The 144,179-nt window shown below is 34.9% G+C and overlaps 1 protein-coding gene across 2 annotated transcripts; it reads right to left on the reverse strand.

Moving 5' to 3' along the window:
* Positions 1–13,044: 13,044 nt before the first annotated feature.
* TFEC (transcription factor EC) lies at positions 13,045–93,958 on the reverse strand. Of its 2 annotated transcripts, XM_019925093.3 has the most exons (8): positions 93,882–93,958; positions 69,042–69,293; positions 50,725–50,811; positions 30,499–30,613; positions 28,462–28,518; positions 24,844–24,919; positions 18,866–19,013; positions 13,045–17,983 (listed from the first exon to the last, which is right to left on the reverse strand). In XM_019925093.3, exons 2-8 carry the CDS (start codon positions 69,219–69,221, stop codon positions 17,603–17,605), a joined length of 1,044 nt encoding a protein of 347 aa, XP_019780652.2. In that variant the 5' UTR covers positions 69,222–69,293; positions 93,882–93,958; the 3' UTR covers positions 13,045–17,602. The 2 variants fall into 2 exon arrangements, with proteins under 2 accessions (XP_019780652.2, XP_073665957.1); XM_073809856.1 differs by lacking the exons at positions 50,725–50,811; positions 69,042–69,293; positions 93,882–93,958 and adding an exon at positions 41,731–41,822.
* Between the last annotated feature and the right edge of the window lie 50,221 nt (positions 93,959–144,179).

Genomic DNA, 144,179 nt, shown 5'->3' on the forward strand with positions numbered 1-144,179 from the left:
CAGCCTAACCTTGCACCTAAAGCAATTAGAGAAAGAAGAACAAAAAAAACCCAAAGTTAGCAGAAGGAAAGAAATCATAAAAATCAGATCAGAAATAAATGAAAAAGAAATGAAGGAAATGATAGCAAAGATCAATAAAACTAAAAGCTGGTTCTTGGAGAAGATAAACAAAATTGATAAACCATTAGCCAGACTCATCAAGAATAAAAGGGAGAAGACTCAAATCAATAGAATTAGAAATGAAAAAGGAGAAGTAACAAATGACACTGCAGAAATACAAAAAATTATGAGAGATTACTACAAGCAACTCTATGCCAATAAAATGGACAACCTGGAAGAAATGGACAAATTCTTAGAAATGTACAACCTGCCAAGACTGAATGAGGAAGAAATAGAAAATAAGAACAGACCAATCACAAGCACTGAAATTGAAACTGTCATTAAAAATCTTCCAACAAACAAAAGCCCAGGACCAGATGGCTTCACAGGCGTATTCTATCAAACGTTTAGAGAAGAGCTAACACCTATCCTTCTCAAACTCTTCCAAAATATAGCAGAGGGAAGAACACTCCCAAGCTCATTCTACGAGGCCACCATCACCCTGATACCAAAACCAGACAAGGAAATCACAAAGATAACTACAGGCCAATATCACTGATGAACATAGATGCAAAAATCCTCAACAAAATACTAGCAAACAGAATCCTACAGCACATTAAAAGGATCATACACCATGATCAAGTGGGCTTTATTCCAGGAATAAAGGATTCTTCAATATACACAAATCAATCAACGTGATACACCATATTAACAAATTGAAGGAGAAAAACCATATGATCATCTCAATAGATGCAGAGAAAGCTTTCAACAAAATTCAACACCATTTATGATAAAAACCCTGCAGAAAGTAGCCATAGAGGGAACTTTTCTCAACATAATAAAGGCCATATATGACAAACCCACAGCCAACATCGTCCTCAATGGTGAAAAACTGAAAGCATTTCCACTAAGATCAGGAACAAGACAAGGTTGCCCACTCTCACCACTCTTATTCAACATAATTTTGGAAGTTTTAGCCACAGCAATCAGAGAAGAAAAGGAAATAAAAGGAATCCAAATCGGAAAAGAAGAAGTAAAGCTGTCACTGTTTGCAGATGACATGATACTATACATAGAGAATCCTAAAGATGCTACCAGAAAACTACTTGAGCTAATCGATGAATTTAGTAAAGTAGCAGGATACAAAATGAATGCACAGAAATCTCTGGCATTCCTATACACTAATGATGAAAAATCTGAAAGTGAAATCAAGAAATCACTCCCATTTACCATTGCAACAAAAAGAATAAAATATCTAGGAATAAACCTATCTAAAGAGACAAAACACCTGTATGCAGAATATTATAAGACACTGATGAAAGAAATTAAAGATGATACAAATAGATGGAGAGATATACCATGTTCTTGGATTGGAAGAATCAACATTGTGAAAATGACTCTACTACCCAAAGCAATCTACAGATTCAATGCAATCCCTATCAAACTACCGCTGGTATTTTTCACAGACCTAGAACAAAAAATTTCACAATTTTTATGGAAACACAAAAGACCTCGAATAGCGAAAGCAATCTTGAGAACAAAAAATGTAGCTGGAGGAATCAGGCTCCCTGACTTCAGACTATACTACAAAGCTACAGTAATCAAGACAGTATGGTACTGGCACAAAAACAGAAAGATAGATCAATGGAACAGGATAGAAAGCCCAGAGATAAACCCACACACATATGGTCACCTTATCTTTGATAAGGGAGGCAGGAATGTACAGTGGAGAAAGGACAGACTCTTTAATAAGTGGTGCTGGGAAAACTGGACAGGTACATGTAAAAGTATGAGATTAGAGCACTCCCTAACACCATACACAAAAATAAGCTCAAAATGAATTAAAGACCTAAATGTAAGGCCAGAAATTATCAAACTCTTAGAGCAAAACATAGGCAGAACACTCTATGACATAAATCACAGCAAGATCCTTTTTAACCCACCTCCTAGAGGAATGGACATAAAAACAAAAATAAACGAATGGGACCAAATGAAACTTCAAAGCTTTTGCACAGCAAATGAAACCATAAACAAGACCACAAGACGACCCTCAGAATGGGAGAAAATATTTGCAAATGAAGCAACTCACAAAGGATTAATCTCCAAAATTTATAAGCAGCTCATGCAGCTCAATAACAAAAAAACAAACAACCCAATCCAAAAATGAGCAGAAGACCTAAATAGACATTTCTCCAAAGAAGATATACAGACTGCCAACAAACACGTGAAAGAATGCTCAACATCATTAATCATTAGAGAAATGCAAATCAAAACTACAATAAGATATCATCTCACACCAGTCAGAATGGCCATCATCAAAAAATGTAGAAACAATAAATGCTGGAGAAGGTGTGGAGAAAAGGGAACCCTCTTGCACTGTTGGTGGGAATGTAAATTGATACAGCCACTGTGGAGAACAGTATGGAGGTTCCTTAAAAAACTACAAATAGAACTACCATATGACCCAGCAATCCCACTACTGAGCATATACCCTGAGAAAACCATAAATCAAAAAGAGTCATGTACCAAAATGTTCATTGCAGCTCTATTTGCAATAGCCCAGAGATGAAAACAACCTAAGTGTCCATCATCGGATGAATGGATAAAGAAGATGTGGCACATATATACAATGGAATATTACTCAGCCATAAAAAGAAACAAAATTGAGCTATTTGTAATGAGGTGGATGGACCTAGAGTCTGTCATACAGAGTGAAGTAAGTCAGAAACAGAAAGGCAAATACAAATACCGTATGCTAGCACATATATATGGAATTTAAGAAAAAAAAAAATGTCATGAAGAACCTAGGGGTAAGACAGGAATAAAGACACAGACCTACTAGAGAATGGACTTGAGGATATAAGCTGTGACAAAGCGAGAGAGAGGCATTGACATATATACACTACCAAACGTAAGGTAGGTAGCTAGTGGGAAGCAGCACATAGCACAGGGAGATCAGCTCAGTGCTTTATGACCGCCTGGAGGGGTGGGATAGGGAGGGTGGGAGGGAGGGAGACGCAAGAGGGAAGAGATATGGGAACATATGTATATATAAAACTGATTCACTTTGTTATAAAGCAGAAACTAACACCCCATTGTAAAACAATTATACTCCAATAAAGATGTAAAAAAATAAAATAAAATAAAATGAGTATAAAAAAATCAAAAAAGAAAATCAATTGCATGACTACCAGACAAAATTTCTTTGCGCTGCTATGGACAAGGATCATTTGCTTTTCTCTAATACAAGAATAATTTACATCACAATCAATTTTCTGCCGGTTCTGATCTACCCCTTCAGAGTTGTAAAATCATTTAGGCAATTAAAAAGTCAATCAAAGTTACAAGCACTGGAAAAGCATCCAGTATTCTCTTTTACATTTTTCCAATTTTGAATACTTTTTTCGTGAAAGGGTAATTTTTATTTACACTGCTAAAGTCAAGAAGCCTGAGTCATTGTTAATTTAACACTCTACTGTTGATAGAAGTCAATAAACTGATAGTTATAAAAGAACTAAAAGATATAAGCATTACAAAGGAAGAAAAAAAATTTCAGAGGCTGTCAACATAGAAAATTCAAGAACATCTACAAATGTATTATTATAACAACAACAACAAAAAATCCAGCATGATTCTTTTGATTAAATGTCAACATACAAGGATCACTGGCTTAGACTGACCAAGAAGAAAAGGAAATTTGAGTAAGAGACTCAAATTACTAAAATCAGGAATAAAAGAGAGTTCACTACTAATCTTACAAAAATAAAATGGACTATAAAGAAATACTGTGAATAACTGTGTGCTAACAAATTAGAAAACTCAGATGAAATGGACAAGTTCCTAGAAATACAAAAATCTATAGCTTTCCTCTACCCCAAATGTAAGCATAGAAAAATTTTAATGTAAAAAAATTTGCATCTTGATGGAAGAAAAAATTTTAAAACAGAGGTATAAACCTAATAAAAAATGTGGAAGATCTTAGAAAAAAATTACAAAACACTGTTAGCTACATGAAACTTGCCATAGAGGGAAAGGCTTGACACATTAAAGGTGTAAATTTCCCTCAGTTAATCTTTAAATTAAATGTAATTTTAATAAAAATATGTACATGATTTGCAAAAATAGACAGCTATTTTTCATACTCACATGAAGACAAAAAGACAGTTTTGAAGGAAAGAACCTATTCTCCTATTATTAAGGCTTATTATAAAACTGCAGCAGAAAAGCAGTGTGATACTGGCAAAGTTATATTTAACAGAAAAGCAAAAAGGATAAGAGAACACAGAAAATTGCCCAAGTATATACCATGACATAGTACAATACAATCATTTTAGAAAAGAGAGATTACTGAAGAAATGATATTGAAATAAGTTGGAATAAAAGAAAATTTAATTGCTGTCTTACAATATATACAAGAATAAACTCCAGAAGATTTTGATTCATATGTGTAAAATAAAAATTTTAAACTATCAAAAGGTATTATATGAAATATCTTCAATCAACAAGAGTGCAAAAAATTTCCTAAATAAGATGTAAGAAATACATCTCAGAAAGAATGATTGAAAAATTTGACTACATCAGAGATTAAAATTTCTTTTTACAAAGACATATCACCAACAAAGTTAAAAAAAAAAAGCCACAGACTAGCAAAACATACCTACAAAGGTACAACCAACAAAGAACTGCCACCCAGAATATATTTAAAATCTTTATAATCAATTAAAAATAGTTTCAGACAACAAACAATAAAACAGCCAAAGGAGGCAAAGGATAGAAAGAGAATACTCACAAAAGTAACCCAAATGGCCAAAAATATTTTAAAAATTTAGTCCTAGAGTAGTCAGTGAAATGTAAAATAAGGCAAAACAGTAACATTTTATCCCATTAAATTGATAAAAATAAAACAGAAGACAAAACTAAGCATTGCTGAGTTGTGGCCACAGAGAATGATCAAATGCTTCAACTAGGGATACAAAATAATACTCCTACTTTGAAGGATATTACCCCATATTCCAGCTATTAATTGTCTAGATATGTGCCCTAGAGAAAAAGTTCTACATGTATACTAGGAGACACACTTATGAAGCCATTATAACAATGTAGATTATTCCATGACAAAAAAGATACCCCTAACACAATAAGTGAAAAAAGTAAAACGTAATATGATCTTATTTTTGCAAAAACAAATCTTATACATGTTATGTACACTGAATCACATATTCACACACATACACAAACACATATACACATATAACAGATAAAATATCAGTAGAAATCTTTCTTTACATAATGGGAATATGAGTGTTCATATCTAAATTTTCTTGTATTTATTTTTACTAATAAATCAGTTGTATATATTTTAGAAGTTTGAACTAATATATAATTTCACATTTATCTTTTTATATATCATGTTGTTCATATTATTTTATATATTTGGGCTATTTAGCTATTAACTCTTTCTTTTAAAAATCATAAATACTAGTTTACTTTAAAAAATGAAAGAAATAATTTACTAAAAATTATAAGAAATCTGCTTACCATGACTTGGAATAGCGGCATTCACCATACACTCAGGGAATAAGACACTTCCTTCAGGAATCCTCTCCTGACCCCCGTAAGTCTGGGTTACTGGGTCCTCCTATGTGATCTTGTGTGTAATCGTGGGTATATTGGTTCCTCTCCTCCACCAGTGAGTTCCTTAAGGATGGGTACTAAGGAAACATTATCACTGTTAACCACTGATAGAATGTAAAACATAGGACACCTGGCAGGAAATCAAGAGATGTTTGATAAATAGATAAATGAGTGAATGGGTGAAGCTACAGTTTCACAGTGATTCTGCCCATTTTGTGTTCAGAATTACTTGCATTCTGTGAATATCAAGAGAACAACTTTTTAAATGATATAAATTATTTTCACCAATAGGAGAAATAATCTAGGAACAGTAAGGGGGGGGGGGATGCAAAAAAGAATTGTGACCAAGTTTTGCTGCATTTGAAAAGGAAAAAAGTGTTTCTCTGACATCCTAAATTTCCTCATGCACATATCTCAAGCTTAGAGGGACTTATCATATTGGACACATGTCCCTAAGACAAGGAAATGGGGGTTTCAGTATGAGAACTACTTTATGATGCTTGCAAAGAGCTCAGATGGAGAATCTCTCAATCCCCTGTTCCCGAATTAAACATCAACACATGGGAGTCACGCCTGCTGCTCTGCAAGTGACCATGTCTTACACACAAGGCCAAGTCTGTCAGAAGATTAGGCAATGGCCCCTTAGTCCTGGTGTATCTATTACTATATTTTCATTTGCCAGTAACAGAAATTCCCACCCAAACTGGCTGAAATATTAAAGAAGAATTTTTTTTAAACCACAGAACTTAAAAAGACATGTGATAATGTAGGCTTTAGGTGGGAGTCAGTTGGTCTCCCTGCCATGTTTCTCTGGAATTCTCAAAGCTCCTTCGTCCCCACATATATCAGCTTTGTTCTTGGGCTGACTTTCCTCCATATGATGGAATGGCCACCAGCATTAACTGGTCCCACATATTGCTCTGTTCACAAACATGGAGAGACAGCAAGCAAATCACTTTTCGAAGTGATTAAATGAGAGTTTTGAGCTTCCTGAACTTTACTACCCTTTACTACCAATTATGTTGCCAAGGAAAAGCCATGAGCTGATTGTTGTAAGCCTGAGTTACCTGAACCAACCCCTATTGCAAGAACACATAATCGAAACTCGGGGTGGAATCTGTTCTGCCAAAGTGACACAGCTTCTTCTCAAGGGGGAAGGGCTGCAATGAATGATGATCTACGTCATTTCCATACTGTTGAAGAAGGCCCTGAATGCTTTTGCCAACATTCAAATGTTTTAGAGTAGACTTTTGACATATTTGCAGTAAATGCCTTCTAATACTCATGAGTCGTCTCTATCTGCAAGGTATTTGGCAGAGAAACACATTCAGTACTACAAATGACTGACAAGAAATATCCTAGACACTAGTGTGCTAACCACACTACTTTAATTAGTACTGTAAAGGAGAAGTTGTAATAAATAACTTGCTTATATCCTAACAGGTAATAATCTAGTCATGGTAAAATTGGAGAATAAACAGCTTAATATTACCAGACACGTATGGCCATAATTTTAGCCTACAAGCAAGTCCAGACTGTCCTATTATTATGAGATCCATTTGGAAGATTATGCTGTAGCAGGAAGCTATGGAGTTGATACCTGCAGAACTAGAAGACTGTCTCTGTACCCACATTTCCTAATATATTCTTCCTCTTTCTCTACAATACAGCACATTGGCCTTTCTATTATTCAGGCAGGCCAAGTTGTTTCCACAGTGAGCCCTTTTCACATTTGCTCTCTCTTCTACCTAGCCTGGTCCTTTGTGCAACTTGTACACTCATAGCTTTGTGATCTTTGTTCAGATGTCACCTAACCTATGGTACTCTCCCTGATTATGTGTTCAAAGCATATATCTCTATTCTCATCACAGTCTATAATATTATCATCCTTTATTTTCTTCATAGGACTAATAGTACTTCAGAGTATTATATTTTTACTAAATTTTGCTGTTTTCTATTTTTTAATTTGTTAATTGCCTATATTCCCTATTTAAACCTAAGTTAAATGAAGGCAGCATCTTGGTCTTATTTACTACAATGTCTCTGTATCTGTAATAATGTCCAACAAAGCACAAACACCATTTTTGTGGTGAAAAGTGCAAATAGTTTAGAGTGAGAAGCTGTGATCTGGGTTATGTGATCTAAGGCCTGTCATTCATCATTTTTATGCTGAGATTTTGAATATTTATGATGTATAAATGAACTATTGTATAGGGAAGCTCCTTGAAAATTATAAAAATTCTATGCACTTCAAATTCTTTCTGTAATAATCAAGTTTTTTGATGGATGGATAGATGGCTAGATAGACAGACAGAAAGACATGGCTGAATATGTTAACAGAAACTATGATAACAGCATGCCACCAAATAGCTTACCTAAAAATTAAATAAAGACAAACTTGTTAGGAAATAGCAAATAGTTGATAATAGTTGCCATAGCTATTATTTACTGGGTGCTAACTAAACATATGCAGGGGACTGTGCTAAATTCTTTATGCAATTTCTCTCTTTTAATCCTCACTAACAACTTAATATGTTGCCCATTTACACATTGATGCACAGAGAGATGAAGCGAATCCTCGAGGTCACATAGACCTTAAATTGTAGTGCAGGGACTTGAACCAACTTTGTCTGACTACAAACACTGTGGGGCTCTCAAATTATTACAGATATCTCAGATATTACATGCTGTCTCCGCATCTGATATGAAAGTCTCTAAGAACCTTCACGTTTTCTTGTCTACTAAATGAATGTGATCTCTCTGGAAAAATACCTAAAGTGATTGGTGTTACTCAAAAGAGTTGCTGAAAGCAATAAGATCTAGAGTGGAGAATAAAAACTGAAAAGCAAAAGGTCATTCAGAAACTCAACCTTCTTCCTTTCATGAGTAATTTAAAAAAGAAAACAGATAGGCTTTTTTTCATTGAAATGATACATCTTCATCTCCTCCTCTTCTTCATCATTGTCCTCATCTTCCACTCCCTCTTTCCCCTTATCTTTTGCCTTCCCTCTTCTTCTTTCTTCCTCCTCTTTACTCTCTTTTACTCTTAGCCCCTCCATCCTTCTTTTTCTCTTTTTCCTTTTTCTGAGACCTCACTCACACTCATAGATTTGAATATGAAGTCTACTATGAGCAGTCTCCATCTCCTTGATTAATACTAATAAGAAAAAGATCCCGTCTGGGAAGCTATTTGAGAATAGTATGTCTCGGTTCACCTTCTCAGTATACTTCTTCCTCCACCTCCTCCACACACACACACACACACACACACACACACACACAAAGTACTTTCTTACTCTGGGCCTAGGAGAAGGGACTCAAAGGTCCTCTGACCTAGTACCTGAATAACTTGGGTCTTATGTGATAAAGAATTGAGAAGATTTTAAGGCTAATTACTCCAAAAACGTCTAAATTTTCTGACCCCAAAGAGTTACATTCCTTATACCAAAAGCACTCACGAGCCTCCTGAATTAGTCATAGTAATCTGACTGATTGTCTCTATTTAAGGAACCCTTCCCCTTCTCTTTCTCACCTCCCCTTCTTGAACCAGGCTAGCCCTCACATTGCCTTTAGGTCTCAGTTTCCCTGAGATTGGTCCAGATGCCCTGACCTGTGCTTCTCTATCACACTTAATCTTGCCAGCATAGCACATACTACACTTTACTGAAATATCACCTTTTATATTCCCCTCATCAACAATCACTGTTCTTTGGGGGATGCTTATTAAAGAAACAGTGAATGAATTAAAGGATGAATTCTAGAGTAGAAGATTTCTCTATATCCATTGTTGCAGCATTTAGATATTATTTTCACTTCTGACCTCACCTTTTAGATAAACCAAAAGAAGACACAAATGCTTATCTCACTGCAATTGAAAGAACTGACAAAGAGAGACTGGAAGAGATTCATTTCAATGAATGGTCACAGCCTTGAGTGATCACCATTTCATTATCTGAAGAATCTTACACTTGCACACTTCCCTCACCTATAATTAACAATCACTTAATCATTTATTAATAAAATAGCATGTTAAGCAAGACACTGTGTTAAATAATGTGAGATACAGAGAAAGCTAATTTTTGCTTCCAATGCTCATCCATCTACTGAAGAAGGTAATATATGCATGGCTATGAAAAACAGCAATACAAAGATAGATTCTAAGTAGCAGCTAGCTGCTATAGCCATAAAGGACCATGACAATGATAACCGTTGATTAGGGTAGTGAGAAAAATCCTCAAAGTTGGAAAATCTTAAAGTGGTCTTAGATTAAAGAACAGAAGGCCGGACTAGAATGGAAGCTGGAAGAACTACCTTTATTGATTTGAGGACCTAGGTAGAAAAGGTGACTCATCTATTCAATAAAAATAAAATTTTAAAGAAAAGGTAATTCATCTATATCTGAAACCTACTTTTTATATTTACCAATGAATAAATAGAAATTTAATGTCAGAATAAAGTCTCAGGGATCCCCTCTTCCTGTCCTTAGGAATATTACAATGGGTTTTATACAACTACATACTGCTTCTAACATAGTTAGAGTGATTTTAAAGTCTTGAAGGACTTAGAAACCTACTTGTTCTATGTAATTATATGAAATAAGTATTTTTGAAGAGACAACCATATAACTCAAACACTATTTTTCTCCACAGAAACACACAGCATCACCTTTCACTTGTGTAAGCAAATAAATTATAATCTTGACTACGGTATTGTTTGCAGCAATTTAATTTTTTCTGAACATAGCTCTTATTCTATTATAATGCTTGAATGATTCACATGCAATGTTTCCAATCTACTTTTCTTGGCTTGTGAAACTTTTCAACAAAATGTTAGCATTTGCAGGCACCAGATGTTTTGACACAAGGAGAAGCAAAATGTAAATTTTAATCCATGCTAGGAACAATAGGCTGCAGGCACCTTTTTCTTATTACATGAATTATATACTTAACCATATTGTGGTCAGTCCTATCAAAATCATCACCATCTAGAATGCTGTACTCTTGTCTTATGGTTGCCAACTAATGAAACTGATATATATTTAACATGAAACTGATATATATTTAACATGATGCCAACTAATGAAACTGATATATATTTAACAGTCCTTAACCCATAAACCTTATTGTATTTTACCACTTAACCACTCCACAGCTAGAACTCTGCAGGCGATAATAATAATAACAATTTTTTAGGTGGGTTTCAATATTCCTTTTGGTGGTCAATAAAATCAATGTTTGTAATATATTTAAAAGGTTTATAGCTGCAAACATCACTTATTTTAACAAAAACATTAAAACTTTTTACAACTTTCTTCATTTTTTCCATCTTTTTGACTCAACTCAGAGTAAGGGGTATGTGTGTGTGTGTGTGTGTGTGTGTGTGAGTGTGTGTGTGTTTCTAGCAGAAGGGATTTGCGGATAGCTTCAAATGTTGCCTACATGTAGGTTCCAATAAAAAAATAACATAAGAATAGCATATTCTTATATGTGGAGTCTTTCCTAGTATCAAGAGATTAGAAGACTTTTTTATAAGCTCCCACATAGGCAGACATGTGTCTGTATCCAAATACACCACATATGTACATACACATACAATAAACAATCAAGTATAGAACCCATTCAGTCATCCTTTTTTCAGTCTATATAGTGTCAGAAAATCATCCTGACTTACCTGTACCTTATTAGAGTGGTTATTCCTTTCTACACAGAAATTATTGTATTGATCAGTATTTTTGGCATTGATAATGCATTAAGAAAAAAATTTATCTGATATAACATTTTTTAAAAATCAATGAACCTATATTTGAACACAGAATAGCATCTTTTTATAGTCAACTCAGAGCCATCCTTTTTATTATTTCTGAGGCAGGTGTGTAGAAAAAAATTCACAAACATGGTATTAAATATTAGAAAGTCTTAACATTTAACTGAAATTCTTATTAATTTCATTATCAAGGGATAGGTCTAGTCAATACCAATTAGCAGCTTTAAAATGTTTTACATATTAAAATACAGTATTCTGTTTATCCTAGATTGTCTGGGGACTATCTAGTATATTAAAAGATTTTGCAGAGTTTCTTAGTGATTTCATTGCTACAAGTATGCCTGTTAGCAATTTTGCAACATTTTGATGAACATTTTCCATAAATCAAAATCATAACAGCTTAAGAAGCAGATGGCAGGAGACTATATTTTAAAATGTAACAATTATTTTCATTAATAAGGAAATACTGGATTACTGTTTTCAGCATGGACTATGAAGTAAGCAGTTGTCAGTTGTGAAGTCTCATGGCTGTTAAGTATCCTTTCAGATGATTAACCCACATTCTATATTTTCCAGTGCAATCTATACACAAAGGCAGAACAAAAAGTATGTTAAAGCATTTAATGATTCTACGCTTTCATTTTATACATATGCAAAGAAAATTTTGGTACATTTTTTAAAAGTATGTGTATAAGCATTCATTTATGTGTTAGAGAACACCAGTGCTCTCTATTTTCTTAGAAAATAAGACATTACTTTGTTATTAAAAATGAAAAATAGCAATAGTTACAAATTCTACAGTCTTATTATACTAACAATGTTTTCTTGATCTAACCAATGTTAGATTAAAATTATAGGAATATTACTGCAGCTATTCATATATATAAAATGCTATTAAAGTCAAAGATTTTTAACTACATTGTTATTATTAAGATTAAATAGCTGAATTAATTGTAGCCTTGTATGCCATAAGCAACTGCAGTGCTTTTAGATGGGATCCTTGAATTTAGTTAGCTTTTAAACTTCAGTAGTCATGTAGTAAAGAATAATATAATATGTAACTTCCTGATTGCATATAATTCTTTCAGCATATTTCCTATTTTGTTTGTTATATATAATCACCAGCTTTAAACGATGTACAAATAAAATTTATTTCTGTGGCAAAAGCAAAGTTGAAAATACAGAACTTTTGAAATAAAATGGTAGTGCAGGAATAGGAGAGGTAGAATTGGAAACACAAAAGTCTTTAACTTTATTCTTGAAGCATGTTGGATAAATGTAGGAAAAAAGATATACTACTGAAGATTTCATCAGTAGAAAACACAATAGAAATCATTTGGATATGTAGAAATACATACACAGATCCCTTTACAAGAAAAAGATTAAAAGTTCCCTTTTATGTATAAAGCAGCAGATAGCAGTATTTCATCATTAAATTGGTTGAATCCAGTGGGAGGTTTTTTTAATCAAAATAATTATTTTCTGATGATCTCCTATATACTAAAATTCTCTATGACTCTCACAGAAAACAAATGTAGCACAGAAAAATTTTAAGAAAACTATTTTTATCATTTTGAATACTTTGTTTACAAATTAGAAATCATACAAATGATAAGATATTGGTGTATACAATGAATAATGATACAGAAAGGTCATAAGATGCATTAGATCAGCAACACTCTAAATGTATTAAGTATTTATTAAGTAAATGAAATGAAATCTCTGTATATGTAACTTACACTAACTCAAATTGACATCTTGTATTTATCAACAAGCAGGGCACCAGAAGGGCAAAGGATGTAATTCCATGTAGCAGATATAGGCTGTGCCATTATCAATACTGAAGCAAAATTCAATCCTTCAGGTATTTTCAAGAAACCCAGATGGTTGATCTAGTGTTGATAACATAGCAAAAGATTAATTGATTCCAGTTTTCATCTACATCTTAGATATTATAAGGTCGATAAATATCAGCCTAGAGATATTGTAAAAACATTGGAACATTTAGTTATGCCATTTATTTAAATATCAAAATTCCACGATACCAGAGCAGCAAAAAATATTTTCATGATACTTTGAAGTATAAGAAAATTCAAGCATGGCTCAATCTATCAAAACAAAGAAAAAAATAAATTCTTTTTTACCTTGTGTAATCTAACTTCTCCCCTGACAATGAAGGTAAATGAGCACACCAATCAAGAAACTCATTATGTCTATTTTTTTTTTAAGTAAGAGCTATTAACTATTTTATTTACAGTCATATGAGTGGAAAAGAATGAGTTTAAAAAGGAGGAGAAAGGCTGTTTCTCAATGTCCCCAGCTCATCTGGCTATTTATTATTTAGAGCTCTTGTACCCACATCTAGAAAGCTATAGTCACTGACTTCACATCTGTAAACTGAGAAAATATGATCTGTATATATATTCTCCAGTTATGGGGAAAATTCAATAAGAAAGGACACTAAGAAGAAAAAAATAAGAAAAGCTACATCTACTCGTAAGAGGCCCTTGTTATTTCAAGACAACTGGGAGTTGGAAAGGTTGTTTAGTGTGAGTCCACGAAAAGGAAGCCAATATTTTAGAGAAAAAAGATTGCATGGGACCTTATCTTGAAAAGATAACTAACAATAATTTTTAAATTGTTTTATTTAATTTTTAACAAAGTTTTTATTATTATAGAAATTATGTAATAATTATTTGAATGAACAAGGTTCGGTTAATTGTGTATTAATAGTTCAGTGGTAGCTGATATTTTCTGTGACAAAATTATTTGGTAAACAATATGCCTCTTTTACTGTTGTAAGTCTCATTTCTGAAAACATATTGTAGGCATCAATTTTCCCAAGGATCACTCTTGATTCTTAGATATTCAAATAATTTGCCTGTGAATTTACATTATTTCTACTTTTATATATATATATATATATATATATATATATATATATATATATAAAGTTATATAGATATATATAAAGTTATATAGATATATATATAACTTTTAAATGTTATTGTCAGATGGTTACAACATCTATGTGTCATAGAGAAACTGACCCATAAATGTATAAGCATATAACAGAGGCATATATATAACAGGGGATGTTAGAAAGGGGCTACTTTATAAGTGAACAACTTCTTTAGTGAATAGTTTAGTGTTTGGTACACTTTCACTTACCTATGCAACCTTATCATTTCTGGGGCTGGGATAATGATATTCAGATAACTAGGGCTCCCTCCTCCATCATTACATATGACATTAACTGTACACTTAGCTCTTGATAGATACACAGCTACTATGCTATCAGTTGAGCAACAGACCTGATGTGGGAGTTCTTCATCTGTGATCCAAGGAGATATTTAGGAGATCCCCCACACCTCTTAACACATACAAATTTTGGGATATATATATATATATATTCTGTACTTTTCCAGGGAGAAAGTCTGTAACTTTCAACAGATTATCAAGGCCTTAAAAGTTAAGAACTAATGACTAAAATTAATTTTTTAATCTACTTCAGTTGACTGTGACACAACACTACTCTTCACTCTTTCTTTAAAAATCCATTACCTGTTTTACAATCCGCTGATAGTTATTATAATCTGTAAGTAGTAGCAAATATTATTACCCTTTCCAGATCTCCTTCATCCAGACTCTACCATCCTGTGTCAAGCCATTCACTAGCTAAGATTATGAGAAATGGCTTTCAAGGCTGAGTAGTAGTATTTTAGCAGAATGGAAAATGATGACAGAGTGAAGAAATCCTCAGTGTAAGTTTTCTCAGAATATGAAGAGATTAGAATAATGTATAAAATGAGAACAGAAATTAGCCTCTATCTAGAATGATGTGTTTTCCATTGACTTCAAGATATATTCCTTCTCTATGATTTGCAATGTTAACTTATCAACTCGGATAATAAAGTGGAATTTTGTCATAAAGTATATAATGTTCCCTTGAAAATTCTTGAGGAAATGTATCTTATGGCTCTCTTTCACGTGATCTATTTCAGATGAATTTATTTATCTGGCTTTGACAACTATTCCTATAAATCAAGAGTTTTTTCATGTCAAAAAATGAAAATTATTTTAATTCTCCAAACTCTGAGCTAATTGTAAGCTAAGCCTGAGATAATAAGCACACCATAAAGATCTAATATTTTCCACTTTCATTAGCATTAAAATCTCAAATTTTGTGATGACGTATTTTTCATGTAATACCTGAAGCACCCTTTCAAAAGTTTATCCCAAAGTTAATATTCATGAAAGATTACATGTCAATCACATTAGTAATATACAGTAGCATTTTAATTTTTAGGCTTCTTCCTCTTAATTAAAAAATCTATTCCTGCTACATCATTTCATCTTGGTTTTCAAGGGCTTTCATAACTTGTTGCCAGTATTTTTCAGGACTCCGAACAGACGTCTTCTAGGGTGGTCAGATCTTTCTAATGAATGTATCATGAAGACACTTCCCCAACTTATTCTCGCTTTTATCATTTGGTTGATATTATTCACCTGTATAGCCTCCCCTCCACCAAATGTATGCTTTTTAAAAGAAGTTAAATTCTGCTATGCCCACACATTTTTGTGATTCTCCAATCTTCATTTTTAGTTTTTCTGACCTCCTGTATTTGCAGCTTATGCTGCACCATGTAGGCTTTAATTTTAAATGTCTTCTATCTTTTGTTGTGGTTTCTCATGCAGTCATTTTAACTCCCTGAGGAGTAAGACCATATTTTGCTCATCTGTTCTATATTTTCACAGAACTTACTGCAGTTTTGAGTATCCCTCCATAAATACTCATTGATCAGATGATCATTCATGCAGGTCTAGCACAGAGTAATATCCTTGGTAAGTCAATTCCCAATGCTTTGAAGAAGCTCAAGAGAGAATAATTTGAGTGAAGCACCATAGATATAAATAATAAATGCTAACAAGGCTAACAGAGATCGTAGGGTACTCTAAATACTCACAGGAATAGAACTTTATCCTCTGCTCAGAGCTGAATGTAATAAGAAAGATTTTTTGTTTTACTAATTATTTTGTCAGTTGGCAATCCAGTTTTCAGTATTTCATCAATTTGGAGCAAAATTATATCAACTAATTAATTTAAATCCAATTTTGGAAACAGTGATAAGTTTTATTTAACAAATTAACAAATTGTCCTAGTAGGGGGGCTTTCGATATTTTATTTGCTGAAACTGATTATCCAATATCTCTTCTTGACAAAGTAAAAAGGATTTGGAGTGTAATTTCAGATGCTGATTAGAAAATCAGAAGAATGAAGGGGGGAAAAAAGAACATGTATTATCTGCATTGTGTACCTGTTTGGGGGGGTGGTGGGTATGCTTGTGTGAAGCAATAACAATTCTAGCCAGTATTCTTGAGGACAGCATTCAATGTGTTCTTTTTCTGAACTGAGCATGTCTCCATAAATATGCAAAGATGCTTTTAGAGTTAGTGTGATTGAACTGACCAAGGGAATTAGAGTCTAATTTTAGAATCCTAAGTTTCTATAAATTTTCTGTATTTTATTGTGGAAAATTCTAATGTTTATTGTAGATTCACTTTTCAATTATAAGTGGTAGATAATCTATTTTTTAATTAGTTCCCCTATAAGGCTTGAACTTTAGACAACTATCCCCCAGACAGTGGAAAAAAGGCAATGAACAACCAGATCTGTCGATCTTGATTCTTGAAAATTAACATTGTCAGAGCTGAATAGGAAGGAGACGGAAGTAAGAAAATGTATATTTCAGAAGGTCTATTCTTTGCAGTCTGTTAGTTCCAATAGTACACCACCAAGTCACTACTTTTAAAATATCAGTAGAGAGCTTTTTCTTATGTTGTGCCTCTTTCCAGGAAAACAAAATTTAAGTAGATTTGGACTCAGTAGTCAAAGAGAAAAAAAAGTCTTTTTTGCTCTTAATAATCCTTCGACACTGTGCTTCTTCTTCCTGTGAATTCTGTTGTTTCTAACCAATCAGTTTTTCATGAACAATATATTCCTTTCAGAAAAATTGAGCCAAAGCAATATATGAAACACAGAACTTCACTGCATAGCACCAGCATAGAATTGATTCCCAGTTGATGAATTGAGCCTGTTTATTTCTTATAAGTCATCACCATCATCTGAGCTAAAGCTACTTCTCCTACTGCTCTCTTTGGAAACTGCAGGGGAAGTGGCAGATAGCAGAGGATCTGTTCCAAATGGAGATATTGTGTCATCCAGTAGCATGTCATCCAATCTTTGTTCCTCCTTCAAAGCCGCACTAAATGATAAATCTGTGAAGTGTGACAAAGGATCAGAGGAGGCCATAGCTTGATCACAGAGCTCAGGGCTTGTCCCCTGAGACAGAACCAATTGTTGGCAATAGTCTACTGAATTCTGCTCAAGATGGGCCTGTTGTTTGGTGATGTGAGCACCTAAATCAACTGTGCCAAGTGAAGCCAGGGTTGGCAGACCATGAGCACGAGCCTGTATTTCTAGTTCCTGCAATTTCAAACAAGAATAATTAAATAACGACTTTGAAAGTAAACTCAACTCTATAGAATAAGCCACAAATAGATTTAAAATATTAACAAGCACTCAAAATGAAGACTAATACATATTATAAATATTCTTTGCAAATAACAGAGTGTGGTATATTTCTAATGCCTGAAAAATAACCCTGAGGAAAATACTCAGATTTTTAAAAACTACTCAGATTGTTCGTTAAAGGAATACATGACATATAATGGTCCCATAGTGGCTCAGGCTACAGTACAACTATTTGGAGATAGTGGAAATCTTCCAGTCATTCTTCCTGATTAATTTCTCTCTATAGGTCCATTTCATGGAAACAGGAGTGTTTTACCTGGCAGTAAGCTTGCTCACATATTAAAGAAAAAAGCTTGAGGCTTATGAAACCTATATTCTGAGATTTTGTGTCACATGAACAGATGAGGAGTAACAATATAAACTGGCATAATATGCCTTAAGGCAATGAAATCCATAGCAATGTTACTATAGAAATAAAAGGGGGAGAGGAGAACTTAATGTCCAATATTATCCAGAGAAACAAAGGTTCTGCTTATTATTATTTTTTGACTGGGATAATATTTGTGTGTTTATAAAATTGATTCTATTTTCTGCATTTTTGCAATTAGTTGTCGTCATTCATTATATACTTTTAAAGCCAACTTGATCCTAGATTTCTAATCAAAACCTAATTGAATCAATCTAATTCATGAACTTCTAAAAGGCAATAAAATTATCCTTGGGAAGAAAAAAAAATTGTTAATGAGAAAAAAATAAATGAGACCAATGAATAAAACTGATGATGGATAAGTCATATGTAAGCTACATGGTTCATGGCAACGTTCTTATAAAAACCTGAATCCGGAGTAGAAGGCGCCTGTTAGCCTGCTCTAATTTCTTCTGTCTGTGTTCTAATTCTCGAGCTCTCTGTTGTTCTTTTTGTAGCCACTTGATGTACTCCACTGATGCTTTTAGAATGGTTCCTTTGTTCCAGCGCATATCACTGTAGAAAGGAGAGATAACCTTTTCACAATTGTGCATGTCAGCAGAATTCATAAGAACTTACAAAATCTTTCACATTAATATGAAATAATGATTTACATGACTATTATTCACTCTTAGATATTATTGCTTCTGAATAGAAATTTTAATAGAATAGTTAAGAAGCCCTTATATAGTAAAATTAATCCCAGAATGAAAATAAGTGTCAAAAGAAAGTAATAAAGTGACTTTTTGTGGGAGAGCTAAATGCAATATCATGATTCTACCATTACAGTTTTTATATTTTTAGTGAAAATTGCTTTTATTATTAACTCTGAGATTAAAATCTATGTGCAGTATTTCTGCATTAATGAACGAGGAAATGTACATTACTGAGGACTTAAGCCTAAATTTTTTAAGATCATTTCAAATGCACCAATCTTTTAACCTACTTTCTATAAGGTTGCTTTTATGATTCTAGGAAAAGAAAAATAAAGTCCCTCCTGAATGGTGATCCTGAGTAATTGTGAAACAAATTGGAGTTTGGCAACATCACTTTATGCAATAGAGCAAAACTTTCTAGAATCATTAGGCAAATTTTTCTGCACAAAAAGCATCAACATTTTTTTTAAAAAGCTGGATATCTATTTTTAAGTAAGTGTACAATAAGTAAATACAGTTGAACATTGCCAATAATCTTCAGACTGTAGCATAGAAAAAATATTTTATTAAAACTTATTTTTAGACAGGAGAGATGATAAATTTGGAACTACAGAACAGGCTACTGAGTTTAATATCTAAAAACATACATCAATATATTTAATACTATCTGACAATTCATAATATGTATGGAGAATAGGGCCAAACTGATTGCTAAAAGTTAGAGCTGTTGAAAAACCTGGATGAATTTTCCATTTAGAATCACGAGATTTCTTCTAATACAACAGAAAGTAAACTTGTAGGGAAAATTTTAAAAGACATTACACTGCATGTATTTTTGGTTTACGTGATCTACATGAAATACATGGAACTTAATATGTATTTATTAAATGTTCAGAAATGGGAAAATGTAGTTTATGAAAAACCTGACTGGCATGTGCCTCATTGGAAGTTCAGGTTAGACGACAATTCATTAGCTGTAACAAATTAAAGGAAGATACATTATTCTACCACAGGTGAAAATGCTTAATAGGTGAGAATGCTGGAATAAGCCATCCTCTACTGAAAAGCACCAAACCATTGCCACGTCTGTCTCAAGCTTGAAAATGCTTTGTCAGTTCTCTGGGGCCACTACTGCTGTTGATATCTTTCAAAGCACAGTGAATTATCTAGTGGTGGGAAGGGTAGGGGGAAAAGAGGCTACTTTTGTCATTAAACCAAGAAGTTATCTGTCACTGAAAAGTGTAGTGAATTCCTGAGTTAAAACTCTAAGCAGCAACAGGAGCCTAAAGGCCCCAATTTTGTTTTATTTCTGCTCATGGGAAGAAAAACTTGAAGGACAGAAGGAATAGGATGAAAACAATAACCCTAGTCAACTTTGAAGTTTAAGGTACTGTTTATTTAGATCTAAAATAAACCTTCAAAGTTGTGGTAGATCCATCCACCTTACTACAAATAACTCAATTTCATTTCTTTTTATGGCTGAGTAATATTCCATTGTATATATGTCCCACATCTTCTTTATCCATTCATCTGTCGATGGACACTTAGGTTGCTTCCATGTCCTGGCTATTGTAAATAGAGCTGCAATGAACATTGTGGTACATGACTCTTTTTGAAATATGGTCTTTCTCATACAGAATGAAGTCAGTCAGAAAAAGAAAAACAAATACGATATGCTAACACATATATATGGAATCTAAAAAAAAAAAAAAATGGTTCTGAAGAACCTTGGCCAGGACAGGAATAAAGATGCAGACATAGAGAATGGACTTGAGGACACGGGGAGGGGGAAGGGTAAGCCGGGGCGAAGTGAGAGAGTGGCATGGACATAAATACACTACCAAATGTAAAACTGATAGCTAGTGGGAAGCAGCCACATAGCACAGGGAGATCAGCTCAGTGCTTTGTGACCACCTAGAGGGGTGGGATAGCGAGGGTGGGAGGGAGACGCAAGAGGGAGGAGATATGGGGATATATATATATGTATGGCTAATTCACTTTGTTATAAAACAGAAACTAACACACCATTGTAGAGCAATTATACTCCAATAAAGATGTTAAAAAAAAAGTTGTGGTAGAAAACACACAATGGGTTTTGCTACAATATCTACTTGATGTCATTTCACTAAATGTTTAAAAGTTCACTCTATTTAAAGCCATTTTAATATATGAGGTTGCTTCTGAAAATATTTCAAGTTTTCCAAATATATTAAAGAGATGTTTACCTCTCTCCCAAGATAATTTCATGCAGTTAGGTATTAAAAAACATTATATATGACATTATACTATAAACACTAACACATACAAAGACATACCTAAGGAGTGAATGTTGATACTGGCTTTTCATTTTCTACAAAATAATTTTCTTTGAAGAACTTACATCGTTGAGAAAGTTAAAAGCTTGAATGTATATAGGGCTAAAGCAGGTAACAGAAATATGTAAGTTGGAGTAAGAATGCTGCCAGGCAAAACTATGGAAAATGTACAATCTGTTGTCATCTTAGGAGTGCCCATTCACTTAGAAACATTAAAAAAATAAAAAAGAAAGAAAACACCAAGACACGTCTGATTCTTCTTGCTTTGATCAACATTTTATAACTTCTGATTTAGAAAGTCTTGTTAGGTCTCATTTACTACCTCAACTGCCATTCTTACACAAAGGCCAGAGAAAGTTCTGACTGTAGAAGATAAAAAAATCAATACAAAAATACCTTAATTTTATATATAAAAAAATAGAAAGAAAAGAATAATTTGATAGCACAACTAGAATAATTCATGCTCTGTTGGCATTTTTATATCTACAAATATGATTTTTTTGTAAATATGATTAAAAACACATATGAAGTAAATCACTACCACACGTCTGTAGAAATGCTTCACTTTTTGTATTTGCTAGTTTTGTTTGGTTTTATTTTTCACTGACGGTTAAGAGACTGTGTGCTTTTCATTTCATTTTCTCAACATATATACCTCAACGATAGCTCTTTACTATATTTTTTCCCTTCTGACCATACTATTTTGACCCAGCAAAGAAGAAAGAAGTACAAATTTCTGAATGTTTTTCATACACAAAAATGGCAACGTCATAGAATTCAAAATGCTTTCAGGTATTAACTTTCATTTGCTAAGCCAAACCGTAAGTTTATTCTAGCCATGAGCTGGAAAGGTCCTCAGAGCCTTTTTATAACCAAAGCTTCAGAGTTCCTGCTACTTGCCCAAGAGCATGCGGTGTTTAGAAGATGAGTCCTAGGTCTCCTCTCTCAGTTCAGTGCTGTATCTGCAAATCTGTGGCTTTCCCACTTTTTCAAATGCATCTGCCATAAGAAATGTGTTTTCTATTGTGACCCAGTGCGCTCTTTGTACTTATAACAGCAACAAAGGATTCATGTGGTATTACTATCCTTCTAACGTGTAATATGTAATACTCTGATGTTTTCAGTGCCTACATATAATAGAATTAAAACAATTAATAATTCCTCTTTCTGAAATCCACAAAGAAGAGAAAGTCCCTTAAGAATACTTAAAATGAAGCTTTCCCAATTATGGTCCCTTTCAGATGTGATTCTGTGATAAATTGATTTTCCATATTCTAGATCAGGAGTAGACAAACTATAGCCTGCAACCTGTTTTTGTCAATAAAGTTTCATTGGATGCAGTCATGCTCTTTCATATATATATTGTCTATGTCTGCTTTCATGCTACAATGGTAGAGTTGAATAATTTTGAGAGACTTTATGCTCACAAAGCTTGAAATAATTACTATCTGGCCCTTTAGAGGAAAAGTTTTCCATCCCCTGTTCTGGACAATGAATTAGAACCAGAAAGGAGCCATTTTACAACCAAAGCTTCTATAAAAATGTAGAGTAATAATTATCCCTCACACAAGCTTTATAATTTTTAAGATATTCTCATACATATTACTTGATTTTATTTTTATAAAAACCCAGCCATATAGTTGGTGCTTTACAGGCATGGTGACATCTAAAGATGTTCAGTCAGGCTTCAGAGTCCAATTTTAGAGTCTCATCTGTTTTCTGCATATAACCTGGGCCTGGCACTGTGGGTTAGCTCTACCGGTTACAAGGGAAGCTCTCTTAACTGACCTTATCTAATCACTTTCAGGAGTAATTAATGTTCTCCATTCCCTTTGTGATACTCACTGACTGTTGACAGAACAAAGTAGACACTAGGCTACCTTCTGAGACACCCAGGTACTTCTGTTATCCTTGTGGTGACATGTACTTACTGACAGGCTGTTAAATGAATGCCCATTGTACTTATTATTGTGATAGTATAATTAAATTATATGTATGTTAACTAATGAAATACGAATGCAAAAGAAGAAAAAGCATTTATAAAGATAGCTATTGTTCTTAGGAAAAGTATATTAAAAGCTTTGGAAAAGCTGAAGTAAAATGTAGGTAGAGATAGGTTGCTAAAAACTATGCTGTAAGAAATTAGAGTGCAAACATTAAAAAATATCCATCTATACTTAGGTGGTTGGCCCTTAGGTTTTTGTTTTATCTTTAAGAAATTGAAATAGACTATACATTTTTGTGCAGTTTATGTAAGAAAGAAAAATTGAAACACATTCAAACTAAAAGGTCTTGGTCTTACATGAAATGTTTGGTGAATAAATGTGCATTTATATTTTAAGTGTTAAAAAAAGTCTTATCTGGAAAACGGATGTTCCCTTCTGCGAACAGAAAGAGTTGCATGCTTAGAGACTTCAAAAGATTTGAAAAATTACTGGTAGGCCTACACCAAGATTGAGCTCTTCAGACTTTCTGTCCAGTGCTTTCTGCCATTCTACTGGAGATGCCTTCACTATCTACTATGCCCATAAGAATAAATATGGCATTCCCTTCTATTATAAATGGATGAATTGTCCAAGTGAACTAGCACATTTACATTTAGGGAAAGGATACTTTCGAATTTCACAAATATCACTTTATCAAACATCATCATTTCTGAATAATGGATTTTTGCCAGTGTCTGGAGAGTCCAGTTCTCAGTCTGAACAAAACATTTTTTTCTAGTCATTATTAATGCTACAATGTTTTCATGTTTTTAGAGAAACACTTAACATGCTAAATTGATATTTTGTTTTATCAACTATTTCTTGAAATTTACAACCTCAAACATCTCGTTTAACTGACTTTGTGACTGTATGACACCATAACCTAGCTGAAAATTTAATTGCAATAACCGATTATTGACTGGCATCAATCAGCCTGTTTTTACAGTTCTATTGTTTCTGCTTGCATATCGCCAGAATTTTGGAACCTCTGAAAATTCAACATTCCAATTTTCACGTACACATAAATCTTAAATTGGAAGGAGTGCTATAATCATAAATTGAGGATGCCAGTCAGTATCATGAAAGCATTTGGTACTACCACTAAATTTGCAAATATTGGTGCCATACAGAAAAATCCACTAAATACTGAGAAGAAATAATTTACTTATTTCCTATAGCTCAATAGGACAAGTGTTAGTAACAACGTTGATGCTTAATAACGATCAGCCTTGGATAGATATTAAAAAATGAGACCAGCAGTAGCCTTATCTTTACCACAGCTGGTTAGTTTCCTAGTCTTTGGTTCTCCCCTCCCCCTCTCTCTCACACCCATTTTTTGGGGGGGGGGATTGAAACCATAACATTATTAATAAATGATTGGTGAACTCACGGATCATTAGACTTTGGAATAAGAGTGCCAAGCTCCTTGATTCGGTAATTAATATTATACCTTCTTCTTCTTTCAACTATTAAAAAAGAAATATTATTGATTATTCTCATTAAAGCATAATTCATTTTTGGTCAGCTGTAAACTTTCTTAACAATCTTTGAAAAACAATGAGCAAAAAAGTTTCATTTAGTGAAAAGGGTACTTCTCAAAAATAAAAAATTCAAACACATTTTATTCTAAAAGTAAAAATAACAATATTAGAATTGTGAGTCTATTATTCACAATTATTTTAAAACATTTTCTCTCAAAAACAACATTTTTATCATTCTTTGAAATGCAATAATATTTACTCATACTGATATATATATATATATATATATATATATATTTATATACTCTCCTTTCTCATACACGCCACTGAAAGGCTAACACAAAGTTTGCTACATGGTAGGTATGTGTGCCCAAATAGACTATGACCTCTTTGAGGGCAGGGACCATTTCTTTTGTATCTCCAGCGGCCTTGGCATGTAAAAGGTGCTAAATAAATGTACGTTGATTAGACTATAAATATAGTTTTCTAATTTAACAACTTTCAATAATACATAGAGCAGTGATTCTTAAACTCTGGCATGCATCAGACACACCTGGAGGGATAGTTAAAATAAATTTGTACCCCGCACCTAGAGATTCTGATTTTAGTAGGACTGGGTTGGGACCCAAGAATTTGCATTTCTAACAAGTTCCCAGGTGATGCCGACGCTGCTTGTCTAGGGCTCACACTTTGAGAACTACTGATGTAGGTTTTTATTCAGAGACTGTTTTCTCTGTTTGCATTTCTATGCATCCATTGCTTATGGAAATTTTGTGCATCTAGTAAATGTTCAATAAATGTCAAATATACAAATAAGTAGAGTTTTCTATATTGACCCTTACCTAAGAGCAGTCTTACAGAGCACAGAGTAGTCCTATATTCCCAGTGCTCTATATTTCCAGTATCAGGAACCACAACTTATGCATAATATTGTTTAAGTAGATAACATTTTTAAAGCTTTTTAGGGAAACGAAGGAAGTAAAATGTCATGAAGGAGAAGAAAACTATGTCAAAAACATTAAACCATACGTGCTTCAAAAATAAGATCTGCTACTAGAAACAAGGAAAGTCATGAAAAATATATCAATTGTCTTGGTGAACCTACTCTACAAAGCAATTTACCATGAATGAACTTGACCTTCAAAAATAATACATTGGGATTCCTCTGAAATTAGGATATAATTGATTCTTGGGAGAGTTTATTTTCCCTCTTTACCAATCCTGTTTTCCTATGCATGTGATTCAAAAAACTGACACCATATAAAAAACTGAAAAGAAAATAAACAAAGATAATGCTGATAGAAATACATTTATATTTTACAGTGAGAATTTATTAGTAAGTCTATGTTCACACATATTCACTCCTATATTATAAAACAGACTTTTAAATATAAGATGAAGAGCAGCTAGGAAGGATGTTCACAGTTTTATCTCAAAATAGGAGACTGGTTTAGTCCTATAATGTTTTATCAAAATCTATTATTTAGATGCACCTTACGTAAAATATCAGAAATTCCTACCCAGCTCTTCTTAGATTGTGCCCAGTAAAACTTTTAATGGCTAATTATGATGAGAAGTTTCGTTCCTCAATGTTTTCATCTCCAGTACTAGTTGTCTGTAAAGGAGTCAAGTTTTAAGAAATTACTAAACTATTTCATGCTACACGTGATTTCACTCGTCACCAAGTTTTTGATATATTCACTCATTCCTGTCCTTAGATCCAAGCAAAAGGGGCCTCTCTTCTCAGACCCCATACTGATGAGGAGCCCCCTTTGCCTTTTCTTACCACACCCATCCACACTGAGCAAGGCAGCCACAGGACAAAGGGATCCCCCTTCTAAACTACATTCCAGGTAATTTGCAACAGGAATATCTTCCCAAACACCCTGAGCCTGTTCAGGCTGCTTCCCAGGTCCATCCTCTTGAGGGAGGATCAGGACACCAAGATGCTTACCCTAGTCCCAAGATGCAGACAAGGGGCAGCTGTTTGCAGAGATATGTATAGAACTTGAATATACAGAATGAGGGGTTCCCAGTCGTGTTTGAGGCCACTTGCAGCATAGACATGCAAGTGGCCTCTAGGGGGTAGACAGAGAAGTGAGATGGGCTGCTGGCTAAAGGCTGGCATTGCCCCACCCTGACATTCCTACTCAGAATTCCAAGGATCTGAGAATTGTTATTTCACACCTGGCCTTCCAATCTTTAGGAAGGACAGAACATACTTAATTTAGCATTTCTAGCTTTTAAGTATTTAGACATCTGGTAAGTGGGACTTTATTTGTCCTCCAGCCATGATCCTCGCAAATGTTAAGGGATATCCTAGATTCATATTTAAAATGTGATATTAATTTTTTGTAACATTGATATCTCCAAAAAGGAAGATCCCTAAGTAAGAGAATCCAAATTAGAAAACTCTTAGATAATGGTCATACCAGGCACCTATCATACTTTACATTAAATGACCTGTTATTTAAAGTGCAAACATAGAGGAGAGAAGAAAGGAGCAAGGAAGGTAATAGTTAGCAGGCTTAAAACTAAGAGAGAAGCCTTTATCTCCTCGATGTATCATTAATTCCTTCCGGCAACAACTAGCTCTGTCTTTCAGGTTCTACTTGTCTCATAAACTGCACCAACACTTATCTGCTCTGCCACTAAGTGATCAGAATCAAATCATTTCCCTCTCCACAATTACTCTAAGGACCGTTATAACCACAGGTCAGCCCTCTCCTCAGTCACACAGTCAACCTACTCTGTGACGTAGGCAGATGCTTGATGAACAGATATATGCAGGTTTCACAGGTACATGTAGAATCAATTTCAACTAACCACATGTAAGGAAATTCCTGGTTTGTTTTAGGGCTTTAAAGTTTTTATTTAATTTTATTCTATTCTATTTTTTTCTCATTTTTTGATTTGGCTCCCAGAACAAAAAAGCTTCACACCCAATTAGTCAAGCTCACTTAAGACAGTTAAGCATTTGAGACATGACAAAGCACTCTAAAGCTCAACTTGCCCCTCAACAACTTCCCTGGACTGCATTTACCCATCTCATGTGACCCATTATCAGAGTCAAATTGACCCCCAGGAAGGCGTAAGAGGCCTTATCATTAGGAAGGGAGGAGCAGATTGACACAGAAAGATAAGAACCTGGAGTCACATTTCTTGCTATTTAAATGGTGTATATTTTCTAAAGTCACTTTTATCTCTTTAAACCTTGGAGTCATGAGTCACAACTGAGTTCAGACATAACTCAATGCTCACATGCAGTCTGAGAGAGAGAGAGAGAGAGAGAGAGAGAGAGAATGATCAAGGAGAGAACTTGAGATGCTGAACTTCATAAAAATGTCTAGCTTTTCTGAGAGTTCGCATTTAAATTTCCCAACATAGCTCTACCAGTGAGCATGTACACTTCTGGTCATCTGACCTCAAAATATTTATGGGGCAACAATAAAACATCACACATTTTAAATTCTGCATTTCCTCTTGCATTAATTAATTCTGTTTCGAAAAAAGGAAAATATACTCACTGAGGTTGTGGTTGTCCTTTTTTTGTCTCTCTTTTGCCAAAGCTCGAGTATCAGTTTCTGATCAAAAGGAAGACAATTGAAACAGTACTTATTGCTACCTTACAATCCTTCCAGTCAACATAATTCAGAAATACTAGTGAAAATACAATATTACTTGCTCCAAGTGGTAAAATATATATACATATTTTTTGCAAATATTCAGAAATTTGGAACAGAGTGCTCTTTAGTAAGAAGGCAGTAACAAAACCTATGGGCTTTGAGGAGTAAAACCTGGATTTGTATTCTGGCCCTCCATTTAATAGCCTTGTGAACTGTTACCTAAGTTCTCTGTGTCTCAGGCTTCTTATCTGTAAAACTGATATAATATAATACTTACCTGATAATCACTGTGATGATTAAAATGGGTACAGCACACAGAAAATATTAAACTGCTTAATCATTTTTATTAGTATTGTTCTCAGAATTTTAAGATTATTCAAAATTATTACAACCTAAATTTTTTATAAAAAAATTATGATTTCTACATCCCAAGAATTGGAACTAACTACATTTCTCAGATATTCCTACTGGACAACTCCATACTTTCAGTAAGTGACACTTCATGTGCTATGTACTTGTGAGCATTTGTGATAGTCAGTCTCCAATATGGCCCACGATGATTCTCACTCATGATATTCACACCTTTGTTAGTGCTCTTCCACAATGAATAAAGCTGACCCGTGAAACCAACAGAATTTTGTGGGAATGATTAGTGTGGCTTCCCAGACTACATCATAAAAGACATTTTCAGCTTCCCACTTTGGTGTCCCTTGAATTGCTAGTTGTCATGTCATGTGGACACCTGAGCAGTCCTGTGGAGAGGTCAATGTGGTAAAGAACCAAGGCCACTTGCCAACAAGCAGCACCGACTTGGAAGACCTGTGAGTGAACCACCTTGGGAGTGCATCCTCTAGCTCGTCAAGTGGCAAATGTCTGTACCTCTGGCCAACATCTTGACTGCAACCTTATGAGAGGCTCTGAGCCAAAACCAGTTTTATAGGTCACCCCCGGAATTTCCGAACCATAGGGATTGTATGAGATAATAAATGTTTATTATTTCAAGCTGTTAAATTTTGAGTAATTTGTTATACAGCAATAGATAATTAATACAATGTTCTTTGAATTATTCTAGTTTTAAAATACATTTATTTAAATTTAGTTAAGGCTACATTCATTAATTTTAGTCTAAATAATTTGAATGCATAGATATTTTTGAGTTATTGGTTAGACTCCAAGAATGGATATATTGCATTTATTAAAAATGTTTATATTAACTGTATAAAAATATTTAAAGACCAGTGTTTGAGCTCCAAACTAAAAATTTGTTATAGAAATTTCGACTGAGTTTTATTTTATTCTTATGGAGAAACTAACACTGGTCTGGTAAGCCATGAAATCCTTATTTTGATCCACTTCTGCTTCTAATCAGCTGTATGACTTTGGGAAAATAACTCCTCTGACTCTTGATTCCCACATCAACATATTGGAGGAACTTGACAGTGCCCCTATAATTCCTTTGAGTTGTAACAATTTTGAGATTTACTATTGAAAACTGAGGGTTTTTTTACCCATATGAGAAAGTTAAATGTGAATCATGAAATCCATAAAACAAGCTAAAAAGGGGAAAATCTAATTTTCCTTAATCTATTAATCTGTTCTTTTGCAATCATGTTAATAAATTGCATCTATTCAATATCAAAATGAACCTATGTTAAGTGAAGAACTTAGTCAAACTGTCATATACATATGAATAGAAGTTATGTGTATATTCACCCAATTCCTAGAATAATTAATTAATTCAATTGAACTGTAAGTTATGCTAACTTGCTGTTTGGTTGTCATAGAGGAAAAAAAGATAGATTTACTCTCTAAATGTCTTCCATTTTAACTAACTATTTTAATAATATTTTTAAAATCCTCTTTAGCTTGGAAATATATGTCACTCATGTCTTATGTAGTTGATTTTTATAAAGGATAAAACTATAAAAGCAATGTTACCTGTAATTTCTCTTTTCATTGGTAGACTACTTGGACAAGAAGCACTTGTAAGGCCCATATTAACTGGTGAAATTCCCTGCTCACCACTATACACATCCAAAATACTTCCAGAAAGCTTTAGAGGAAAAAGGAAGAAAAGATCAATCAAATCTTCGTTGGATATTGACAAAGTATTTAGATGTTCGTTTTAAATTTACCACTTTATTAATAGTAATTTGTAATATAGAGCATTTTAATTTTAAACAAAAGTGAGTATGCCTTAACTTTGTAAAATCATTGTGGCACGCTTATGGATAAGTTATGTTGAAAAAAGCTATTTGTATTTAAGCAAAAGGAGAAATTAGTTCACTCACTAAGAAAAATTTTGATTAATATTTACAAAGTTATGGGAATTTGATCCAGCACATTACCTGGTTATAAATGAAAAAGATTGAAAATATCATTTTTGACAAAAATCAATACACATATTAGCAAAGCTGGAAAGTTCATTGCATATCATAAATTAGGTATAATGGTTGAACATTTTGGAAGCCTTCTTAATACCATCAGTGCTACCAGCAACTCACAGTCAAGAGGTGTTCTACACTGTTAATTAAGTGAAAAACTTTCTTTCCTTCCTGGAAGGCATACTTTTCTCAATGTACACCTAATGTTCTAGATTATTATAAATATCCTAGCTGGTAACCAAAAGTAGTCTAAAACTGCTTTTACCTCTAGTGGATATAGGGTATGTCTAATTATAGCAACACTGCAATTCTTAAAGTGCTTCTTGGGAACAATTTTTCAGAAAGCTAAGGTACTTTATACACAATTTAAAATCGTACCAATTTGTTAGTTAAAATGTGCTTATTGATTTGATCTCCCAAGAAAAAAATTTAAATAATATTTGTAACTCAAGTTAATATTCATTATTCCAGAACAAGCTACATTTAAAATATATGATTTGAATGTTGAAAATATTTCCATTCTAAGTATCTTTATTTCATTTCTGGGAAGTCAACCAAGAGCTGAATAAGCAGTATCTTTTTAATTCCCTAAAGAACTAAAAATAATACAAGTAACCAAGCAAAGCTATAACCAGATTATTATGGAGACTCTAACATCTTATTCCCACTTTTTGTAAAACTCCAGTTCAAACTGAGGGAAATTTTTTAATACTTATAAAATCAGACTGAAAATAAATGTGAAGAAAGACCAAAATTAGTTTCTGACATAATAATCTATTAAACTATATAATAATATTGTATATTTCTGAGGGAAAAAAATCATTGAAAATACAGTGGAAATCAGGCTAATATTTAAGTGTATGTGCATATCAATAAGGACATTATGGATTGCATATGGTATTCTGATGTATGTTTTCATATATTGGTTCTTCTCATTATTTACTCTATTTGGACTCCCATCTTTATTTTATATAAATTCATTGTTTTAAAATGTATTTTTGCTTCTGGGACCTTAGAAGGGAGTGCCTTAAGTGGGATATTTATTCCCTCTCAATTTCCTCATCTGAAAAGTAGGGACAGGGACAAAGTTGACCAAATTGGATAGATGATGAGTATTAGTATCAGTACAACACAATTAGGAAGAAATCCTAAAGGCAGATATTTCCCTAACATGTGAGTCATTTAGTTATATTGGTAAAATTTAAAAGTTTCCAAAATCTTTTTTTGAAAACCCTGTTGGTTATAAGCTGGGGCATCACGAACCTTAATTGTTCATTTCCACTGTGCCTTTGAGAAACATAATGGACATGCTGAACAAAAAGACAGGGAGTGAGGGAGAAGAAAGGGGGAAAGAACTAGGAAAAGGGGACTTTTCTCTGAAGAGTTTGAATTCTGATGGATTTCAATGCAGCAGTGGCAAATAGCAGAAATGTTTGAGAAGAAAAGGAGCCATATTACATATACACTGCAACAATAAAGTGATAGATTCCTGACTATAGCATCTCACTGGGTCCATATTACCTCGTCAGACTGTACCCAATGCATTTTCCCTTAGAAATGGGTCTGGAATTCTGAAAATGAATCTAATCCTGCTTAACTGTGGGTATATTACATCCTCTCCTGACCTTGGTTATTGTCAATTTATGCCCTGAAGCACAATGATTAATATCCTATTTAATTTTATGCTGTAGGTACTAATCTATTTCATGTAAATAGCTAATCACTTTTTGAATATCATTAAACAATTGGTTTCAATTTCAAAGTATGTAATACATCTCACATAATCTAAAGAGCTTTTTCTCCATTAAAAGATATAAGGGTACAGTGTTAGTGAAAATTTAAAGATTACATAGACATTGGAAAAGGCTTACAAAGCAAAATTATAACTACTTTTTTTAAAGGTATAAGTTACTTAGGTATTAAGGTCTAAGTCTTAGCTTTATTTTATAGAGTAGTAGGCAACTTGATAGATATTTTATGAAGAAGTATTTATTATTCTGATTAAAACACAGGTTACTTTTTCAGAAAAGCAAAATCATTGACATAACAATAGGGAAATATTATTATTAGAAATAAACTCACAAATTTTAAAGACATCTAATAAAGAATTAATTATAAAATATTTTCAACAAGGTAAAAAACATACTCCTAAAGACAATTCTTCTTTCTAGTAGGAAAAAAGTGAACTCCTGATCTAAGAAGTTGCTTTGAAGTGAGAAGTGATTGGCAGTGGTTCCTGATGTCCAAGATTCTCTACCCTAGATTTTAGTCACATCTCATTACTAAGATCATAGAGACTTAAGTGGACTGAGCACTGGCCTTTCCACACATATGCTACCTTTCAGAGTAGCCAATATTCCCTAAGAAAATTAGCTCACAGGTCAATATATCAAAACGTTAGAGGAAAATGACTATTTTAAAAGTTAAACAATATGGAGTGTTAGAAATAACATCAAAAGCAAAAATTTTAGAAATAAAAAGTAAAAGATCACATGAAACCAAGTTTTTAAAATTGACCTAGTGTACATTCTAAAAGAAATAAAGATATTTGTAATATCTTTATAATATAAAATAACTTGTAATAATTTATAATATAAAATAATAACAAGAAAGCATAAAATGGCTGAAGTGATGAAGCAGAAATAGGAGCCATGAAAATATAATACTTGAACAAAATAAAACTATGGAAAAACAGCATAATGCATATACTTAGAAAGAAATAAAGGAATTACCAAATTAAAGTAATCTCTCAGGAGGGTGATGAAAAGAACCAAGAAACAAAGCATATGAAAGAAAATCTAATTAGTATGTAGGATAGAATTATTAGAACTAAAATACAGACAGGTATTAGGACTCTCAGAGAAAAAGAATAAATAAAACTGGAAGGAAGAAAAAATTTTAAGAAATAATGGAGATGCATTTCCTAGAATTAACACTAAATAAAAGACCAAAAAGTCTTTTATTTTATCTCATCTTATTTTATCATTGTTTTATTTTGATTTAAAAATCAAAGGGCCTATAGAATATCAAAGAAGAAAAACTTACACCCAGACACATTATAGTGAAATTTAAGAGTATACAATGACAAAGAGAAAGATCAAACAGCCTAAAGAGAAAAAGAGAAGATTATGCTCAAAGGAACAAGAATCTGATTAACATAAAATTTTTCAATAGCAAAATGGATGAAAGAAGAAAGTGAATCAGTATTTTTCAAATGTTTAAAGAAAAGGATTCAAAATACAGAGTTTTACATCCAGCCCAAATATCATCCACATATGAGGTCATGACGAAAAATATTCTTAGAGGTATAAAATGCTTAAGAATATTTTCCCTCAAAGACTAACACTGAAAACAGTTTTGGATGAAGTAAATATGATATAATAAAATATGTCATAAAAAATAATCAAATATCTTGGTAAAGTGGTTGTAGTCTAAAAAAGAAGAAGGTAATCAAAATCAAAGATAAAATGAAATGTATAGGGCTTCCCTGGTGGCGCAGTGGTTGGGAGTCCACCTGCTGATGCAGGGGACACAGGTTCCTGCCCCGGTCCGGGAAGATCCCACATGCCACGGAGTGGCTGGGCCTGTGAGCCATGGCTGCTGAGCCTGCACGTCTGGAGCCTGTGCTCCACAATGGGAGAGGCCACAACAGTGAGAGGCCTGCGTACCGCCAAAAAAAAAAAAAAAAAAAAATGTATAACCATATGACTCAGTATTAAAGTCTAGATAATATCAGTATGATTGGATTGGAGTAGTAAAAAAGCCAATGGATGTGAAAGTGGTTAAAAAAAAATTACTAAAGAAAAACATATTAAAATATAGGACTCACTTAAATAATAAAATAAGATGAGAGGAACAGATGAAAATATATCAATAAGAATAATCAATGTAGGGTTTCCCTGGTGGCGCAGTGGTTGAGCGTCTGCCTGCCAATGCAGGGGACAGGGTTCGTGCCCCGGTCCGGGAAGATCCCACATGCTGTGGAGCGGCTGGGCCCGTGAGCCACAACTACTGAGCCTGTGCGTCTGGAGCTTGTGCTCCGCAACAAGAGAGGCCGCGGCAGTGAGAGGCCCGCGCACCGCGATGAAGAGTGGCCCCCGCTCGCCGCAACTAGAGAAAGCCCACGCACAGAAAAGAAGACCTAGCACAGCCAAAAATAAATAAATAAATGAAATATTAAAAAAAAAAAAAAAGAATAATCAATGTAAATAGGTCAAACTCCTCAGCTAAAAGGTTGACAGTTTGGTTAAAAAGACAGTATTTAGATCTATGTAGCTTACAAGAGACACCACTACATTGCAAAAGGACACAAAAGATTGAAAGTTAAAAGATGGGAAAAGATATGTCCAGCAAATTATAACCATAGGAAACCAGCGAACTACATTAATATCAGAGAAAATAGGCTTTAAAATTAGAAAAATTAGGGCTAGAGAGAGTCACTATCTAATAATAAAGAATTCAATTCTCCAAAAAGGCACAGCAATTATGAGCAGGCTTGTACCTAATAGAATAACCTCAAAATATGAAACAAAGTGTTTGTAACTACAAGGAGAAATTAATAAATCCATCAACATATTGGGAGATTTCAACACATTTCTCCCTGTTTTTTGAAAAATCAAGTAGACAAAAATAATCAGTAATGTTCTAGATGTGAACAATAAAAGTAAAGTCTTGGCCTAATACATGTATATAGTTCTACATCTACAAATTAGAGGACACACAGTTTTCCAAGTACGTATGGAACGTACATAAATATTGATCACATACTCAGAAAAAATACTAAAACCAACTCCTCCCCCCAAAAAAATTTCAAACATTTCATAGAGTCCTTGATTTCCTATATATTTAGAAATTCTTAAGTGACTCAAGAGTAAAGACCAAATCATACTGTAATTTAAAAATAAATGAAAGATACTGAAAACACACATAAAGAAACTTCTGGAATATGGCAAAATAATGCTTTGAAGGAAATTTATGCCCTTAAATATGAGAAAAATAGATAAAAATTTGAAATTTGATAAACTAAGTAAATTTCTCAAGAAGTTAGAAGAATAACCAAATAAACCCAAAGCAAGTAAAATAGATAGCAACATAAGATCATAAATCAGTGAAAAACAAAACAATGCAAAAGAAAAGTTTTGTTTTGTTTTTTCAATTAACAAACTTGACATGCCTCTTACAAGACTGATTAAAAAGAATGAAGACTAAACCAATGATATCTTAAATGAAAGGCAGATATAAACACAGTACAAGTTGAGATTTATAAGTTTTTTTCCTCAAGAATCAGGAACAAACAAGACTGGGACACCACCCACTTTCTTTCGCCACTTCTTTTTAACACAGTGTTGGAAGTCCTAGCCAGAGCAATTAGGCATGGAAAAGAAAGTCATCCAAATTGGAAAAGAGTAAGTAAAATGATTTTGTTCACAGATGATATGATCCTATATTTAGAAAATCATGAGGCTACACACACACACACACACACACACACACACACACACACACACAAGTATGAAAGCTAATAACTGAATTCAAAGTTGCAGGATACAAAATCAACATGCAAAATATGTTGCATCTTTACACACTAACAAAGAACAATCTGAAAAGGATATTAAGAAGTCAATTCCATTCACAATAACATCAAAAAGAATAAAATATTTGGTAATAAATTTACCCAAGGAGGAAAAGACTTAGACACTGAAAACTAAAAAACATTGCTTAAAGAAATTAAAGAAGATATAAATAAATGGAAAGATATCCCATGTTTTTTGATGAGAAGACTTAATATTGTTAAGATGACAGTTCTACCCAGAGCAATCTACAGATGCGATCCAAACCCTACTAAAATCCTAACAGTGGTTTTTGCAGAAATAGAAAAACCCATATTAAAACTCATATGGAATCTCAAAGGACCCTGAATAGCAAAAACAATCTTGAAAGAGAACGAAGTTGGAGGACTCAAATTTTCATATTTCAAAGCTCACTACAAAGCAACAATAATCAACACAGTGTGGTACTGACATGAAGACAGACATAGAGAGTGGAATAGAGAGCCCAGAAATTAGTCCTCAAATATATGGTCAAATGAGTTTTGACAAGAGTGCCAAGACCAAGACAGTTTTTTCAACAAACAATCTTGAGAAACTAGATAGCCATATGCAGAAGGTGAGGTTGGATTCTTACACCATAAACAAAAATTTCTCAAAATGGATCAACGACTTAAACATAAGAGTTAAGGCTATAACACTCCTAGAAGAAAAGATGAGGGAAAATCTTCATGATATTGGGTTTGGTGATGATTTTTTGGATGTGATAGCAAAATTACAGGCAACAACAACAACCAAAACAGATAAATTGGACTTCATCAAAATTTAAAACTTTTGTACATCAAAGGACACTACCAAGTGAGTGAAAGGACAACTCACAAAATGGGAGAAATTACTTGCAAATCACATATCTGTTCAGAGATTAATATCTAGACTACATAAAATAAACTCATATGACTCACAAAAACAACAACAAAAGCAATCTAATTTAAAAAATGAGCAAAGAACTTGAATAGACGTTTCTCTGAAAAAGATACACAAATGACCAATAAGGACATTGAAAGATACTCAACATCATTAGTCATTAGGGAAATATAAATCAATACCACAATGTTTTACAACTTCACACTCATTAAGATGACTATTATTAAAAGAAAGGAGGGCTTCCCTGGTGGCACAGTGGTTGAGAGTCTGCCTGCCAATGCAGGGGACACGGGTTCATGTCCCGGTCTGGGAAGATCCCACATGCCGCAGAGAGCTAGGCCCGTGAGCCATGGCCACTGAGCCTGCGCGTCCGGAGCCTTTGCTCCGCAAAGGGAGAGGCCACAATAGTGAGAGGCCCGTGTACCGCAAAAAAAAAAAAAAAAAAAGGAAAGGAAAACATGTTGGTGAGGCTATGGAAAAAATATTACCCTTGTTTATTGCCACTGAGAATGTGAAATGATGCAGCCACTGTGGAAAACAGTATGACAGTTCTTCAAAAGTTAAACATACAATTAGCATATGACCAACAATTTCTCACCTCTAGGTATATACCAGTAAGAGTTGAAAGCAGATACTCAAACAGATATTTGCACACCAATGTCCACAGAAGCATTAAAGAGCCAAAGGGTAGAAACAATCCAAATGCCCATCAATAGATGAATGGATAAGTAAAACGTGGTATATACATATAATGGGATATTATTCAGCCATAAAAGGTAATGAAGTACGGATACATGTTACAACATGTATGAATCTTGAAAACATTATGCTAAGTGAAATAAGCCGATAGAAAAGGACAAATATTGTATGATTCCACTTACATGAGGTACCTAGAATAGTCAAATTTATGCAGGAAGAACGGAGAATAGAGGTTACTAAGGGCTGGAGGTAAGGGAAAATGGGAAGTTATTGTTTAATGGGTTCAGGGTTTCTGTTTGGAAGAATGAAAAAGCTCTGGGAATGTATAGCAGTAATGGTTGCACAACAATGTGAATCTATGTTATGCCACTGAATTGTACACTTTAAAATGTTTATAATAGCAAATTTTATGTTATACATGTTTTACCACAATAAAAAAGATAATAACAGAGATTACCTATAATAATTTTCCAATGACTGTGAATGCTTACGAAAAATACATAAATTTCTAGAAAAGTATTATTTGGTAGAACTTACTACACAAGTAATTAATAGTCTTGAATAGTCGTATGATTACTGAAGAAATCAAAACAAGCTTTAAACATATTACACAAGAAAATATCTGGACTAGACAGTTTTATGGGCAAAACTGTCACATTTTCAAGAAACATACCATCTCAATTTTGTACAAACATTTCCAGACAATAGAGACAAGAGAAAATATGTTCCAATTCATTGAGACTGAAACCATATGAAAACATTATTAGAAACAAATATTATAGACCCATTTCATTCATTCTATAAATCTTAAGCAAAATATTATTAGTAATTTTAATTCAAGAGAATATAAACAAGGTAACTTACCATAATCAAGTTGGATTTCCCATAAATATATTTTATGACGTTAAAAAAGAAAAATAAACTCTATGATCATCTCAATAGATTTTTAAAAAAGTATCTGATAAAATTCAATCCCATTTATTATAAAATTCTTAGTTTGTGAGAGGACAATAACTTTCAATAATAGAAAAATATAGCTTTGCCAGTGTTTAAAATCAGTGTTTCCCTATGAGAAAATAAAATCTGTGTCCAAAATTATTGTACAAATATTCATACAACCATTTACTCTCAGGCCAAATACAGTAAAGGGCAGCATAAATGATCTGACCTAAATTCCACATATGTTTTTTCTGTTTTGCCCTCTTCCCTCTCCATGTACTAGGTCCAATCTATTACCCAGTTATGACATTTTTTTCTTTTAAATCATTAGTCAGTTTAAATTGTCTTCCCTATCCTCGTATCTCAAGATCCTCAAGGCCTTCAGCCTAAGATATGTCCCTCCCTCCAGTAGCCCTCCATCCCTCTCAGTTAGTTTCCAACTGCTCCTCTCAAACCAACTCATGTTTTAGAAAATACAACTTTCTTCTGATCTCTCCCAGCTCAAAAACCTAAAATTTAAACCTCTCCCCTTTAACTCATATATTAAGTTCAAACCCTTGTGTCCAGCTTTCAAAATCTCATTAAATGGCCCCACATTATCTGGTCAACATTATTTCCCACTACCCTCAAGTTCTGAAAGATTTCTCATCACCACATACACATATGTAGACTATGTCACAGCTTGTAAAAATAGATCTCCCACTCCAGTGGGAGGGAAGAGGCAAGAAGATAGAATGTTGCCAAACGGAACCTATGAATCCACATATGGAGAATTTTTAAAAGATAATAAAATACAAGCAATATCATAATATATATATGCAACATCATAGATAGTTGAGTATTTATTATACACCAGATATTCAGATAAGCATGTTTCACAGTAATAACAAAAAACAGCTTCTCAGGTAATCTTTATAATAACTTTGTGAGTGAAGTCTCATAGTTCCCATTTTAAATATAAATAATTAAAACTCTGAAAAATTAAGTACTTATCTCAAGATCATACAGTTGTAATAAATAAAAGACTTGAGATTAAAACCTAGGTCCGTCTAACACAGAGGCTGGATTCTTTACTACCTATCCTATTGTGGAAGGGCTCTTGCCTTAACACTTTTAATGGTAAGAAGTGTTTTGAAAACTCAAAAAAGTTGGAGGCCATTGGAGAATATTTTTCTCAGTTTTATTCTTTCCCACTGCTATTTTCTGCACCTCAAATGTCCTCACGCTTTCTTTAAGTATCAAACTACAACCTACTCTCTAAGGCTCAACTTAAGGTCCAAACATCTCCAACACTTTCCCTACGGCAACCTGGCTTAATTTTTTTCTTCACCAAAACACTATAGTATGAGGAAACTTGACCACAAATTCAATAATTTAATTCATTTTTATTGTTTTACCCCTCTTCATTTATATTCACTCAGCAAGGGAGAGGGTACTATAGTACCCAGGAACACTCATCATGTTTCTGAAAACTGATTATGTAAAACCCTGAGAATTTCCTGGAGATACATACATGTGCATTTGTGTATATGCATACATACATATAATATGCATATATGTATATTACATATGGGTGTGTGTGGCGTGTGTGTGATGTATCTATCCCCCAGATAATCTCATTATAAATACAAAAAAGGATATAAAATCATATATATATATATATACATATATTTCCAGACAATTTTTCAGTATAGAGACTAAAAGAAGAAAAACTTCTAAACTCATACATAGATGTGTATGTGTGATGTCTATATATCTATATCTATATCAAATATTTAGTGTGAGTTTCATGGGAAAGTGAGGGGATTTTGAGTTGTTTGGACCCTCTATTTTGCTTTTCTCTGAAGACATTTACTGTGAATGCAAAATGGCAAAATTGAGCTTGATACTGTTAGATAGAATAATTGTAGGCATAGAAAGAAGATAAACTTCAGGAATAAAGAGTGAACACTGTAGGAGAGCATATATCACACAATGTAAGCATACATAAAAACTGGCATTTAAGAGAATATTTTCTTTCCTTTTGTGTATTTATTCTTTCTTCTAGTTTACCTTTAAACATAGTAAACTAGATTTTTCCAGTTTTAGGACATGTACAATTGATCTCCCCCTAACTTTATTTTATTTGCTGAAGCAGGGCTATGAGGTTTGAATGATAAACATTGAAAAGAGAAATCCCACTGAGTTATTTTTTTTTTCGTTCTATTATAAGTGAATAAAAATAATCTTTTGGGCGGGAGTGGGAGATTCCTGTCCTTGACCAGCTGGTTCATAAAGCAAATAGAAAAGATAAAATACAAAACAGAGAATGGTAACATAATAAATGCTTTTGCATCATACACTTTATATATATATAATCTGTTTAGTACCAAATGTAAACGCTGCAACAAATAATTAGTAGAACCTTCACTTTTTGATAAAAAGGTCACAATATAACATTATTTTTAACAATTGTTTAACTAAATAGACTATAAAAATATTTTTACTGTAGCCAAAGCATTAAAAACTATCTTCTAAGTAAATAAGCTTGTCAGTACAGCAGACTATATGTTACACTTTTCAATGCTCAACTTCTACATACCTTATTTTATTGACTATTAGTTTATAAAGTTTAAATTCAGTATTTAAGGTGGTTTCATCTCCAAACATTGAAAGAATTCCAAAATGCACTTGCTCACCAGTTTTAACTTTGAAGTGTCTATAACCTTCACAATAGCAATGGTTTTCTCTTTCTCCTTCATCATTTTCTTTTCCTTACACTTGCAAGCAATAACTGGGAGAGCTGTGCAGAAACTCCTAAGGTGAACTTTGGTTCTTCCTTGGACTTTAAGTCTAATCTGCTCTAGATTGTGATTGACAAAAGCTTGCTTGTTGGTGTTCTGTAGTCCTTTCAAGTTCCAACCAAGCACAGGGGGTTGTTAATATTTACTCAGTCCTTGTCTCTGAAATAGTCTTGAACTATAACAGTATACTGAGATTGTCAAACGCCACCAGCATTTACAGACACTTGATTGAAAAATACCCATCTATGATAAAAGAAATGAGTTACTGTGCACAACCACATCTCTGAAAGGGAGAGGTGAAACTAAGACTAAAGGGTAGAAATTATAGGGAGACAGATTTAAACTCAGAGGCTAAACAATCCTTTGGCTGGAATGTGACAGAGGATCGGATCAGGCTAAGGTCCCTTGAGATTCTAAGATTCTACAATTCTATGAAATGGCTTCCTTCTGAGGTTGCTAGCACAGCAGAGTGGGTAAGATTGTGCATTTGGTGTCATACAGGATTGGATACAAACCCCTCTCTTGACATTCACTAACTATATGAACTTGAGTGAGTTACTGAACTTCTCTAAGCCTCTTTCCTCATTTGTAAAATGATAATCCATAATAATAGTCTCTATCTCATATGTTTGTTGTGGTGATTAAATTTTCATGAAAAGTGTTTTGCACAATCCTTGTCACATAGCAAGTACCCAAGGCATAGTAGCTGTTATTATTGTTGTTATCCTTATTGCTGCTGATTTTAGCCATTAAAAAATTTCCTAAATGGTAATGTATAATGGGAACAATTTTTTAAAATATTGTGTGTGAATTTTAAAGTATTTATTTCATATGTATTTGCTGAGCACCTATGATGTGCTAGACATTTGTGCTGGGTACTGAGAATAAAATAATGAACAGGTCACTCTTTTAGGCTTTAGGGACACAGCAGTGAACAAGACAGACAAGATCACCAGTCCAGGAGTTTACATTTTAAGGGTGGGAGCACACAATAAATAGGTAAATAAAATAAAACACAAGATAATTTCTGTAACTCTAATCTTAAGTGTCCCAGGGAATTAAATAAGATATTGATTTAGGAAGTGTGGGATGGGGTCTTCCAAATAGGGTGATTGTGGAAGACCTCTCTGACAAGTTGATATGGACTAAAGATCTGAGGCATAAAGAGATGGTCATGCAAAGATCTGGGACAAAATCATTCCAAGCCCAAAAAAGGAAATTCCATGGTCCTAAAATGATAATATGCATGTCATATTCAAGGAGTAGGAAGAAGGCTATCAAGACCAGAGCCTAAAGTTACAGGGAAGTGCTGACTATGGTAAAGGGTCCTGGTTATATTCTGAGGATTTCAGGAAGTTAACAGAATGCTCAGCAGTCAGAGAAACAGGATCTGAGTTTTGCTATGTGAAGATCGTTCTGGCTGCTCTGTGATCAACAGCCGTACGGGGGAAAGAAGTAGCAGAGAGCTTAGTTCTGAAGTTCAAGTGAGAGATGATCATAGCCTGGAAAAGGGTTTTACTAGAGGAGCTGATAAGCTGTGAGATTCAGGAAATCTGGGATGCAGAGTAGGAGGGCATACTGGTAAATGTGGTTGTGTGGAAGTAAGAGAGAGAAGAAGAATTACTTTTTTTGGAGGGTGTTGGTTCTAGATGGATAAGGAGGGGGACAAAAACTTCTTTTCAGTCAGATTAGGTTTGAGATGTCTGTTGGAAGCACAAAAGATGTTAGGGTAGCAGTAAGACATACGAATCTAGCATTAGGGGAGACAGCTAGGCTGGAGAAGGGTTGAGATCACCAACAGAATGTATAGATATGTGAGAAAAGAGGACTGAAGTCTAAGCCTGGGAACACTTTAGCATGTAGATGTCTATTAGAAGAGAAAGAACCAGTAAGGTGGGTGAAAAGCCAAAAAATATGGAGCTACAGAATCCCAGATAATACTTCAAGAAGGAGGGAGTGGTCAACCATGGCTACTGCCACAGAGAAACCAAGCCTGGTGAGAATGGAGAATTTACTATTGGCTTTGGTACTGGTTGGTTTTAAGAGCTCTTTTAGAATTGTAAGGGCAACAGCTGTATTGGAGAGTAGTTTGGATGGGAGGTAAGGAAATGGAAGCAGAGAGAGTTCTGAGGGGTAGGAAGTCAGGAAATGATGTGGTAGCTGGAGAGGAACTGCATTCAAAGGGAGTTGTTTGATTTGGTTTTATTTGGGGGGAATCTTAGTAAAGACAAGTGTAATGCTGATATTTATAATTCAATACATCAGAATAGACCGATGATATAGGAGGAGTTGCTATTTAGAGGGAGAGTGCTTGAGAAGGTAAGAATTTGTGAGATCTAGGACACAAGTAGTTGGGCTGGCTTCAGATTATGAGCTGGGACAATTCTATTCTAACAGAAGGGATGGCAGAGAAAATCAAAACAGATGCAGGTGGTCTTATAGAATTTGTGATGCAAAGCTAACAAGTAAGTTCTAACCTGATTGCATATATTTTCTCTCTGAAGTATGTTGTGAAAGAGAAATCAGCTAGAAAATGGAGAATGGATGGGGAATGGTGGAGATTTGAGAAGAGAAGAGAGAGTATAATGTTGTCTTAATTAATGAGAATTTTCACCAAGGAATAGCTGTAGTATTGTCTGGTAGTAGCGAAAGCCCCTATGAAATTTTGGTGATGTATTGGAGGCGAGTACTACGAGCAATGTGGTAAAATTTTATCCATTCAGCTACCCAGGTGAAGATGTGGAGTAAGATGAAAAATAAGTTTAATCAGGGTTGGGCTTTTGTTAGGAGAATCAAATGAAGAAAAATGGGTATATGCTAAGAGTGTTCGCAAGAGAAATGGTTATAGTACTTGACCAAGAATAGGTTAAAAAAGAAATTGTCAAAATGTCATGAGTGAGGGGCCGGGGCAGCCCACCCCACATCCCCGTCCCCACTGCCTACGAGGGCCAGAGAGGGCTCTGGGTGAGTGTGGCCATGGAGGGTTCTCCGGAATCAGGGACCAGAGGTCCACGGGACCCAATCCTGGGCTTTGAAAAGAGCACAGCACATCTGGCACTGACCTGGAGCACCATGCCATGCTTCCCCCAGTGTCAGCTGGAGGACCCAGAGTACAGCCAGTTGGAGTACAAAGGTGAGCAGGGTGGGGCTGTATGCTGGGCACCACAGGGTGACCCACAGAGGCTGGTGTTCGGCCCAAACCAAAGGCTGGCCTCAGACAACCCGTCTGGTGGACTGCAGTTTGCCAACACATAACGAAGAAAAGATTGGTTCAAAGAGGGAAAAGGCTGACAGGACCCCCAACCCCGCACGACCACACCCCCGGCCACAGATGGTAGAGCAAATTACGCCCTGGATGGAGGGGCAGACGAACAGCGATCCAGCTCACCAAGCTGAGCTCTATGCAGCCCTGGCCTTGTCCTGCCCTTCCTGGAGGTCTCAGAGAGATAGAGACGGAGGAAGGAGAAGGGGGCCAGTTATTGCATACACTGGCCGCTTTCATTTTCCAAGATGGAGGAAATCCTCACCATATTAATGGCATGGAAAAAAGAAAGAAGAGGTATCCAACGGCAGAGGAAAGAGTCCAATGGACCTGATTCTCTGCACAGAGAATGCTGAAGGTGACCCCCTCTGCCCCCAAAAGAAAACAGAACAAAACAGAACAAAACCCGTCAGGAAGCTCAGTTTGATTGCAGGGTAGAAACTTCATCGACACTACAGAAATCGGTTGCCTTTCTGTACGCTCACAACAAACTATCTGAATGAGGAAGGAAGAAGAGAACCCTGTGGACAATGACGGTAACAACACAAAAAAAAATACCTAGGAGTCCATCTAACCCATGACCTACAAGACCCATAACTCAGAAAACTGGATGAGAGACATACCAATGAAAGAAAATGAAAATGATACACACAAAACATGGAAAGATAGGTGGTGCTCATGGATCGCAAAAGTCCGTCTTGTGGAAATGATTCCACACCCCCAAGGCAATCCAGAGATGCAATGCCATTCTTCTCAAAATACCCACGGATTTTCTCAGACAAGTACAACCAAGAATTCCAAAATGCGTCTGGAAACACAAAAGAACCTAGAGAGTGTCAATACGCTCTTCAGACAGAAGCACAGACTTCGGACTTCCCACACTGCCTGATTTCCAACTAGCCTGCCAACCTGCCATCATCAAGACATCATGGTATAGGCACACAAGACATCCACATAGATCCATGGAGGAGAAAGGAGAGGCCAGAAAGAAAGCCACGCTTATGTGTCTATTCGTCTCTGACAAAGGAGGTGAGAAGGTCCCGAGGGGATATGATAGCCTGCGCAATGAATGGTGTTGGGGAAACAGGACCGCTCCATGCACAAGCATCACAATGGATTCCTTTCTCGTGCCACCTACAACAAGAAACTCACACCAAATCGACTACTGCAACGTACAACCTGAAGCCAGGCCAGGCCTAGAAGAAACCCATAGGTACTGTGTTCTTGGACCTCAGTCTTGGAACCATGTTTGTGGATTGGTGTCCCCAAGCAAGGGAAAGAGAAGCACAATAAACCCAGTTGGGGCTCCAGGTGACTGAAAAGGTTTTCAACAGCACAGGCAAGCGTATGCATGACGAAAGAGGCAGTGGACCGAATGTGAGAAAACACTGATTTGCAAATGTTGTATCTGAGAATGGCGATCATCTGGAAAACAGACTGAGAAGTCGCACAACACAAGCCTTTGAGACACAAAAACCCTAACCTGACGCTTAACCCTAATAATGTGTGTGTGTAATTATTTGCACTGATAGTTATTTTATACTCAATATACCTAGATTATGTATAATAAACATATTCTATATCAAAAAAGATGTCATGAGTGAGAAATAATAGCTCTTGAGAAAAACAGTGGTAGAGTCAATTGATTTGGAGTCTCCAGAAGCTTGAGCAATTGGTGAAGTAAGAACATTAGACTAGGTGCACTGAAAAACAGAATGTAATGGTCAAAAAGTATGAAATAAAAATGTTATAGGATAGAGAAATACATAATAACAAGATCTAAGATATCATCATGTGAAGGGATGGCTGGATAGGAAGGAGAAAAATACCATTGACACCAAGGAGACTGAGAAACTGAGAGGTTAAGGTATTGATGAAAACACAGCTGATTTCACTGAATGTTTCTTGCACTTTGGGTCTTTTCAGTCCAATTTACAAAATTGTTGCAGTAAGAACGAATTGACAGTTGCCTAGTTCTCTTGGTCAAATAGAAATTGAGAGGTAACTTCTGCTTAATTATTCTGAGTCTAGTCACTAATCACTCAATATTCATTTCTGGGTCAGAAATACCTGGGCTAAATTGATCTGTGAAAACCTTGAACTATTCCATTCAATCTGGGGAAATGTGAAGGACCACCACAAGTGGATCCTTAGCAGCTTCCAAGCTTTCCACCAACAGAAGTTAGAACATGATTTTTAATTAAGCCTATATGCAGTGGTCCTGGGATAAATCTACACTCAAGGTTTTCTGCTTAAGTCACAGCAAAAGAACCCCAAAGTGACTAACAGCACAATCAGTAGACTGCCCCTAAGATTTTGCAATTTCTGTGAGAACTACAGAAAATATGTAAAATACTCAGCAACGTGCCTGTGACATAGTAGGTGAGACATTAAGAAAAATTATTATTATTGATAAATATCCTCACTTTTGAAGCTTACCATTATGGGCATCTGTTGTTTCAGCCTCTCTAGAATTCATTTACATTTATTTTGGTAACAACTCCTGCTCTCCTGGTTCTCACTCTTAACCTAGATAATTTGTTTTGTGGAGCTGCCTGATTCACAGCTCTAGCGTGGGCCCAAGACCCAGAAAAATTAGCTGACAGTTAGATATATGACAGAACTTGCTCCACAAGGAATTAGCCCAGAGATTGAACTGGAACTAAGCGGGAAAGGCAGCTCTCCTCTTAAGTTTTTAAGCTTGACTTAATGTATCCACCAGGATGCATTTGGTTATGACAATCAGAAAATCCTGACACAATTAGCTTATAAAATAAAGGAAAAAAATCTTACTTAATGTGTGAGATCCATAGGTAAAGAATTCTCCAGGGGCATATAAGCAGTATTTCTTTGCATTCCGTTTGGATTTTCCTCTCCCTTTGTTTCTTTAGTTTTTCCTCAGTTTATTTACCTTCTGGGCAATAAAATGACTACATAAGTCACATTGTCTTACAACATCATGGAGAGGCAAAACCTTCTCTTTCTTGGGTCTCCTTTAAAGGCTAAAGTAAATTCTAGAAGACCACAGGAACCTGCTCAACTTGCCAGAATTGCAACACAAGCTCATTCTTAAAACAATCTCTGGCCAGGGAAACAGGGTCACCAGGGTTGGCTTAAATTAATCAGAAACTTCCTCTTCCTTGTGAAGGAGTGGATGTCTGAAAAAAAACTGGGTTAGCAAGGAAGAATTGTGTGCATAGCTAGGAATAAGCTGTGATAGTGTCTGCTCAACAGCTGAGAATAAGGCCAGTACAGAACAAAGGCAAAGTTATGGAGGGATGTTCACATACAATATTACTTAGGAATTTGTGGATGACATGAGCCAACAAATTCCTTTCATACTTAAGCCCCATATTAGCCAGGTTCTATCATCTACAACCAAAAGTTCACTAGCTAAAATGCTTACTCAAAGCATTCCTCTGAATCTAACAGGTCTTTATTTTTATCCACATGAACTATAAATATCCTTCAGAATTTCCTATCTCTGTTCTACCACCTATTCTTATACATTCTTTTTTTCTGACTTCTTGCCTTTTCTTATGTTGTTCTCTCAACTTGTTATACTTTGCTGCCTTCATGTCTACCTCTTAAAATCTTAACCTTCCTTTATATCTCAAATATCATCTTTTCCTAAAGCATTCCAAAAATATCTCAATTTCGCATGGTTTCTACTTTAGTCAAACTCCAGGGCAACTCTCTGACTAGCATTTAAAAAAATTATATATATATATATATATATATATGCCATCTACCAAGATTTAATATAAAAATAGCTTTGGCAATAAATATTTTCAATTATTCTCATAATGCAGAAGAAGAAAGTGAAATAAAGAGAAGTGACTTGCACAATACCTAGATGACAACTTGGGTTAATAACAAGATCCATATTCTTTCCCTCCCTGTCTCTCAGGTGTGCCTCACTGCACTGCCTCACTATCATGTTGCCTCTTGATATGTGAATTGTGTCTCACTCAACTTTTAGTTTCCTATAGTGCACGTATTGTGCTTTGCATATAATATATTGAATAAATATTTGGTCAGTTGAACTGCTTGGGGTTATATCTTGATCTTGATTTATCAATGATTATTGATTGGCCAACAGCAGATACTTCTTTATATAAGTACAAATAGGCCAGTAGTATCTATCTTTTACATTCTGTATATCAAAAGCAAATTCCCAATACTCACTGTCACCAGTTTGCATGGAATAAGCAATCTATGCAACCTCTACAAAACAAGTAAGATAATTTGACAAAGAGAATGTTTCAATATACAATTTCAATGAAATAAGTACCACATACAAGGAAGAGAAGATTGCAGGAAATTAATATCATTTCCTCAGACCCAGAAGTTGAATACTAGTTAAGAAAATAGTAACCTCATGCTGTTGAATTAGATGGGGAAACTTAGCATTAATAACATTTATATAGATAATTTGTTAGATTTCCTATAAATATGCTGCTAAAAACCTGAAGAGAGAAGAGGTAGAAAGAATTGTCACTTCATTCTAAAAAACGAACGAACAAACAGGCAAAAAACAAACAAAAAAAATCCACCAAAAAAACCTTCAAAAAAAAACCTAGATTTTAAACCTCATTTGATCTTTGTCTAATAGTGGTATTAATGACTTGTTATAAAGTGGAGGTCCTTTGTACGAGAGAAAAGGAGGAAAGAGATAATTCTCCTTTTTGTAGTCTATTTGGGAATTAATAAAGAAAAGAGGGATGCTTTGTCTAATTTTTTTCTTAAAGTTTTAAATTTAAAATGTCCATTGTTAATATTAATACAACTTAGCCCACTGATTTACTGATGAACAGTATCTAGTCAGAATTCACTTTCTTTAAATGAAATGTTTAACAATTAAATCACAATCTTTCATATTTTTTCTCATGTTTTCTCAAAGGTCTAAAACCATAAACAAACCAACAACAACCCTTCAAACTGTATAGAAAGAGCTTGCACACCCTTTACAGATTCATTTCTAGAGATTAATAAATGAACAATGAGAAGGCAACAGTAATCAAATAGGAGATAAGATAACTCTTCACTGCATATTATTCCAGGAATTTGTGATTTCAACACAGAAATCTGTCTACATGCCTTAAAGTAGTGTGAGGCTCTTCTAGCTTTCTTCAGTTCATCTTTAACCTTTGGTTATTGGCTCAGAAGTAAAGTTATATTTTTGTTGTTATAATTTTTTTCTTTCCTCTATAAGGTGTAGAGCCTCTGAATCTGATAGCTGTTAGTCATGGTAAAATAGTTAAAATTTAGCCATGAACTTATGAGGGTATTATGATATGTTGTGCTTCAAACGGAAATCTGAAGATTTCACAGAAAATGCTATAGCAGACTAGATATATAATTAGATGGTGTTTATAGAGATTAGGTAGGTAAGTAGATAGATAGATAGACAGATAGAATAGTACACGTCCTATTATCTTCCTCAATAAAATTATGTATCTTTTTTCTGCCCCAATAAATATTTTTTAATATTTATCTATCTTGTACCTGTTTCAAAAGTGCAGAAGAAAACACCACTTATTAATCAAATGAAATTTCTTGTTTTATCATCATATGCTATTATTGATTTTAATCTCATTGACCTCCTCAGGTCTGGAAACACTTACTGTTCTTTGCATTAGCAGAGGAGAGTCTGTTCCTTCCTCTTTAAAACTCGATTCCGTACCGATTATATCCTCAATAACGTCCTCCATCTAGCAAAATATAATACATTTAGAATATTGTGCATAATGATAAAAGTTGCACGTCAGTCTGAGTTCAGAGAGAAAAATTTTAGCAATCTTTAAAAGTTTTTTTAGAATATTTAGATTATATGTGTATCAAAACGCAGAATATTTTAGAACTTAAAATGAAGTAATCCTGACACTCTGATCTGTGTTGCTTTTCCTTGCATTAGCTTACGCCAGCTGGCAGGTGATGGCTGGGCAAATCACCCTGGGTTAGTCCTTTGGAAATTAGTATCTGCATAAATAGAGTGATTATCATGAATACCTTGAGCCAGAGCTCATATACTTAGCTTGTAGAGAGATGACTTCCTACAAACTTTATTTTTCTTTTAAAATGTTTTGATAGGGGGCTTCCCTGGTGGCGCAGCGGTTGAGAGTCCGCCTGCCGATGCAGGGGACATGGGTTCGTGCCCCGGGCAGGGAAGATCCCACATGCCGCGGAGCGGCTGGGCCCGTGAGCCACGGCCGCTAAGCCTGCACGTCTGGAGCCTGTGCTCCACAACGGGAGAGGCCACAACAGTGAGAGGTCCGCGTACCACAAAAAAATAAAAACAAACACACACACACATACACACACACGTGGCCATTGGGTACCATATTCCAGAGTGTGGCTCTAGGCCCTGTTCTGGACTTTAGATGTTATTCCATGTGCACTGAGAGATCTCTAAAGGATCTAGGAAAATAAATATACATGTTTTCTTTCTTTTGGTTAGTCCACTTTCTGAAAGTTTTCAAGTATATTATTGATTGTTACCAAACTCAAATTTTAATTTCATGACATTTTTCTTATTACTACTCCACCATTAAATGGACAACAAATTTGTATTGAACAGATGTGAAGAAAACCTGAGGGAAGAAGGATGCTAAACACAATTCATGGTAAGTGGTTTACTTTGGAGCATTTCTGATAGTTTCAATAAAAATTACACATGTCATTTGTCCCTTTTCTTTCTGGAAGCTTACATCATAAATTACTCAGTCTCCTGCATCTCTCATTTTTTCCTCTTACCTATAAACATACTCAGGTTTCTTCTATTCCAGAAGGAAACCCTTCTTTCCTACATGTCAAAGTTCATCCTCCTTGGAGACTCTACTTTTGCCTCTAACACTTCTATCCATAATTTCTGTCATCCACCTACATGACTATCTTTTCCCCTAATTTGTTGGAGTTGCTGTCTCTTCCATTATTCTAAATTGACTTTAAAATCTAAACCAAAACTTTGCTTCACAGCTTCCAGGAATCTTCATAATTAATCACCTTGGAATCCAGTTGCTACTTTAAGAAAGACAACAAACACATCATTTTATATCAGATGAAACAGAATGAACAGATTAGACAAAAGAAGAATTACAAATCAGCAGAATAAGCGTCCTCAAAGTGATAAATGAAGATGATGAAATACAAAGGAAGAACACAATATTTTTACTAAAATAAAAATGGAAATAATAGTTATGGAAAGAATGAGGCTCAAGGACAAAGGAAAAGATTATAAGAAAAGGTCTACAAAAGACTAAGAATCAAGCTTTTCAACAACCCTGGGTGCAAGAAAACAATGGGATAACATTTGAAGTGTTAAAGGTAAAGAATTTTGAACCTAGACATTTATAACCAATAAAATATCCTTTAAGTGTGTGCATGAAATAAAGCTTTTCTTAGACATAAAAACTCAGAAGTTTTAGGGCAAAAAGACCTTCGGAAAACACTCTTTCAGGAAGTACACTAGTCAGATAATAAATAAAACTATGAAATCAATACAAAATATAAGAATGAGGAAGTAACAGTAAAATGTTTGTGGTCTAAATAAGAAGAATGTATGTGTGTGTATTCATTCTAAAAATATCAATTCAGAAAGATAGGTGAGAACAAGAAGGAGAAGACCATACTCAGATAGACTTTTACTTAAGGGTATGACATAGATATTGTTAAACAATGACATAGATAAAGAAGAAATATAGCTATGTGTCTTAAGTTAGGTGTAACCAAAAAGAGAGAGAGAGAAATTTAACCTATCCAATAGAGGATAGAAAAAAAGATGGCAAATAAGGAAACAGAAAGCATAGTAATTTAAAAAAAACGTGAAAAAGGTAAGTATTAAATCCTAATGGTAAAATAATTACAAGAATGTAAATGAGTTAACATAGTGCTCAAGAAATTATCATTCAAATTGGATTTTTCAAAGGTATTGTAATACTTTGTCTATAAGGGACACATTTAAAATAAAACAATAGAGAAAGCAGAAAATAAAGTGCAAAGATGAACAACAAAAATGACCAAAAGGAAAGCAACAGTAACAATGTTAATATTAGACCATATAAAATTCAAGATCAAATGTTAAAGCAAAAATAATAAAAAAATAATACCAAGTAACCATGAAACCTAAAAAGAAAAACCTAAAAAACTCTGTAGCAACAGCTGTCAGAAATCTATGAAAAATAAATTCAATTGTAGTTGAATATTTTAGCTCACCACTCTCAAAGTCATAAATCTGAATTTAGCCTTCTCTTCACCTATTCTCTAGACCATGCCTGAGTCCTATCACCTTCTAGTCTATACCACTCCATTTCTGAAATTTTAAATTCAATTATCTCACTCATCAAATGCAATATTCCATTTAGATCCAATTTAGACCCCCTATGGCAAATCAACTGAACAATTTTCATTATGACTCTCTATGCTTTTACGCTATTATCTTTCTGCCCAACCACCCCTAACTCCCCAGGAGTTCTCTCTCTCTACTTCCTGTTAACTCTGAATTCAAAGTAGAATGGTTCTTGCTCACCATCTTACTGAAATTCCTTTTGTTGCTATTTTCTTTGACTGCTTGACTGATAAATTCAATAGATATTTATCAGTCCTTATTTTACTAGACTCAGTCACTACATTTGAGTGTGTGGGTCATTTCCTCCTTCTTTAAACAGGTTCCTTCAGTGGCACCACACTAGTTATCTTTTTACTTTACCTTTACAGTCCTTTTCCTCTGACCACCCCTTAAATGTGGGTGATCTCCTCAATCCCACCCTTGGTTTCCTACTCTCCTCATTGTTTTCATGTTCTTCAGGAGCTTTCTTCCTCATTCAAATTTTCAAGTTCTACCCATAGGCTGACAACTCTTAAATCTCTTCCTCCAGTCTAGATTACTCCTCCTCAAGACAAACTTGGATATCTAGCTGTCACCAGCATCTCCACATTGTGGTCTCACAGATACCTCAGTTCTAACATGTTCTAATATAAGGCCTCATCATCTCTCATTGTACTATAGAAATAACCTCCCCACTGGTCGCTCCCTCCCTCCAGGTTTCTTCTTCTACATAGTTGACAGAGTGATATTAAAGTCAAATCTGATTATGTCGCCCTAGCCCTTACATTTAAGCCTTTCAAGGATTTGAAATTACTTAACATGGAGCACCAGCCTTTCTGTGATTTGTCTATTACCTGCTTCTCTAGTGTGACCTTTTGTCATCACCTCATGCTGTTTCCTATTCTTTGCTCATGCTATCTTACTTGGCTAAATTGCCCCACTAGCCATTTTCCTCTAAGTCTACTTGACATACTTCTGAAGCAGAACAGCACTTCTGCACTTCTACATATACCATAGCCTTTTCTACATAATAGTATAAGTATTTGCTTCCTTTTTTTTCTCTTCCCTTCAACTTAGAGTTCTTGCAGAGTACAGAAGATAAGAAAAACAAGACAAGGAATAATTAAAATATAGCATGTGCTGTAAAAATGCTACGATAAGAGCAATTTTTATCCACATGATATAGGTGTTACTATGAAAACTCAGAGAATAGGTACCTAATCCACACAGAATACCCCCAGGGAAAGAAGAAACCTGAGACGAATTTTGAAGAGTCAGTCAGAATTATCCAGATAAATGGAGATTGAATGAGTAGTTGGTAAAGAAAGGATATAAGGAAGAACCTGGCCGCTGTGAAAATCACTAGTGAACCATATGGCTGAAGAACACAGTACCATGCAGATGTGTAATGATAAGTCTGGGTAGGGTAGCAAGGGTTAAGTGTGGAAGAGTCCTGTGTGCCGTGAGTACAAATTTGAATTTTATCTTGGAAAGACCCATGCTATAAAATGCTTATTTGACTTTATATCTGATTGTCTTGGAGCGCTTTAATCACCTAATTACTCCTAATTCCAACCCCCAAATCCTAAATCTGTGGATGCTCTCATAGATTTTTTCTGTGGTAGCTATGATTTCTGGGGTCTTTGAATTAATGAAATGTTCCGTGATGTCACAGGAGGACAAGCATAGAAGAAAGAAACACAAAAATATGGCAACAGCCACCAAATCCTGAGCAATCTCACTGCCCTCGTGTTAGAAACTTCAAAAAATGTAAGCATCAGAGTGACATCACCAAGATGGCAACATAGTTAGCTCCTGAATTCACTCACCATCATGAGAAGAACAATTAACATCTATTCAGAAACAAGACACCACTAAGAGAATCCTAGAGCACGGGGGTGAGGCTGAAATACCCACTGAACCTCAGAGATCAAGGCAGACTGCATCAGAAGGTGAGAGAAGCAGCTACACATTGACCACATTGACCCTCCCCTAGGACAGTGCAACACTATGCAGAGAGGTCTTCTCTGAGCCACTGGTTCGTCCAGAGGGAAAAGAGAACCCAGGGCGGACAACCAATCTCCTTCAACATTGTGGGCTGCTCTGTGGGAGCCCCTACTTTGATCTCGCACTACGGTAATTGCAGAGGAATCTATGGGGCCCAGCCACTGGGAATCTGTGACAGAGAAGCAGGGAGGGGCTTGCAACAATCAACACACAGATCTTGGCAGACAGTTCATATCTGCAGTGCCTGCGTAGTAAATCCAACCAGCGACATCGTTGGTCTGCAGAACCAAATCAGGGGTACACTTTTACCAGGTAACTTGGGGGGAGGGGGCACAGATCTGACTGATTCAGATCCTCAGGGAGTTTTATCAGACCTAGAGCCCATTTGTCCACACCCAGTCAAGGTGCTGAGTCATGGCCCCACCCACAGTGAAAAGTACTTTCCAGCCCCATCTGAACAGAAGAGCTAGTGACAACTCCTGGAAGTTGTGTGGCACAGTGGGGCTTGAGTCAAGAGGCAGGTGGACAGGCAGAGCAGATCACCCACAGAGCAAAGCCAGTACCAGTCATGGGGTCTTCCCATGCTATGCACAGGCAGGAAGATTAATTCATAGCCAAGGGTAGCTCTTGGCATCTCTCAAACTGAGAACCTCCTTGGAAAATTGAGAATAGTCTGGAAGGCTATTCCTCTGGCCCCAACTGATCAGAAGGGCTAGCAAAAATACCTGAAAGTTTTGCAGCACAGCAGCACTCAAGCTGAGCAAAGGGCAGACAGAACTGATAGTCTGGAGAGCAAAGCCAGCAGCCCTGTTCAGCCAAGGAGCTTGGGTGTGGGTCAGCTTGAGTTAAGACAACAAAGAGCTTTACTTGTTTTAGAGCAGCTTCTGCAACTGTGTCTGGGCAGAGAATCTAATTCATAGTCTTGCTCATCATTGAATACAGCCTTCAGCCCATCCAACAAGGAAACCTAACCCAGAACACATGGGAAGTTGCATAGCTCATTCAACAGTCCCACATACAGTGGCACTTGAACAGAGAGCACAGCCATGGCTTCCCCTATCTGCAGAGCAAACTCAGTGGCCTTATCTGACCAGGGTATTCAGTGCATACTCAGGCCTTATTCAGGCCTCCAAACAATGAACTGCACAGGCCCTGGGCCCTAACCTACTTCCCTGCTAGCACAGGGAAGCTAATTCATAGCCCCCACTGCTACATCCAGTCCCAACCATCTAGTAAGCCTGATCAGAGAATTCAGGCAACTGTGGAGCCCATTCTACAGCCTCACTTGAATAAGAAACAAAGCCAACAGTCCTATCCAACTGCTCTCAGCTAGTGGCACAACCCCCAATCCCTGTCTTCAGAGTTCTAACAGTTGCCTCACCCAAATATATCATAATATCAGGCTCCACCTGCCCAAAGGCATTAGTGGCAGACACACCCAGAAACCCAAAGTGAGCAGACTGATGAAGAACTGTCTCTGGCAAAGCAAACCTGTAAAGTCTGCAAGAGGAGCCCTGTTACTCAAATGCACAGATACCAACATAAGGAATTAAGGATCATAAAAAATCAGGTAAATATGACACCACCAAAGGAAACTAATTAAACTCCAATAACTGACCCTAAAGAAATGGAGATCTATGAACTGTCAGATAAAGAATTCAGAATAATCCTTTTAAGGAAGTTTAGTGACCTACATGAAAACACAGACAGATAACTAAACAAAATTAAGAAATAGAATAATCTATTATTAATAACCCAAAAAGTATAAATTTTAACAGCAATAACCTAAAGTGTGATGGGGAGAAGAAGTAAAAGTGTAAAGAATACAAATTCTATTGAAGTTAAGTTGCTATCAATTTAAAATAGGGTGTTATAAGTTTAAGTTATTTTATGTAAGCCTCATGATAACCACAGGAAAATCTTATAGTATTGTAATTACGCAAAAGAACTCAATAAAGAAGTCAAAGCATATTGATACCAAAAGGCAGAACACAAAAAATGATAGCAGGATAAGAAACAGGGAATGATGGAGCTACAAAATAACCAGAAAACAACTAAAAACATTTTATTGTAGTGAGCCCTTTTCTATCAGTAATTACTTTAAATATAAATGAATTAAATTCTCCAATTCAAAGACATAGTATGGATGAATGGATTAAAAATAGAAGATCCAAAATGTGCTGTCTACAGGAGACTCACTTTCACCTTAAAGACACAAATAGACTGAGAGTGAAGGGATGGAAAACGACATTTCAAGCAGTGGTAACCAAAATAAAGCAGGGGTAGACAGCTTATATTGCTTACATCAGACAAAACAGACTAAACTAAAAATGGTAAAAAGAGACAAAGAAGGTCATTATATAATGATACAGGGGTCAATGCATCAAAAAGATGTAACTATTTATGAGTCCAACATCACAGCACCTAAGTATATAAAGAAAAAACTAACAGAGCTAAAGAGAAAAATAAATGGTATAGTTACTATAAACAATAATAGTTGAAGACTTTTTTACCCCACTCTCAACAATGGATAGATCATCCACACAGAGAATCAATAAGGAAACAGTGGATTTGATCAACACTATAGATTTCCTGGACCTAAAAGATACATAAAGAACATTCTATCCATTGACAGCAGAATACACATGTGTACTCTCAAGTATACATGTGACATTTTCTAGGATAGACCATATGTTAGACCACAAAACAAGTCTTAACAAATTCAAGAAGAGTGGAATAATACTAAGTGTCTTTGCTAATCACAATGGCATGAAACTAGAAATCAACAAGAGAAAACTAGAAAATTCACAAACACATTGAAATTACACAACACTCTCCTGAACATTCAATGGATCAAAGAGGAAATTAAAAGGGAAATTAAAAAGTTTATTAAGACAAACAAAAATAGAGACACGACAAACCAGAACTTACGGGATACAGCAAAAGCAGGCCTCAAAGGCATTATGCTAAGTGAAGGAAGTCAGACAAAGAAAGACAAATACTGCATGATCTCACTTATATGTGGAAACTAAAGCAAAAACAAACACAAAAAAAACTCGTAGAAAAAGAGATCAGAGGGGCTTCCTTGGTGGCGCAGTGGTTGAGAGTCCACCTGCCAATGCAGGGGACAGGGGTTCGTGCCCCGGTCCAGGAAGATCCCACATGCCGCGGAGCAGCTAGGCCCGTGAGCCATGGCTGCTGAGCCTGCGCGTCCGGAGTCTGTGCTCCACAATGGGAGAGGCCACAACAGTGAGAGGCCAGCGTACCGCAAAAAAAAAAAAAAAAAAAAGAGATCAGAGGACCTTCAAGATGGCGGAAGAGTAAGACTCGGAGATCACCTTCCCATAAATACATCAGAAATACATCTACACGTGGAAAAACTCCCACAGAACACCTACTGAACGGTGGCAGAAGACCTCAGACCTCCCAAAAGGCAAGAAACTCCCCACGTACCTGGGTAGGGCAAAAGAAAAAAGAAAAAACAGAGACAAAAGAACAGGGATGGGACCTGCACCAGGGGAGGGAGCTGTGAAGGAGGAAAGGTTTCCACACACTAGGAAGCCCCTTCGCGGGCAGAGACTGCGGGGGGGCGGAGCAGGGAAGCTTCAGAGCCACGGAGGAGAGTGCAGCCACCGGGGTGCGGAGGGCAAAATGGAGAGATTCCCGCAGAGAGGATCGGAGCCGACCAGCACTCACCAGCCCGAGAGGCTTGTCTGCGCATGAGACACTCAGGCTGCTGCTGCCGCCACCAAGAAGCCTGTGTGCGAGCACAGGTCCCTATCCCCACCTCCCCACCCGGGAGCCTCTGCAGCCCGCCACTGCCAGGATCCAGTGATCCAGGGACAACTTCTCCGGGAGAACACACAGCGCACCTCAGGACGGTGCAACGTCCTGCCGGCCTCTGCCGCCGCAGGCTCGCCCCGTACTCCGTACCCCTCCCTCACCCCGGCTTGAGTGAGCCAGAGCCCCCGAATCAGTGGTTCCTTTAACCCCATCTTGTCTGAGCGATGAACAGACGCCCTCAGGCGAAATACACGCAGAGGCAGGCCCAAATCCAAAGCTGAAACCTGGGAGCTGTGAGAACAAAGAAAAGAAAGGGAAATTTCACCCAGCAGCCTCAGAAGCAGTGGATTAAATCTTCACAATCAACTTGATGTACCCTGCATCTGTGGAATACATGAATAGACAACGAATCATCCCAAATTGAGGAGGGGGACTTAGGGAGCAATGATATATATATGTATATTTCCCTTTTTCTCTTTTTGTGAGTATGTCTATGCTTCTGTGTGTGATTTTTTCTGTATAGCTTTGCTTTTACCATTTGTCCTAGGGTTCTGTCTTGCCTTTTTTTTTTTTTTTACTGCTTAAAAATTTTTTTCTCTAAATAATTATTTTTTATTTTAATACGTTTATTTTATTTTACTTTATCTTCTTTCTTTCTTTCTTTCTTTTCTCCCTTTTATTCTGTGCCATGTGGAGGACAGGCTCTTGGTGCTCCAAACAGGCATCAGGACTCTGCCACTGAGATGGGAGTGCCAAGTTCAGGACACTGGTCCACAACAGACCTCCCAGCTCCATGTAATATCAAACAGTGAAAATCTCCCAGAGATCCCCATCTCAATGCCAAGACCCAACTCCAGTCAACGACCAGCAAGCTGGAGTGCAGGACACCCTATGCCAAACAACTAGCAAGAAAGGAACACAACTCCACCCATTAGCACAGAGGCCGCCTAAAATCATAATAAGGCCACAGATACCCCAAAACACACCCACCAGACATGGACCTGCTTACCAGAAAGACAAGATCCAGCCTCATCCCCCAGAACACAGGCATTAGTCCCCTCCACCATGAAGCCTACACAACCCACTGGACCAAACTTAGCCACTGGGGATACATACCAAAAACAATGGAAACTACAAACCTGCAGCCTGCGATAAGGAGACCCCAAACACAGTAAGTTAAGCAAAATGAGAAGACAGAGAAACACACAGCAGATGAAGGAGCAAGGCAAAAACACACCAGACCTAAAAAATGAAGAGGAAATAGGCAGTCTACCTGAAAAAGAATTCAGAATAATGATAGTAAAGATGATCCAAAATCTTGGAAATAGAATGTAGAAAATACAAGAAATGTTTAACAAGGACCTAGAAGAACTACAGAGCAAACAAACAGTGATGAACAACACAATAAATGAAATAAAAAATTCTCTAGAAGGGATCAATACCAGAAAAACTGAGGCAGAAAAACAGATAAGTGACCTGGAAGATAAAATAGTGGAAGTAACTACTGCAGAGAGGAATAAAGAAAAAAGAATGAAAAGAATTGAAGACAGTCTCAGAGACCTCTGGGACAATATTAAACACACCAACATTCGAATTATAGGGGTCCCAGAAGAAGAAGAGAAAAAGAAAGGGACTGAGAAAATATTTGAAGAGATTATAGTTGAAAACTTCCTAATATGGAAAAGGAAATAGTTAATCAAGTCCAGGAAGCACAGAGAGTCCCATACAGGATAAATCCAAGGAGAAACATGCCAAGACATATATTAATCAAACTATCAAAAATTAAATACAAAAAATAAATATTAAAACCAGCAGGGGAAAAACAACAAGTAACACATAAGGGAATCCCCATAAGGTTAACAGCTGATCTTTCAGCAGAAGCTCTGCAAGCCAGAAGGGACTGGCAGGTCATATTTAAAGTGATGAAAGAGAAAAACCTACAACCAAGATTACTCTACCCAGCAAGGGTCTCATTCAGATCTGATGGAGAAATTAAAAGCTTTACAGACAAGCAAAAGCTAAGAGAATTCAAAAGCACCAAATCAGCTCTACAAGAAGTGCTAAAGGAACTTCTCTAAGTGGGAAACACAAGAGAAGAAAAGGACCTACAAAAAAAAACCCCAAACAATTAAGAAAATGGTAATAGGAACATACATATCCATAATTACTGTAAACGTGAATGGATTAAATGTTCCAACCAAAAGACACAGGCTTGCTGAATGGAAACAAAAACAAGACCCATATATATGCTGTCTGCAAGAGACCCACTTCAGACCTAGGGACACATACAGACTGAAAGTGAGGGAATGGAAAAAGATATTCCATGCAAATGGAAATCAAAAGAAAGCTGGAGTAGCAATTCTCATATCAGACAAAATAGACTTTAAAACAAAGACTATTACAAGAGGAAAAGAAGGACACTACATAATGATCAAGGGATCAATCCAAGAAGAAGATATAACAATTGTAAATATTTATGCACCCAACAGAGGAGCACCTCAATACATAAGGAAATTACTAACAGCCTAAAAGGGGAAATTAACACAATCATAGTAGGGGACTTTAACACCCCACTTTGACTAACACACAGATCATCCAAAATAAAAATAAATAAGGAAACACAAGCTTTAAATGATACATCAAACAAGATGGACTTAATTGATATTTATAGGACATTCCATCCAAAAACAACAGAATACACATTCTTCTCAAGTGCTCATGGAACATTCTCCAGGATAGATCATATCTTGGGTCACAAATAAAGCCTTGGTAAATTTAAGAAAATTGAAATCGTATCAAGTATCTTTTCTGACCACAACACTATGAGACTAGATATCAATTACAGGAAAAAATTTGTAAGAAATACAAACACATGCAGGGTAAACAACACACTACTTAATAACCAAGAGATCACTGAAGAAATCGAAAGGAAATCAAAAAATACCTAGAAGCAAATGACAATAAATAGAGGGAACTTAACTCAACATAACAAAGGCCATATATGACAAACGCACAGCTAACATTGTACTCAATGGTGAAAAACTGAAACCATTTCCAGTAAGATCAGGAACAAGACAAGGTTGCCCACTCTCACCACTATTATTCACCATAGTTTTTGAAGTTTTAGCCACAGCAATCAGAGAAGAAAAAGAAATAAAAGGAATCCAAATTGGAAAAGAAGAAGTAAAGCTGTCACTGTTTGCAGATGACATAATACTATACATAGAGAATCCTAAAGATGCTACCAGAAAACTACTAGAGCTAATCAATGAATTTGGTAAAGTAGCAGGATACACAATGAATGTACAGAAATCTCTTGCATGCCTCTACACTAATGATGAAAAATCTGAAAGAGAAATTAAGGAAATACTCCTATTTACCATTGCAACATGAAGAATAAAATACCTAAGAATAAATCTACTTAAGAAGACAAAAAACCTGTATGCAGAAAACTATAAGACACTGATGCAAGAAATTAAAGATGATACAAACGGATGGAGAGATATACCAAGTTCTTGGATTGGAAGAATTAACATTGTGAAAATGACTCTACTACCCAAAGCAATCTACAGATTCAATGCAATCCCTATCAAACTACCACTGGCATTTTTCACAGAACTAGAACCAAAAATTTCACAATTTGTATGGAAACACAAAAGACCCCGAGTAGCCAAAGCAGTCTTGTGAAAGAAAAATGGAGCTGGAAGAATCAGGCTCCCTGACTTCAGACTATACTACAAAGCTACAGTAATCAAGACAGTATGGTACTGGCACAAAAAACAGAAATATAGATCAATGGAACAGGATAGAAAGCCCAGAGATAAACCCACGCACATATGGTCACCTTATCTTTGATAAAGGAGGCAAGAATATATAGTGGAATAAAAGACAGCCTCTTCAATAAGTGGTGCTGGGAAAACTGGACAGCTACATGTAAAACAATGAAATTAGAACTCTCCCTAACACCATACACAAAATTAAACTCAAAATGGATTAAAGACCTAAATGTAAGGCCAGACACCATCAAACTCTTAGAGGAAAACATAGGCAGAACACTCTATGACATAAATCACAGCAAGATCCTTTTGACCCACCTCCTAGAGAAATGGAAATAAAAACAAAAATAAACAAATGGGACCTAATGAAACTTAAAGCTTTTGCACAGCAAAGGAAACCATAAACAAGATGAATAGACAACACTCAGAATGCGAGAAAATATTTGCAAATGAAGCAACTGACAAAGGATTAATCTCCGAAACATACAAGCAACAAATGCAGCTCAATATCAAAAAAACAAACAACCCAATCCAAAAAGCGGCAGAAGTCCTAAATAGACACTTCTCCAAAGAAGATATACAGATTGCCAACAAACATGTGAAAGAATGCTCAACATCATTAATCATTAGAGAAATGCAAATCAAAACTACAATGAGATATCATCTCATACTGGTCAGAATGGACATCATCAAAAAATCTACAAACAATAAATGCTGGAGAGGGTGGGAGAAAAGGGAACACTCTTGCAGTATTGGTGGGGAATGTAAATTGATACAGCCACTATAGAGAACAGTATGGAGGTTCCTTAAGAAACTAAAAATAGAACTAGCATACGACCCAGCAATCCCACTACTGGGCATATACCCTGAGAAAACCATAATTCAAAAATAGTCATATACCAAAATGTTCATTGCAGTTCTATTTACAATAGCCAGGACATGGAAGCAACCTAAGTGTCCATCAACAGATGAATGGATAAAGAAGATGTGGCACATATATACAATGGAATATTACTCAGCCATATAAAGGAACGAAACTGAGTTATTTGTAGTGAGGTGGATGGACCTAGAGACTGTCATACAGAGTGAAGTAAGTCAGAAAGAGAAAAACAAATACCATATGCTAACACATATGTATGGAATCTAAAAGAAAAGAATAAAAGAAAAAACAATATTCAGAAGAACCTAGGGGCAAGACAGGAATAAAGATGCAGACCTACTAGAGAATGGACTTGAGGATACGGGGAGGGGGAAGGGTAAGCTGGGACAAAGTGAGAGAGTGACATGGACATATATACACTACCAAATGTAAAATAGATAGCTATTGGGAAGCAGCCGCATAGCACAGGGAGATCAGCTTGGTGCTTTGTGACCACCTAGAGGGGTGGGATAGGGAGGTTGGGAGGGAGGGAGATGCAAGAGGGAAGAGATATTGGGACATATATATATATGTATAACTGATTCACTTTGTTATAGAGCAGAAACTAACACAACATTGTAAAGCAATTATACTCCAATAAAGATGTTAAAAAACAAACAAAAAAAAGAGACCAGACTTGTGGCTACCAGAAGTTGGCGGTCGGAGTGGTGAGGAATTGGAGGAAGGTGGTGAAAAGGTACAAACTTCAGTACTAAGATAAATAAGTACCCTAGTACTTATATAAGTACTACAACTAGTACTTATATAATATAACGTACTACAATGTGATGACTATATTTAACAATGTTGTATGACATACAGGAAAGTCGTTAAGAGGAAATTTTTTTTCTTTTCTTCTTTCTGCTTTTTTTTTTTACTGTATCTATATGATAAGATGGATGTTAGCTGAACCTATTGTGGTAATCATGTCACAGTATGTGTAAATTAAATCATCATGCTGTATTCCTCAAACATATATAATGATTATGTCAATTATTTCACAATCAAGCTGAAAAAATAAAATAATGTTAAAATAATTATAAAAATAAAAGATGACAGAAGTTCCCCCCAACCCAACTGGAAATATAAGCATCAAAACAACTCTTCAAGGAATTCCTTGGTGGTGCAGTGGTTAGGAATCCGCCTGCCAATGTAGAGGACACAGGTTCGAGCCCTGGTCCAGGAAGATCCCACATGCCGTGGAGCAACAAAGCTCGTGTGCCATAACTACTGAGCCTGCACTCTAGAGCCCACGAGCCACAAGTACTGAGCCCACATAAAACAACTACTGAAGCCCGTGTGCCTAGAGCCCGTGCTCCACAACAAGAGAAGCCACTGCAATGAGAAGCCCACACACCACAATGAAGAGTAGCCCCCACATGCCACAATGAAGACCCAACACAGCCAAAAATAAAATGTAAATAAATATATAAATTTATATATAAGACAACTCTTCAAACCATAGAAATGTTGGTGAGAGAGGTTAAGGATTGAGACCACACAACAACTAAGTGGTGGTACTAATCTCATGGTGCCTGACTCTGAAGACTCCAAACTTTCTGCTTTGTGACAATGACTCTTAGCACCAATCACAGAATATTAGGATGTTGAGGTAAGTTCCCTCTATGCCTACTTTCTGGAGAGTTTTTTATCATAAATCGGTGTTGAATTTTGTCAAAAGCTTTTTCTGCATCTATTGAGATGATCATATGGTTTTTATCCTTCAGTTTGTCAATATGGTGTATCACATTGATTGATTTGTGAATATTGAAGAATCCTTGTATTCCTGGGATAAACCCCACTTGATGGTGGTGTGTGATCCTTTTAATGTGCTGTTGGATTCTGTTTGCTAGTAGTTTGTTGAGGATTTTGCATCTATGTTTATCAGTGATATTGGTCTGTAGTTTTCCTTTTTTGTGACATCTTTGTCGGGTTTTGGTATCAGGGTGATGGTGGCCTCGTAGATTGAGTTTGGGAGTGTTCCTCCCTCTGCTATATTTTGCAAGAGTTTGAGAAGCATAAGTGTTGGCTCTTCTCTAAATGTTTGATAGAATTTGCCTGTGAAGCCATCTGGTCCTGGGCTTTGTTTGTTGGAAGATTTTTAATCACAGTTCAAATAAACAAGTGGGACCTAATGAAACGTAAAAGCTTTTGCACAGCAAAGGAAACCATAAACAAGATGAAAAGACAGCCCTCAGAATGGGAGAAAATATTTGCAAATGAAACAACCGACAAAGGATGAACCTCCAAAATATACAAGGAGCTCATGTAGCTCAATATCAAAAATACAAACAACCCAATCCAAAACTGGGCAGAAGATCTAAATAGACATTTCTCCAGAGAAGATATACAGACTGCCAACAAACACATGAAAGGATGCTCAACATCACAAATTATTAGAGAAATGGAAATCAAAGCTACAATGAGGTATCACCTCACACCAGTCAGAATGGCCAGCATCAAAAAATCTACAAACAATAAATGCTGGAGAGGGGTGGAGAAAAGGGAACCCTCTTGCACTGTCGGTGGGAATGTGAATTGATACAGCCACTATGGAGAACAGTATGGAGGTTCCCTAAAAAACTAAAAATAGAACTACCATATGACCCAGCAATCCCACTACTGGGCATATACCCTGAGAAAACCATAATTCAAAAAGAGTCATGTACCACATGTTCATTGCAGCATTATTCTCAATAGCTGGAACATGGAAGCAACCTAGGTGTCCACTCACAGATGAATGGGTGAAGAAGATGTGGCACATATATACAATAGAATATTACTGACTCATAAAAAGAAACGAAACTGAGTTATTTGTATTGAGGTGGATGGATCTAGAGTCTGTCATACAGAGTGAAGTAAGTCAGAAAGAGAAAAACAAATACTGCATGCTAACACATATATATGGAATCTAAAAAAAAAAAAAAAAGTTTCTGATGAACCTAGGGGAAGGACAGGAATAAAGACGCAGATGTAGAGAATGGACTTGAGGACACAGGGAGGGGGAAGGGTGAGCTGGGACGAAGTGAGAGAGTAGCATTGACATATATACACTACCAAATGTAAAATAGATAGCTAGTGGGAAGCAGCTGCATAGCACAGGGATGTCAGTTTGGTGCTTTGTGCCCACCTAGAGGGGTGGGATAGGGAGGTTGGGAGGGAGGGAGATGCAAGAGGCAAGAGATATTGGGACATATATATATGTATAACTGATTCACTTTGTTATAGAGCAGAAACTAACACAACATTGTAAAGCAATTATACTCCAATAAAGATGTTTAAAAAAAAAAAGAATATTAGGAAATGGCAACAAGGTAGGATACATCTTAGCTACTAAAGATAGCAAGACTGGAATTGACGGCACTATGTGAAAATGTGTACACGATAAGTCAAATTCAAAGAAAACACACATTAAAACTATAACAGATGGAATAAAATTGTGATTGACATTAATGGTTGAAGAGACTTATATACACAGTTTAAAGAACAATGGTTAAAAAAATAGAAAGTGTTTGTCTGCAGCCAATGTGCATGTTGTCCCTAGACCACTGCACTTAATGAGGCTTTCAACCCTTCCCAGCCATGCAACTCCTTTTGACTGACACCACCTAAAGGTCCACTAAGATCAGGTAAATTTCTCTTATACAAACTTATTATAAAATAAAAGGTAATCTGTGTGCCTAAGGAATAAAAATGTTATCTAAGAAAAACCGAGAAGACTGATATATGTTACTTATCCTTTCTCATCTTTTAGAAGACATATTTCATAAGACACATAATAAGATCATTTTCTGGGTTTTGCCTAGAATTGGCTGGCATATGCATATCCTTTGCGATTTGTTTTTTCCTTTGGGAATCACTCTTCCACACAAGGAAATGAACTTGGGAAGAAGGTGGTTGTAAGAAAAGTTGTATTGGGTGAGTTCTAATATTTACTGTACAGATGATTTTCAACCTACATATATTTTTATTATCTTCATAGAGTGAATAGAGAACCTAGTTCTACATTTTTTTTTGAAAATTCTTTGTATATCCACTACTGAAAAGTTTAAGTAAATATACATGTAGAGATCTATGTTTAGTTTTAGATTTCAACTAGTCCTGTTTTGTGGTTGTTTTATATTTTATTAAACAATCTACCAGGTCCTTATTCTTTTCTCTTTTCTAGATTAACATAAAATTTGCAAAAGAAAATCTTCCTCTAACATTTGGAATTCAAATAATGATATACTTAACATCTATTTTGTACCTGGAGGCTACAGACTTAGCTAAAAAGCAGTGACCTGAAATCAGTAATAATCACCAGGAATGTAGATTGGGAGATTAAATCTGGGAGATCATAGAACCATGTCTCCATCTAAAAATCAAATGGAAAAAAAGAAAAAGAAAAGAATAGAAAGTTCAGTTACTGATGTAGTTTTTCTACATTGAGATATTAAAGGAACTCTTTTTCCCAGTTCTAGTTTTCTAGTTCTAGTTTTCTCCCACTTCTACTCATTCTTCAGTATTTTTTGAAGGTTCATTTACAAGCAAGTCACAATAATTATGAACTCCACGAAGCTAGACACTCATTAATTTTGTATCCTCAGCACCTCTAATTTCCTCTTATTTAGTAAATGGTAGGCAAGTATTTGTTGAAAATAGAAATGAATGGATAGATAATCAATAGTAATAAATTCCGATTTAATTCTACAAAATATTAAGTGCAAGAAGATTATTAGTCCCATTCTGATAAACATTTCTAGAGCACATGTTTACTGTTATTTATTCTTTTGCTTGTTTTATCTTAATGGGTACTTCAGATAATGTAACTGTTGATAAATGTTTTAACTAAAGTTATCAGAAAACCATTACAATTAAAGCTAATTCTTCTTAACATATTACTATTAGAACCTGCTTTGACTCACATTGATACAAAACTGAAATGAGTGTTAAAAAATGAATTGTTATATTTTATGCATAACAATTCTTATGGGCATAACTAATTATTACAAATTAATAAATTAAGACATCCTTTTGTTAAATAAATTTGCATATGGAATGTTTACTATAAAAATTTGACTTCAATTTCTTGAGGTATTTTTTTTCCCAAGAAACTGATGATATATTTTCATAAGCAGCCATTAGACATACATGCCATTCCACATTGTCATCTTCTTTCCCAAGAGTTAGCAACTTGGTGAGTGGATTTCCAGTGGGTCCAGTGTTACTCTCAGGAGACTGGTGTCCATGCTGTACCAGAAGTGCACTGCTTGGTGTTGGAGGGTGTGATCGTTTAAGAGTCTGATGGACGATCTGGTGGTCAAGGGTCATGAAAGGTTTTACTTGCTGTCTCTGAACTTTCTGTAGCTGAGTCCTAGCAGAACTTTCCAGGTGTGCTGGGACCTACCAAATAAAAACCAAACAAATGCAATGTGTAACATCATCTGGTAAATGAGTTCCACTTTCAACAACTGGATTATGACAATAAACACTATAACATCTAGTTTGTTTCTAATTTATTGTCTATGCTTCTGTCATAATTTACATAAGATATTAATGGACTATAGTTTTTGAGAAGTCATTAAAACTTTACTAAAATATTTTAAATGCTAACCAAGTATTTAAGAATAGCTCTTAAAATAATATGCAACTGAAACCAACTTGGAATAAATACAAAAGCAGCAAAACTTTTTGAGGGTCTGAAAAAGAATGACTAAAATAATAAAAGGAAAACACAGCTGATTTACTATTATTAGTGATTTTTATATAACATATATCTCTTATATTCCTTTATATTACATATAAATATTCCATTGGCTATAATCTCTATTTTTAATGAAAGATTTTAAAAAATTATCCATGAGGGAGCAGAGACTAGAAATATATATACTAAATATTGTCTGATACTTTATGGGTGGTGAAAATCTAGGTGATTTTTTTCAGTTTTCTGTATTTTCCAGAGTTTCTATACTGAGTTTTATTTTAATTTTTAAAAAATCTTAATTTTAAACTCTTCCATACTCTCACTTTATAATAACAATACTTTGGTAGAATAATTATGAATTGACAGAAAGCAGCATTCAGAGAAAAATCTAACCAGTGTCATGTGCCAACTAAGCAACTATCCAGTATATTGAAATCCCTTTTTCAAATCATAGACATAAAATTCTGGGCATCTTCAGTGTAGCTATCATAGTTAATGATATACCATTATTTGTATAAGGACAATTTTAAGTATTTCAAGCTTTCCCTTTAAAAATCTCTGAAAATAGTATTGCCTGCCAGTCCCCTTTATATTTACTATGCTGCGATGTGACTTCTAATACATTTTCCTCAAGTGGCCTATATATAAACCTATTTAATAGTTCCCTCGTGTTAAACAATAGTAAAGATTGCTGTACAGTGCTTATTTTTCCTTTTATTTCAGCTACACAAACTACTCCTTAAATCCCTTAACATGCATTAGCTCAGATAAATAGCCTTTACAAAGTATTTTGCATTTAAATTAGCTGGTTTGGGGTACAATATTGTAGTAGTTACTTTAGTTTAATTCTGTTATGCTGACATTTTTAGCATTATTTTAATTGTACTACCATAAAATAATTTTTCAGTCATATAAAAAAGATTAAGATTTGTAATAAAGATTACACATATTACTAATTATATTGCTGTGAGCTTTAAAGTTGTAAAACAACATTTCATTAAAATGCCTGTGGTAATTTTTGGGGGGTAGCTATTTAGATTATCCTATAGTTTTAAATTAATCCTTAATCCACATACATTTACAAAATATACACTATAAACAGCATTTTCAGATTCACAAATCTGAATGACTTTCACACAATGTAACTGAATGCTAAAGAACATTGTATATTATTTTAAGAAAAGTATGTTGAACCAGAATTTACAACATTCATTAACTAATTCACTTTTCATCTATGGATGCTAAAAGCATCATTATAGTATTTATTGTGTTTTGTGTTACATCAGGAGTCCAAGGGAAGTCATAAATGTGATCCTAGGGCTCTAGGAATTTACAATATACTTGGGCAATATTAATATCAACTACAGCAAAAATGATGATGATGATAAAAATAATAACATGCAGCAGGTATCAGGCACTGTGCTAATCATTTTACACACATTGTTTCATTTAATCCTTGTTACAACCTTAGGAGATAGGTATCAATATTACCCCCATTGCACCATATAATTGAAGCCACTGAAACTTAGAGAAGTTAAATTGTGTGGCTGTTATCACTCTGCTAGTAAGAGATGGAACTGGAATACAGGGCCTGGCTTCCTAAACACTACATGATATTGGCTCCTGATTGAAATGACTGGAATACAAAGAAAAAGCTCAGTAATGTATACAATGAATTTAGAATGCCACAAGAAGCAGTGGTTTTAAAAAACTAATTGAAAGAGAAAATGGTTATAAATCAGGTGTTGGAAGGAGATGGTCCTGGGATAGGGGACAGAAAGAAGGAAAACTCAAATGTAAAAGATCAAAATGAAAGAAGAAAAGAAGTTGGGAGACAGTCACAAATATTAGTCATGAAAATGAATTCACATGAATACTTTTCCTTTCTCAAAGCAAAACTACCATCTCATTAGATCACTCTATACAGAGACGCAATAAAAAATATGAAATTCTAATTCTGCTTAAATTATTGGTTATTTATAGGGAATTACAAGGGTTTAGCAGGCAAAAGTGAAGACTCTCTTGGATCCTACATCTATATACAACATCTGTATACAACATCTATAAACTAAGCATGAGAATCTGAAAGATCAGTGGAGCCAGGGAAGATTAAATGGAATGCAATGAAATTACTCCCCAGTAAACCTCCGTCTTTTCCAAGCATGGACTGATATCAGAACAATGAGACAACTAACTGTAAAACATCAGTTAAACCATGTGCAGTCAATTTTAAAATACTTTTAAATTGCCTGGGATCTGAAGACACAACTATAAAACTATCTGTTGGATTGGTTTCACTGAAGGTCTTGGTAGTTGGTGAGATGAAGTAAATGAAACTATATGTTGCCATTGTTCATTTATTCATTTATTTAAGAAATACTTTTGAGTATTCTGGGCAGCAAATGCACTGAGTCGTGCATTGAAGGTAAAAGGGAGATAACCACAGTATCTGCCTTCAAAGAGCTCGTAGTCTAGTCAGGGAAGAAAAATAAGAGCTCTCCAAGGGCAAGGGCTGCATTTATCTTGCTGGCTGCTGGACTGCCATACTTCCTATACATAATCCAGAGAGGGGCACACAGCAGGCACTTAAAAATATGTGTTCACATGTGTTCAATGAGTGATTTTATGAATGAATCATTAAAGTACAGTGTGTGAATAACTATGGGTGACTGCAGAGAGCTTTGGGAACCCACTAGAGGAAGCAGGTAAACCATAATCAGAATACCAAAGTCTTCACCTAGAAGGCTAGAGCAGCTGTAGATTGTGATTTTGTTCTTTGGACTATCAAAGAGATTAAGACCACCCTGATGTAGGGAAGTTTTGCTATTGAGAGTAATAAGTAAAACATTATCTCCTAACTCTGAATTATGTCTCAGCATTATCTCTCTGGCATGCTGTTATTGCAAACTAAAAATAATGATGGTCAGCTTAAGTTCAAGGTTTTGTCTATGTGCAGAGATCTGTTTTATTTCAATTAAAAGAATTTATTTACTTATATTCTCCCTCTTTTCCAAAACATTATAAATGAATATGAGGCATAAATGTGGTGAGAGGTATTTATACCAGAAAATGTAGGCTGAAGATTAATATTGCAATCGAGTACAAAATTTACCCGTGAGCATCCTGACAGCCAAGGAAAAAGGAAAATTTTAAAAACATATTAGGTGGAGCCTTGTGAAATTGCAGATATTTGACAATTTTTGATCTACGAATTGTCCCTTCTGTATAGTTCAACCTAATATATATTTCTTAATAAGTAATTAAATCATGCCAGCTCTGAGGAAAGACAAATATTTTTCAGAATAATATCTGAGAATTTATAAACCAGATATTTTCATGGAAGACTTGAATGATATCTTGAACAAAATTCCAACTTGCAAAATAGGCAGTGAAGTTCTTTATATGCCCATATTTAAAAATAAATATTTATCGTCTTCAATTGAGTTAGCTGGGAAACATAATCTGAAACTTGCCTGTAGGATGTTTATTGGGGGGTGCTCTCAGAATCGGCGCTGCAGTAGGGTGAGGGAAACAGAATCAGGTGGAGGCAAGAGTGGTTCAGTCATGAAGGGGATAATGTTGGCCATGCACCGTAACATCCACTACATTTATTCTTGATCAAAGGCCCAAAGCATAATATGAATCAGCTCAAGTGAAAGCCCAAACATATAACTTTATAGTGATCTGACTTGACCCTTAGATACCTTAGACAGCACTTAGAGCAGGCAGAGCAATATTTTCCAAATCAATTTATATTTCAAACTCCATATTTAAATACACTAACCTAGAGGATCACCTGGTTAGACCATTAACCCAATATCAATTATCTCAACCTAGGCTTTCAATAGAAATTATGTTGTTTTTTTTCAAAAAGTTCCATTATTTGGAGTTACAAAAATGAAACTTAGCTTAAAACATCCAATTATTTTTTAAAATATGTTTCAAATGTAGTTAAGTTCTCATATTCTAATAAAGGGATGTGGATATTTTTAAAAATTAGAAATGCATGTATTGATGAGCTTTAAAAAATGCTTAGATTCATTAATAAGAGAACCGAGCAATGTGCTTAATGGGCCAATTGAAGTATTTTTTTTTTAAATTAGAAATACATAAATTCCTGCAAGTACAACAAGCTAATGGGAAGAAATTGGTCGGGAAGAAAAAAGCATTCTGGTTGTAGAAAATATAATCACTGGGGAATCACAATCACAAATACAAAATGTAAGTATCTAATTCAAAAAGAGTCATGTACCACAATGTTCATTGCAGCTCTATTTACAATAGCCAGGACATGGAAGCAACCTAAGTGTCCATCAACAGATGAATGGATAAAGAAGATGTGGCACATATATACAATGGAATATTACTCAGCCATTAAAAAAAAATTGAGTTATTTGTAGTGAGGTGGATGGACCTAGAGACTCATACAGAGTGAAGTAACGAGGAATGAGGAAAACAAATACCATATGCTAACACCTATATATGGAATCTAAAAAAAAAAAAAAAAGTTCTGAAGAACCTGGGGTCAGGACAGGAGTAAAGATGCAGACATAGAAAATGGACTTGAGGACATGGGGAGGGGGAAGGGTAAGCTAGGACGAAGTGAGAGAGTAGCATTGACATATATACACTACCAAATGTAAAATAGATAGCTAGTGGGAAGCAGCTGCACGGCACAGGGAGATCAGCTCTGTGCTTTGTGTCTACCTAGAGGGGTGGGATAGGTAGGGTGGGAGGGAGACGCAAGAGAGAGGAGATACGGGGATATATGTATAGCTGATTCACTTTGTTATATAGCAGAAACAAACACACCATTGTAAAGCAATTATACTCCAATAAAGATGTTTAAAAAAATTTATGTATCTGTAGGGTGTTTTTTCCTTCCCCTGTTTTTAGACTAGAATAGATGCAGGAATCCTGACTATTGAGAGCATTGATGGAAATTCATGAGCCAGCAGCCCAATGCCATAGAAAAAGGTCAGATCTCATTCTCTGACACAACAGAAGATGATTTAGGGTATCTGATACCTGAAGTTTTCTTTTGTTTGTTTTGTTTTTTAATTCCAGAGTTTAGATCCAGTCTTGGGAGGTTTCAACTCTGTAAATCAGCAAATATTTAATTAGAAATTAAGGCTAACAAAATGTTATGTGGCCCTATATGCATTTGTATTTAAAATCTCCTGGTAGGTAGAAGAGCTATGGAGTAATGTGGTCCAGGCAAGCAGTGCTGGCTAGAAGGAGGCATTCTTATTTTCACACAGTGGTTTTCAAATTATGCTCCTAAATACATGAATTAATTCTCCCAATTTACGTTTCATTGTTCCACACTGTAGTCTTTTGATTTAGTTCTCATATGGGTTTCAGTCCTATCCAGTAGATAAACAACAACGAGAGTTGTTTTTTGGGTTCTTTTGCGGTACGCGGGCCTCTCACTGTTGTGGCCTCTCCCGTTGCGGAGCACAGGCTCCGGACGCGCAGGCTCAGCGGCCATGGCTCACGGGCCCAGCCGCTCCGCGGCATGTGGGATCTTCCCCGCCCGGGGCACGAACCCGTGTCCCCTGCATCGGCAGGCGGACAAGGAGAGTATTTTGAATGAGGAAATTTTAGAAACAATTAGGTGGATAGTTGTACAAAAAAAACAAAAACAAAAACACCAACCCTGTGATTCTCTGTCTATAATATTGTCTACTTGTATCATATCTTCTTAAATATTGCTACAAATCATATAAATACTTTTAAACTTAATTCATATATATGCATATATATGATAGCCTCTTTAAAAAGTTACCTTTTTATAGAGAAACCATAAGATAATCATAAAAGCCCTCAGCTAATTCTTTTAACATTCACTCAGCAAACATTTAATGAGAGTTTGTTCTTTGTTAACGCCAGTCCCAAGGGAAAGTCATTCCTCTCCAGAAAGCAGGTCTATGATCCATGTGTCACCATCCACCTGGAGATCACTTATCTAAACTGAGGGCACAGAACCTGGGAGGAGATGAAACACCCTCTGGGTACTGGCCTTTTGAAATTCAAAACTAAAAAGTCGTGGCAAACATCACACAAGCAATCATCTGAATAACAAGACATTTTATCACCATTAATTTGACTAGCCAAACAAATCAATCAGGCAAATGTGGGCACCTACTTAATGAGTGTGTTTAGATTATCTGCAAGAAGAGAAACAGAAATATTTTCAGCAAGAAAAATATTTATTCTATACATATTTACTATGTAGTGATAGTAAATAAAAACGCATGCACTACCGCTAAACACACACACATACACATACAGGCAGGTGTATACACACAGCCCCATCAAAAAGCAAGACAGACAATCCCATTCACTACAACATGACAACCCTCATTTAATTTTGTTAATTTTGTACTAAGGTTGAAATTAATAAATGAAGTAAAAGCTTGGACTTCACAAGTGAGTAATAGGTAACTATTAATTATGTTCCTAGTAGCAGAGGTATATAAGAAGAAATCTATTTTGGGGGGCTTATGAATCTACTACCTCATAGATACCTACTCATAAAAGCCACATGACGTTTGTTAATATTCTGTAGCAAAGATTAATAACTCGTTTCTTCAAATCTTACTTTCTTCACAGCAGTCTTTGGATATGATATACCCATAAATCTCATCCTGACTAAACCTAAAATTATACAGTCGAGCTTGTCTGATTGAGATATAACTACTGAACAAAGTAGGGCCGGGTTCATCAAAAGTTTTACTTAGGTTTCTGAATAACTGTCAGCATATTTCAGCGGAGCATTATATAATCCAAAGCTATTTAATGGATAATAATATAAAATGTGATTGTAACATATTCCTTCAGTCCCTATCACTTGAATTTGGATAATTCCAATGGTGTGTCTTTAGAAGAGATCCACACTTAAGAGACTTTAAAGAGGCATGAATATTATTAAGCGTAGTTTTCCTAATTCGATAGTGTTCTAGCAGTAAAAATGCTTGCACTCTATGAGCACTTATATTATTACTGTAAAGACTAAGCTTCCCTTATAACTCCATCTATCTCCATTTATACTTGCATTGATTTGATTTGTTTATGTTAGTATCTCAGGAAAATTACCATTTTATATCTTTAAAAGAATTAGAACTAATGCCAGAAATAACTGTGGTTTATTTAGTCTGATCTGTTTTATAAGTGTATGTGTATATAGAAATTTAGAGCCATAAATAGCAACTAAGAATCACAGCAGACACTGACCACTTCCCACTGACTTCAAAATTACAGAGCAGCCATGTACACACTAAAGTCAACCGGCAATATCATCAATAACGAAAATAAGTTAATATGAAAAATGCAGATAACTTAAGCCATAATACTTTAAAATATATTTGACAATGCATTCTCAGGATTAGTATTCATTAATTCTATAAATATTTTTGAGTGCCACTACACATCAGGTTTTATGCAACTGTGATAAGCTCTGGGGATATAATTATGAACAAAATAGACATAACCCAGTCTTCAAAGAGTTTACAGTCTACTAGGAGAAATAGATAATTAAAATATAATTATAACACAATGTGATAAACCCTGTGAAAGTAAAAGGTGTCACAAAATCAAGCAGAAAGACCTAGATAAAATGGGAAAGAGTCATTCAAATGACAGTTTCTGCTATTAATTTCACTGATTCATTCACTTAATAGATATGTGTGTGCCTATATATATATATACTGGCTACTATATATAGTAGTAGCCAGTTGTGTGGGTAACAATGATGAATAAAGTGAAACATGGTCCCTTTCCCCATGCAGCTTATGGACAGGTGGAAGAGACAGATTTTAATCTAATAATCACACAAATGACTGTAAATTTTCAAGTGTAACAAGTGATAGGCAGGAGAGATAACGCATGACTAGGAGCCTGTAGAAAAGGATTATCCAGACAGAAGTTAGGGACAACTTTCCTAAAGAAGGGATGATAGGGCTGGATCTGGAGGATGAGTAGGAAATAAAGAGAGGAAGAGTAGAAAAAACATTTAGAGAGATAAAGCAGCATATGTGAAGACCCTGGTGGGAAGAAACAAGATGAAAAAAATGCACTGAAAGGAGATGATAGGACTAGAGCAGAGTGTGGTATGAGGCTGGGGAGGCCAGTAGGGCCAATTCATGCAATCTTTTCGGTATACAAAGATGTCTTACTTTCTTTATCATAAGAAAAGGGGCAGTAGCAGTTCAGTGGGATGAATTTTAGAGAGGTAAAATGAGAGAGTCTAGGAAAGAAAAAAGGGCTGCTTGAACTAGGGTCATGTGATAAGGGTTGCATAGTCACATGGAAACAAGTAGATGGATTCAAGAGATGTTTAGAAATGGATTAAGAAATGACACCTGAGGTTTCTGGCTTAAGTGACTAAATAGATAGTGATGGCTTTCACAGAGAAGACTAGGTTTTTTGAGGGGGACAGAGAATTATAAGGTCAGTTTTGAACACGTTAAGTTTGTGATGTTTTGCAAGTGTCCAAGAAGGTATGTGAAGTAGGCAGCTGCATTTATGGGTATGGAATTCAGAGGTAAGGTATGGACTCTGGATAAAATTTACATAACATCTACACTGAGGTGATAACTGAGATGATCGTTGGAAGACGTACAGAATAGAAGATGAGAGGACCTAGTGCCAAAGATGGTTAACTCCCATGTTCTAACTACACATAGGGAAATCTATTCCGATTCTAAAGTTTATTTTTCCCTTTGGCTCCATTGATTTTTTTCTCACATTTTGCAAAATGCTTATTTGAAGTTTGTGTGTGTTACATTGTCAGGTAAATCCTCCTTAATTAATAGTCAGTTTGCCCTATTTCTAAAATTATGCATTCAACCTTTTGATGTAGATACAGCCCTATTTTCCTAGTCCAATTGCATTACAATTCTATCAGTCCTCTACCTCTTAACTGCAATTCCAAAATCCAAAAAGCTCTGAAAGTAGGAGTTTTCTTCTTTTTTTTTATGTTTGACACAAACCCAATTGGTGGCAAAATCAAACTTGAAATGAAGTAAGGTTAGTTAAAGTCTTTCTTTATCCTACTTACAGTAGATATTCACATGTACTATTGCAGGTATATTAATGTGTTTGATTATGGGATGCTGTCTTGGACTGCTGCAGGGTATCAAGGAATATGTACCATATTACCTTTCAAAATTTAAAGTATTGATAATTTTGAAACACATCTAGCCCTAGGTTTTTAAATAATAGATTTTGTACCTTTTCTTGTTTATTGAGTGAACAGCCTATAGAAAGGACTATGCTATATACTTTGCATATATTATCTTATTTAATCCTACAATATCATAAATAAATACTCAATTGGGCCTCCACAATTATTTTCTAAAACTTCAGTACAATATTTAACTGCATTTTGTTTTCAGAAATTATAGAGTATAAAAAATTAAATTAAAATTGAGCATATTCTCTCTTGGAGAAATAACAAGATGAGGAAATGTCCTTTCCAATTCAACAAACCAGTTGAATGAATGAATGATGTATTCTTCCTTTAATAAGAAAGAATTGTCCAGTTGTAACATTATACTTTGATATTATTAGACATATTTATGTTTAGTGCTTTGGCTGTATTTAAGTAAGTTAATACTACAGTTTATATTCTTTTTAGAAGCTTCTCATACAATTAAATTGTTTCCTGTAAATGTGGAAATATACAAGCTAATTATTTAAGCTAGATTCAGTAAAAAGTCTTAACTTCTTTAAAAAAATATTTATCTAAGGGTATTAAGACTTAAACATTAATATTTATTAATAAGACTTTTATAAAACAAAAGACATTTTGCTTCAGAAATCAACAATTGTGTTTAAATGATGACTTATACTTCACAGTTACTTTCAACTTAAAACAAAGCTCTCATGTAATGCTTAAATGTACTATTTTTCATCTTCCGTATAGTGACTTTTTGATATCATTTTCATTATGAAGTTGTGAATGTTCTTTCAAGGATGCAGAGAATAAAGGAGAAACAATACTGACTTCTTCAAAAGGTCATATTTCAAATATCTTGGAAAGTCATCAATGTTTTTTTAAAAAAATTTTTACACATTCTAAAATAGATCCAAAGCCATAAATAGGAATATCTGGGACAAACTTCCATATAATACTTGTCATCTCTTGTATCATTATGCTGCAAATACATTACATTTTTAATTTTTAGTATATCTTAATGGTAAGATTTCAGATAATATCAATATATTGTCGACTTATGCAGACCTTATAAAAGAAATTCATAGGCCACTTAATGCAGGTAAATTTATAACAAATTTATGTATTTTGTAAGAATAAAAGGATCATAAATGTTTATTCCTAAAAAAGAAAATCTAAACAATTCAAATTGGTTTATATTACCTAAGACTTGAAAACTTTTTATATCCCTTATCTACTTTATGAGTTGATATATGGTCATCAATTAATGAAGTCATTTTTATCATAATAAAATGTCATCATTAGAACTGCAGTATTATAGTGTAACCATTTTCTAAAAAATATGATTGGGGCATTTTAGGTAGTTAAATATTAAAATAATCTAATTGAAAATGAGACTTTAAAATTATTCATTTTGATTGGCAAACGGCAGAAAATGGCTTTGTTTCATAAGTACATTTTATCACTCAATTTTCGTAGATATTACTAGTATTTCTGGAGAAAAAAAAAAAAGTAAAATTTATCTTGTCTTTGTTTTACCTAACTAGTACATATAATTACTTTTGGTTCTCTATGTTTTAAAGGCACCTGTTACTACATTTACATAAATCAAACTCCTCAAGTAATTGTGCCCTCATGTACGAAAGGCCTTCAGTTACAAAGTTGCAGTTTTACTTTCCACTTATCCCTGAAGAATAATGTTCCTTTAGAATCAAAAAAATATACTGCCATTTTAATTTTTTTATGGTTATGGAAAGTATATAGCCATGAAACATCAATTTGTTGAGAAGATTGATCACAGGACTTCATGGACTAGTTGAAAGCCCCAGAATGCAAGATAATAGTAGCCACAGGCACAAGTTGAATCAAACACTCCAACGATTTAAGTAAAGACTTTTATCCTCATTTTAGAGATGAAGAAACTGAAGCTCAAACAGGTTATCAGACTCGCTTACAATCACACAGGAAGAAAAGTGAATTTGACTTCTTGTCTTTTGAGTACAAGGAGGGTATTCTTTCAATTGCAAGTTATTTATTATCAGCGCACAAGAATAGTAAAACTCCAGGCCCTGCAATTAGAAAAAAATATGTCCCATATCTGTATACAAATATGAATCAATTGACTCTACTCTGTAGTGGAAAAACCTTTGGGGTTGCTTCCCCATTATTAGTTGAGTTTGGCTTGATTCACTTTTGATTTTGTATTATTTTGTGTTTCACTTCATCTATGTTGTAACCACCTTATGGTGCAAGACCTGGGTTTTCCATACAAGTGGGGTAATGCTATAATTGAAAGCTACCATCAGAAAATATGAACTCTAGATAAGTGTTTCCTTTTTTAAGATGCTTTCTCCACTTTAGTCTCTAGATCTATGTATTAAATATACACTATTCTGAAGAGTATTAGCCTCCTTACCCATGAGAAATTTTATTTCCCTTATATCATTTTACTGTTACCTTTCCCAAAAACCTTTTCACAAGGGTGGATGGGAAGGCAGCAGGTGGAAAGAGCAGAAAATAATATTAGTTTCAGCTTGGCTTATTCTAAATAAATATCATGACTATTCTATTCAGTATATTTAAACTTCCTGCTCTCGGGGATAAATTTAAGAAATGAATAACTGCATATAAAACGTTGGTAAGAGTTGAAATAATAAAGAAGTTCTTTGTAAGAGCTTTCTTTTATGTCAATTACTTTTGAGAAATAAAGAAAAATCAAAGTGCTAGTTAATATTATAGCTTTGGAATATATGGAAAATATTCTTACTGAAACTTCATATATGAGGATACAGGATTCTATTTTCCACACTAATTTGAGCAGACAAACTAAGTAAAACAAAACTTTTTCATTGAAAACAAAAATATATTTGAACATATTTGTTTTAGCCTTTTTAAACTTTTTCCATTTATTTTCAATTATTTTGTGGTAGGTGAAATAATGCCTCCTTCACCAAAGATGTCCACATCTTAATCCCCAGAACCTGTGGATATCTGACCTTACACTATAAAAGGAACTTTGTAGCTGTGATTAAATTAAGGATCTTGAGATGGGGAAATTACCCTGGATTATCTGGATAGGTCCAATGTAACCTCAAGGGAGGGTCCTTATAAAAGAGAGACAGGAGTGTCAGAATTAGACAAAGGAGAGAGATATGACTATGGAAGCAGATGACACAGTTATGAGAATTAAGCCAAAGAATGTGGGCAGCCTCTAGAAGCTAGAAAAGGCAAGGAAACAGATTTTCCCTTAGAAGTTCCAGAAACAAACTAAACCCTGGTGACACTTTGATTTTAGCCCTGTTTAAATGATTTCAGATGCCTATCCTCTAGAATTGTAAGATAATAAATGTGTATTGTTTTAAATCACTAAGTTTGTGGTAATTTTGTTACAGCAGCAATAGGAAACTAATAGGTACTCCTTTTAAATTCTGAGTTTCTCATTCTTGTAGCATTAAGAATCTTGATGATGGCTTCTAGGAAACACCCTGCCTGGAAATTCTAGTGCTATGGGATTTCCTCATCATAGCTGAAGTCATTTGAGGAAAATCCTACAGAGTTCAGTTCCCCAAATCTCATGTCTTTAATTAAGCTCTCAATGTTATTAAAATGCTCCAATAGCAGAAGTTATAAAGACAAAATGTTCTTTCTTACCCCCTTCCTCCCTTCCTTTCTTCCTCAGTATGATCTGAATAAAGTGTAGGTGAGGACAAATGAAAATAGAAAACTAGGCAGAAGCCAGCTCATAAAGAGAAATAAATACAACCTTAAGCTTTGTGCTTATAGCCCTGATGTCCCATATAAGACTTTTAGCAGGACAGTAATATGATCAACTATTATTTCAGAAATATCCCTTAGGCAACAATATGGAAACTGAATTATTGAAAGACCAAGGCACAAAGACAACAATTAGGAGTGTTTAGTAATATTCCAGGAGAGAAGAATAGAGGGCCCAAGCTAAGGCAATAGTATTTGATATTAAAAAGATAGGTTAAATATTACCCATAATATAGAGGATAAAAATTTTAAAATATGTACAGGATTTCTGATTCGTTTATACATGTGGTGAAGGGGAAGATTCACATATGATGAAGTGGTGGAGAAGATGGCATTTATCAAAATAAAGAATAAAAGTGGAGGCAAAAGATTAGAAGGAAAGATGATAACTTCAGTATTGGACATAATGAAGTCAGAGTGGCTGTGAAACATCCAACAGGGATGCCTAGTAAACAGCTAGATGTGTGGATTTAGAGAAACAGATATGGTGGCCAGCTTAGAACAAATCATTGAATCAGGGTTTTAGTTAAAATCACACAGGACAAAGAATTAGAATTAAAAAGACAAAATCCAGGTAAAGAACTCTGAGGAATATCAACATGTAATGGGCAGAAAAGACTAAAGAAATCTCAAGGAAGTATAATGAAAATTAGGACAGAATGATATAACAAAGCCAAAGTAGGATAGAATTTCAAGGAAAAAGTGGTTAACAGAGTCAAATAGCACAGGGATGAGGAAATAGAAAGAGCAGGAGATATTGCTGGCAGATTGGGAAATAACTGGGTCACTGGTGACCCTCAGGAGAATGATCTCAGGGACACAGTGAGAATAGAAGTCAGCCTGCAGGGACAGGAGGGACATTGCAAATTGTAAATGAGGAGACCTCGGGGCTCAGCACTAGGCACTTCTACTCTCTCTCCACACTCTCCCCAAAGAGGGTCTCATCTCTTCCCCTGGCTTTAAATACCACCAATATGCTAATGATACCCAAATTTGCAATTCTCTTCCAGAACTCTCTATGAAATGGAAACTGGAATGCAGTAACTTGAAAAGTGAATTGGAGATGACACAGGACTCAGCACCAGACACCTTCTCTTTCTCATGTATGTGGATGATATCGTCTATCCCCTCAGTTATAAATACCAGTTACACACTAACAAAACATAAATCCCAAAGTTTCTCTCTGGGAGGCCGAGGTTTATGTATATTAGATAAATAGATAGATATCTCACAAATATCGCAAAATTTAAAATTTACATGTCCAACCACTTGTGATAATCCTCCCCAAAGCCTGTTTCTCTTCATTCTTCTCCAAATCAGTTAATGGCATAATTATTCATCCAATTTCTCAACTCAGAAACTGAGCAGTCTTCCTTTTGTCCTTCATTTTCCTTTACCCTCATATATAATCCACCCCATCCATTCTAACTCACAAATGGACCTCAAATATAGTCATCTCTATCTCTAACTACCAGAGCTCTAGTACAAGCCACTATCATCCCTTACTGTGACTCTCTCATTACTCATCTCCCAGCCCCCTCCTTTGCTCTCTTCAACCATTCTTCATACACCCTTCAGAATGGACTTTTTAAATCATAAAATGGATTAACCTCTCTCCTGATTAAAAATCTTTCAGTTGCTTCCCATTTCATCTAGAATAAAGTTCAGTTTCCTTATCGTGGCCTATGGATAGGTTGTCCCCCACCTACCTATTCAACTTCATTTTTCATTTGATCCCTTATGATTATGATCCCTTATTTGACCCATTTTTTTGATAAGCTAATTAAGGCTCATGTTAAGCATGTTAACAAAGCAGCACGCAGAGTTAAAATCAATCGAAGTCTGCTCATCTCTATGCTGGTGTTCTCCGGAAAGTATGTTAATAATCATAATGATAATAATGGCATACATTGCTGATAAGTATAGAAAGTTTGCTTTGTGTCAGGCACAGAGCACGGAGTGTTACCCACCATGTCTCATATAATCCTCGCAGAAAGCTGTGAGGTGAGTAGCCTTTCTCCGCACTTTCATGAGAAAGTGGAGATAAAGGATAGGTTGAGGAGCTCTGAAGCAAAGCCTGAGTTCAAAGCCTCACTGGTCTCACTACTGAGTCTTTGTTCCTCATCAGAATTGATTATTAAAATGAAGCTGTTTTCCTTTCAAATTAACAAATATTTTTAAATGATAATACCTAGGGCTGAGGAGGGAACAATGCAATAGGCATCTGTGTGAGTTGCTGCCGGGGAAGTAAATTTGTACATTTGCATAGCTTAAGGAAATAATCCTAGATGTGTAAAAGGTTTGAAGCATCAAGATGATCATCGAAACATTATTAACAATGATTCTATAATGTAGGGAACATATACAATTTAAATATATACCCCAGTGGACTCTCTATAGCATTCTTCAAACGGTGAGATTTAATTTATTTCTCTCTTTTACTCAGGTCAAAGGGCTTTACTGCTAAAGCCACTTAATCGTAAAATGACTAGAAAGCATAAACTTTGAAAGCAAAGTTAAAGTAAGCTTCCTTTCTCTCTATTAATCACAAAAATTTTAAAATAGAATTACATATCAAGTGACTCTAACACAAGAGAAAATATGACTATTAAGCAAGCTATTTTAAGAAAAGTATCATTATTTTAGTCATTACTAACACTCTGGCTTTAAGTTCTATCTAGCCTTACCACTGAACTTTAATAGAAGTACATGAGATAGCATCTAAGTCCTGAACATTTACAAAACATTTCCATGGGAAAAGCTAGAATTTTAGGAGTGTTGAAGAGCAGCACATGAATGTCTTTCAAACAGTAACAGGATATTTCAAAATCTCAACATAAATGTATTAGGATGTTCAACCAGCATAAACCAGACCTTATAAAAATGTGCTTACAGCAGACAATAACCTCATTATGTTCTCCCCATAAAATCCAACACTATAATGTGAGAATAAATCATTCTTTCCATCCTTATAGTGCTGTTTATGTCTTGCCCAAAGCTGGAGCTCATTTCAAAGTAAATTTCCTAAAGGAACATAAGGATAGATAGATAGGTATATAGATAGATAGATAGATAGATAGATATAAAGGGGCTTGCTTTGAAAAAGCAGCTCAAATAATAATGTCAACCAGATTCTTTTGCCTCTCATCAAAGGTTTTGTTTTGTTTTTCCTTCTCTCATAAATTCTTCTTAGAAGGACTACTCTTAGTGGCAAGGTCAACTTTGCCTTACCCTAGTCACTAATGACTGAATTGGTAACCTGATATCTGAGAAGTCATTTGCTGTCATAAGTCTATCACCAACGCTTCAGAAGAGTAAGAGAATATAATGCCTTACATTAGGACTTGGCCAAGTTAAGGTAGAGTTTCAATTTTATTGAACTCTATATGTGCATGGGGTGAAATGTGATTGTTTTGTAGCCTATAAATATATTGCCAGTGCTAGCAAGTGGCAAGACATCTATCTCACTCTAGAAAGTCAAATGCTGCAATGTGTCACTTTCAAACTTCTCTCACTGGTCCCAGGAAAATATGTACAGATTTAGAATAAAGTTATTTAAAGTAGATTCTGGTATACACATACTCCAAAGTTAAATTTTCCAGTTAGACTGTCTCCAGTCAATCTGACCACTTCAAGCTGAAGCCGGTCAAATAAGCAGTCACAGTGGGTCAAAAATCTGTCAGAATGGTTTGCTTCACTGGTGATTACTTTTTGACTGACTTGTGCGGTCAAGTTAATCAAAACAGTCAAACCAGCTTTCCCATGTGTACACGGTCTTAGCTCTTCCTGTGTTAGTAGCTGTGCCCTGTTTAAGTATTTGAAAGAGTTTTATTAAGTTACATTGTTTAAGAGAAACAAGTCAAAAAAGTTATGAGCACCTAGTTTGACAATTAGGGCTCCCCTCAGAGCTGGACCTCAGCTTCAGCACTGGGGAGAAAAGGCTCATGGGGCCTGGGAGGCAAGGGCAGGGGCAGACAAGGGAAAAGCACCATGGGAGCAGGAAGAAACCATATGCCGAGCTCCTAACATTTCTTGGTTATAGAGGGCTGATATGTGTTCTGACAAGGGCTGGTTGTACCTTTTGAAATTAAATAGAAACACTTAGAAAGAATCCAAGGAAGGGTTTGGTGACACAGATATCACTGTTAACAATGGTTTTTGATTCTTGGTGCGAAGAGCCATTTCTGTCAGACAAAAGATAAGCTTTAAGAATCCCCTTAATTTAAAAATGAGGGTGAGGACTATTTAATTTCTCAGCTTGCACAAATGACAACCTTGAACTGCAGTCTGATGTTTCCAAAGCAGTGTTAGAGGAGCAGTTAGGATTATAGGGTTTGGAATCAGCCCACCTGGCTTCAAAGCTGGGCTCCTCACTGACAAGTTGTATGACTTTGGACCACGTATTTCCCTCCCCATATGTAAACACTCTTACCTGTTCACTGAGCACAATAATACTGCTTAATTTCCAGAATTGTTCTGATTACTAAATGACTTAATGTGAGTAAAGCACTTTTATTGGGGAAGGTAAGGAAGACTTGCTGTAGTGAGGCATCTGACCAGAAGATGGTCCACCTCAAGTTCACCATAACTGTGAGAGTATCTTATTCAAAGGAAGGATTTTTATAAAGTACTAGACTTCTTTTATACTCGGGTTTTATGTTTTAAGTCATGCCCCAATTAATAGTTTTACCATTTAATATCTTTATCATTTCTAATAATGATGTTAATAGATACATGGCTGATAAGTATATGTGGACATTGAGCTGGGTGCTTTACCTTTACTTTCTTATTTAATATGAAACCCAATGAGGTATATCAGGTTTACACATGAAGAAATGAGTTTACACATGAGTTTCAATCAAATTACATGACCTGTCTGGGATCAAACAGGTGATTATGACAGAGCTGGTTTTGAAACCTAAGTGCCTTGCTTTAAAACCTATGCTCATTCTAATACACCATGTTTCTAAGAACCTACAATGTAATAAATATCTAACTAATAATAACATATTTCTGGTTCTTCCAGCAAAGAAGAGTAGCTGATATTGCAGGTTTGGGACTTCCTAAAGAGCAACATTTGTCTATTGGGCCTCCAAAGGTATTACAAGTAAATCAGAGGAACCAGGAAGATTGAACACTGACCTGGCATATCCAGAGCCCATGTTCTTCCTACTCTCTACACTGCCACTTTGGGTTCCAAAAAAGTACAAAATTTCTGGACGACAAAACTCACAGATTCCAAAGGATTTAGAGCTATAAAGGATTTTAAAGACTGGTTAATTAAGAAAATACAGGTAGAATATCTCATTAATTGAAGATGGCTCAAGAATCAATTAATAGCCTGAAAACTAAGTAATTCTTGTGACATCAAAACTATTTCATGCCAATTTCTTGGGTGATTTTTCAGAGAGTAGTAATCTCAGAGAGTAATGTACAAAAAGTCTAGACTCTGAAGGAGTATGAATGAATGATACCTCTGGGAAGTGCCCAGCCTTCCAGCTAAAACTCAACATAGAGGGTGTAATCCAACATAGAGGTTTAACATCTCAGGAGATTTGCCCTAGGTCAGTTCATCTCTCTGTGATGCCTTATCCTCTAGATGGAAATAAAAGCAGTGAACTCTCTTAAATGTGCCCTATGGTCTGATTAAAGATTGAAAAGGTCTCTAAAAATCCACAGCACTCCCAGGGAAAAATGCTAAATATCATTATCATTATTACACCAAATGCCATAATTTGGTCTCCTCAGATTCCCTTTTTATGTAGATTCCATCAAACTCTGACTTCTGACTTTTTGCCTCTCTGACCAAATCTCCAATGACAAAGCATAGGGAAATGTTGAGGCAATTAGTGGGAAATGGAAGCAATTAATTCCCTTTTTTAGTGGAGACCTGGCCTCTGTGAACCAGTTTAACCAAAAATAATCAATGACCTTTCTCTGACCAAACTGAAGCAAATCTGCTTGATATTTGTCACTGGTTATCCATCTACTGCTTCAACATTAATGAGTCTCTTCACTTTGCCCCTTTCTTTTATGAAATAGAGCCATCTATTCTGGTCCCTTGTTACCTCTGCAACTGCCATTTTTGCAAATTTAATGTAGTCAAAGACCTCGTTATCCATGTATAAGCCTAGGAACCACTTTTAGCAGAGCTGTGATTTCTGATTTCCCCCAACCCTTCTCCCTTGAACTGTTTCCCCTTCTCTGCTATAAAGATGGGATAAAGTAGAACATTTGTTCAAAATGAATAAAGTAGAACAACAAAGATACAGTTTAAGTTTAAAAGTTCCCCAGAAAAGACTACAGAGTTTACTTAGGTCTAAGATCCTTACAGACCTAGATCTAGGTCGCTGCTCCATCACTTACCCACTGGTCACCTTGGAAAAGTTACCTATCCTTCAAAAGCCTCACTTTTCTCAACAATGGCAATAGCGGACTTGCCTCAAGGGCATGTCAGGCTCAAATGAGGTGATAAAGTCTTTACTACATGCTGAGAGCCCAATGGATGTTAACTATTATCAACTGTGGAAGAGAAAAGACTATTTCATGTACAATATCTGATTTTGATACTGGTTAAAACTCCTTCTAAGATTACTGCTATCAAGCAGAAGTAATTAACATTCACTGTCTCTCTTTTATCCCTCAATAGAGGACTTAATATTTCAGCTTATGCATTTATTTTATAAATTCTTTCCTTCTCCTAACATATTATAGGATATTTTTGCTTGCTATTTTGTCATTGTTGCTGCTTGTTTTGTCTTTAGACAAATACATCTTAAGCAACTGGTTGTGTTACATATTTCACTTGGTGTGTTCAGTGGGGCTGAATCTAAATGAATTCAGATACTACTTAGTACACCAGTGTTTCCTATTGAAACAAATAGAAATGAAAATGAACTGGCAATGCAGTTTTAGAAAATATGGAACAGTAGATGTGACCCATGAAGAAAAGGCAAATTATGCAGAGTTGCTTCATTCTCTACTTCATTTTGCTCTGAGAGCTCTGTCCTAAGGCAGAGTCCTCCAAGGCTATTTTCATAGGAGAGAATATATGAGACAGTAGCCCCTGGTTATGTTCTGTGCTCTAGAAATCTGTCAGAAATGTGAGATCAGGGATCCCATAGGAAGAAGCAGAGAAGTCCTCCCTTTGGGTTGTGACCTTTATTTCCAATCTTAGAGCTCCCATGACCAATCTAAATTTGATATCCTAGGAGCAAATTCAGAACTACTCTTCAAGCACAGGAGACTTTAACACAACCAGACCCCTCTTCCTTCACACTCAGGCCCAGCCCCAGCTGTTCATTCACTCTCTACGCTAGGTATTAATTCAATATAAAATATTCAGCTAACACTCGCACATATACACACACAGACTTATTTAAAGTCACATGGCAAGTTAGTAGCAAGCTAAAAATGCTGAACTTCTGACTTCCTATTTTACAGTGTGTTCTATCAGCACTAAACAAAGCAACCACAAAGAAATCACTGAATCACTTGCAAATATTTCCTTGGCCCACTGGTTTGGGAGCTAATCCATGTTCAGTTTAAGTGGTTATTTTTACAGTGGAAAATGACACAGTCCACCACCTTTGATTTTCTTATGAAGTAGGTTCTACAATATTTTTAGTAAAGAACTTGCCTTCTGTTGTTGCCAGAGGTTCAACCACTTTGCAAAGTATTATCCAGAGACATATAATTGTCTTTGCTGTCTTAAAGCAGATACAGGAGCACTCTACAAACAAAATCTAAAACTTATGACTCTGGTCTTTCATCCCACCAATCTGTGTTCCAAATGGCCAGAGATATCCTGCTAAAACACAATCAGAACAAGCTACTCTTGTTAAAACTGTACAACCCTTAAAAGCATAGTTCTTATGGTCTGCCCCCACCTTAACTCTCCAGCTCTTCTTTATGTTATTCCCCACAATGATTCCAAGCTATAATCAAAGACCCCTGAATGTGCCATGCTTTTCACATCTCTGCTCTGATGGAAAGAGCAAATCATCCATCATGTGAAAAGTGCCTTACATATGTGTAGGACAATCATAAGCTATAGAAGAGGAAAAGTGATTGATTAAATGGAGAGAAACATTTGAGAGATGACTCTTAGCCTAAGACTAATTAAAGAGAAGCCTAAAAGTTTACCAAACCTTAGAGTCTGATGGTAAAAATGCTACTGACAAAACTTCTGTTACAGACCTCAATAGTTCAGTAGGTTCAAATCTATTTGAATTTGCACAGGATCAAAGGGAGCAGAGAATGTAAACATCCTAGCTGCTGAGGAATTCCCTGCAGACACTAGCTGACAGCATTACCTGTCTATAGAGAGATTTTCAAGGCAAATAGGTACTGGTCTAGATTTTGGGGGAGTGTGGAAAGATGTCTAATAGAATGAGTTTTCACCAATGGAGAAAAAAAGGGATACAGTGAAATGTCTGACTGAACACATAACCCTGGCTCAAATGCTTTTCTGGATGGAAATCCACACAAGGAAGCTAAATATCTTTCAGAACTTAATTGTTCATGTGCATAGAACTTTTGTATTGGAAACATGTTCACAAAATAAGGAATAAAGAAAGGAACAAAGGGAGGGATAGAAGAATTCTCTGGTCCAGTGGAAGAAGCTAGAAAGTGAATCACAATCTGTTCCAGTACACAGGCTGAGGAGGAGTGTTTCAGGAAAGGCAAGAAATGATTTGGAAACACTCTTCCATGGTAACTCTTGGGAATAAACGTAAGGGGATATGGAAATTTGTATTAAACCTCAATCTCTTTCCTAGACTCATTCCTTTCAATTGCCTTTTTTTAGTTCTATTTTTCAATTTCACATGTTCTTTCAAATGTGAAGTGATAAAAAGAAAAACAGCAACCTAATGGGCTTTAAGATCATTAGGCTCAACCTCCTGCTGTATTCTGAGAACAATTACAAAATTAGAACCTAGGGTTTTCTGTCCTTAACCAATCTGTTCTTAAAATTGTCACCTAAGGAAATTCCACAACCTATCTTACTATCTCACTTTTCAATAATACAGATCCCCCCAATTTTCCTAATGTTTAACATAAACTACCTGTAATACATTCCCATATCATTCTTTTTTGCTGATGAGTAATTGGCCAAGACATCCATACTCCAATAGCTACAATTTAATGGAATCACAAAATTATCATCAACTAAGTTCTCACAAGCAGAATAACGTCTGACCAATTTTGGTGTATCTCCAAACACCTATACCCTGACCTACAGATTCCTGAACAGTCTGGTAATTCACAACTCTAGAAAATAAGGGATATTTTTGTATGTTAATTTATTGATACTCATTTTTCTATAAGACTACTGTTAAGCTCTCCCCTCATAGGTTATGTTTTTGAAAACACTTGTGATTCTTACTGTTTTCCTCATACATCCTCTGCTCTATGTCTCACTGACTCTTCTTCCTAATCTTAGTAAATATAATCAGTAAAACCTGAGCAAGAACTATATTTTGCACTATACATTTGTTTTGGGTTTTTTTGCCAAATAGTATAAAATTTGCAATCTGCTATTTGTAAACATCGCTTCTATGGATCTGCTATCACTCCATTGCTTAATCCAATATTTTTTACTATAAAGAGTTAATTAAATTTTCCTCCATGAAGAATCTGGTATGTCTAGTGAATTTCATTTTATACAATGATTTGTACAAAAATAAAATTGACTTCTATTTATAATTGATTAATAAAGAATTGATGATTATACATCCACTTGTATATTTATTACTTTATCAGTATCCATCATTATTCCTTTGAATCATATTTCACTAGTTTATTTGAAACTATCATGTAAGAATATTTTATTTCTTTCAGTTTCTCCTTTCTAACTATTCAAACCACTGTTTTCAAAATTATTTTCCATTTTCACTGTGTTAATTACCACAACTTCTGAAAATGTCACTAATGCTAGACATTTCCATCAGATTTAAATACCTCATAATTATTTTGGCTATCTAAAACTTATAATAAACACTTGTGTCACAGTCATTAAAATTAAGCTGATTTTTAAGGAACTTTTTTCAGTTTGTTTCATTTTTGACATCAGCTCCAACTTCCAGTTCAAAAAAATTACTCATACATTGAACTATTCTACTGCTTTGTAATGAAATAGAAAATTTTAAAAAAGTAATGATAATCAAACCAAAGAAATAGACAACATGAAAATTATCTCTATTCCATTTGTTTTATAGCTAAAAAAAGTTTTTATTCTCAAAATGGAGATTACAAAGTTTGGCCTATTTAAGGTAGCTTCCACCAAAAAAAGTAAAAGATTTAGTATTAATTCAAAAGTTACTTGAAAGTGTAAAGCTACACGCAGATTCATCTAAAATAGAAGTGAAGCAGAATTGTCTGAATAATCTTGATAATGAACTCTATATTCTGTTTCACTTTGCTTTGTTGACACAGTCTCTGAACAGGGAAGAACTGTGAAAGTTATTTTAAATTCTCTTAACTTTAAATGAAGTTTCTAGTAAATAAGTTACTAAAAAGCTACCCAAAATGAATTAAAGATTACCTCAGGTTTATTTTCTTCTCAAAATGTGTATTCCCAATGAAACATTTTAAGATGATACCGAAAGCATGGGATTATAATTCATATAAACAAATATATATAAAATATATTTTTATGTACATATATATATAAACAAATATATATATAATCTTCCAGTCCCTACTACAACTCTGCTAATTATTACAGTTGAAAACTATTACTAATAAACTAATTGAAAACTATTATAATAAAAAGTTATTGCTTTGGGATTTTGACATCTCCTACACAAATTTTTCAGATTCAAATCTCCATAAAAAACAGAATAACTTTTAATGCTGGAAAAATAATATATGCTAAAATACTATCTGGTGTTATTTCTGCTATGAATAGTATGCATATTTTCTTACCTTTAATAGACAATAAAATATATATTGTTAAAATGTAAACAGAAATTAACATTTACTCATAAAATAACATAAAACATGCAATAAAATGTTAAATCATGTTCCAATTTAGTAAATATCCAGGAATATTAAACTGGAAGAAGAAATTCCTTTGGTTATTATGAAATAAAACAGTGATTTCTACATCTTGATTAAAATAAGACATTAAAAGATTGAGTTTTAGACATATTTTACCCAAATTACAGCAAATCATAGCTCAACTACTCTAATATCCTGATATCCAGTGATCATGCAAGATGAAACTATAATTATCAGCAAGCCACACATATCAAAGTAAAATAGGTATTGATTAGACTTGTCTTTCACAGTTTAAAGTACAGAAAACTAACCTGCCAGTTTAGTTACCTACCAGCAATGACTGGATTCTATCAGTGTTATCACCTTTACAAACAGCACCAAATTATAATCCCTCTTCCCATAACATAAGCACCATGCCACAGGAGACAACGAAAGTAAACGTCCTGATCATGAATAATGAATAGTTTGGACTGGTTGGAATCCACTTAGTTGAGGAAAGAGAAAAGAGAAGTGGCTCATTAGGGCATTTCCTGAACCTTGGTTGGAATTTCAGTTAAGGAAGAAGAAATGACACAGCAGTTTCATGTACGGGGACTTCCTTTCTTTATGTGAAATATGCTACCAATTTGAGAAATAGCACTCCAACAAAAGTACTCCACAGTAATGTGACCACAGTAAAAGCTCTAGTTGATCCCATTATTGCCCCATAATCAACATTTCTTCCCAGAATAAACACAAGCAGTAAATGGTTGTTATCAAAATGGACTAAGGTCCCACATTTATTGCGACGTGTCAAGTCTCACACTTAACGTTTCTTCAAAAAGCTGACCTGCACCAATTTTCAGTTTTTAAGAATTGCAGTTTTGTTAACAGTGTTAAAAGATTTTGAGTTTTTGCTTTAGGCCATTAAATTTCCCATACTTCATATAATCACATTTTCCTTACATATGATTTTGCTCTCAAATTCCAGGATAATTTTCATCTTGTCCAGGAATATTTTATTTTCCTATGTAGTTGGAAGATATATATTTCAACTTACAAGATTTCTAATTTTTATTATTATTTTTCATATCCCAGTGTGACATATTTTTAAGGGACATGAGTACTGGTTACTCACTCACTACCTTTATAAATGAAACATCTAAAGAGGTCTCATTTTATATATTAGTTACCTGCATGAAAGTAAAAACCTAAAGATACAACTTTGTTCCCACAAAGTTTGTGCTGTGAAAATCTGCATTTTCTTTATAACAGTTACATCATTACATATAACATAATTACTAAAGTTTCATGCAAAGGTTACATTCAAATTCCTCTCTTTGTGTTTTATAAAATCATGCAATTGGGCTTCCCTGGTGGCACAGTGGTTGAGAATCTGCCTGCCAATGCAGGGGACACGGGTTCGAGCCCTGGTCTGTGAAGATCCCATATGCCGCGAAGCAACTAGGCCCGTGAGCCACAATTACTGAGCCTGCGCATCTGGAGCCTGTGCTCCGCAACAAGAGAGGCCGCGATAGTGAGAGGCCCCGCACACCGCGATGAAGAGTGGCCCCCACTTGCCGCAACTGGAGAAAGCCCTCGCACAGAAATGAAGACCCAACACAGCCATAAATAAATAAATAAATAAATAAATAAAAATATATACAAAATCACGCAATTAAATTGACATTGATGTTTGTCAAGGAGTGAGGTTTATGTGAAAATGTCTCAGCACTTTGTGTCTCCTCTGAAGAACTGCAAAACTATTAAGTAAAAATTTTAAAAGTTCTCTCATTATCAATAACTAATTTTTGAGTCACCTTACATTTTCTTATGATGTTATCACATATTTAAATCTCCTAAGGTGATGGGAAGGAGTAAGTACTTAATTTAGAGCAAAGGTGATTGATTTAAGCTAATTTTAGAAATAAAGAAAACAAGATTAATAAGAAACATTGTTAAGAAAGAGAAACATATGGGATTTTAACTCATATTAGAAGCTACTTCAGATAGAATTATAATTTAAAACACATTTGTGTGATTCAGAAGGTAAGTTTTGAAGCTCTATTATTATAAAGGCATACATTTTGGTTTTTGAAAAGTTGGAAATGCAAACGTGGACATACACACCTGAAGCAAAAGGCACCAATGTGTTAACAGTGCTTATATCTTAATGGTGGTCTAGAGGAGCACTTAAGATATTTTAAAAGTTTTGTTTACCTATAGCTTCTATATTTTATATAATAATCATGTTTGTAATTTGTATTAAAATATAGTTTTGATTTTAAAAATAGTTTGTACACCAAAACATTTAAGGATAGTATACTACTTTGTGTGATACTGTGATATAATAAGAAATAAATATTTGGTCTTCATCCTTGGTTCCTGTTTCACGGTTCTTAATAGGGGTGAGAAGAGCATCTTTTGTTAATCATGTAAGCCCATTTCAACTAGTACCTGAGTTTATGTTGAAGAGGTGACTTCTTTGGCCCCAAAATAGTTTCCGGATGAGAGCTGGTTGTCAGAGGAAACAACCACGTGATTAGAACGTTGTTTTTCTAAATCACAGATTTGATAATTTTATTCTCCTTACTTGTAACCATCAGAAGATTCCTACTGCCTAAACTGATTCCCATTACTCTAGAACAACATATAAAAGTCCTCACAACCAAATCTAAGTCTGGATTTCAAGCTTCATCATAAACATCCTTCCTTCCTTTTGCTTAGAATGTCCTGATGCAAGACTCTCCCTTTTTCAAAGTCTAGATTGTGTCTGACCTCCTGTCTGTAGGCTTTTCTTGAAAGATAAGAATTAAATGCTCTTGTGTGTGTGAACAAACGGAACTTTACATATCTTTCTACTATAAGTATTAATGTCAGTATATTTTAATCCCAAATAAATTTGTAAATTCAATATAATATCCATCAAAATTCTAGTTACAGTCTATTGGTGTTTCTATTATTATTTACTAAGAAGAATAAATGAAAAACATAGCCAAAATATTTTGAAATTAAAAAATAGTGAAGAAGGACTTGACTAATGAGATACTGGACATACTGTAAAACTACACTAATCAAAACAGCTTACTGATGGCATACAGTAGACAGAAAACTCAAACATGCATTTTTAGAAATTTAGTATATGTTGAAGGTTGTATTTCACATCAGTAGGAAATAGGTATATTTCTCAATAAATACTTTAAGGGCAAATAGCTAACAATTTGTTGGGAGAGAGGGAGAGAGGAAGAGAGAAGTAGACAGAGACCCATACTTCTACTATACCAAAAATTCAATCTCAAAATCTTAAAGATGCAAATATAAAATTTTAAAAATCACCCCCCCAAAATGTGACTATTTGTTAATTCACAAAGTAGAGAAAAATATCAAGAAAGTCTAATGTATTTGACCACATACAGATTAAAATCTAAGAAAAATACTTTTTAATGACTAAAAAAAATCTTGGGAAATGCTTTTATTCCTTAGCTTTAAATCACATAACATGTAGGTAATCGTTACACTGTATTATAAAGGTTTGATTGTCTTCTTATCTAAAGATGTACTTATTGATAGATTGGACCATAACTTTTTCTTCTTTGTATTGGTAATTCTTAGTTTCATGACACTGGAAATTATGTAAAATGCTTAGATTTATTCCAGGCAGGGAACAAAGGACCTGGGATATTTAGACCCCCCCTAAAATCCATCAGCCACTGGTTTCAGGCTGCCTCCAAGGGAACATTAACACCCAAGCATATCCTGCCCAAGCTGCAGCTGGGCAAGTGGAATCTGTTCTGCTGAGGGCAGCCTTCTGACAAAACTTCCATTGCAGGCAATTGGAAGACAAGCCTGAGATGGTAAGTGGTATATGGAAGTATAGACAGAACATGGACAGCATATGCTCCAAGTACTTATAATTAGTCCTGTCACACAATAGACAGTGTATATTAAATACTAAGCCTTATGTTCTTCACAGTAGCTTCTCCATCAAAACCAATATTTTATCTATTATTAATCAATCAGCTTCTACTGAATGTCTACCATGTATCAGGCAGTAGGATACAAAGACAAGCTGTTGTGATCCTTACCCTCAAGGAGATTAAAATCTAATAGAATTTGGAAGATAAATTACCTATGGTTTAAGTTAGTTAAAGGCGGAGAAACAGTAATTTAGTAGATGAATATATGAAATAGCAAACAAAAATGATGTAAGGAATAAATGGATTGTTTTCTTACATCTGATTTTGTGAAGGACTGGGATATTGAAATGAGAAATGCCACAAAAGTAGAGGCTGCTTGGTTTCTAAAGTCAAACATATTTGGGGGCACAAAGGTAACAATCAGTAATAGATAATGTCTGTGATAAATAATGTTTAAGTTAAAAACATATGAACAGACCATAGAAGAAAAAATTTTCTGATTGCCAAATGGCAGCTAATACACTTTTGGAAATGGACTCAAAAAACATTCCTACAAGTATGTAGAAAGCAGACAAGAAGATTGCATACCAGCTCTTCAAAGAAGAAAAACAATGCATTCATTGTAACTTCAGACTGCTTTCATAGAAGTCTCAAAGATAAAAGATTATTGGTAAAGAATCCTTTTAATGGCAATTGATTTTGTACATATATACCTGGATGTGGAGGGTCATTATGCCCATAAGTATGCCTTTTTTCTTAGCAACAAGTAGCCTAGTTTAAGATAATCATTAATTTTTAAAAAACTTCCAACCTGATAAACACTGAAGAAATCTAACTTCTCTTTTAAAAAGCTATATTCAAGGAAAAGATACAACTCTCCTAAGAAGTTTGGAGAAAAAGTCCAGAATCAATATTACCATAGAAAACAAACAAAATCAGATGTGAGTATATAGAACTGGAGTTTATATGTCCCTCAGGGATAGAAATTATCCTTTTACAGAGAGATTAATATTACCATTAAGTCATTTGGCAAAAAATTCACATTGATGATTCAAAAGTCTGATTTCATTACCAGAAGTGCGTAAGTTAGAAAGTGAATGTTCCCTGTTTGTATGTGATTACTCTACACTTTGCCTGAATAGCACTTTAAGATAAACACTAAATATCAAATCTGATCTTAAATTCCAATATCATTTAAGAATTACAGACCATCAAACATATAGGAGTTCATCCCACTAAAATACTAACACTGAAACTTACCTAGATTTCTACTATTTCACTGGCACATTAGCAAGTGCAGTATTTGCAAACTTTCAATATATCTTTTAAAACTGCATTTAGGTTTTATTCCATCAAAGTTATTATGTCCTTAAGAAGCATACTAGGCATGAGAGCTGTGGAACACGTGTAAGATCAGTATAAATATGCAATTGCAATAGTAGTACTTTTTCAGTTCTAAAATGCTCTCATCTACTTCAATGAACTTCACAAACATCAACTCATCAATCCACAGTGTCAGCAGAAGTGCATGACTTAACATTGCTCTGTGAGAAATGGAGAATCAAATGACTTTTGCAAGTTTTTCTGTCCCCAACAAATCAGTTTTGAAGAGCACGAAGTCTCTACAAACCTTTAAGGCATTAATATAATTTAATTCTTCTATGATGCCAAGGGCTTTAAGAATTCTCTAGAGTTTATGTTTAATCTCGGCATACACCAGAGAATTAAACAAAGAATCGGCTCTTCTAAAAATTATGAAGTAGGCAAAATTTGTCTTTAACATGCAATCTCTATGTCTTTTTCCCTTTTGCCAGACAGGTGCCATGATCCCTTATCATCTCCCCACTTTGCCACTATCTAAAACTATTTTTAGGAAACTCTCTAATTAATTCATTATGTACTTTATTCGCCAAGGTATAAATGCCTAATAAGACTTAAAATATTCTCCTTCCCCAAAGCATTTGCATTTGGAAGGTAATAAATCCTTAAGGTAAAGACAGAAGATATATTTAAAATTGGGAAGAGAAAATTATATATAAAATTCCAGAAATCAGAAATATTCCATGGAGGCTACCATCTAACCTATACTCAGATGAGACAATGTATTTATTATCCATAAAATAAGTAAAAGTATAAAGCTTCTTCCTTTGTAATATTAGGAAGTTCCAAATGAGAAGGCATCTCCCATGATTAACACTGCAGCTCCCTAGAGATTGGGAAAATTATAATTCTTTTGCAGTCTGCCAAAATTGTACAGTTGTTCTCTGCTAGACAGGGGAGGACAGGATATGCTGTGGTAACAAAAACCTTCAAAAAATACATAGTGTTAAAAACAAAACGTTATTTTATACTCTATAAGTCCAGTGTGGATTGCGGGGGGTGGGGGAAGGGAGGCTGTGTTCCACACAGTTACTCAAGAACCCAGGATAATGGAGGCTCCATCTCCATATACGCTTTCAACACCACTGAGGCAGGCAAACAGGATGCAGTGAACCATATGCAGGTTCTTAAAGCTTCTGTTTGTCATTCATTGGCCAAAGCTGTCAATGACCATGTCTACTTCAAAGGAAATTAACCTGCATAATCCTTCCATATATTGAGAGAACTGGGATATTTGTTATTAGGATCAATGACTATAAAACTCTCCTAATAGCCTTTAACTTATCAACTTTTCCCAAGGGAATCGCTCTTTAGTAAAGTTTAGTTCTCCTGTATTGTCACCTAAGAAACAAATTCAGTCCATGCAATAATAAGTTATGAACTTTATTCTGAAACTCATTATAAATACAAATAGGAAGAGAGAGTAGGTACAGGAATAAGGGAGGGAGTAGATTGACAGAGAGATGACGATGATAATTTTGATTACCATGATTTGGGGAGATAAAAACTAAAATAAAAGAAAAGCTCTCTGTATGAGTATATATGTGCTTATCAGTATTGTTATTTTTGTTCTTAAGATCTATGCCAAAATGCTTTCCGGAATCCGCAAGGAGGGAATTGCCATCTTTCAAAGAAGTATAAAAATATGAGACACTTCACAAATTCATAGTTTGCTATAAGCAAACATGAAGTTTCCCTGAGTAAACTATAATAATTATAACAGTATAATAATTTTTAAAGGAATACAATCTGGAAAGGTAATAAGATCAGAGATAGAGAAAGGATAAGTGTAGAAATGTGTTTCCTATTTCCATTTTGAGGGTTTTTAAAATTCCTTTAGAGGTTTAAAAAAATGCCCATGCACACCAAAGAATCATCAAAGTATACTTCTTGGGGGCTTTCCTGGTGACACAGTGGTTGAGAGTCCGCCTGCCGATGCAGGGGACACGGGTTCATGCCCCGGTCCGGGAAGATCCCACATGCCTCAGAGAGGCTGGGCCCGCCCATGAGCCATGGCCGCTGAGCCTGCGTGTCCAGAGCCCGTGCTCCGCAACGGGAGAGGCCACAACAGTGAGAGGCCCGCATACCGCAAAAAAAAAAAGAAAGTATACCTCTTGTTTTAATCTATAATTTTTGGTTGACATTTTTAACTACGATAAAACTACACTCTGACAAAGTAAAATAAGAAGAAATAGAAGGGGGAAGAGGGGAGTAAGACTGTCTTGTTCCTCAAGTAAGATAGGAAGTAATATGCAATAATCTACAAAGTCTAGGTGTGACCTAGACAAAGAGAGTAGAATAAAGCAAGGTATAAATGTTCTGCTGGGGATACTTCATACACTTGGTGACAAGAAATGCTAGTGGTATTTAAATTTACTTTGGTCAGTAGGTGCATCATGATGTGGGAATACAACAAAGGAAAATGGGGCTCATAGGACTTCAATAAAGGTGTCAACAAATGCCAGGAAAATGATGGCACTGGCACGAATAGTCTTTGTTTAATTGATAATGTTTTAGTAATTAGCCAACATAATTTGTTCTTATTCCCTAATTTTTTAAAAAAAATGTATACAGATAGTCCCCAACTTACAATGGTTCAACTTATGATTTTCGACTTTACAATGGTGCAAAAGCAATACGAATTCAGCAGAAATCATGCATCAAATTTTGAATTTGGATCTTTTCCTAGGCTAGCCATATGTGGTAAGACGCTCTCTCCCCATGCTGGCAGCATCAGTGAGCTGCAGAGCCGTCAGCCACATGATCACAAGGATAAACAATAGATACACTCACAACCATTCTGTTTTTCACTTTCAGTGCAGTATTCAATAAATAACATGAGATATTCAAACTTTATTATAAAATAGGCTTTGAGTTAGGTGATCTTGCCTAACTGTAGGCTAATATAAGTGTTCTGAGCACATTTAAGGTAGGCTAGGCTAGGCCATGATGTCTGGTAAGTTAGGTGTATTAAATACCTTTTCGACTTACAATATTTTCTACAATGGGTTTATTGGGACGTAATCCCATCGTCAGTTGAGGAAGACATGTACATACAGAGAGAGAAAGAGAGAAAGAGCATTAATATTTTCTATTAATAAGATTTTTCACCTCATTTGGGCTCAGAAGAGAGAGGCCAAACTAAATTCACAAATTAGATTTGGAAATATCTTTTCATTTCCATTTTTACAGGGCACATAAAATAGAAATTACAAATAGAAAGACCTGATATTTTAATATTATTTTTGTTTTACAATTGCATTTTAAGTACTCCATTTTTATTTATTTTCTTTCCCCATATTAGGAATCTATTGTAATGCTTAAATTGCACAGTGTTGTGATGGTCAGCTTTGAGTTCCTGGGTTAACGACATCAAACCTGGCAAGCACAAACGTTCAGCCACATATTCACGACACAGAGCCACTAACATCATGGCCAATGAAAACCATCCTACACTTTCTAAAACACATTCCCATCCCCACCTTTGCCATTTAGGACTTATCTGATATGGGTTAACCCAGATTCGCCAGAATCCATGAATGGTTCTTGCATTTGTAGGAACTGTGATTCTTATGCCAGATATTAAAGAATTAACATTGGATTATTCACTTTCATTTTGTCAGAGTTCAAATGTTAGGATAAATTAAATACACTGCCATGGCTTAGGAAATTTAAAATGAAACACATTCTTTTAGGTAGAGGTTTCCCTCAAGGGAACGGTAAGACTTAATTTCCCAGGATACTTAGTTAATGTAACTTGAATATCATAACTTGAGTATCTATCTCCTGTTGTGACACTGAAATGAGAAGGATCTGTCAAATATACTGAAATATTTCTTGAAACATAAATAACTGGGTGTATCTAGACTAGCATGTAAGCATACTAATTACACAGGGTGTAAGCTATGTGAATTGCCTTATCTTTCAATATAACATTTGTATTTATTGCATTTCCCATATGGTAATGCTTCCTTTCATTTTGCTATCAACTAATGAGGGAAAAGTAGAATATATATATATATATATATATATATATATATATATATATATATATATATATATACATATCCAACTAAACTGCTAGAGAAGGTCGGCCAAGTATTACAAAATATAAGCACAACTCTATTCAGATATCAGTTCTAGATTCAAGTAACTTGGGGCATGTGTGTCATGTGCCAGGAGCTGTGCTAGGTGCTTTCACTTGAATATGAAATGCAGTAATTTAAAAGTTTTTAAAAAGGTAACATACTTCAGAAATTATAAAGTTAGAATATTGGAAAATTCAACCCGTTGAAAACTTCCTATGTTAAATAAGAGAAAAAGAGAGCTGGTAAGTGGCAGTGACCAGAGCTGGTATATCTGAAAATCTATAACAAGTAATAGTGTGCTCAGAAGTTATTCTTTTCTCATGTATATGGATCTTGCTAATCATGTAGAAAACTATACTTCATTTTCTGGTTGCAACTCAAAGCAGGCAGAGCTGAGTTTTGAAAAACCCAGGGATTTCAGAGGTTCTATGCTCCCTGTGTTGGATGACAGGTCTGAAACAAGGAAAACACATACACACACATGCACAAAAATAATATGGCAAAGCTTCACAATCAGCCAGTTCCTGAAACAAGGGGCAAAAGATGCATCTCTCACACCATATATAGACCTACAACTGTTCACCTTCTGCTGGCAAGCTGATATAAAGCTACAGGTCAGTTATTAGAGAAAAACAACTGTGACATGGGAAAAACAATAGTGAAAGTGGTGCCTAGTAAGCTTCATTTTAAAGAAAAGGAAATACAGGTAAAAGTATCAGATGCAATAGTTAGATTTTAGATGTCTGTACTATCAAGTCACAGAATATAGGTAGCAAAGTGAAAAATGACATTTTAGCACAACGAGATGAATGCAAACCCACAGGTACCACTGATAGTTGGTAGAATGGCATTCTTTTCTAGAATAGTCACAGAAGAACATGCTTGGCTTTAAAAGAAGTATGATATACATATACATTGTGGAATGATCACCATGATGAAAATAATTAACATATCCATCACCTCACTTAGTTAACTCTTTTTTTAAATGCTGAGAACACTTTTCTACTCTCAGCAAATTTCAAGTATGTAACACCATATTATTAACTATAGTCTAGTTGAAAGCAGAACTTTGTAGTTAAAATGGACAAACTTGTTTGTTATTAATTTGTTAATATTTCATCCTTATAGGAATATTAAACCTAATTATGGATGTAATAAGTAATCCAGAATGGCTTTTTATTAAATGAAATTGCCGCAAAAAGATTTGGAAGCTAGAACTAAACATTAAAAAGAAAATTATCCATGCCTGAATCCAACAGAATGCAGGACTCATTCAGGAGTCAGGCAGGGATGATGGGGAAAAATGAATAAGTCAATATCTAGGTCAATATGCCTCTTCTCCTTCTAAATTCCATTAATAAACCTCATGAATTCAACATGGAAATAACTGAATAAAGCTCAAAATTATAAAGCTGAATAACATATTTGGCTTCTCTTAAACCTAAAGGCTCAAATTTTCCAGAAATAGAAAATAAACTTCCCTTACATTGAGAGAGAGGGCTATAATATGTGATTACAAATATATGTACTTTTGTTGCAAAAACTTGAATCTTTTTACTGGTTAACTCAAACTGCCTTGACTTCTCATGTTTATGCAAAACAGATTTTTTGGAGAAAAAAAAGAAAGGTACTGTAACATCAGAGGAAATCATCAAAGAACTAGTGGCAACATCTTAAGGCTTTTATCAAAGTAGTGAGGGAATGCATTAAAGCAACAATATCTGAAGCTTACATGTGATGGGACTACTAAATTTAATAGTGTATCTTATGAACATATGTGGATATAATGATTTTTTTGTTAGAATACCTCATTCTGAAGGACTTTCTTCTGAGTAAGAGAACATTATTCTCTCAAGACAATTCAGAAAAAAAAATCCACCAATATTTCATTAATAATAGATATATCACACTCTACAGAGGACCAAAGTTTTTGAAAAGTATATACACTATAAGTGAAGGTTATACAAAGGAGAATAAGCTTATGAATGGAAAAAGTCATTTAAAAATCCTTCATCAAATTCCTACGAGAAGATGGTGGGCTAAAACATGAATTGTTAAAACTGTCATAGTATCAATCAATATGTAAGGGTTTAAGTAAAAATAAGGGGCTCTCACCTAGCAAATCTTGCTGAACAAGCTATGATTAAATTTGAGATTTCTATTTACATTTATCAAAATGTGTTAAAAATAAACCATTTCTTATTTTTCAAAGAAAAAGTATCAACAACAGTATATAGTTTTACCTGCAAATAATAGTTAAGAACAAAAAGGAAAGGAAACCCATATGAAAATGCATATTTTAGTATTTAACAGAGTATGACTATTTGAGATGCTTTACCTAAAAATGTCATGAGAGGTCACCAGTGGGTTCACTCATACCCTGACAAATCCAAGGTCAACCTCTTATGCATATTCAGTCTATGCAGGGCTCAAAATGAACTAAACACTACTGAATTCTTTGATTAATGAAGTAGAATATATGGGTGGGAATCGTGACACTATGAAAGAAAACTCTTCTGGGTGCTAAATGTGGCCTTCCTGTGAATGTGAACTACAAGACCACTAGTATCCAATTTCGGGACCCTTAGCTGCCAAATAATGCTTAGTTATTTTCTCAAAAATAAAAAGGTAATCCACAATCTCTAAAAGTATATCACTTAAATTTATGGCAGAATTAGAATCTAAGTTTTCCAATGTGAACGATGTTAAATTTTACTCAGGAGTTGTAAACTTGGGCCTCTGAACATTAAACAAAGAAGTGACTTGCCCCAAAGAAGACAGGAGTAGGATTCATTAAGCATTCTAAAGTCCTTCTATGCACATTCTCCATCATGGTCAGAACAAGCCGTATGGGATATCATGCAGTAGGATAATGTTACTGTCTTCTAACTGATATTTTAAGGTATTTGTACAGCATCTATTTAATGAGAATAGGCATTTGCTCTTAAATTAGTACTAACCGTGTAGCTCTTATATTCAAAATAAGAGATTTATTACATGCTCTGAACATAAAATTTAAATTATGTAGAATATATTTTCCTTTCACAGTGTTATAGTTACCAAGAATAGATAAACTGACCTACACTTACTTTGTTATAAAATCTTATTAGAGGGGCTTCCCTGGTGGCACAGTGGTTAAGAATCTGCCTGCCAATGCAGGGGACATGGGTTCGAGCCCTGGTCTGGGAAGATCCCACATGCCATGGAGCTACTAAGCCCGTGCGCCACAACTACTGAGCCTGCGCTCTAGAGCATGAGAGCCACAATTACTGAGCCCACATGCTGCAACTACTGAAGCCCGCACGGCCTAGAGCCCGTACTCCGCAACAAGTCACCGCAATGAGAAGCCTACGCACCACAACAACAACAAAGAGTAGCCCCCGCTCACCACAACTAGAGAAAGCCCGCGCACAGTAATGAAGACCCAATGCAACCAAATATAACTAATAAATTAATTAATAAAAAAAAATCTTATTAGAACGTAAGTTTATTTTCCTTTGGTTACTGTATCAGCAAAATGTCCTTCAAATCCTTTAGTGTTTGTTTTCTCGGTTTTTTTGAGCAACCACTTGGGAAGCATATTTAAGGGTCTAAATGTTAGGTAATAAAATGAATCACTGGTTCCTGGTAAAGAGCCAGACGCTGAATGTTATTCTCTTCTTCAGTATTTTGACTGCCTATACCTGCTGATTCCAGGCAACTGACAGCTTCCCAGCCTCAGGCTCTGAGGCATGATCTGTAGTTCTACCTGGAACTTGCCTGTGTAAGATCTAAAATACTTGACTGGGACAAGCGGCACCCATGAAGAAGTTTCTCTTTTCCAAATTTGTTTACACTGAGCAGCACTGTCTACTTCAGTGGAAGGGAGACCAAATTCAATTTTTCCAGTTATGTAAGGAATTGCGTGGGCAAAACCTGAGCAAACTAGCACACCAGATCCAAAGAACCCGTGTTGTTGCAGTGCTGCCTAAAAATTGGCACCATATGATGCTACAAAGTTGGCCAGATCCTTAATCCAACACAACTAGCAAAAAGAAAAGAAATAGGCTTATACTTATTTATGTGAAAAATATCTTTTCCTTGTTTCATACCATAAGTTCAAAGAGGGCAAAAGCTTTTTCAGTTTAATCACCATTGTACCCCACTACAAAACTTTGTGCACAATATATATACTAGTGTTTAATAGCTCTCTGTGGAATGCATGAAATTGACAGATATTTGGTATTGATTATACTCCCTATAATTTAAATGCAGCCAAAGTCATCCATTTTTGTTTCAGAAACATGTATGTCAAAAAAACAAAAACAAAAACAAAAAAAAACGGGGCTTCCCTGGTGGCGCAGTGGTTGAGAGTCCGCCTGCCGCTGCAGGGGACACGGGTTCGTGCCCCGGTCCGGGAAAATCCCACATGCCGCGGAGCGGCTAGGCCCGTGAGCCATGGCCGCTGAGCCTGCGCGTCCGGAGCCTGTGCTCCACAGCAGGAGAGGCCACAACAGTGAGAGGCCTGCGTACCGCAAAAAAACAAAAAAAACGGCAAAGCATCTGGGGCAAAATCACACTGTACTTTACATTTCTGAAGTTGTAAAAAACTATACTCATATACATAGACCATAATACCTGCAAGAGAAATGAGCTAGAATACAATCCTTTGAATTCATGCCTTGGAAGCTTATGAAGAAGACCCCTTCTTAGAAACAAAAATAAAATAGAAACAAAAGTGGTGAACACTTATAAAGCACTTATAATATCTCAGTAACCACACTAAAACTGCACAAATATGAAAAACAGTGGAACAATCCTATGAGGAGGTACTATTATAATCCCCATACTACAGATGAGAAAACTGAGGCATAGAGTTCAAGTAAGTGACCAAAGTCATACTAGAGGCAAAATACAAGCTCAGGAAGTCTGGCTCCAGTTGAATTTTTACATTATACAACATCATTACTAAATGATGAGATTCTTTGGGTATCTCAAACTAAATTCATATAAGCAGTCCAAAAGGAATAACTTTTCTACAAAACTGGGGCAAATAGTATATTTTGTATTAATACACGTCTAATGATGTTTAAGCCCATAGCATTTTATATTCAGCTGCATGTGTTTGTATATTTACCTACATTAGCATAGTCTGGAGGAGGAGAAACAGAAAAAGGAGTAGTATGAATAATAGTAAAAATAGCTACAAACATTTATTGAATATTTACTATACACCAGACACAGCGGCCAACACTTTCCAGGCATTATTGGTTGAATTCTCTCCCCAAATTTTGATAGATGATACTATTTGTTTCATCTACTTTTCCAAATTATAAAACTAAAGATTGGATAAAATAACTTTTGGGTACATCAGGTGCTCTTCAGAGCCTCACACAAAGGATGTGGGGTGTGAGAGGAAGAGAGAAGCCAAGTGCTTTGTCCTGAGGAACTGTGAGGCTGGAGCTGCCATTTCCTGAGATGAGATAATCTGCTGGAAAATTCAGCAGTGTGGTTTTGGATGTGTTAACTCTGAGGTGTCTATCAGACATCCATCCAAATGCAAACATCCAGGAGGGGAGGAGATGCAGTGCACAAATGGGGGGACTGGTCAAGGTAGGGTCACGGAGAGTCCATTCAGAGTGAAAGGAGGGAAGCCAAAGGGTGGACAGACTCCAAGAGGCTGGGAAACATGGCTGTGAGTTTTTGGAAGTTCTTTTCTGACAGTTCACACTTCCTCAGTGAAGTACAATGTAAGAATGAGGAGAAGCATTTAAGGTTGGTGAGAAAGGAGACATGTGAAACAGAGACAGAATGAATCTTGGACATGTAATTGGATTTCTGGGGAGCAGTAAGGGACAATCTGAAGTTCACAATTATTAATTTAAAGTGAAACCAGACAGCCTGTTTGCTTTGCAATTTTTCCCTCTACTTTCTATGTTCATGTACAGAGTACAGTTGGATTTGAATAGGATTTAGGTTTTGCCAGACAAGAAAAGTGAAGGGAGAGATGGACAAAGGATTTAAGAGTGTAAATTAGGGCATTTTGATGTTGCCAATGGTAATAATGTTAATGATGATAATGATAACAAAAGCTAAATTTATAGTGCAAACTTTGTACCAGGAGGGAACTGTTCAAAACACATTACATAAATTATTTATTCTTCACCATAGCCTTATGTGGCATGTTTAACTATTAGTATTGCCATTTTATAGATGAGTAAACTGAGGCAGAATGACTAAGTAAATTGTTGAAAGTTATAGATAGTGAATGGTGAAGGCAGGATTTAAGTCCTTTAATTCCAGGTAGTCTGGATCCATATAATAATAATTCCATACTGCCATGAACAACTGTGGAATCTATCAAATAAGGAGCGAATTAAGAACATGAAGAATGAAATGGTAGAAGGATCAGTGGACTGTAGGTTCCAGTGGAGTAAAAAAGAACAAATACTACAGCTGTGGGTTTTCAATGATGTACAATAAAAAAATCAGAAGTGTTAGCTGGAGAGTGGAATTCTTGGAATTAAATATTATGAGGGAAGTGCATATATTTGGAATGGTGAGGTCTAGAATATAATAATTAATGTAGAAGGGTGGTTAACATAATAGAGAAAGATCACTGGAGGAAAAGAGGTTAAGGACGTAAGAGACCAAAGTACTGGAGACATTATCTGCAGAAAAATTAATATCACCAAGACAGAACAATTTGAAGGGAAAATGACATAGATCCAGGGGCTAAAATGTTGAGGGAATAAGGAGATTGTCATTAAAATGGTGACTGATGGATAGGGTTGCCAGATTTAGTAAATAAAAATATAAGATGCACAGATATATTTTAATTTCAGATAAGAAAAATAAATTTTCTTTGAGTATGTCCAAATATTGTATGGGACATATATATACCAAAGAATAATGTGTTGTTCACCTGAAACTCAAATGTAGACCTGGGTGAGGGAATCGGGAAGATGGAAGAAGAGTAAGAAGCGGAGATCACCTTCCCCCCCACAGACACACCAGAAATACATCTACACGTGGAACAACTCCTACAGAACACCTACTGAACGCTGGCAGAAGACCTCAGACCTCCCAAAAGGCAAGAAACACCCCCCCCCCCCCCCACGTACCTGGGTAGGGCAAAAGAAAAAAGAATAAACAGAGACAAAAGGATAGGGACGGGACCTGCACCAGTGGGAGGGAGCTGTGAAGGAGGAAAGATTTCCACACACTGGGAAGCACCTTCGCGGGCGGAGACTGCGGGTGGCGGAGCGGGAAGCTTCGGGGCCGTGGAGGAGAGCACAGCAACAGGGGTGCGGAGGGCAAAAGGAGAGATTCCCGCACAGAGGATCAGGGCCGACCGTGCCACTTACCAGCCCAAGAGGCTTGTCTGCTCACCGGCCGGGGCGGGCGGGGCCTGGAGTTGAGTCTCGGGCTTCGGTTGGAGCTCCGGGAGAGGACTGCTGGCGTGAACACAGCCTGCAGGGGGTTAGTGTGCCACGGCTAGCCGGGAGGGAGTCCGGGGAAAAGTCTGGACCTGCCGAAGAGGCAAGAGACTTTTTCCTGCCTCTTTGTTTCCTGGTGCGCGAGGAGAGGGGATTAAGAACGCTGCTTAAAGGAGCTCCAGAGACAGGCGCGAGCCGCTGCTAACAGCGCGGACCCCAGAGACAGACATGAGATGCTAAGGCTGCTGCTGCCGCCACCAAGAAGCCTGTGTGCGAGCACAGGTCACTATCCACACCCCCCTTCCGGGGAGCCTGTGCAGCCCGCCACTGCCAGGATCCCGTGATCCAGGGACAACTCCCCCGGGAGAACGCACGGCGCGCCTCAGCTTGGTGCAACGTCACGCCAGCCTCTGCCGCCGCAGGCCCGCCCCGCACTACGTGCCCCTCCCTCCCCTCAGCCTGAGTGCGCCAGAGCCCCCGAATCAGTGGCTCCTTTAACCCCGTCCTGTCTGAGCAAAGAACAGACGCCCTCCGGCGACCTACACGCACAGGCGGGGCCAAATCCAAAGCAGAGCCCCTGGGAGCTGTGATAACAAAGAAGAGAAAGGGGAATCTCTGCCAGCAGCCTCAGAAGCAGCGGATTAAAGCTCCACAATCAACTTGATGTACCCTACCTCTGTGGAATACATGAATAGACAACGAATCATCCCAAATTGAGGAGGTGGACTTTGAGAGCAACATTTATGATTTTTTCCCCTTTTCCTCTTTTTGTGAGTGTGTATGTGTATGCTTCTGTGTGAGATTTTTTCTGTATAGCTTTGCTGTCACCATTTGTCCTAGGGTTCTATCCGTCCGTTTTTTTGTTGCTGTTTTCTTTAAAAAAACTTTTTTTCTTAATAATTAGTTTTTATTTTAGTAACTTTATTTTATATTACTTTATTTTATTTTATCCTCTTTCTTTCTTCCTTCCTTCCCTCCTTCCTTTTCTTTCTTTCTTTCTTTCTTTCTTTCTTTCTTTCTTTCTTTTCTTTCTTTCTTTCTTTCACTTTTTCTCCCTTTTATTCTGAGCAGTGTGGATGAAAGGCTCTTGGTGCTCCAGCCAGGAGTCAGTGCTGTGCCTCTGAGGTGGGAGAGCCAACTTCAGGACACTGGTCCACAAGACACCTCCCAGCTCCACATAATATCAAATGGCAAAAATCTCCCAGAGATCTCCATCTCAACACCAGCACCCAGCTTCACTCAACGATCAGCAAGCTACAGTGCTGGACACCCTATGCCAAACAACTAGCAAGACAGGAACACAACTCCACCCATAGCAGAGAGGCTGCCTAAAATCATCATAAGTCCACAGATACCCCAAAACACACCACCAGACGTGGACCTGCCCACCAGAAAGACAAGATGGAGCTCATCCACCAGAACACAGGCACAAGTCCCCTCCACCAGGAAGCCTACTGAAACAACCTTAGCCACTGGGGACGGACACCAAAAACAACAGGAACTATGAACCTGCAGCCTGCAAAAAGGAGACCCAAACACAGTAAGATAAGCAAAATGAGAAGACAGAAAAACACACAGCAGATGAAGGAGCAAGATAAAAACCCACCAGACCTAACAAATGAAGAGGAAATAGGCAGTCTACCTGAAAAAGAATTCAGAATAATGATAGGAAAGATGATCCAAAATCTTGGAAATAGAATAGGTAAAATGCAAGAAACATTTATCAAGGACCTAGAAGAACTAAAGATGAAACAAGTAACGATGAACAACACAATAAATGAAATAAAAAATACTCTAGATGGCGGCTTCCCTGATGGCACAGTGGTTGAGAGTCTGCCTGCCGATGCAGGGGACACGGGTTCATGCCCCGGTCCAGGAAGATCCCACATGCCGTGTAGAGGCTGGGCCCGTGAGCCATGGCCACTGACCCTGTGCGTCCGGAGCCTGTGCTCCACAACGGGAGAGGCCACAGCAGGGAGAGGCCCACATACCAAAAAAAAAAAAAAAAAAAAAAAAATACTCTAGATGGGATCAATAGCAGAATAACTGAGGCAGAAGAACGGATAAGTGACCTGGAAGATAAAATAGTGGAAATAACTACTGCAGAGCAGAATAAAGAAAAAAGAATGAAAAGAACTGACGACAGCCTCAGAGACCTCTGAGACAACATTAAACGCACCAACATTCGAATTATAGGGGTTCCAGAAAAAGAAGAGCAAAAGAAAGGGACTGAGAAAATATTTGAAGAGATTATAATTGAAAACTTCCCTAATATGGGAAAGGAAATAGTTAATCAAGTCCAGGAAGCACAGAGAGTCCCACACAGGATAAATCCAAAGAGAAACATGCCAAGACACATATTAATCAAACTGTCAAAAATTAAATGAAAGAAAACATTAAAAGCAGCAAGGGAATAACAACAAATAACACACAAGGGAATCCCCATAAGGTTAACAGCTGATTTTTCAGCAGAAACTCTGCAAGCCAGAAGGGAGTGGCAGGACATATTGAAAGTGATGAAGGAGAAACACCTACAACCAAGATTACTCTACCCAGCAAGGATCTCATTCAGATTTGATGGAGAAATTAAAACCTTTACAGACAAGCAAAAGCTCAAAGAGTTCAGCACCATGAAACCGGCTTTACAACAAATGCTAAAGGAACTTCTCTAGGCAAGAAACAAAGAGGAGGAAAAGACCTACAATAACAAACCCAAAACAATTAAGAAAATGGGAATAGGAACATACATATTGATAATTACCTTAAAGTAAATGGATTAAATGCTCCTACCAAAAGACACAGACTTGGCTGAATGGATATGAAAACAAGACCCATATATATGCTGTCTACAAGAGACCCACTTCAGACCGAGGGACACATACAGACTGAAAGTGAGGGGATGGAAAATGATATTCCATACAAATGGAAACCAAAAGAAAGCTGGAGTAGCAATTCTAATATCAGACAAAATAGACTTTAAAATAAGGACTATTAGAAGAGACAAAGAAGGACATTACATAATGATCAAGGGATCGATCCAAGAAGAAGATATAACAATTGTAAATATTTATGCACCCAACATAGGAGCACCTCAATACATAAGGCAAATACTAACAGCCATAAAAGGGGAAATCGACAGTAACACATTCATAGTAGGGGACTTTAACACCCCACTTTCACCAATGGACAGATCATCCAAACTGAAAATAAATAAGGAAACACAAGCTTTAAATGATACATAAACAATATGGACTTAATTGATATTTATCGGACATTCCATCCAAAATCAACAGAATACACATTTTTCTCAAGTGCTCATGGAACATTCACCAGGATAGATCATATTTTGGGTCACAAATTAAGCCTTGGTAAATTTAAGAAAATTGAAATTGTATCAAGTATCTTTTCTGACCACAATGCTATGAGACTAGATATCAATTACAGGAAAACGTCTTTAAAAAATACAAACACATGGAGGCTAAACAATACACTACTTAATAACGAAGTGATCACTGAAGAAATCAAAGACGAAATCAAAAAATATCTAGAAACAAATGACAATGGAGACACGACTACCCAAAATCTATGGGATGCAGCAAAAGCAGTTCTAAGAGGGAAGTTTATAGCAATACAATCCTACCTTAAGAAACAGGAAACATCTCGAATAAACAACCTAACCTTGCACCTAAAGCAATTAGAGAAAGAAGAATTAAAAAACCCCAAAGTTAGCAGAAGGAAAGAAATCATAAAGATCAGATCAGAAATAAATGAAAAAGAAATGAAGGAAACGATAGCAAAGGTCAATAAAACTAAAAGCTGGTTCTTTGAGAAGATAAACAAAATTGATAAACCATTAGCCAGACTCATCAAGAAAAAAAGGGAGAAGACTCAAATCAATAGAATTAGAAATGAAAAAGGAGAAGTAACAACTGACACTGCAGAAATACAAAAGATCATGAGAGATTACTACAATCAACTCTTTGCCAATAAAATGCACAACGGAAGAAATGGACAAATTCTTAGAAACGCACAATCTGCCAAGACTGAATCAGGAAGAAATAGAAAATATGAACAGAAGAATCACAAGCACTGAAATTGAAACTGTGATTAAAAATCTTCCAACAAACAAAAGCCCAGGATGAGATGGCTTCACAGGCGAATTCTATCAAACATTTAGAGAAGACCTAACACCTATCCTTTTCAAACTCTTCCAAATATAGCAGAGGGAGGAACACTCCCAAACTCAATCTACGAGGCCACCATCACCCTGATACAAAAACCAGACAAAGATGTCACAAAGAAAGGAAACTACAGGCCAATATCACTGATGAACATAGATGCAAAAATCCTCAACAAAATACTAGCAAACAGAATCCAACAGCACATTAAAAGGATCATACACCATGACCAAGTGGGGTTTATTCCAGGAATGCAAGGATTCTTCAATATACGCAAATCAATCAACGTGATACACCATATTAACAAATTGAAGAAGAAAAACCATATGATCATCTCAATAGATGTAGAGAAAGCTTTTGACAAAATTCAACACCCATTTATGATAAAAACCCTGCAGAAAGTATGCATAGAGGGAACTTTCCTCAACATAATAAAGGCCATGTATGACAAACCCACAGCCAACATCGTCCTCAATGGTGAAAAACTGAAAGCATTTCCACTAAGATCAGGAACAAGACAAGGTTGCCCACTCTCACCACTCTTATTCAACATAGTTTTGGAAGTTTTAGCCACAGCAATCAGAGAAGAAAAGGAAATAAAAGGAATCCAAATCAGAAAAGAAGAAGTAAAGCTGTCACTGTTTGCAGATGACATGATACTATACATAGAGAATCCTAAAGATGCTACCAGAAAACTACTAGAGCTAATCAATGAATTTGATAAAATAGCAGGATTCAAAATGAATGCACAGAAATCTCTGGCATTCCTGTACACTAATGATGAAAAATCTGAAAGTGAAATAAAGAAAACACTCCCATTTACCATTGCAACAAAAAGAATAATATATCTAGGAAGAAACCTACCTAAGGAGACAAAAGACCTGTATGCAGAAAATTATAAGACACTGATGAAAGAAATTAAAGATGATACAAATAGATGGAGAGATATACCATTTCTTGGATTGGAAGAATCAACATTGTGAAATGACTCTACTACCCAAAGCAACCTACAGATTCAATGCAATCCTTATCATATCACTGGCATTTTTCACAGAACTAGAACAAAAAAATTCACAATTTGTATGGAAACACAAAAGACGCCAAATAGTCAAAGCAATCTTGAGAACGAAAAACAGAGCTGGAGGAATCAGGCTCCCTGACTTCAGACTATACTACAAAGCTACAGTAACCAAGACAGTATGGTACTGGCACAAAAACAGAAAGATAGATCAATGGAACAGGATAGAAAGCCCAGAGATAAACCCACACACATATGGTCACCTTATTTTTGATAAAGGAGACAGGAATGTACAATGGAGAAAGGACAGCCTCTTCATAAGTGGTGCTGGGAAAACTGGACATGTACATGTAAAAGTATGAGATTAGATCACTCCCTAACACCATACACAAAAATAAGCTCAAAATAGATTAAAGACCTAAGTGTAAGGCCAGAAACTATCAAACTCTTAGAGCAAAACATAGGCAGAACACTCTATGACATAAATCACAGCAAGATCCTTTTTGACCAAGCTTCCAGAGAAATGGAAATAAAAACAAAAATAAACAAATGGGACCTAATGAAACTTCAAAGCACAGCAAAGGAAACCATAAGCAAGACCACAAGGCAACCCTCAGAATGGGAGAAAATATTTGCAAATGAAGCAACTGACAAACGATTAATCTCCAAAATTTACAAGCAGCTCATGCAGCTCAATAACAAAAAAACAAACAACCCAATCCAAAAATGGGCAGAAGACCTAAATAGACATTTCTTCAAAGATATACAGACTGCCAACAAACACATGAAAGAATGCTCAACATCATTAATCATTAGAGAAATGCAAATCAAAACTACAAAGAGATATCATCTCACACCAGTCAGAATGGCCATCATCAAAAAATCTAGAAACAATAAATGCTGGAGAGGGTGTGGAGAAAAGGGAACAGTCTTGCACTGCTGGTGGGAATGTGAATTGGTACAGCCACTATGGAGAACAGTATGGAGGTTCCTTAAAAAACTACAAATAGAACTACCATGTGATCCAGCAATCCCACTACTGGGCATATACCCTGAGAAAACCATAATTCAAAAAGAGTCATGTACCAAAATGTTCATTGCTGCTCTATTTACAATAGCCAGGAGATGGAAACAACCTAAGTGTCCATCATCGGATGAATGGATAAAGAAGATGTGGCACATATATACAATGGAATATTAGCCATAAAAAGAAATGAAATTGAGCTATTTGTAATGAGGGGGATGGACCTAGAGTCTGTCATACAGAGTGAACTAAGTCAGAAAGAGAAAGACAAATACCATATGCTAACACATATATATGGAATTTAAGGGAAAAAAATGTCATGAAGAACCTAGGTTTAAGACAGGAATAAAGACACAGACCTACTAGAGAATGGGCTTGAGGATATGGGGAGGGGGAAGAGTAAGCTGTGACAAAGCAAGAGAGTGGCATGGACATATATACACTACCAAACATAAGGTAGATAGCTAGTGGGAAGCAGACGCATAGCACAGGGAGATCAGCTCGGTGCTTTGTCACCACCTAGAGGGGTGGGATACGGAGGGTGGGAGGGAGGGAGACACAAGAGGGAAGAGAGATGGGAACATATGTACATGTATAACTGATTCACTTTGTTATAAAGCGGAAAATAGCACACCATTGTAGAGCAATTATACTCCAATAAAGATGTAAAAATAAATGTAGACCTGGGCACGCTATATTTTATCTGGCAACCTTACTAATGGAGCCAGCATCTGAATTCAGATTTTTCCAACTCACAGATTTAGTTCCTAAACTTGATAACATATCTTTATTGCTAGTATTAATTTAAGCAAATAAAGTATTGAATAAATTTTATCAAGTCAAAAATTATACTCCTAGTTTGCTAAACTAGAGTAAATGCATTTCATGATCTTAAATATGATATTCATATGAATATATAAATGCACATGGAATTTTATGAAAGTGAAAGCATTTTGAAAGCATAAACTGTGGTCTAAAATTTGTATCACTAGTTATATGTGTAGTAAGATATCAGTGGGTAGGCTCCCTGATCATTCCTGTTGTTAACACAGTTTAGAGAATAAGTTCGATTATGATGACAGGAAAATAGCTATGCATCATCACGAATTATCTTTTATCTTTGACATAAATGGGAAAAGATTACTCTCAGTAATTCCATAGTTGTATTTAAAACAATTTAGCATTGTGCTTGATGTTATGCTTTTAAAAGCAATAGACCCCACAGTTTGCAATCAATGCTATAGTAATCTCTGTCATTTAAATGTGTTTTTTGTGGGTTTTTTTTTTTTTTTTTTTTTTTTTGCTTTTTCCAGTACTATTTCACATTATCTTATCTTTAAGTTTTTTTACATAGTGATTTTACAATCTACTAGGATCTTTTAATGTTTTCATACTATGGGCTTTTCCTGAAAAATATATAAGTAACATATGAAACATACATGGATTATATACTACAAAAATATTTGTAATAAATATTTTATAAAATTAATATCGAAAATATTTAAAGAGGTCTTACATGTACATAAAATGTTGATTTTTCAAAGAAATTTTACATGCAACATGATTTCACAAGTCTTTGAAGAAGATACTATAGCTGTAATAATATCTTTTTTGCAAATAAGACAATCAAGAATAAACAGAAAACTTAAAGGGTGACACACTGATCAATGGCAAGTTTCATTCAAGGACCAGATACTCTTATTATTGGTTCTGTGATCTTTGTACTCCGATAACCTACATGTTCAGATGCTCCTATTTGATGCATACTGTACCATATTTTTTCTGGTTTTATTGATATTATAATTAGCAGCTATTACAGATCAATTTATAATTATTGACAGCACATTGTTGAAATCTCACTAAAACCTTAATAAAAATATTAAGAAAGCATAAACTTGATGTTACTACACCTGACCAACACAGAGTAACTGGGGCCAAATCTACATTCCTAACGAAAACAACCAACAAACAGACAAAATATTTGAAACGCTAGCTTTCAAGAGACTGGGCATCAGTCAATAAAAGAAAATGATCCCTGAGAGTCAGGAAACATTCAGGAGAAAAAGTGAGCTCAATGATTTCCCTAGCTTACTGCCATGAGAGAGTTTGAGGCTGTGGTACACAGTAAGTCAACCCAGGCAGAAGCTGGCAGACTCTGAGTGGGGAAGATCTGAAAATATGAGGAAACCAAGGTGGCTAGAGTTCCAAATATACTGGAGAAGAAAGAGCTGCACAGAGAGAGAACTCCAGATATCTGTAGGCGGTTCTCTCAAAGCATTCAGCTAAGTACTGATAAGTGCATTCTTGTATGAAAATACTCCAAACCAGAAAAAGAACCACTTGAAATGATTAGAGGTAAATGCTGAGAACCATAGTGAAAATCATATGACTCACAGGTATGCAGGAAGAGAATACAGAAGGATCTTGCCTCAATTATGAGGATAATTATAGCCCTAGATCTAGCACTGCTCTGCTCCCATTTAAAAGAAATCTTAAAAACATAACCAGCAAAATTCAAACTCTTTCCAAGTAACTAAATTGTGTCCCAAAACAAAGTTTAAAAACATTTATAAGAATACAAAAATATCCAGCATCCAATAAGATAAAATTCATGATGTCTGACATCCAATAAAAAACTATCAAACATGCAAAGAAACAAGGAAACCCAGCCCATAATGGGGATAAAAATCAATCAATCAGTAAACCAATAAAAACCAACACAGATGTTAAGAATTAGAAGAAAATGACATTAAAACATTACAACTGTATTGCATATGATATGTTTGAAAAATTATGTAAAGACATATAAGATATAAAAAGGACTTGGTTGAACTTCTAGAGATAAAAACTACAATGTGTGAGATGCAAAATGTTCCAGATGGGAATAACAGCAGATTAGATACTGCTGCAAAAAAAAAAAAAAAAAAAAAAAATTAGTACACTTAAAGTCATAACAAAATAAACTATCCAAAATGAAACACAGAGTAAAATAAGAATAATAAGAACAAAAATGAACAGAGTGCCAGCTAGCTATGGGACAACTTCTTGTAGCCTAAAATGTGTGTAATTGTAGTTCCCAGAGTTAGGAAAGAGAAAGAGAACAGAAAAAAAAAAAAAAAAAAAAAAAAAAGGATGAAATGGTAGCCCAAAACTCTCCAAATATGGTAAAAACTATAAACCCATATAAACCCAAGAAGCTCAGTTAAATAACTCCAAGCCCTAAACATCATGGCATACCATTACTAAATTGTTCAAAGCCAGTGATAAAGACAAAATCTTAAAAGTAGCCAGAGAATACATGTTAGGTAGAGAGGAACAAAGATAAGGATGACAGCAGATTTCTGTCACTGAAGATAGTGAAACAGCGTCATTAAGGTGCTGAAAGATAATAATGGTAAACCTAGATTTCTAAACTCAACAAAAACATCTTTTGAAAATGAAGGTGAAATACTTTTCCAGACATACAAAATCTGAAAGCATTCAACACCAGCAGACCCATAGTATCAGAAATGTTAAAGAAAGAAGAGGACTAGAAATAGTAATTTATGGGTACATATTTATGATTTTTTCTTATTATTTAAATCTCTCTAAAATATAATTGACTATTTAAACAAAATAATAATGCAGTGTGATGTTTATAACATAAAAATAAAATTAACAAAAAATAACACAAAAGCTGGGAGAAAAGAAATGGAAGTATACTATTGTGAGGTTCTTCACTATACATAAAGTTATATCACTTGAGGGAAAACTGTATGAAGTCAAAGACATAGCTATAAACCCTAAAGTAGTCGTTGAAATAAATAAAGAGTTATAGAGAATAAGCCAACAAAAGAGATAAAGTGCAATCATAAGCAGTATTTGTTTAATCTGACTAATCCAAAACAAGGCAGAAAAAGAGGAAAGGAGAACAAGGAATAGATGGAAAAAACAGAAAACAAATAATAGTTTTAAACCACTCAAGTTACTAATCACATTGAATGTCTTATTACCCTAATTAAAAGGCAAAGATTGTAGGATTGCATTTGTTTCTAAAAGCAAGACCCAACCATATGCTTCCTACAAGAAATTCCCTTTAAATATACAGTAAGAAATAGTTTTAAAGTGAAAGGGTGGAAAAAGCTATACCCTTACTAACACTAATCAAAAGAAAGTTGGAGTGACTGTATTAATATCAGTTAAACTAGGTTATTCAGCAATGAATATTAGCAGGGATAAAGAAGGTAATTTTATAATAATGAAACTGTCAATTCATTTAAACCAATCTAATGATTTTAAACAATTATACACCTAATAACAAAGCTTCAAAGTATATGAAGCAAAAACTGATGGAACTACAATGAGAAATAAAAAATTTTACAATTTTAGTTAGAAATTTTAATAACCTTCTTTTAATAACAGATAGAAGACAGTAAATCAGAATATAGAATATGTGAGCAAGCTGTTGGATTATCAACCAACTTGTCCTAATTGATATTTACAGAACATTCCACCCAGCAACAACAAATACACATTATTTTTACATTCACATGGAAAATTTACTTAGATAACATATTATAGGCAATAAATAAATGTGAATAAATATAACAGAAATCATGTCATACAAAGTATGGTTCTCTGCATAGTGTAATTAAATTGGAAATCAAAACAGAAAGATTTATGGAAAATCTCCAAATATCCGGAACAAAGTAATATGCTTCTAAATAACTCATTATCAGAAAAGAAATCAAAAGGGAAGTTAGGAAGTATTTTGAACTGAATAAAAGTAAAAACAAAACTATGTGAGCTAAATAAATGGGTGAAGTACTAATGAAGCAGTACTTGAGGATACATCTTTAGCACTAAATGACTATATTTAAAAAGACGAAAGGTCTCATATCAACCCTCAGCTTCTACCTTAAGAAACTAGAAAAAGGAAACAAATTACAAATTAAGTTAAAAAAGAAAGGAAATAATAAAGATCAGGATGAAAATTGATAAAATAAAGAAATAAATGAAACCAAAAGCTGTTCTTTGAGAAAATCAATAAAATTGATAAAACTCTAGCCATACTGATCCAAAAAGAGAGTAAAAAAGAGAAAACACAAATCACTCAATAAGGAATGAAAGAGATGATATCACTACAGATACTACAGCTACTTGAAAAGATGATCAATGTATATTACAAATAACTCTATTCCAAAAAACCCTCAAAACTTTTTAAAAACTTAAATGGACAAATTTGTTAAAAGGCACAAACATGACTTCAAGAAGAAATAGATAACCTGAATAGCCTACGTCTATCTAAAAAAAAAAGAATATGAAGTTAACATTCTTACCAAAAAGAAAACTCCAAAATCAGATAGCTTCACTGATGAATTCTACCAAACTTTTATGGATAAATAATTTCAATTCTACACAAAGTTTTCTAGACAACTGAAAAGGTGGGAATCCTTTCTCACTTATTCTATGAGGTCAGTATTACCTTGAATCAAAACCAGATGTTACAAAACAAGAAAACTACATATCAATATCCTTCATGAACACAAATGCAGGAATTTTAAACAAAGCTTTTGCAAATATAATCCAACAATATATCAAATGAAAGAAATAATCATTACTCAGTGGAGTTCATCCTACAAACACAAGGTTGGTTTACCATTCAAATCTTAATCTATGTAATTTGCCTTATTAACATAATTAAAAAGAAAAATGATACGATCATCTCAGAAGACATTAAAAAAAGCATTTGACAAACTAGAAGATTCATTCTTGATAAAAAGTCTCAGCAATACAGCAAGATTAAGTATCAAATGGCCTCTTCTCAATAAACCATCACTGAGAATTGGTTCAAGAAAATTCTGAAAGAAAATTATTTCCAAGCAAAAGATACTTGCAGACATGAAAAAATGGATATGTTATTTTATATACAAGATAAGGGATTAAACCTATAAGGAAGACATGGCGTAGGACATAGCAGACCCAACATGGTGGAGACAATGGGCGCATGCAGGGTGATGGTGCAGGAAGTTCCATATGACTGTTATGCACCAGGTATAAAGTACAACTAGTCCGTACTGGAGAATATCAGGCTACTCCAAAAAAAGATGAAATTGATAGTATACTGATGTACTTGAACATCTTGAAGGAAGACACAGACAATGTTGGGGAGTCTTTGGTACTAAATAAGTTACAAATACATTAAAAAAAATCATTTGAATGAGGAATGAAAGTAATATCTCTAGGAAAAACAGAACATTGAACAGTAAAGGAAATTAATCATGATTTACCATATTGTTCAGTTCTGGATAGTGCTTACATGGTCATAATAATCTAAACATAATATTTATCTAACCTAAATAACAACATAATCATATAGGGAAATTGGGGGTGGGGGGACTGGGAAGATTTTATATTATGCAATATGTATATGCATTATGGGGTGGGTAGAGAAGAGTTAAGTCTTAGGAATGGGAAGGCGATTGATAATGCATAAAACTGAGAAACCAAAATGTATAATTTTTATCACATTATTTAGAGACTAGTACCAAACAAATCAACTAAAGTCATGAATGGAGTTGCTTCTGGCACAGGGAAAATGGAGGAAGAGGGTGAGTGTGGTAGACTACTGATTTTCATAAAAGCCTTGTTGAACTATTTGAATATGTACAACTTTGATTAAACTGGAAACCAACAAAAAGTTTTATATCCAGTACAGACTTTTATTATAACACATTCACTTACTAGAGCATGAATTATAAACTGAAACCAAAGATTATCTCACCATTTGAAATTGCCAGTCTTCTTCACCTACTGTATGATAGTGGCTAATACAAAAGTGTCTATACATATGTGCACACTTATATATGGTTTTGATGTGGATGATGTTCCACTAGGAATATAAGATTGTCGTCTGCAGGAGAACTGAGACATAACAGACCACACTAAAGTTACAATGTCATCTTAGAGAAAAGGGCTTCCCGGTCAGCTAAAAAAAATTGAATGCAACCTGATTGAGGTTATTATCTTACCTAAAGAAAGAATACATAAAACCGAAGGAGCCTTGTTCAGCAAAGGGAGCCAAGTAAAATTAGAATCTTCCTGGTGAATGCTGGCAATGTCAATTCAAGGCCTACCCAAGGAAGAAGCTGCCCTATTTACATAACACAGCCTGATGGCCCTGGTGGCTCTTCTGTCCCTATTGAGGAAATGAATTTACCCATCTTTCATTACCTGCCGCCATTAGACATTTGAACCAGGCCTATCACAAAGCTATAAAAATTATATGCACTCATCAGAGGACACAAATATATAGCACCCTTGGTATTTGCATTTCTCATTGGAAATTAATACAATTTACAATGTTTCTTTAGATCTAGGTTAAAGTAGGTTCCTCCCTAAGAGATTAATCAACATTTAATATGTTAGAAAATAAGACTTTTTTTTAGTTTGTAATTCTGGGTAGGGGAGATGAAATAGGAGATCATGTTTTTTAAACTGTCAGGGAATATGTGTTTGAGATAAATCTGAATAGCAATACATATACTAATTTTAAAATATTCAATTACATTTGAGAATTTTTTTTTCTCTGAGTTGTAATGAGCCTAGGAAAAGTTTAAATAAAATGCTCGAGAACTTTGAACTTAGCTGGGGAAGTGTTAAACTAGTTCAGATAAAACAAGTTTGCTAAACTGTAATTATTTTATGTGATGTTTAAAAAATGAACTTAAAATTTTTTTTAAATATCTGAAACTGAATAAATAACATTAATTATGTCTACTGTGTCAGGAAGCTGAATGGTACCCTAGTAGTCTTGAGAAGATAATGCAATCTACAGTCTACTAAATTATTCCCTAGGCATAGTTTACACAGTAGGCATATATGACCCATTAAAGTCAATGTACAGTTTATGTAAGACCATAGTTCATCTTGGCCAAGAGGTGATTTCAAGTGAAATATTGAGAGTTTAACATTCTCTCACCTAAGAATAATTTGTATTTAAGGATAAAAATTAAATAATATAATGAGCTTTGTGATCAGTTTATATAAAATGTAAAATACATTTTAAGTGAACATTTAAACTCCAATTTGTCTACTAACATTTCTTAGATTCTAATTATTATTGTTCTAATATAGAGTTTTATAAAGGGGAGAGTTAGAAGGATCTTTGGGACAGCCCCTCTAGTGCAGAAGGATAAGGCTGTAAAACACGAGGCAGGACAAGCTCTTTATCTTTCATTGCTTTTATTACTCAGGATTCCCTGATTTTCCACAAACTTTGATTTACTCATTTCAGATGATTAGGCAAGACCTATTTTTCATGGATATTTCCACGTATAAGGCAGAGATGAACCAATGATTTTCAAGTGCTAATTTGAGAATGTTTGTATAGCCTCTGATTTCAGCAAAACCACAAGGGCACCTTGAGTGAAATGTTGACCATTCTTAGCTCTGGATTATGGAAGAGAAGGTGAGACAAGAAATGAGGACAAGAGAAATATGGAAAAACCTGTAGTCAAACCACCAAGAATTTTGGATATCCATGACTACAAGCATTCTGCTCAACTGATTTTCACATTGTATTGCTTAGAGCAAGTGCACAGGGCAATTAATGACACATTATACTGTCTCAATGGCTTTGAATGTTGACACTTGCTTCTACCTTCTTTGATCATGCATTTATTTGTTAATTAAGCAAATATTTATTAAGATTTACTATGGAGCCTCCCTGATGGCGCAGTGGTTAAGAATCTGCCTGCCAATGCAGGGGACACGGGTTCGAGCCCTGGTCTGGGAAGATCCCACATGCCACGAAGCAACTAAGCCTGTGCGTCACAACTACTGAGCCTGCACTCTAGAGCCCGTGAGCCACAACTACTGAAACCTGCGCTCCTAGAGCCCGTGCTCTGCAACAAGAGAAGCCACCGCAATGAGAAGCCCATGCACCGCAATGCAGAGTAGCCTCCGCTCACCACAACCAGAGAAAGCCTGCGTGCAGCAACGAAAACCCAACGCAGCCATATATAAATACATACATACATACATACATAAAGATTTACTATGTACTACTCATAGCTATTATTCCCAAACTCACTCAAATAATCTATCTTTTAGTGAAAAGGTATGGTGTTGACTAAAGTCTTTCTTGCACTAATACCACAGTCCTCCTCCACCTAATAATCTCTTTGGCCATTAACCTGCAACATTCAGTGCTATCAAATGGATCTTCGGTAAATTAAATTTCCTGAGGGAGTAGGAAAAGGGAGGAGCTCTCCTCTCAGTTTTAACTCACAGTGCACTACTGACATCACCTAAGCCCTTCCTTCACTGAAAATCTTGACCTAGAATTTGCTCACCATTTTCTCCTCTCAGAAGTCCTACTCTATCTTTCTAATTTAATATACTTAAAAAAGAATAAATCCACATAAATATGCACTATTTGAGAATTTTTTTCTTGTTTGTTTTGAAAGGGAATACTTAATATCACAAATGAATGTTTAATTGGTAGACTTTCAAGGAGTGTTGCCAAATGAAATGAGGATTTCTAGCAAGACAGAAGCAATTACATTTTTGTATTTTTGAGGGCGGTGGGGAGACTTGGAGGTCTCTGTTTCCCTTACATTGTATAACAGGATGATTAATTATTTTTCCTGTAAGCCCAGCCCTGATCTCCCTAAATCAGGGTTAATAACTATTTCAATGTTGCTAAGCTTGGAAATAGTTTAAGTATTACATTAAGTGCAACTTAAAAACAAGGATTCAGAGATTCTGACTCTATAAACCTAAAAGGGTAGGAGAGTAAACTGTGGGTGTATAATGTGGATGTATAAATAAATGGGAAGACAAAAAGCTAGAAAACATACCATCTATGTCAAAGAAATAATTAAGCTGAGTCCCTGACACTAAAAGTTCTAATATTCCAAACAATATTACAATACACTGTAGCTATAGATTTTTTAGATAATTTGACTGGAAAATTTTGGAATAACTAATAAAGTGGGAGAAAGGTTGACTTGTATATGAACAGATCATCTATGAAATAAAATTTTAATTATTACTTTAACACTACCAGAAAAGAATGCTTTGCCTTCACAAATCTTAATAATAAATAATAAATCTAAAAGTAAAAGGCAAAACATACATCCCAAAGTCATAAAGCAACTGCAGAAAATCTGTTAGCTGTTCTTTAATTTATATGCAGGCTATGTAACAAAGATCCACTTTCTCATTTTTAATAACACATATTTTCTAAGAATATTTCCAAGAATAGGATATACTGTACTTGAACACATTGAAATAATAAAAAAGAATACAAACACAACATGAAGAAGTAACAGAAATAAGAACACAACTTTTAGACAACAGGAAAAATAGATACATACAATTCATTAATATTTGTTAAATGTGGGGTTAGCAAACGTTACATTTCTCCATACTTGATTCTTGGCTAAAATGTTGAGCATAGAAAGAGTGATCATTTTTAAAATTCAATGAAATAGCACCCAGAGGTACTCTAGAGAAGATCAACAAAGCTGAAGTTGGTTGTTTGAGGGGCAAAAAAAAAAGCCTAACAAAACAGACAAATCTCTGACAAAATGGATTAAAAGAATAAAGAAAACATAAACAATATAATCAATTAAAAGAGGAACATAACCAAAGATAAAGAAGAGACTAAAAAAGTAATGAGAGAATATTATAGAATATTATAAGACTCTGATTTTGAAAATAAAATTTACAAATTCCTAAAATTATGTCTCATCAGAATTGACTCAATAAGAAATGAAGAGGTCGAGTAATCCTATGCACACATTTGATGCACATTTCCTCTTCTTGTTGATGATAAAAAATCCTGAAGAGGAAAAGTTCAAAGACTATATTTTCTGAAATGCTGCTAAAGCCTTACTGCCAGGTTGATAAAACACTATTAATCAACAAAGTAATAGTCTGCTGTCATGATTCTTAACGATAATTTTAGATTGGCATGATTTATGCATATAGGTTTTTAGTGAGCACTGCTTCTTTTTCCAGAGATGTCATAATTAATGTTTAATCCTATATCATTATGTGTTAATCAATAGTTTAAAAACCTTCCCACTTTTCCACTCTCACTGCCCCTGCTTTAGTTGATGGGTTCATGGTTTTTTGTCTGAAAAATTATGAAAGCTTCCTAAATGGTCTTTTGCCAACCAAAATTAATCTTTCTACTAATCAAATTTAAAATATTTTTAGAAATTTACCTCAAATTACTGGTCTGGGCTAATTTTAATATATCAAGATATTTAACCATTTTTAGTCTCCAGTGATGATGTATACTCTAATTTTCTCTGAGATATGCTCTTCAGAACAATATAAATACATATATAAGCATATACATATATAAAATAAAATAAAATCATTATTAAATAATATAAAAATATAATATGCATATGTATTTATTTTATATATACATAAATGTATGCGTATATAAAGCAATATAAAAGCAATATAAATGTGTGTGTATAAGTACAAAGCCATTTTCAAAATTTGCAAAGAAATCCAACCTTGTTAATTGTTAGTAAAACCTATAAAATTCAATATGCTTCCTTGTATTAAAATGTCAAGTATATTCATTTATTACTTTTTTGTCACCAGACAAAACAAGATAATAAAGCAAACAAATGGATCATTTTTGTTGACTTCTACAAAAATCTCCTAACATGTATTTGTTTGAAAAAATAAGGTTATTTATAAATGTAATATTTATAAACAAATAAATTCTCTCCGATCACCTAATACAAAGTTATAGAGTTTGGTATTTTAGTGTTTTGGTACTTAAGAATCTAGTATTATACTCTCAGAAATGAGTATCATTAGGTTATGAGATAAATCTGAAGAAAACATAAACACATTAGAAATAAAAAGAAACACATTCAACATACATATTCTATTTGGCAGTTGGTTAGAAACATCATCTTTTAATATATATAACAATAAACACAAGTGTCTATTAGATCTAAACTGAAGTTTCAATGACAAAATTTCATTTTAAAGTAATAACGTTCTCTTATGACCAAACTGTGGTGCACTCTTCGATATTTTTATCATGTAGTTAAAATCAAATTTAACAATGTGACTATTCATGTTACTATTATCAGAGAAGCATGAAAAAATACTTTTTCAAAAATGTATCTGAAGAAATAATCCTCTAAGAAGAGCAAGACAGAACAAAAAAGTAAGGGCATAAACCCCAAAGCAACACATAGACACACACATGCTCACTCAAGTAATGCACAATGAAATCGACTTAAAATATTCCTCTAAGCTATAAATCTGAACATGATCTGTATTCTCCATGCATAATGATTAAAGGAAAAAAAGGCAAAGATTCAAATGATAAGGAATATGCATATACACATTTTAAGCTATTTTATTTGGTTATTGTATAAGAAGGGGAATTCTTAAAATATTCTGATGCTCAACAAGTTAATATTTTTACTATATTAGGTGATGCTAAAATAGATATTTTTATGAAAAGGAAAAATACACCCAACACAAGAAAAATGTAAAATATTACTTTTAAAATTTAGAGATTCTCTGAAATTTAAGCTTACCCAACAGCTATGACATAATGATATTCTATATATCAAATGAAATTAATACAAGATGAGATGACTCTTTCATCACAGCAGGCAGACTAAAGTTAAAAAAAACCCTGAATATGAATCAAGGTATTAGGCATTTAAAGGGCAACTCAGGTATGTAGCAATACAGAAATATTTATCTTGAACTGAGATTTTAATAGACTATATAATCAAAGGTACATTTCAGAATGACTTATTATTTTAAGAATAACTACTAAATTTCTAAAATATCCCTCTTTCCTTTTCCTAAAACGTATACTTTATTAGATATAAAGAGATTTCTTTAGTCTATTTATAATGATTGTTATAATTATGTAAAGGGTATAGTGAGAAATTCTGCAGCTGCCACATAATACACAAATCTCATTTTAAATAATTCTCCTATAAATGTTAATAATTCCATATTCTGATCTAAACACCTGCTTATAATGCCTCACTGTCTATGATAATGCACTTGATTTTCTCAAGTCTAAATACCACATATCAAAGTAGAAACCCATTTTTAGTAATGTATGCCACCATTTTAAGTAAAATACTTAGTACTACATAAACAAGAAAATGTGTTTTTGTCATAACTGAAATACAAACAAGACTCTATGAAGTAAATTTATTCATTGTTCACTTCTTTCCCAAAGATTAGCCCTTATTCTTTCTCTATTGAAAATGCACACATGCAAAAAACATAGCTGCTGTTTCATACCTGTGTGTGTTTATAAAATTGGTTAATTTTTATTTTATAGACAAAAAGAATGTATTTTAAATCTTATACAGAAAGATATATTCAGTATGGGTGACTAAAGTATGGAATACACAGATCATGCCTTTGTATTTGGGCCCAAACATTTTTCTTAAAAATACATATTAACAATAAAATGTTTGCTACAAAAATGTTTAAGTAGTCTTATAATGTTGTGTTTATGTGTATCCATGGACTAATTCTTTTTAAATTTCATTCCATCCCATCAAAACCACATGAACATCTTAATAGATGCAGAGAAAGAATCTGAAAAAATTCAACACATTTTTATGACAAAAAAACAAACAAACAAACTAGGGATAGAAGGGTACTTCCTCAACTTGATAAAGGGTATCTTTGAAGAAAACATAGCTCATACTTAATGGTGAAAGACTAAATGCTATCCCTTTAAGACCAGGAATAAGAGAAGGATGTTGTACCACTTCTATTCAACATTGTACTAGAGAGTTTAGCCAGAGCAATTAGGCTAAAAAAATAAATAAAAGGCATCCAGATTGGAAAGGAAGAAAAGTTATCTACATTTGCAAATGACATGATCTTGTACACAGAAAATCCTAAGGAATCCACTGAAAAACTATTAAAACTAATAAATAAATTCAGCAAGGTTGCAGGATACGAAGATCAATAAACAAAAATTATATTTCTATAAACCACAATGAGCAATGCAAACAATAAAATTGAGAAAACAATATCATTTACAACAGCACCAAAATGAAACAATACTTAGGAATAAATTTAATGAAAATATGACTTGTATACTAAAACTATAAAATATTGTTGAAAGAAAACAAAGCTCTAAATATTTGAAGAGATATCCCATGGTTATGGATAAGAATATTCAACTCTGTTAAAACTGCAATGTGTACCAAATAGATCTACGGATTCAACAAAATCCCTTTTAAAATCCCAGTGGGCTGTTTTGCAGAAATTGACAAACTGATCCTAAAATTCATATCAAACTTTAATGGACCCAGAATAACCAAAACAAGTACTAAAAAAGAACAACAAACAATTAGTTGGAAGACTTACTATCCCCAATTTCAAAACTTACAATAAAATGACAGTAATCAATACAATGGTACTAGCCAAGGATAGACATAAATTAATGGAATAGAATTGAAAGTCCAGAAATAAACCCTTACCTTTATGGTCAATTGATTTTCAACAGGGTGCTCAAACAGTAAAATGGGAAAGAATCATCTTTTCAACAAACGGTGCTGGGACAAGTGGATATCCACATGCAAAAGAATAAAGCTGAACACCTTACTCACACTAAACACAAAAATTGACTGAAAAGGGATCCTAGACTTTATAAGAGCTAAAGCTATAAAATTCTTAGAAAAAAACATAGAAACAACTTTTTGTGGCCTTGGGTTAGGCAATGCTTTCTTAGAGGTTTCATTCAAAGCACAAGTGATACAAGAAAAAATATATAAATTGGACTTCCAAAATTAAAAATGTTTGTCCTTCAAAAGACACCATCAAGAAAGTGAAAAGACCACCCACATAATGTGAGAAAATATTTGCAAATCATACACCTCACAAGGGGCTTTTATCCAAAATATGTAAAGAATTCTTACAACTCAAAAATTTAAAAAAAATTATAAGAACCCAATTTAAAAATGGGCAAAGAATTTGAATAGACATTTCTCCAAAGAGGATATACAAATAGCCAATTAGCACAAGAACAGATGCTAAACAACATTATTCACTAGGAAAATGTAAATCCAAACCACAAGGACTTCACACACACACACCAGGATGACTATAACAAAAAGGCAGACAATAACAAGTGTTGGTGAGGATGTGGAGAAATTGGAACCTTCATGCATTTCTGGTAGGAATGTAAAATTGTGCAGTCACTTTGGAAAATAATTTGGCAGTTCTTTAAATGTTAAACATAGAGTTACTATAAAAACCAAGTAATTCGACACCTTCATGAATTGAAAATGAGAGAATACCTCCACATAAAAACTTATACCCATATATTATAGCAGCATTATTCAAAATAGCCAAAAAGTAGAAGCAATCCAAACATCCGTCAACCAATTAATGGATGAATAAAATGAAATATGTTCATACAATGAAATATTATTTGCCAATAAAAAAGAATGAAGAACAAAGTTCTGATACATGCTACAATATGGATGAACCTTGAAATCATTATGCTAAGTCAAAGAAGCCAGTGACAAAAGACTACATATTGTATGAGTCCATTTATACGAAATGACAAGAATAGACCAAAAACAGAAAGCACAGTAGTAGTTGCCCAGAGTTGGGAAAATGGGGATAACAAGGAGTGACTGCTAATTGTTATGGTGTTTTGGGGGGAGGATGATGAAAACATTCTAAAATTAGATTGTGGTGATTTTGCACAACTCTGTGAATATGCTTAAAAAAAAAAAAAACACTGAATTGTACATTTTAAGTGGGTGAACTGAATAGTATATGAATTATATCTCAATGATGCTATTTTTTAAATGTCCATCTCATTATTTTCCCACAAAGAAATATTACACCTACAATGTCTCAAACACCAAAAAAAAAAAAAAAAAAACTCAGGGTTTTCTCTCAGCTATACCATCTTCTTTACATGGCAGTATCAAAATCCTGTGGAACCATTCAGCAATCTTCTTTAAATCCTTCCTACTCTTCTCCTTGCCCTTGCCTCAGTTGATTAGGTCATAGTTTACTGTCTAGATAATCATAGCTGCCTCCCAGAAGTCCTTGCTGTCAGCCACCAGTCTCTGCTCTCTCCAGACTAGCTACTCACTGCCGATACACTTGTCTTCCTAAAGCATGCTCTGAGAGATATTCCAGAGTTCCCCCATAGCTCCCAGAATTAAGTCCAAAATCTTTAGCATAGATTCAGGTATTTTTCAACCTGACCCCATACAACAAATTAGCCTAATATCCCTACAACTTTCCAACCAGTACTTAGTACTCAAAGTAATCTTTCAAGCAACTTGCTGCTATTTGAACTTAGTATGCTCTTTATGCCTCAGTAACCTTGTATAATACATCCTCTCCACCTCTCACCTTTCCTGTCTGATTAGATTAATTCTTATTTCTCAATCAAGACCCAAGTTTAGATGCCACCTTTTCTATGAAGTCTTCTAGGAGACCCCCTCAGGTATATTTAGTGGTTCTTTTCTTCTGCTTGGGAAGAATTTTATTCATATCTTCATTACAGTATTGAACACTGTTGTATTGTTATTATTTGTTTACACATCTGTTTTCCTCAGTAGACTGTGAGCTTAGTGATAACACATTTATTCATCTTTGATTTTCCAATCCGTCCATTAGAATCCTTGTTATATTTGGAAATGCTTAATTAATTCTTATTAAAGCATAAAACACATACAGAATTAATGAATGTTATACATACACATTTGCTTCAGGGTAAGTGGAGAATTTAACGCTGAAAGACAAATCTTCCAAAGCCTCACTCCAAAATTTGCTATTTCACCCAGATTTAGCATAGCATATTAGAGCTAGGAGGACCTTTTTCTAGATTAACTTGATAAACTAAAGTCAAAGAATGCTCTCTAAGGAGTCTTTAAAACTCTAAACTTTTAAGCCCAAGGACATTTTAACTCACTATAGGAAATACTTGGCCAATATTATGTATTAATGAATCAGTTATTAACCAAATGAAAAAGTTCTTTCTGTTACTGATTTTTAAAAATGAGTATCTTCCTCTTTTAAAATCTAATGTACCATTATGATCTAAAACAAAAGAAACTATGCTAAGTGAAACACTGTCCACCAGGAAATGTAAAAGCTAAATTTGTAAATTCATAGATTTGTTAGAGTGAATCATGATCATAAGCATAATGATTTCCAATGATATGCTCATATGAACTAGTGATAATGTCATAAATATTTTGTTGGCAAATTGTAGTCTCAGCAGATACATGCTAGGTAATTAGTATAATTTCATTATTGTGAGATAATTTTATTATCTCACAATAAAATTACATATATAACATACAAAAATACATATACATATACATACATATATATCTAGTGAATCTCATCTCCATCAATCATTTTCAATACATTTTAATAGATGTCTAATGAATGAGAATCCCGAAGCTAAATGTCTAACTCAGTCAATCTAATATTCAGTATTTGACTCCAATATGTATTTAAAGTTTGACAGAAATTTGATTGCAACATTAACAACAAATAGATGGCTTGTTTACCAGTAAATGATATCCTTTTGAGAAAGACAATATAATAGCTGAAAATACAGAAGCTTTTAATAAAATTCTAGTTCAAAATATACAGCTAAATTTTTAGTTAGATAAAATGATAATATTAAGCACCATGAAAATATTTGAAATTTTAAATGATAAACATTAGATGCATTAATTAGTTTTAGATTCTGATATCTGTAATTGCATAATGATATCTAATTTCTACAACTGAAATTACCTGTACTGGTATGGTAATATAAATTAATAACTGCAATGCTAATTTTTAAAGACTTTAGAGTGATTAATAAAGATATTTTTAAGTATTGAAGTACAAAAATAAAATTTACCCTGCCTTACATAATGATCACACAAAATTAAATAAAATAACAAAGCATAAATCTTGAAACTATATACATATCTTGTATACAATATAAGTTCTTATTAAGTTTAGCTCACTAAATTAAAAGAAATCAGACCACTTGTATTAGAAATGTCCAAATTTTCTCCCATTATGATCTAAAGTAAATAATTAAAGGAAATCAAAATTTCTGCAAACTTATATAAGAAATAATCTACAGTTACAGGCTTAGAGTGACAAAACCCTTGGTGTCTTTGTGTGTCATATACCGATAATTCAGTTTCATTTAAAATAATATAGGGATGATAAACCTTTCACCACAGCCTCAAACATCAATCATTCAAATAGAAATACACATACCTGCCCACACCAATCATATTCCAGCATTGTAGAGTTGGAGAATTTAAGGCTTTCAAGATTCTGAATATGTGCGTAAAAGCTGTTGATTCATTTAGAAGGAATCTGTTATTTTCCCTCCTCAAAGTGTAGTTACCAACTACAACTTCTTACTTAGCCATCAACACTGCCACAATCCAAGCTTTGTTGTAATGCTGTACTCTTACAGCTAAAAACCTGTTGATAATGAACCTGAACCCATTATTTTGAGTCAATGGATTGAAAGAAATAGGGCAAAGAATGACAGCCACAGGGCCAATTACAAGCATTCTTTGATGTATTACTTGCTAGCACCCACCATATCACTTTGTGTCTTTGTCTTGATCCCCTCTGTTACTCATTAATTATTCTGGAAGGGTTAAAGTTCAGAGAGCTAATTGCACAAACAGTCTTTCTTGGTAGGGATTCTCCCTACTCTGACACTTTCCCCAACTGTGCCCAGCCACCTTGTATTATGCCAATTAACCCAATTCTTGGCATTTTTGCTTGGCCTTCCAGCATCTTTTCGAGCTTTGCCTAAAATATTTTCACTGGGTTACCTACAGAATAAACCAAGCAACTTTAAGATTTGATTAAAACTTATTTCATGATATAATCTTTCATAAACTTCTAATGACACAATTAAATTTTCTTCTGTACTAATTGTCATAAATACATTATTTATAACATAAAAATTCTTTAACAAATTGCTGAACATTCAGCAATATTAAATTATTTATTCCACCTTCCTACACTGAGTCACAGCCCATTCTAATAAAAATGACTTTTTGCACATTTGTCAGCCAAGATCTGAACTGAGATTTAGTTTTTACATGTCGTATTGAGGTCCCCGTAATATATGAACTAATCCCAATTATTATCAGGATATTTAAAGAAATCACCTGTGGTGAGTCTACACAGTTTCTGTAAATTTTCAATATTTGACCATTATTATAATTCTGAAATGTAATTCCAAAAGTAAATAATCCTGCCTTGTAGTGCTTCCTGAGTATGCCTTATACGTCTTTATATTTTTTCAAAACCTTCAAGAATCCATTGCTTTTCATGTATCAGTTTCAATAGTATCTGGCAATTGTTTGAAAGCATCTATTTCAGAGCTATGCACTAATTAAGTACTCAATTTATTTTCAGTTATTGCAGTTGTGTTTTCATTGAATAGCAATTAATTAAGCAGCTACTACATATCTAGCATTTGCTGGCTGCTGTGGACAAAGGGTGAATGAGTTTAAAAGAGTGTCTACTCTCACAGAACTTTAGGTTAATGGAGTTGTCAAAATTTCAACAGATAAGCAAATGCTAACATAAATAGTAACAAACAGAAGCTGCCTTGAAGAAGGAGGCCCATTGACAAACAGAACCATTAACCTGAAGAATGAAAAGGGGCCCTGCATGCAAAGAGCAGGGCAGATGGAATAGTATATGCAAAAGCTCCCCATTAGAGGTGAGCAAGCTAAGTCTGAAAAACTGTTAAGCCAATTTGCAGTATAGTGAGAGGGAAAAGAATGACTGGGGGCTAGATTAGGAAAATAGGAACCAGATCATGCAGGGTGTTCTAGACTATGAAAAGAACTTATTTAAGGAACAATGCATATGATGTGATTATTTTTTATACTGCTGAGAAGAATACATTAATGGGTTTTTTAACTAAAAGAGAAGCAAAGCCAGAGATCAGTTTTTAAGTAGGAATTCCATAAATCTTCTAATTACTTCTGTGATGGAGAGCGTTCTTTGCATATACCCATAAAACTTACTTGACTCTAATTTACAGAACTAATTTGACCACATAGATTCCAATTGTTAATCTCCATTAAACAGATGATAGAATCCTACACTCCACAAAGCAATTGTGTCAAAAGAAGAGGCCAATAACTTCTTGGCTTAAATAAAATACGTTTAAAAGCCCAAAGTACATAATTGTTGAATAAGCTTTTTAAGTTGGTTTATAGATTTTATTAAATGTCACAAGAATAATACAAGCCCAAGATGAAGCCAAAATGAAATGATTAGTGCCAGTGAAGTTATACCAATCATTCATTCAGAGTTACATAGATGTCACCTTTAGCTGCAACCCTGTATTAAATGTGTTTGGTTAGTTCATTCACAGTCCTATCAATGACAGAACTTTTCAGATTGACCTTTTAATAAAGCTAACACAAAAATAACCAACCATGATTCCAAAGTTATTAAATGTATCATTTTAACCTCTCTTTCATAAGATGCTGTAACACTAACACTAGGATGGCAAAAATAGTTCCATGAATTAATTGACTCTTACATAACATCTGCAAAAATACATTTTTCAGAGTCTGTGACTTGCCTATTTCTAATTTTTAGAATGCCAATTATTCTCTTTTAAATTTAACTTCTTTCACTCATGATTAATTAAGGTATTAAGCTCTTTTTTCTTAATATAAATGAAAGGTAAATGATAGTTTTAAAATGTAGTTTCATTCTAATGATTTTCATCTAACTCAAAGTTCCACATTTGAAGTAAAGAGGGGCGCTCTAGATTGATGTTAGCACCCCCTTAACTCCCTCTTGCCCCCTGCAGAATTCAAAGAACTTATTTGCTTCATTCCAAACCCCTTCATCTCCCCTGGCGCAGTTTGTCAAACTAAATATTTTTCCTCTCTCTATTTCTGGCTAGTCATGTTATGGGTACTATCCTAAAATAATGATGCCACATTTAGGACCAGGGAAATTGAAAAAAGGCCAACTCCAAATGACCATTCAATTGCTCTTGTCCTCATTTTTTAAGATCTTGAATGTTTCTTTACGATTACCCTCCCCACTTTTTCCCAAGTTGTAATTCTATAAGACACAATAAATTCATTGTCCTGCAATGAAGTGTTAGCAAATGCAGGGTGACAATATCAATACTTCACGAACATTGCATTTTATTTTTAGGAATCAGATTCTAGAAGAATGATAATTCAGCATTCCATAGGAAAGAGAGAAAGCAGAATGTACTGCCAACTCATGATTTTAAACTTCCCTCCCCTATTTATAAGCTACTAGTAAACTGCTTGAACTGATATAGATTGGAAACTGTTTAGTTATGTAATTTATGCCTCCACATTTGCTTCCTCATATCTCACAAGGTATTCTTCTGATATATCCCCTCTGGATGTATGAGTGAGATAGTTCTGAATCTGCCAAATGCTGTAAAAGAGGTGAAGTGACATCCTTAGAGCAGCAACAATAATATTTGAGCTATTTTCCATTGGTAAATTCATTAACTATCTGGCTTAATCTGCCACTATTTGAACCATCACTGGGAGTTTTATGGCAAAACTCTTTGGTACATGATCCATAATCAGTTAGAGGTCAAAGAAGAGAAGGCATCTCAGCCAATGTTATAAATTTCCATACCTCCAACTCACACCCTTGGGTCCTCAATTTTATATCAATAAAACTGTTCTTAAAATACATCTATTCAACATAAACTATATTTAAAATGGTGTTTAATTTTTTTTAACATCCTTATTGGAGTATAATTGCTTTACAATGGTGTGTTTGTTTCTGCTGTATAACAAAGTGAATCAGCTATACGTATCCATATATCCCCATATCCCCTCCCTCTTGCGTCTCCCTCCCACCCTCCCTATCCCACCCCTCTAGGTGGACACAAAGCACCGAGCTGATCTCCCTGTGCCGTGCAGCTGCTTCTCACCAGCTATCTATTTTACATTTGGTAGTGTATATATGTCAATGCTACTCCCTCACTTCTTCCCAACTTACCCTTCCCCCTCCTCGTGTCCTCAAGTCCATTCTCTATATCTGCGTCTTTATTCCTGTCCTGCCCCTAGGTTCTTCAGAACCTAAAATGGTGTTTAAATATTGTACTAAACCATTTCATATTTCACATGAAATTATTTCTCTTTTAAGGGACTATTTCAGATGAAAATTTTAAAAATTAAAATTGCATTAATGTTAGGACCCTCCAAAACAAATACCCTATCAAAATAGAATGTCTAGAATCCTAAAAAATATTGACTAGTGTTGTCTGTAATATATCCTACTCTTCATATCTAAACTGAAATTGTATACAACAAAGACCATAATTTTATATTCTTTCACTATTTCTCCAAAGTACATAGGGCTTTGATCCATGAACTGTAAGACTGCTTACAAACTGAACTTCAAGTATTATCAGATATATCCCCTTTTCTATAGATTCTGTAGTCAGCAACTTAGAGTGCTACATTCCATTGTCCTTTTCTAAACAGCACACTTTCCAATCTAGTAATGTTTTCAGGGGTGGGTGAGGTAGAAAGTATCTTTGAGAACATTCTAAGTTCCTTCCCAGTGAGAGAAAGAAAAATATAACCTTTGATTATTCATGAAAAAGGAAAATTTTTCAGACTGCTATTAAATGCCTCCAGTAACAGAGATCTCAAACCCATTCTGCTGTTGGATCAATCTAATAGCTTAAGTGTTTATTTTTAATCTTAAACTGTAAATCACCACATTCTAACATGGTAATTAACATCTTAACTTCTGTTTCTCATTCTTCCTTTGGAAAAATGTGGAAGAAGATTATTTTCTTTCTACAACAGTCCTTCAAAAAATACTTGCTATCACAATTCCCTTAAATCCAGTCTCTGAGATACTATATTTATTCCTTCATGATGCTTTATATGACTTTATTGTCAAGTTCTTCATGATTTCTCTCACCTCAGAGCTTTTGTACCTGCTGCTCCTTCTGCCAGGAGCACTATTTCCTCACCCTCTACTGCTCCAGGCTATCTATCTCTCATTTACCAGATTTTAACTTTGGGATAAATTTATGTGAGAAGCTTTCTCTCGTGTTCTCAAAACGTGGGTTGGATAACCACTCTCACCTTCACCCATAGCTATCTCTATAGAACTGTGGGCTGACCCATTATGGAACTTTTCATACTGTCCTGTAATTCTCCCTTTTTCCTCTGTCTTTCCAAATAGACTGCCAGCTCTCTGATGAAAGTAGTTGCCTTAATCACTGATACATCTCCAAAACTGGGCACTGGAAAACTAAAGAATGAGGTAGAATAGTGAACATCTGTGTTCCTCAGTTTCTTTATATGTAAAGTGGAAATCAGACCAGTATCCACTTACTGAGCTTGTTGAAAAGATCAATTGAAACAATATATGAAAAATCTTAGAAAATTCCCTAGTACACAGGAAGGTTTAGATAAATCTTGGTTATTTTTTTGTGTGTGGTCAGCTAAAACCACTTTCTTTTTCACATAATTTAATATTAAAGTGTCTACACAATTTTGTACTTTCAGTGTTGATTTAAAAAAATTAAGGGACAAGTTTAACATTTGTATTAGTTACTTTTCATCTTAGCCAATTGTTCAAGATAATTGAAATATGTATGCCTTTAGTATTTTCACCTAAAATATGAATAAAGAAACATATATATATTATATGTATATATGTATGTAATAGAAACAGACAGAGAGATGGGAGTGAGAAGGGTGGGAGAAAATGGGAGAGACAGAGAGGGAAATGTATTAGTTATGTAAAAGGATTCTGGACACAGTCAGCCTTGGGTCCAAGTCTCAGTTCTTTCACCTAATGATTGTACAAACTTGGAAAAGTTGCTTACTTCCTTCCATTATTAATCTCTTTGTTGTAGATGTCTAGCCAACTATAAATTTACCACACTACAGTGCATTATCATCAGATCAATATTTCATTATGATTTTGGCATGTATTTGCTTAAATCTATAGTAACTGGAAATGATCTCTATCCTCTGAACCTATAATTACTCTATAGTATTTATCACAGAGAAGCCTGAAGCATATGTGATGAATAGTGAGTATCATACCTGGTCCTGAAAATATGGTACACAACAAGTAGTAAAGAAGTAACATTGGAAAGGTAGGAATGGGCCAGACTATTTAAGACCTACAATACAAAGATGAAGAGTAAACACTTATTTGGAAGAGTAGCCAATGAAACTTTTTAGTTGAAGAATGACACAACTGGACCTCTAATTCAGGAATGTTATGTGTCACAATATGCAAGATGATGGCAGAGGGTGGACTCTTAAGCAAGGAGACCACTTAAAAGTTTTTGTAGTAGCCTGAGCAAGAGGTTAGCCAAAAGTATTTATTGAACCACCATCAGGTACAAATCACAATCACTGACATTGATGAGGATATAATGATGAAATATACACTAGCCTTATAGGTTAAAAAATAATCAAGTGAACTGAGGAATATAGATATATATTTTTTAAGCTGATAGAAGGCAGCTTTGATTACTCTTAAAATAGAGATTAAAATGATGATTTAGGAGAAGAGATATTAATTCCCATTGAGGGTGAAAAAGACTAAGCAAAGTATCTCTGAAGGAGGATTATTGAAGCTGGGCCTTGATTTAGGTAGATGTCAAGCACTAGCTATGGTGGAAGGATGCACACAGATAAGAATGTACGAAGAAGCTGATTTTAAAATGAAGAGGGTAAGTCCTTCTCCCTATTCTACTAGCCAGTATCCCTGGAAATTTCAAGGAATACTCATGTCAAGGTTTGGATTACATAAATCTAGCCCTCTGGGAAGAAGTTCCAAACCTCAGAGGACCAATATGACTTCTTCCAGATATCAAGGGTGCTTGTCTTCAAGGTGAGGTCTTATCACTGGGGTGGAAGGAGAAAGCATTAGAATATTTACTACTGCTTTTTTTCCTCAAAGATAAAACTATTTTTATCTGAAGTATATTAGTATAATATTACCAGTATACATTTTTAAATATAATAAGACATACATAATTTGCAGATGCTCAAAAATGTTTTACCAATAGTCATGTGATGTTAAAAGATCAGAGGCTATTCTAGAGATCTGAATTGTGGACTTAAAAGAGAATACACAGAAAATACTCTTTTTTGCAAGACTTTATGCATAAAAAAATCCTCCAGAAAAATTCATTATATAGATCAGAATTGTGTGAAGAACATGGAATAATACAGTGGGAAATAGTGTTAGCATGAAAACTGGTCTTTCTAAAATCTTACAGGTTAGACTATACAAAGCTTCCAGTTGCTGTAAAACCTATTAAATAATGTAAGATCCTAAATAAAAATAAATACTGTGTAAATGGTGAAATAAATTAATCGTCCTGCCTTTCACATAAAAGTTTAGGATTGTATTTTCCCCCAATTTGTTTTTCCCTCAGTTAGGTCATCACTAACATGAGATTCTTAATATAAGCAATCCATAAACATTGGTAATGTTTCTGCTATTAAAAATCAGTATTATTTGTACACAAAATCTTTCCATGGGAGAATAAGAACACAGACTCAAAGATATTTAGCTTCAAAATGGATGTCAAAATTGACTGAGTTGCATTCTAAATGGAGAAACACCTTCAACATGAATTTTTTTAAATAAAAATAAAAATAAACAAGAACACTAATCCTTTAGCCCAATATACAAAATCATCCAAGACTGAAAATGTGCTTCATTCCAAACTGTTCTTTTTATAAACCAGTCTGTTTAGTTGTATAGAAAAAAAAACTGTCCAGTTGCACATGGCATTGATAAAAGATATTTCATAACTTCACTAAAATAAAAAGCAATTGGACACATATATTTATCCCCTCTAACCATTAAGCTAAACTGGCCCAAATGAATTTCTGAAACAAAATAGCTTCTAGGCTAGAATCTTGATGCCAACTTTAGCCTGGAGCAAATTTTTACACTGACAGTGTTTGCTCTGGAAAGTGGTATTTTAATGGAAACACTGTCAGACCTTTGTCTCCAGTAGAGCTACTGGACCCATAAAGACATAATTTAAACTTCCAAACACAGGGGTCTTTTTTACCTACTAATTGTCCTTTCAGAGATCAGATCTCATCCAGTGTCTCCAACGAACTGCCCTGTGAACTCAGAAAGCACTCTTGCACGTTGCCCTAGGTTCAAGTGGAAAGAATAAATGGCAGAAGTTACACGTTACTATTTGATTCTTACATTTTTCTTCCTTTAATACTAGTTACAACTTGAACTTCACCTTACTGACAAAGCCTGTAGAATCCATTCAATTAGCTTTAATAGGATTAAAACACTGCCTTGGAACTGCAGATTTTAATAGACAAAAATCTTGCCAAATACATCTTTCATGTATCCCATGAATTTTAAAATAAATATGTTACCTGAGGCAAAATAAGCATAATAAGATATTTTAGCATTTTGCTTTTTAGCTAAAGTATTGTTTTCCATTATGGTAAAGTTTTAAAACCAAACTTTAAAAAGGAAGATTAGTGTGTGTGTATGTGTGTGTGTGTGTATTAATTAAAGTTTTGCTCAATATACACTCTTGCTTGGTAGTATTCTTCTGACTTAAAATAATGGCCAAGGCTAAAGGAGAAACTCACATTAATAACTTTAATTAATTTGAATTGGGCCATCTCCACCAAGTAAACAAGGCAGATTTCCATGATGGTCACTACTGCTCTCTTTAGCCATATGTTTTTAATGTAAAAAATATAGGCCACTTGAATAGTCACTGAGTAATTGCCAAACTGGATCTCTAATCCTGTGTCCAAAAAGTATATTGCAAAGTACGATCATTATTAGCTAATCAGCCAACTTCCATAGGTTCTACAAACAAAAAGCAAGTTAGATTAACAAACAGCACCACCAAATGCCCTTATAGCAATTTAAACAGATCCTAAGCAAGAATAGATTAACCATTCTTAACGAAGGTAAAAGAATTTGCATCCCTTTCATTGGCTCATTTATTCAACCAATTAAATTTACTGAGTACCTATTGAGTTAATACATCAGCAGATGAATACTTTGAAGTTTCAAAGAAAGCAGTAAACTTGGGCCTTGTCCTCAGGGATAATTTCCTAGTAAGAGACAATACGTGACATCCATGAAACCATGGTAAGAGGATACCTGAACCCTGCAGTGTGGTCTATAGAAAATACATGCTTAAAAAATGGAAAGTAAAAGAAAAATCTACAGTTACAGTTCATACAAGAGGCTTCATTTTTGTTTTTTAAAGCAAAAGAAAATTTCTCAAGAACATACGTGTGAGGAAGAGATAACATAAAGGCACAAGGAAACAAAATGAGCAAAAAAGGGCTCTAGCAAAAAAATAAAGAATGCAGAATTTGAGGCTTTGAATTCTGAAGGTTATATTTACCTAGTCTACAATCTAATACATGACTTACCCTGCTATGCGGTTTTAGAGCAGGTGCACTTTTGTTCTTTGCTTCTTTTTGTTTGTTTAATTTTGTTGCTTTGTCATTTTGCACATACCAAATGCATATTCTCTTTGTGATTTCATGTTTTACACTCTTTTCCCTCACATCTGTTTAT

This window comes from Tursiops truncatus, chromosome 9, assembly GCF_011762595.2.
Source record: "Tursiops truncatus isolate mTurTru1 chromosome 9, mTurTru1.mat.Y, whole genome shotgun sequence".
Taxonomy (NCBI): domain Eukaryota; kingdom Metazoa; phylum Chordata; class Mammalia; order Artiodactyla; family Delphinidae; genus Tursiops; species Tursiops truncatus.

Coding starts and splice junctions, on each gene's coding strand:
- TFEC (XM_019925093.3), bottom strand. CDS start 69,221: ATGACCCTTGACCACCAGATCGTCCATCAGACTCTTAAACGATCACAC. Junction 24,920..28,461: donor AAAGGACAACCACAACCTCA/GTGAGTATATTT, acceptor CTTTTTTAATAG/TTGAAAGAAGAAGAAGGTAT. Junction 19,014..24,843: donor ATTCCAAAGTCTAATGATCC/GTGAGTTCACCA, acceptor TCCTTTCTACAG/TGATATGCGCTGGAACAAAG.